This window comes from Xiphophorus maculatus, chromosome 16 (genome assembly GCF_002775205.1).
Source record: "Xiphophorus maculatus strain JP 163 A chromosome 16, X_maculatus-5.0-male, whole genome shotgun sequence".
In the NCBI taxonomy this organism is placed as follows: domain Eukaryota; kingdom Metazoa; phylum Chordata; class Actinopteri; order Cyprinodontiformes; family Poeciliidae; genus Xiphophorus; species Xiphophorus maculatus.
Genome location: NC_036458.1, coordinates 20,942,346 through 21,082,634, shown reverse-complemented (window position 1 = coordinate 21,082,634; position 140,289 = coordinate 20,942,346). Strand labels below are relative to the sequence as shown.

The window sequence follows — 140,289 nt, the reverse complement described above, 5'->3', positions numbered from 1 at the left end:
CCATCGGTCCGCGAGCAGCAGACCAATCACCATTTGACATCGACGGCACAGCAGGTCTTTAGGTTTCTGAAGCAGAGGGAAGGCTTAGGGGACCGAGAATCGAGTTACACACAGGAAGGGCTCGATTTGAATGTTATTTATTTTTTATTTTTGCCGTATTTAATTCATGTGTTCAACCACAATTAGAGGAGGCTGTTGCAAAAGCACGAGAGAGATCAAAAATAAACAATCAAAACCATTTAAAAATAAAAACACAATCTGCACCTTTTTTTTTTTTTTTACATCTATATGTATTTCTTCTTTTCTTTCAGAAATACAGTCACGCGCGATACGTCATTTAAAAAAAATCATGATGACAGACGTCAACAGTTACACATATTCATAACTCGGCCAAAAACGCATTTTGCCAAATAAATCTGTTTCGATTCGGCCTGGTTCATCCTGGTGCAAAAACTGCCTATCAAATAACGTGAGTTTTCTTTTTTCTTTTTTTTCTTCAAAATTGCAAATTTGTTCAATAAGGCAAATTTATTTCCCTAATTTCCATTTGAGCAGATTTATGGTTAATGTAAGAAAAGCAGCTGGTGTTATTGTGCTTTACAACAATAATAATAATAATAATAATAATAATAATAATAATAATAATAATAATAATAATAATAATAATAATAATAAAAGAAGATGAAGAAACAAATTCCATCTAATGATATAGACAGCATCAAAGTTACATAACACATCCCTACTGGCTTTAAGAGATTTACAGGAGCGGCAAATGCAAATGAGGCGGAGTAGCAGAGCTTGCCAACAACCGATGACGTCATCCAGGAAACGCTGCATTCGTCTTTAAATGTTCACGTGAATTAACTTTGGGGGATTTTTTCCCGCACCTGATCTCTTTTTTTTTTACTCTCCTCCTTCTCTTTGTTGCTGCCAGCAGGACCTGCCGCTGCCGCGCAAGAACAGCAGGTGAGTGTTTTCCCTTTGTTCACTTCCTGTCCCGCTCGCCGCCTCGACTCTTCCAGCCTCTCCTTTCGTGAAACGAGCAGTAAAAGCAGCGCGCGGACCTGGTGTGCCAGTGTGAGCCTGGCACGTGGTCGGGGGGCTTGTGTGAGAGAGCCGAGGAAGAGGAGGGTGTGGAGGAAGAGCAGCTGGAGTGTGTGAGACTCCGATTAAGACCGGAGACAATCTGTGGATTCTGTCCATGGTGCTGAAAATAATTCATACCCACTGCTTATTGGTTATTAATCCATCACTTTCATTTTTCCCTCCCCACACCTACTTTTCTGCACATTTTACTGTTCTGCTTCTCCTTTCTGGGTGTTTTCACTCTAAACATGAACAATAATAGCAGGGGTTATGTTTAAGAATAAACACGAAGGATTCAAAGGGAAGTTTTTGGACTTAAAAACGCAGCATCGTGCATCTGAACCGGTTTTGCCTGGTTAAAACAGGCATCCCGCCGTTTAGACGCTTTCTTTGTTACAATGACTTTGTGGAAAACTTTGAAAAAGGCTTCAGAAAGAAACTGAGAACTGCGGATCAAAACGTGGATTCTTGAGACGCGGTGTCAACTGTTTAGACGTTTCGGTTTGTTTTTGATGACACGTTTTGGAGTAGAACACATGGAAAAATGAGTTTTGATAGTGAAATGTGTAGCTGTGTCTGTCAGCGAGACCAAGAATGAGGCGTAAAGACAATCGATTAGCTTAACTTATAGTGATTCTCTTGTTGTTCTACTCTAAACAGAGGTTTTCAGTAGATAATATTCTACAAGTAAGCTTTTTATTGTTCTGTTTTTGTATAATGCAGAGCATGAAGGCCTGGAAAGGGTGTTATCTTTCTCTAGACCCTTGGAGACTGTTCTGCCACCTTCCCACATTTAAAGCTGCAGCATGTAATTTTTTATAAAATATAATTTTTTTTTACATATTTGTTAAAACTGTCACTATCTCGTGACACTATAAAATAAGTCAGATAATCTGCAAAAAGATCAATCTCCTCCACCTCCTCCATGAGGTGCCGTCGCCGTCTGAAACAAATGCGCCGCTCCAAAAACAACCAATCAGAGCCAGGAGGAGGAGGGCCTTAGCTCTGTCAATCAACCTTATGAACATGCTGCTAAATGTGCTAATGGCGGAGAAACAACTTGCTGTTCCACAAAAACGGTTTGTCCGCGACCATGCTAACTAGCCTTAGTATTCATGGCAGGCTCAAGCTGCATTGTAGCACAGAGTAAGGCAGGAGGGATGAGCGGGCATGATTGACAGTGCTAAGACCCGCCTCCTGGCTCTGATTGGTTGTTTGCAGTTAGCACTGCAGAGCAACTGGATTTTTTTTTGGACAGATTATCTGTGTCATACTGTAGTCTCATGACATCGTGGCAGATTAAATATATGTGAAAAATATTTTTTTAATATAAAAGTTACATACTGCAGCTTTAAGGCTTTTAGGCTTTCTCATATTTTATCCGAAGTGTCAAATTCGGCTCTCGTTGACCTAGCCACATGACAAAATTGTATCGTCTTGCTCACAGGGAGGATTTCTCCCATTGACTTGGATTGTCTCCAGTAGTTTCTCCCCAGGACCAATCAGCAAACAGAAGGAAAAGTTGTGAACGACGATTTCAATTCTCTGCGTTGTTTTGGAACTGTAGTCTGCCTGTAGTTTTAGCAATGACAACCGTAGGAAGTGAGCGAAGACGTTCAGTCCGAATTGGCAACGTTTCCAAATATTGAATCAACATTAACAGCCACCTCATTCGGCTCTGCACTTCTCTCTTAGCATTGGAGGATGGTTGTTTAGAGCTCAGACAATTTCCAGCTTCTTAGCATCGAGCTAGTAATGCATTTCATGCGTCGCGGGCAGATGTTAGCAACTGGGGACAATTTAAAACCTCAACAGAGTCCACGCCTCCAGGAAGCAATCGTTTCTCAGACCCTCCGGACGAAGCAAACGGTGTAGGACAAGGCCTCGTTTTTACAAGCCTACAAAATACCTCCAAAGATCGTCAAACAGCTGAGAACTCATGGATGGAAATTGCAAAGTCACTGTCCATGAAGGAATCTGCCTCCCAAACATAAACCTGCCAGAACAAATGTGGTTGGTTTTTTCTTTCTTCTCTTTTTAAAGTGCTTTGAAATAAAATGCAAGAAAATGGACAAAAACAACGTAAGCAAAATTTGAACCAAGTCATCTTTAAATGTGGGATTGGGCATGCTACTTTCTCCCGCTCATCACATGCCGTCTCCCTCAGTCGGAGGCCATTAGTCCGCCCTCCATTATGGATGAGCTGAGTGGAGTTGGCTCCTCGCTCGGTCTGCCTGCTGCATCCATTCGAGGGTAAACCCAGCCGTTCACAGCTTGTCTGCGTATGTCGCCTACCTCCCAATTAGCTATGCTCTCTTAATCTTCCACCACTTCAAACCCTTTCTCGTTGTTGCGTAACAACCCTCACTACGGTCGGCCTTTAGTCGTTGTGAAAAGCTAACATCTCTTTCCTCTGCTTCCTTCATTCATGGTGCCTTGCAGTGAGAGCTTTTAACAGAGTTGAAAGCAAAAATTGCAAAAGTACATCATAGCCTGGATAAAACGACCCATAATCCCCTGCTGTCTTTTGTTATTCCTTTCTATACGAGCGACCCACCCTTCCTCCCCTCAGCACTCCCTCTTTCTCTCTCGTTCTCTCTTCCCTCCCTCACCTTTTGCTTCTTGGACTCACTTGCTCAGACACGCAGTCGCCAAAGGATGTGGGACCCACCGTATGTGTCAGTACGGGCTGAAATTTCGCCTGTGTTTTGTGCCTTGATACATTCGCAGCAGAAGTCCAACCGGCAGCATGTTCCGACGCACTAAAAGGTACCGCAAAGGGCTGGGATATCGAACCGGGAGGATTTTTGTCTTGTATTTGTGGTTTGGGTAGATGGAAGGTCAGGCAGCAGTATGTTTTATGTAAAGTCTAAAGTGTTTTTTTTTTTTGTAAAGTCTGTGAGGTCTGAGGTAATAACCATGTGAGTTTGAGTTGCTACTATCTTACTGAAGGTCTGAAAGTGTTGATGTTGGATAAATGGTTTATTTTATATTTTCTAAAGTTGAGTGGATGTCTTTTTTTTGTTTCTGGACTGCTGTTTTTGTGGTATCCATCCACGCCAGTTTAATAATGAACCAGAGGAAGTGGTTTGCAAAGACTCCCACTCACAACATCGCTTTTTTAGCATTATTGTTTTCACTGACTGCCAAGGAATTAGCAACGGCTATACATTGTTACCAGAGTTTTCATTGGTCAACATTAAGCTAAAGTGTTGATTGTTCAAGAAGGAAATTCAATGACATTGGGTAAGCTCCAGGGCCGTGGTGGCAATTGATGTCCTTCATGGCTCCCCAATTAAAGACACCTAATTTAAGTAAATGCCAGAAAAACATGCCTGCTGAGGAGAAAAGCAAACTGTGTGAATAAATAAAAACTGATTTTTATGCTTGCCTGATTGTAAAGTTGTTAATGGAAGAGGAAAATAGCATAAAAAATGTTTCTGTTTCCATTTTATAATAGGCAAATCTCAGCTAGCCTATATTAAAAACAATATCCTGGTTCATGGTGGAATTATCTAATTGTAGTTTGACCAGTCACAGTCTTAGATTTTGAACTAGAGGTGAGCAAATATAGGCTCACTGAAATAGGCCTTAGTTTACAGCACATAGGAAGCTCCAAAGCAGTCGCTAATTTTAGCATCTCTAGCTAACGGTTAGCTGTTAGCTAGAGATATTATATATATATATATATATTTTTACCCCTCCAGGGGGTCTTTTGTGGGCTCTAGTGTCCCTTATATGACAGTAGGCTGACAGGAAACGGGGAAGGAGAGGGGGGAAGACATGCGGCAAATATCGTCGGGTCCGGGAGTCGAACCCTCGACGGCCGCGTCGAGGACTCAAGGCCTCCAAATATGGGTCGCGCTAACCGCTACGCCACCACGGCACGCCCGAGATGTTATATTTTATTTCTCTGGTATTATATCTCTGCTGCCTTTTCTTTTTTCTGTTGTTTACAGAAATAGCTTCTAAACTAGTTAACAATGTAGAAGCTTCTTAAGGTTTTCCAAATGGTTTTAGCCTGCCTGTGAGAGCTGTTTGTTGAGCGACTTTTTTATGCAACAGCAGGCTGAATACTTTACTAATAATATTTTCAAAACTGAGAAATTACATTTTAAAAAGGATGAAAATACTTAATATTTTTTTTTTGTTTCTAGGTCTCTGTTTTCCAGTACTCCCTCCCCGCCACCGCCACCATTTTCCTCTTAGCAGGCTTAGCAAGGAATCCATTTCGACAAACGTTAACTCATGGAGGATAACTTAACTTAAATGGTAACACTTTATAAATGTGTTACTATGGTAACACATTTATAAAGTGCAGTCTGTGTCAACAACATTTTCTAATAAACCTGGAGGTTTTGTTCGGACTAGTGCTGGAGTGAATTTGAAGACACTTGTGAACGTGTTAGCATGTGGACTTTGTTTACATGTAAGCTAGCTTAGCTGGAACTAGTAAAAGTAGAGTTTCTGTAGGTCAGTGACAGGCTGCCAGTACTGAAGGGATCTGCAAATGCACAGGGATTTGGGTGAGACATAGAAACACATAACAGAGGAGTAGCAAGGTTCTTAAGTCTTTTTTATATATGCTAAAATGATACGTCATCGTGAACGTTTGTCCCCGGTTCTGACGTTTTGTCTGGCTTGACTGATTAATGTAGCAAAGCATTTTATTGAAACGTGGCTTTTGGTGACTCATAGAGAGATATTTCTGGCCCGGCTTCAGGTTGACCGATTAACAGTCAGCTAATGATTACCTGAGTCAACCGGATCAAGTAAAAGGTGGATTTTTCTGAAGGCTGACTTTTACGCAGAGACGCTTATTCGATGGTACAAGGTAAAAAAAGTAGTGACCATAATTTAAATTACAATATGAAACACATTCATTCTGTTAACCAAGCGTTTAACTTATATTTTTAATCGCTTTAATTTCAACTATGTGAAACTAAAGCTGACATTCAAGCTCCAGGGGTTTCCTCTTTGGCTCCGTCCCCAGTGGATGTCCTGCTGAGCTTCTGAGTGACTTCATTGTTCCCGGTTTGTGAGAGGTTGCCGATGCCCACCTGTGGCCTGACACATGATCAGAAACATGGACGTCTGAGCTGCTTTGCTGCCCGAAATGATGTTCAAATCCAGCGTGATTTGTAGCAAAAGTCACTATGACCTGTGGGAGTCCCTCTCCATTTTAATTTATGAGTTTAATTTTATATGGCCCAATTACTTTGGTTCCATTTGCAATGTTTGTCCTTAATTGAGCTTTATCTATATGCAGCAATAACATGTAACAGAAATGTACACAGTTTAATGTATAAATATAAAAGTTAGTAGTATAAAGTCCATTAAGACCCAACAATACATAAAAACACAATACAATTCCAACAAGGTATTTAAGAAATAAGAAATATCATCATTCATTATCACACAATTGTTACTTTATGCTTCTGTTTAGTTTGAATTAGTCTATACGTATGCAAGTTAGCTTCTGCACCTCTGCAGTACATCTTGACAAAATTCTCAACTTTTTAATGTTGTTATTAAAATGATTAAACTTCTTCAGTAATTTGCAGATTACAAAATATAAGAGTGGACACTAGAGGAATAATAAAGTTGTTGTTTTTGTTTTGTTTTGTTTCACACATCTGGAAACCTGCACCAAGCAAATATTTTACAAAGTAAAAAGAAGTGGACCAAGAATCGAGCCCTGTGGTACACCTGCAGAAATTATTTGTAACCATAATCCAAAACCTGCTTATGACAACCTATTGTTGTAATTTATAACAAATGATTTAAATTACTCTAAGGTTATTAAAGAAGAAGCCTTGTCTTATCATTTCAGAATGAGGATATCATAATTGAATGTGTCAGAAAATGTTTGTAGCTCCTAAACCTGACGATGTAGAGGCGTAAGGAGTTTAAAGAAAAGACGAGTGACTGAAGGAAACTGGAAGGGAAATGGGTGGAGGTTGTTGTGCCTTCTTCTGCTCTTCCATTAGGGAGCTGTTTACTGAGAAACGAGAGCGTGGAAGACACACTTCTAGCTTTGACTCCATTGTTGTTCCTCATAAGGACAAGAGGTTCCTCGGTTTTTGTATTATTAAAAACTGTTTTAAGGCTCTCCTACAGTAGTAGATGGTATGTATATATTTATATATTCGCTCCCGACCAACTATTGTCACTGATATTTTGATTATTTTGATTGGTGACATTACTTTTTACCTAAATCTATCTTGGTTGAGAGCCAATCCAGACGATTGTAACAGTGAAATGGTAACAAAGAATTCAAATTTTGTATATAAAAAAAACAGATGTTATAATAGAAAATAAAAACATGCATGTGTTTGTGTTTGTCCCTCGGGTGCTGAGGCTCAGGTGTGCTGTGCATCTGTGGAAACGGCACAAACACAAAGACATCACCTTCATGCAGTTTTTTTTCTTCTTTTGTGCGTGTGTGTGTGTGTCTGCTACAAATCTTTCACACACCTGAAAGCTAAATGTTCACATTCTCTACTCATAAACACTCCTGGACCTTAACTAAACAAGCCGAGCAGTTAGCTGTAAACCAAGCGAGGTCGAAGTGAGGCCGGTGCAGCTTTCCCCCTACAGAAGCCCGGCGCTTCATGGCGGATCGCGCAGGATCTTCCATTACTTAATGTTTCCAGTAAAGGTCTCTGCCTTCTTCTCTCCAGCAAGATTCTGTTTGTTTCTGTTTATTTTTATTTTTCTACACCAAAAAAAAAAGTTTCTTTGAACAGACTTAAAATACATATATATGTATATATATATATATATATATATATATATATATATATATATATATATATATATATATAATTTGTTACAGCTAATTTTATTGGTTTTGTTCAAGCTATATCTGATTTTAGAATTATTCAAATTAAATAACTTTTTTTAGTGTGACAGCATTGGTTTTTTAACAGTGAAACCAATGCTTGCACTCTCTTTAGATCTCATTTCTATTCAGCAGCAGCTTGAAGAATCCATGAATTTATTGCAGCTTAAATATACTTTATTTTTTTTATTATTATTAGAAGAACTGTATTGTGGATATTATTTCACCGAACATTTCCAAACGACACTTCACAAGCTGTGGCTACACGGTTAGATAACCTTAGAAATATATTCTGGAATATTCCGAACCAGAACCGCACAGCATTCTGGGAGATGTAGGCAGAAGAAAGGCTTTACCTAGTCAACCTCTCACGGCCAGCTGAGCAAGATCGGTCGGTCCCATCACCTTACTCACCCGCTTTTTGGTTACTTGGCAACGACCTGCTGAGTATCTTGCGCAGCAACAGTTTCATGTTTTCCCACCGTTTCTCTTAGCTGCTTAAAAATACAAAATAACAGCACACCAGTTTGGTAGTATTTCAGATATTAAAAAAAAAAACCCTAATCAATAATTATCAATAACGACCGATATAAAACTTTTATGTCGTATATGGCGATACGAGTCATTTTCTCCCGTAACTCTTTGTTGTTTGTTTGCGTATTCATGTTCCATTTTTACATTCAGTAAAAATGTGGGGGCATTGTTCTCCACCGACCCAATCAGCTTCTCTAAGTTCTCATCCTTGTTTCTTTCTTTTCTTGTTGTCTTGCTTTGCTTATTTCTGCTGCTGCCAATCTTTTCGCAATCAGAACAAACGAGTTTATTCTTTCAAACTCTTTCATTTCCTGGGGCGGGGGAGAATCAAAACCCTTTTTCCAAACTCGCCTCCTAACGCAACAATTTGCTGCCAGCTTCCTCTTCCTGACGCGGACGACCTCATTGCCGTTTCACATTGTGTCACCATTAGATCATTTCTTGTGTTCGCCCTCTTCCTCCTTGTCCTCTTCCTCCCCTCCTCCCGCGCTCCCTGGTTGGCATTCTCGGCGGTCTCCCCCGATGCTCTCTGCGTAGCAACAAGCCGTCACGTGAAAGCTCCTCCTTTTCTCCACCACATCCCCTTTGGGCTTTTAGAGGGTGGCAAAGGTTTTCTCCCCCCAGCCCCCCTCTCTTTCTCTCCTGAACTAAATGAGCTAAATTTCTGATTTTCAACCCAAACCAAATTTTCTTTTTATTTTAACGCTTCTCCTTCTTTAAGGGTCGTTTGTTCCTACAGCTGGCGCTTTATGGGTCCGTTTGGGTCTGGAGAAGGAAATCTGGGCCATGTTTACTTATTTTTGGTCGAACGAGCAACACTTTTAACCTTTTCCGACACGACTTTTTCTTTTCTACTGACTCCCCACTACCATTTTGGTTTATTTAGCTTTAATCTCCTGCTTGTTCCAGACAAGACTTTCTCTCTTTCTCCATTTTTAATTTATTTTTTTTGCTTCATCATTCTAACATCAGTCCAGATCTCTGGGCTACAAATCATTCCTAAGTACGTCGGAGTGCTTTTCTTTTTATTTATTTATTTTATCTTAACCGACCGTCCGGTGGAAAGCAGGCCTCGGGCGTCACGCTTAAAATTTTGAACTTGCGTCGGCAGCGCTCTGTCTGAATGTTTGCTGCTGTTCTGAGAGCATTTTATTATCTGGCTCAAGGACGGCACTGTGGGTTTTCAGCAGGTTTCTCTTGGCGATCCATTAAACACGAGTGGCTCTGCTGCTAACATTGTGCATTACTCTGTTTTTGTTTTATTTGTTCTGTGGAGAAGTTCATAAAGTTTAAAGAAGCCATAGGTTGAATATACTTAGAATCCCTACTGTTTTTTTCTCCACCTAGAACAGAGGTGAGCAAACTTTTTGTCACAAAAGTCAAAATTGTCAAGTCTAAAGTATTAAGAAATAAAAATCTAACGAAAAGTAAGCCTCTTTTTTTTTTGTAAGAAATTTTCATTTTAGATCCAAAGAATTTTGTGTGTTTGCTATTTTTCTTAATGTTTTTTTTTTTTTTTAGCTCCTTTAAACAAATATGTTCTCTGTTCATGTACAAGGTTTGGGTCAACTATTCTTTTATTAATGGTTTAATTTTTCCTATTGTATCGAAAAAAATATTCGATAAAATTTTTTTTTACTTACCGTCACATTTTTCAGAATTTTTCTCAATATTGAGATATTTTTCTAATATTTCTCTATTCACTATGATTTTTTTAGTCATAGATTGATTTATTTGCTCCTCTATTTCCTCTTCCCCTCCTGCTTAAGAAAGTGAAATAAATGCAGAATAGATAAAAAAAAATAAATATAAAAGAAAATGTGACATTAAGGTTTTTTTTAAATGTCAAAATAAATTAATAGGAGAAAAATATCAAATCTAATAAAAAGATTGGAACTAAAATTAAATAATAACTATGATGCTATATCAATACTTTATAAAATAATAAACAAATATTAATTTATTTGTTAATATTTTTCATTTACAATGAAATAAGTTGGGAAAGTTCTTAGTTTTTCATTTGTTGGATGTAATATTTGGTAGAGGAATTAGATTAGAGTTGGATTATTGTCGATGTGACGTGATGATTGGTTGAATATGTTTAACTGAAGTCGTAGCAGAGCGGCTCCGTCCTGCACGTTTCTCCTGTGTGTAATGTCAGCTCCAAGGAGACGGGCCGGAATGAGCGAGGAAATTAAATTCTCTTCATCACTGCCGTCTCGGTAGCAAAATATCCCAACTAAACTCTGCTGGTGGAACTTCACACGTGTTTTCCTTCCCCTGCTGTTTTTATGTTGTTGTTTTCTTTGCAGTTGCCGCACGAGCAACAGGAAGAGTCTGATCCTGACAACCACGTCTCCCACGCTGCCTCGCCCGCACTCCCCTCTCCCGGGTCACCTCGGTACGCTCACGACCTTAAAGCTGCAGGATGTAACTTTTATTTTAAAAAATATATATATATTTCTTTTGCATATTTGTTAACCGACAGTATAAAACATATGCCATCTTATATGTTGTGACAACATAAGACGGATAATGTGTGAAAATGTTCAGCTCCTCCACCTGCTACTATTGCCATCTGAAGAAATGCATAGCTCTCTGTCAAGACCCGACCAATCAGAGTCAGGAGGCGGGTCTTAGCGCTATCATTCAAGCTTGGGTATTTCCTGCTAAATGGGCACATGCTCATTTAGCAGGGGGCTAAATGTGTATTTGCAGGAAAACCTGTTTATCCGCCGTCATCAGTGGCTATGCTAACTAGCATTAGCATTCCTTGTAGACTGTTATCGTGAAGAATCTGTAGAGTAGCGGAGAGCGAGGGGGAAAGAAGGTTGTGACCAGCGTGTACACAAGTGTCATTGACAGCGATAAGCCCCTCCTGCTGGCTCTGATTGGTTGTTTCTAGTTTGCACTTGGAGAAGGCAGAGGGCCTGAGTTTTGTTTCACAGATTATCTGTGTCATGTTATATTTTCGTGACACAGAGACAGACAAACTGTAGGTTCATCAATATGTTCTACCACAACAGGCCCTCTGAGGACATTCATGAACTTGATTTGGTCCGAAATGAAAATGAGCTTGACCCCTCTGGCTCAGTGAAATTGATCTGTGACGCCATCCTGCAGCGGATCAATAATACATGTTTCAGCCAATCCAGTTAGTTTGCAGAAAGGATACTTTCTTTGGATCATGTTGTTAATATTCCTGTCACACCACAGTCTCTTATGGCTTTTCAACATAACCACACAACTACTGCCTGTTGCCCTATCTGATACTGTGGGATTTGTAATATAACCCAACTCTGATTTACACCCTTTGTAGTGAAGCACTGGTCATACTTTAAGGAACACGCAGCTGATTTTTCAAAACAGCCTCATTTCTTTAAGCGAAAATGTCACCAAGTATGGAAAGATAAGAAACACTGTGACAACATCTTAAAAGTGAAAGGAGAAAATTGATTATTTGTTTTTATTAGTAAAGTCAGGAGTTTGAGTTTGGTTGAACAAAACAACAAACTCAATTGGACGAGGGGGAACAGGGGGGGAGGTATGGCTGTCTTGTCCTCCAGGAATCTGAGCTGTAAAAATCAACAATATGCGTCTTAACCTCCATCAGCTTCCCAATCCTTTGTCCCATACAGCTTTCCGTACCAACTAGGACACATCGCCATTTAGATCCACAGGTTTAGCGTGCGTTACAGGATGAAACGTCCCCCGTTGCTCTGTCCACTGTGACCTTCTCTGACTCTTGTTTGCTTTTTGTCTCGCTGTCCCCTCAGGAAGCAGCCCCCTGGACAGCCCCAGAAACTTCTCCCCCAGCAACCCCGCACACTTCTCATTCGCCTCCTCCAGAAGGTCTGACATTTCTGTGCCCTTCATCAGACTGGAATGTCGTCAAAAATTTGATTTCGCTGCAGCAAAAATATCTTGGTTTTTTGGTTGTTGTTTTTTTAGTATTATTTTTCCTTAATTCAGTGATATACAATGAAATGAAACAATGAAAACAATCAAACATGATGTTTTTGCGATTAAAATATCACAAGAACATGATTATTTTTGAAACAGTGCTTATTGCGTTAAACAGTTCCAAAAATGATCTTGAATGAATTTATTCTTTATCTTTTGTCAGTGTTTAGAATAAATAGCTTGACAATGCTTTGTATTTTTAAAAAAAATCATTATTTTTAAAAAGTGTTTATTGCGTTAAAACGTTCCACAGATTATCTGATACTTTTTATTTTTGCCTTTTTCAGTGATTGAAATAAATGGTAGCTTTTATTCAGAAAAAAATCAGTATTGTTGCATTCAAAAAGCAGTCTTATGATTGCCGATGATTATGTAGGCCATAACATCCCTACAGAACATTCCTACCTTTAAAAATCATCTTTTATTTGTCTTCTCTAATTTTCAGAGGAACTGAATTTTGGATTCCCATTAGGTATAAACTATAATTACAAAAAAAAAAAGGATTTATGATTCACATGAACAGAAATAAACGCTTGCAATGCATCATCCCCAGGAAAATGAATCTATATGGTACCTAGAGGTCACAAAATACTGCATTTTAAATGATATTCTTATTCATTGGGAAGCAGATGTACATCATATATGGTAAAAAAAAAAAAAAAAACGGCAGACAGAAGTCAGTTTAGCTTAGAGAGAAAATAGCCGGGAATCAGATGAGTCTCAGAGGACCAGAGGTGTTGGTCTGTTGTTGTTAGCGTTTTCACGCTTCCTGTGGAATATCGCAGGTGATCACAACACAACAAGCTGAGTCATGTGTGACCGGACCGCCCGATTACAATCACAGCACCTCCGTGTTTACTCAGCCTGCTGCAGTGTTGAGACAAGGAGGCTTCAGTCTGTCAACATACTGACTCAGTATGTTCATATTACGCTTTATTTAATCCACAGCTCATGTTAAATCAGTAAAAATCATATTAATACGATGTTCATTATGCTTGTACTATAGTGATGTGTTCAGTTCCATACACGTGGTTAAAGGTTGTTTTTATGCTTTTGGGGGTGATAAAAATGTACCTGCTAACGAGAACTGTTACCGCTATGCTAACGAGAACTATAATGAGCTACAACGACATTTAATTTCCCTTTGGGATTAATAAAGTATATTTGAATTTGAATAGAAGCTATGCTAACGAGAACAATACCTGCTATGCTAATAAGAACGGCATCTGCTAAGGAGAACTGTACCTGCGAGCAAGAACTGCTTTCTGGTAGCTCTAACCGATCTACACAACCACTGAGCTCATACAGAAATTGATAAAAAAACATTATTACGGAAATTTAGAGCTAATAGGTTACGATTCTTGATGCTAACCCTAAAGCTTTAGCCTTCAGGGTGTGGATTTCATTGTTTCTGAAACTGAAACTTTTATGTGATAAACCAACACAAAGCAGTTCATAATTAAGGAAGCAGTTTCTTAAAGTTCAGATAGCATATCAGCTGTAATGAGGCCAGAGTATCAGTGGTGTTAGACTCTCAGCATTACTCTATAAAGAGCAGAATGGCGAAAAGTGATCGTATCCTGAAGAGTAAGCACGTTTACTGAAAAAGTCTACCAAATTCAGTGGGTTTTTATCCCACATTTTCTTACAGTCTTCCACCACCAAGTAGATCAGACTAAAAATATTACTAAATATTTTAAAACAATCTGTTCAAACAGATACTTGTATACCACCTACATACCAGATTTGGGTCATTTGAGCATCATGTGTGTCTATATATCAAAATGAATATATTATAACTGAAAACATAGCTGTAATTATTAATAGGTTACATTACTGTCACTGGAGAAACATAACATCTGCTCTTATGTTTTTGATAACACCAGTTAATTAGTTTTCAGCCTGGAAGATTATAATTTATGCTCCAGCTTTGTCGCTCCAACGTTCAAATTCCCGACACTGAAGGCAGGAAATTGGCGTTTTGGTGTGTCTGGTGGCTGGAGGGCCCTTACTGTAGACAAATATTAACCAGAGCAGCAGCAGCTGAACTGCACACTGACTGTGAACCACCGGCTGGAGAACTTCTGTGTTTCTAAACAGAGGCAAAAGTGAACTAATCCACGTCTGGGCTCCTGCAAATGCTTCCATTTTAAAACAGATAATCAAAAACGTGCATATTTGTTTATTGATATTGGGAATACAATTCAATTTTATTTGGTGGTTGCAGCATAGATTCATTAAAATATATCTTTTTAATTCAACACTTACATGAATTTAGCAAGTTTACTTTGTAAAATGATCATTATTTGATTGTTGTGTTGCCATAGTTACAATCTGATGCTACGGGTTTAATATTTTCTTTGTGTTTGAGCTCGGTTTGTTCACAACCAATCATCTGGAATTGATTTTTTTTGCTCAGCCAATGAACTCGAGCCCTTTTACCCCACATCCCACCGGATGTGTAGTGAAATTTCACATTTTTCAGTTTGAAAATAGGTTTTCTTTGATGTCTGGCATGGAAATAAATACATGGCAGCTGTCGCTCACGCAGTTTTCTAATGGAAGTTGAGTGACTTATAATGAATGAGCAAAAAAAAAAAAAAAAAAAAAACTTTTTAATGAGAGCATGCAGAGATGCTTTCTGAAGTCAGAGATGTGTATAAGGAAGTCTACTTACACTGACCGTCGGTCGTTTGCTCTCGGTCAGACGTGGAGCTGCCAGCGGAGACGCTCGCGGCTCGGCTACCACTACTGCGATTCCTCATCCTCATTTATCAAATCTTCCCGCCTGCATGTCACTGTTCGACTGTACGCTCACTAAGTGAGAGGCCTGTCCTCGTTTTACTACAGAGAGGTTACGCGGAAAAACTCCATTTGGAATAACTCGTTTGTTTGCTGTGTCATTTTGTATCGCACTTTTGCAGTATAAAATCTGAGGTTGTTAAAGATTTTTGTTTTGTTTGTTTTTTTTTACACTTGAGGTGTTAATTTAGGTTAAAATCAAATAATTTCAAATAGAGTTTAGATCAAAATATAAATGTGTTGCTAGAATAATGTATTTATTTTTTTCTGTGATAAAGCAACGCAAAAAAAGAGCATGACTATGTAGCTAGATAAAAATGTACGGCGTCCCTAAAGGGACAATGCAAGAAAAAAAAAAAAAAACTTTCTTTAGCTCACTAGATACTTTCTGGTTGACAACATATACTATCATTGCGTACAAGAAAGTTTTTTTTTCCTTCAATTTCTTCTTTAGGGACTCTGTAATAATTATACAATGTTTGTTTTAAAAAAGCCCATGATACTTTTAGCCTGTTAATTCAATGCAGCAAATTGCCTTTTGATTTAATCTGATCATCAAATAGACACACAATGACCTGAAAATGAATCATCTACATCCAATCTGATCGAGTTATTTTCAAAAGACGAACTAGTCAAAATTTCCATCTCTGTCTAACGCTTGCACCTACAAGGGCAACAAAGTGGGTGAATCGAAAATATGAAAACGAACCTTTTAGTCTTTTATTTCCAAAACATTTCAGGACAGTTATCCTGTACTTGGTGTGGATCCTAACATTTAATTAAGGTTGTAATTGGCTGTGGTTTTGACAGCGCTGATATTTGTGTTCCCTGCAGAGCGGACGGGAGGAGATGGTCTTTGGCGTCTCTGCCCTCCTCTGGATATGGCACCAACACTCCCAGCTCAACGGTAGTAACTTTTTCTCCTACCTAATCCGTCACATCCCAGTTGTTCAAGTTGAAATTCCAGCTTAGAATCCAATATGAAAATCCATGAAGCTGTCGGGACTATAAAACCTGGCACATTTTTGGGATGAAGAACAATCCATTTTTATTTGATCACTTGTTTCAAATCTTTTTCCACAAAGAATGTGGCATTTATCCTCTTCGATTCCTTCATGTGCTCATTTGCATTGATGCGGTAAAATGTTTTTTTGTTTTCCTTATCTAAAACGTGTCACGTGTGGTTTTTAAAGTCGTGTTGGCAGAATTTAACATTTCTAGCAACTATTGGAAGAAGTGCAACAGATTGGGCAAAGTTTTATTTTATTTTTTGTCTATTATTATTTTTGAGACAACCAAGCATCTTTGAACAACTCATTTCTCCAGTATTGATTGAATTGAAGTATGGATTATTTTCACGACTCAAGGCTGAATGCTAAACTTATGGAGTTCCGACTTGGGTTGGGCGTTCGTGTGGTATTTCCAACAGGGCTGAAACGATTAATCGTGATTAATTGATTGCTGTCAACTAATTTAGTAATTGGTACAGACTCAAAAATGGCAAATAAAAAAAAAAACACAACACACCCAGACCAGTAAATAAGGAAACATTGTACTAGGGACAGACATTTTACATTTAAGATTTTTCTGTAATTCTATTTGTCCAAAAACTCCTAAATGAGTTGCTTGTTCTCCTCTTACTATGAGATGGTAGATGGCATAACTGGATTTAGAATAACTCCTTTGTTTGCTCTGTCATTTTGTGTCGCAGTTTGTTTGTGGGTTTTTTTTGCGTTTGATATATTAATTTGAGTGGTTGTTTTAGCTTCACTTCTCTCAAATTCTGTAAAAAAAAAAATCTACTACGCACATTTTACTATTCAGATGATTAATTAAAAAATGAATCAACTGCTTTTTATGTGTCTTTAGCTGCGAATGTATCAGAAGCGTTCACTAAAAAAAAACTATGATCTTATTGCATTTTACCCAATAAAATGCTTATTTTTTTATTTGAAAAAGGATTGGAATAATTTTTCTACTCACATTTTTCATGTCAACAATGAAGATTTAAGTGGTGGAATGAAAAATGTGCAGAATACGGCAAATATGTTTATCCGATTAATCGTCAGAATAATCAATAATCGAAACAAAGTGGGAAAATCCCACTTCAGCGTTCAAAGAGAACACACCATGAATCTATACTGACTCATAAAACTGCCTGGTCTCTCCGGAAGAATCGCCTTCATAATCAAAGCACGCAGATTTTACAGTCAAATCAAAGCTGCGGTCATTTTAGCGCCCAGGATTTGTGCGCCCTTTTCGTGACAAAAGAGTTGCAGTTCATCCGGCCTCCCGTTTTGAATCGGCCTGTCACTTTTGATGAATTGGCGATCGATCTCTTGGCGAAACGAATAATTGGACGAGGTCCAGCGTCTCTGCTCTGATGAGGCCGAACTGATTTGTTCGGCTATATAAATATTAAAAAAGGCTGGTGATGGACAGATTGGTGAGGCTCACAGGGAGACTTCATTAACGTTTCAGCTGCGCTCTGTCATCCTGCTGTGGGGCTACAGACGCTGTAATTATATACCTTTCAAAGCCTCGTTTATTTTGCCTCCTTCCAAGAACATTAGCTGCCGCTCATTTTCTGGCACGTCATTTCTCCAGTCTCTCCAATTCGGGCTACGTCGTGTTCTGCCCTTTCTTACCCTCTTTTTCCCCTCCATTTTCTTCTTCTTCTCTGTCCATCCAGTCGTCCAGCTCCTCTCAGGAGCGGCTGCACCAGCTGCCCTCCCAGCCCTCCATGGACGAGCTCCACTTCTTATCCAAGCACTTTGGCAGCACCGAGAGCATCACGGACGACGACGGGGGCCGCTGCTCCCCGCGCATGCGCCCTCGCTCCCGCAGCCTCAGGTCAGCAGCGCCGCCAGCCGCGCGCGCGCCGGCAGTTAGAGACAGCGGTCCGCCGCCAAAAACACTCCCCCGCCCGCTTTTTGTTTCTCTTTCTCAATAACGTTCCGGAGTGAACAGAATGCTAAGTTGCCTCGCTGTTAAGAAACGGAGAGCAGTGCTTGTTTACGTAGACATGAATACGCTTGTTTAATTCTGTCGAGGCTAGCAGCCAGTAGCAACTGACGTCAGAATGGGAATGAGGCGAAACTTTGCTGCGACTGCTAATCATCACGAACCCGTCCTTCCTTCTCTGGACTCTGATCCTGACAGTGACTCACGGGCTTCTGTGGGTTTTATTGGGATTTTATCTGCCAGACCTACAGACTATTTCATCCTTGTATAGTGAAAGGAAAATTAGGAATGTTATTTTGTATTTTCTTTGCAAATAAAAATCTGTAAGTGTGGCATTCATTTATATTCAGTCCCCCAAAGACAGTACTTTGTAAAAACATTTTGGGATACCACTTTTTCAGCTTTCCACATGTGGACACTAACATTTTTGCGTATTCTTCTCCAGAAATTTAGACATATTTACATATATCAGGGCTGCCAGTGGCAAAGCGTTAAAGCATGTGATTAATCTAAAACATTTAACCTACTAATATTACATAATGCAGATTACTTATTCTGACCTAAAAGCATCTCACCTAGAGTCTTGCTTAGTTCAAAGCAGCGCGCTGAAGGGTCTTGTACTGCGGTCAACAATGCAGAGTTGTAAACGCGACTGAAAAGATGAGCAAGGAGAGTCAGGCTGGTGAGCTCAGCGGCAAATTTCACTTTAAAAACACAGCGATGGACGTTTGGATAAAAGCAAGCTAGCATGTAGCCTGCTCATTAGAACTGTGAATTATCCTTCCACCGAAGCTCAGCCAGTTTATAGTTAACATTCCTAGATTATGTTTGATACAAAATAACATTTTTTTAACCTTCCTGAACATGAAGACCTGGAAAACTGAGATGTTTGGTTTGAGACAAGAGAACATATCCTTAAACCTTTTTTGGGGGGGTTAAAACATGCAGTACAACCAAAGTTAAGCATAGCGATTAATCGTGATTAATCACAGCGCTAGTGTGGTTAATGCGATTACGTTTTTAATGAATGAATACAGATTCCTGCCACGCTACAATGTTTTCCCTCCATTTTAAATGCTCCACTTGTTTTGTAGTTTGGTCAATCACCACAAATCACGGTAAAATTAATTGATTTTATGGTTGTATCAGCAAGAATTTGGCTTGGCAATAAAGACTAGTGTTGCTTTAATCATGACCTTGATCTGTTTCTAACCTTAATCAAACATATTTTCAGGATTAAAGATTATAAATGACAAGATGAACCAATCAGAACGCTGTATGAGATTTCAGATCTAGGTTTTTTGTAAGCCTTTGTGCTAATGGTAGCTGATTATGGTTTCTCTACAATATAAGATAGGAGGACTTGAATCCATAATTGTGCTTTTTTAAGTCTTCCTGCCATGAGTATTTCTATCTAAGCAGACTTGATGTCAGACAGCGTGTGTTTGTGTAATAGATAATGACTGTATTTCTCCCTGTTATGTTAGCGCTTAGCCCTGCTAGCATGATGCAAACAGCATTTACTCTCTGTGTTCTTTCCAAAATGGATATTCTAACCGTAACAACTTAGAGTTGCTAATTCTTTTCTAGTTCCGAAAAAACAAAACAAAAAAAAAACAGCCATTTTCTGTAGAAAGTTCAGCTAACTCCCAGCCTGAATTACTGTAGACGTCTTCGTCTCTCCTGGAGAATCCATTTCTTTCGACGTATCTTGTGACTCATTTACCGCACTGCTAGTAAAAAAAGCTAACTTCACCTAACTTCTTTCCTTGGTAAAAGTTTTCACACTGAAGAGGGTAGCGTCGGGTCCGTTGAAGCTAAAAAAGACATTCTGGACACCGGCTGATTTCTCAGTGCATTTCTGTTTAAAATGTTGTAATATTTTGAGGTGTATTTCCCTCTTCCAGCCCGGGACGCTCCTCCTCCTGCTATGACAATGAGATCGTCATGATGAACCATGTGTACAAAGAACGGTTTCCAAAGGTAACTCTCGCATATTCCACAATACATTTCTTCTTCACCGAGAATGAAACCAATTGTAATTGGTTCTGTTCCAAAGTAATTGCTTTATATTAAAGCAATACAGCAGAATTTCAGTATGACAAATCCTATAAAACACATATCCTTCCTGCTTGAACAACAGATCCAGTGAGGGGAGCTCAGCCTCTGATAAAACCCTATGAAATCATATTAAGCGATGATACAAATGCTACTTATTCAGGGACAATATTAAGTTTGCTCTCTCCCACGGGTTGGCAGTGGCGCGCCCTAAACAGGGTCTGTGGGGCCCATTGCCCCCTTCTAAAAAATGTTGGCCCCCTCTGAGAATAATGTTAAAGTCATACAAAGGCATACAGAGTCATCTTGTTTAATCAAGACATACTGTAAACCCATATAAATATTTATTGGGTTTATTGTAAAACCCAATAAATATTTACACAATTAAAAATAAAATTTAGAAAATTCAATAAAATTAAGAAAGAAATATTATTCCTTTTAGTGCTTTTTTTCCCCCAAAACGTTTTAGCTGTGTCCTCATAAAAGAAATGTTTACTGTGAACATTGTGCAGCTCCGAACTGTTTGGTTTTCCTACCTCATGCTTTCTGCCTGAGGTTAACGTCAGGAGGACGTGAGCTGAAAGCTTTCACCCTGATAAAAATCACACTGAGGATTTCATCGGTAATAGAAACGTTTTGTTTTTCTGGCTTCTTTTTCATAAAAGTTGATTAGCAAAAACAGACATCGCGACAAAATCAGAATATACGGCAGAGTACAACCGTCGCAATGACGCTTTGTTGGCTTTATAGGAAGGAATCTTTTTTTTTTTTTAACCACATCCTGGGTCATTAATCTTTCCACTTGTTATTGTTTCTCTCTCTCTGTTCGTTGTCGCCAGGCCACGGCGCAGATGGAGGAGAGGCTAGCCGAGTTCACCCACGCCTTCTCACCCGAGAGCGTTCTTCCTCTGGCCGACGGGGTCCTCAGCTTCATCCATCACCAGATCGCCGAGCTGGCCAGAGACTGCCTGGCCAAATCACGCGAGGGCCTCATCACTTCTGTCTACTTCTTTGAACTGCAAGAGAACCTGGAGAAGCTGCTTCATGATGTGAGTTCAAAATAATGCACTGGCATGCAGCTAGTAAAAACAGATCTTATTGGGTATTTTGTAGAAGCGCTCTTTTCTCCGTTTCATTTTGTAATGTTACAAACATAAACTTTTATATACATACAGGGATCTTATGTTGCAGAGCAACACAAAGTAGTCCGTGTCTATGAAGTGGAAAAGTACAATGGCGTATTAGGGTCATTGTAAATTGGCAACGAAAAAATTCAGATATTTTGAGATTAATTTCAGAAGTTTTCTAAAAAAAAAAACTTATACATTTCTGAGTTTGAGAAGTTGAAAATTTGCTAGAGAAAACTCAGAAATATTTAGATTAATTTCAGGAATTTTCCAGAAACAACAAAGAAATGTTGAACATTTTCCAGAGAAAACTCAGAAAGTTTGAGAAAGTTTTTGACTTTTGGAAATGTCCAAGTTTTTTCTCAAAGACTTCTGAGATTTCTTTGGCGGAAATGTACCTCTCTTTTATACATCTACCATGGCCCTAATATGGCGTCGTAGAAAATAAATGATTCATGTATTCCTTTTCACTTGCAAGTAAAAATAAGGAAAATATGGGATGGACATGCATATAGTGGCGCAAAAAAGTGTTTGCCCCCTTCCTGATTTCCTTTTTTTTTTTTGCATGTTTTCCACACGTTTTATTTGGGGCATGCTAACTTCTGCTCTCAGCTGCACATATTTTAAACTGTGATGCAGAATTTGAAGATCTCACTGTTCCACAAAATCCACATACCATAACACTTTCTCTTTTGCTGTTATTTTGCGTTTCTTTTCTTCCCTCATGTGTGATCATGCCTTTCTTTTCTTCCCTTTGCACAGACTGCTGTTTTTAACTACATTAGCGTGTTTGTGCCTCTTTCTCTGTCTCTCTCTCAGGCCTTCAAGCGCTCTGAAAGTTCTGAAGTAGCCTTTGTGACGGAGCTGGTGAAGAAGCTTCTAATCATCATTTCCCGACCTGCGAGGCTCCTGGAGTGTCTGGTGAGTTTCATTTAACTGCGATGATCCAAGACCTTCTTTACAAGGCGTCGGCCAAGCTCCCGAGACTTGAGGCGGAAATTGATTTTTTCTCTAAATAAACACGAGCCCGTGTGTTGATTTCTAAGCCCATTACAATTTTTTAAGTACCGTAATCTATTACGCATGAGGAGAGGAGAGGCTTTGGAAAATCAAAAATGGGGGGAACCCCATAGGTTGAAGGCTGTTTGTGCAGCCAGAGAAGACATTTGCATTTAGATTAAAATTCGTCTTGCTGCCGTGTAGCTAATTCCAGCAGACCTGCTGATTGGCTGCTTTCCAGTCTGAGTCGGTCGGGCCGTGACCGTGGCGTCGTTTGAGGCGTGTGTTTATCCGTGGAGCGCAGTTTGACTGTGTCTCAACGCTGCAGCCCTGCAGGACGCGCTCCATGCCGGATTGGTTTCGGATTGGCAGTCGAAAAAGAGCGACAACGCGGAGACGAATTGATCACGCAAATCACACGCTCGCGACTTATTAGCGTTGGAGCATTTGTGCGGAACCGTTTGTGTTGGCGAGGCATTTCAAATCTTAATAATGAACGTAAATAAAAATATATATATATATATATATTTATCTCTTACATTTCATGTAGTTATCCCTCATAATTTGAGCTCTGGCCTAAATTCACAAGGGATTTACGTACATTTAAGTTTAACTATATCACTTCACAGGAAGCTCAATCCCTAAGTTGATTTCAGAAAGCTTAGAATTTGTTGCTCCTTAGTGTTATTATGGAGTGAATAAAAAAATGTCTGCTAGTTTACAGCAGCTTATTGAACGGCTCTGGTCCCCAGGAGTTTAACCCAGAAGAGTTTTACCATCTCCTGGAGGCAGCGGAGGACCATGCCAAGGAGGGTCATCTGATGAAAACTGACATTCCTCGTTACATCATCAGCCAGCTGGGACTGACCAGGGACCCAGTAGAAGGTTGGGGACCAAAAGATTGTACAAAAATAAAATAAAAAAAATCCCCAGTTTGGAAAGAGAATGACTGACCATTGACTTGTCTGTCATCAGACATGGTGAAGCTGGAAAGTTACGACAGCGAGGGACCAGTGACGCCTGAAACAGACGACTCCACAGAGGTGAGACCAAAATGTTTCGTCAGTTCTACAGAACAGCGCCTCCTTGTGTTGGAGGACCTGCTGAAGAACAGGAGGAGGGAGGACGAGTTAGTGATGGATGGTTGGATGATAGTTGGATGATGGATAAATGGACAAATGATGTTTGGATAGATGATAATTTTTGGATGTGGATGGATAATGGATGGATGGATCATGGATGGATGATAATTTTTGGATAATGAATGGATGGATGGTAAATGGATTGATGAATGGATGGATGGATGGATGGATGGATGGATGGATGGATGATAACTGTTCAGTTATCAGTATTAAACTCTGTAAATTGAAACATGTTTCCTTATCTTAACCAGTCCTTCCATACTTTTCCATCCTTGCAGCATGGAGAGATTTTCCGTCCCATATCCTAACAACATTCCCTTTCAAACACTTCTCACATTTCCATACAGTGAAGGGTTGCTGGGAAAACTGCTTTTGCATTCATGAAACATTTTGCACAAAGAAGCTAATAGATTAAAAAAAGAGGCATCTGTTTTAGAATTTCCTCTTTTTATTTCCCTCAGACCTGTTTGATTTACTTTACTACCCTGTTGCCCCATTTCCTAATGACTCTGCATGGAAGCAACCAATTAAGCTAATTCCTGCTGGCATTCAGAAACCTGGATCACTCTGGGCTTTCCTTTCAGCATTAGGCAAGCTTCCAACTTAAAAAAAAATGTTTTTTTTTTTTTTTTTCACATTTTGAATCAACAGTTTTAGCATTTATACAAATAATTTCTGCTCAACCTGAATCCCATCCATCACAGCAGCTGCTCCTCTGTGATCCACAGGGAAAAATCAGAGCAATAAAACCTCCAGGAGAAGCAGACTTCCAGACCATCAAGCTGATCAGTAACGGAGCGTACGGGTAAGCAGCTCAACGTAGCATCCTCTGTAGTCTGTCTGCCTTAAACAGAAGTGAACCAGGCGTCTGTGTGTGCATGTGTGTTTACATGTGAACCAGCGCCGTGTACTTGGTGCGTCATTTGGAGACACGCCAGCGGTTTGCCATGAAGAAGATCAACAAGCAGAACCTGATCCTGAGGAACCAAATCCAGCAGGCGTTTGTGGAAAGGGACATCCTGACGTTTGCAGAGAACCCCTTCGTCGTCTCCATGTTCTGTTCCTTCGAAACGCGCCGCCATCTCTGCATGGTCATGGAGTACGTGGAAGGTGAGCGCTTGGAGACGGGAGACTGGGATGTACAAGCGTTTGGAAGCGTCTCAGAAAGAAATCTAGTTTGTAATTAGTTTATAAACTATTTGTAAGCTTTTCAGAATTTGTCTCTAAAATTTCAACCCGCAGGAGCATCATTTTTAGGGAGGAACCAATTTGTTTCAGACATGTAGATGTGTCTTTACTATTCATTCTTCTTATACTGTAAAACTTATTAAAAAGAACACATAAAACCAAGTTAGTTAATATCACTTAAATTTCGGCCATATTATTCATACATTTATAAATCTCATGGGTTCAAAGTAAATACTCAGTTAGCAAGATAAGTATTTTATTAACAAATTAAATATTTAGTTACAAACTAAATATTTAACCACCAAACTAAGTATTTAGTTTACAAACTAAATATTTAGTTAGCAAGCTAAGTAATAGGTTTACAAACTAAATATTTAGTTAGCAAGCTAAGTAATAGGTTTACAAACTAAATATTTAGTTAGCAAGCTAAGTAATAGGTTTACAAACTAAATATTTAGCTTTAGGTTTAATACAGGTTTGGAACTAAATATTTCGCTCCACATATTTAGCTCCAAACTAAATATTTAGCCAGCAAGCTAACTAAACACACTGAAAATATGACTGAAAAATAAACCCTAGTTTTTTCTCTCTTTTTTGAGGCTAAATAACCCAAATTATTGCTGTTAAGTTTTGATTTTGTAACTTTGCAAATGACAAGCCCATATGTTTCTTCTTAGGAATCACGGTTATGCACTATTTTTGTTAGCGAAGGAGGGAAAAACAACAAATACCTTTAGGCTTAAGGCTTTTGTTTGTAGTGTGGAAAAGTTGAAACGGCGTACTCACTTTTTGGAGGCGTTTTATTTTAGCATGAAGAGTTGCCGGGCAGATTAAGACCTCCAGGCAAATCCTCAACAGGCTTTTACAGTTCTGCCATTTTATTACTGCCTGCAAAATGAGCCACCAGTGAGTCCAACCTCTACACACAAAAGTGAGCAGTTTTTCTATTGCATTCACAGGTGATTGTCTGGGTTATTAATGTCTGAACACCAGATGTACCAATTGTCCTTGAGTCACTCCATGCAGGCTGACTCAGAGCTGCCATCTTCACTTATAGACTAATAATTACTCACTTTTCTGTCCTGCATTTGGACTGTTGCACTTTCTCTTAGGTGGGAGGTTTAAAGGTTTGGGTAAGGAGATGTTTACCCCAGCCCCGTTTAGCTCGCTTTTATCCGCCAACTCTTGTCTGTTTGCCTAGAAAGTCCGGTTCGTTTTAAGAGGTGTGAATGCGTATTCTAACTTTGAACCAAACCAACTCTGGTCCGCCCGCAGCCTCGGTCTTGATTCTATTAAAGTAAACTATGAAGTGGTACAAGTTAATATGTCGACGCAACCAGACTGCACATGTCTTCAAAAGCAGGAAGGGGACAACAGCACATGGCATTCTGGGTAAATACAACAAAAACAAACGTGTGAGTCTAGTGCCAGCAGGAGAAATGGAAATGGACCGCGGTCTTTGACCAAAGACAAAAGAAAAATCCTACAATCGATGAAATCTGAAGCTATATCTTTTTTTTTCCATTTCATAAAGAAGGAAGCTTCACTCGCATCTTCTTCAGAGGTTTTTGTGTTGTTTACTTCAGTGGTTCCTGGTGCAGCGCCACCACAGGCGAGGAAGGGGAACAGATTTTTCAAAGGGTTCGTGTCGTTTGACACGGTGCAGAATGAAAGTGAACAGCAGCAACTGAAAGTGTAGCAAGTGAGAATGAATTGTATTTATTAAAGAAAAAAAGGAAAATTTCTGTATACATGTAAAAAGCCATGTTCTTTAAAATGTGTTAAGTAACAATAAAATTTTTCGAAAGAAAAAAAAGTGTTGTAACTTTAGTCTCCAATCGAAGCGAGTCTACGGGAGTACCAGGTGTGAAAACGCCCTGAGAGAGAGACTGAAGACACTCCGGGTTCTCTGTTTGCAGGGGGGGATTGTGCCACGTTGCTGAAGAACATCGGGGCTCTGCCTGTGGAAATGGCGCGCATGTACTTCGCAGAGACTGTCCTCGCGCTGGAGTACCTGCACAACTACGGCATCGTCCACCGAGACCTCAAGCCTGACAAGTAAGGCGGAGTTGCTTCACCTCGAAACGTTGCTGAAGTGTTTAAGGTGCTTGATTGCGTGTTTTCTATTCACAGCCTCTTAATAACGTCAATGGGACACATCAAGCTGACTGACTTCGGTCTGTCCAAGATCGGCCTGATGAGTCTGACCACCAACTTGTATGAAGGGCACATAGAGAAGGACACACGGGAGTTTTTGGATAAGCAGGTATGTGTAGAAAAATGGAGAGGGATGGAACCCGTCTTACATGATGCAGCACCAGTATGTAAAACAAATCATATCATCTCACTGACAAATGTTTTAATGTGTCCATCTGTAAAATCCATGTTTTTGAAAGGGAAATTCCCTTTTTCCGAAATAAAGTGAAGTGCAACCAGCTGCCTTGGAAGTCACATAACTGGTCCACTTGTTCGTAATTTTATTAAAGCTAAAGAAGTTAATTTGTAAAGAAAAAAAAGAGAATTTAAAAGAAAGAAAAAAGAAGAAAATCCTTCCAATGTTTCACTGGCGCACAATAAAATCTAATAAAACCTGTCAATTTTTAAGGTTTGACATAAAAAAAAAGAAAAATGCAGAAGAAATATGAGTAATTCTGCAACACTTAAAGGGGTAATGTTATGTGTTTTCCTGGCACATAGTGACATTTCATAGCATAATTAAGTAACTCTGTTACCTTTATTTGTTATGAAAATGCTGTATATATCATATATGACTTAAGAGAAATTTTACTTTCTGATTCAGTGCCTTGAAATTGGGCCTCTGTCTCTTTAAAAACTGCTTTCTGAAACTCCGCCTTAAGAAAGCTATCACATCGCTCCTCTATTAACCCTTTAACAACCAGCATTTCACTGAGAAGTAAACCAGATGTTTGCTAATTGCTGTTGGCTAGTCTGAAGGAGCTTAGTGGGGGAGTCAAACGGGAGGGCTGCCCTGTGAGGTGGAAGCTTGGAAACCGTTAGCTATGCCTCAAAAAGAGGAGGAGCTGCACCGTGAAGGTGGAGCTAAGTCCAAGTAGGCGCTTTGCACAGCTGAATGGTTGCCATGGGAGATTAAAGGATTTCTCAAACATGCATGAAATAGTCCAGGCAACAATCCAGGTATGGTTCTGATGAGAGAATAACATTATAACATGATATAAAACTCAAAGAATTGCCTGCTCCTGTAAAAAATATAACTCAAATTCACAATGTAACTGCCATTTCTGTTATTTTGCCAACAACACAGGGGTAGATGGATTCAATACTGTCCAGTCAAACTTTACACATAAGGGGATGCTTTGATGTCTTCCTTTTTCTGTGAAAAGCTATTCCCCTCTCGTTGTGCGGCAGGCATATTTGAAGCCTGATAAAATGAGACCTTTAGCGGCTGGCGGAACAATAGAGCAGTATTTCCGCCAGCCGTCACAATCACACGCCGTCTCTTTTAAGCGCGGCTTTATGTTCTTTTATTCTCTGCTCCTGCTTTGAACACCTCATTATTTCCCATGCTGTAGACAAAAAAAAAGCTGTTAGCGTTCAACGCGCGCCCATCTGCACATGAAAACGCACACCAGTGGGGCTTTCATCTAGTCTTGGCATCTGCGAGGGGATTTTACCTGACCAGACGTTGCGCTTCTGTAGGTGCTGTGCCTCTACCGCAACATATTAGTCCGAGACAGGTTGAAGGAAATGCACACACCTCTATCAGTAAAGCAAGACTGAGAGGAACTGTCACAAAATAAGGTAATAACTGATTCAGTCGAGTCTTGTTCCTCTTTTAGGTGTGTGGAACCCCAGAGTACATCGCTCCGGAGGTGATTCTGCGTCAGGGTTATGGGAAGCCAGTGGACTGGTGGGCAATGGGCATCATCCTGTATGAGTTCCTGGTGGGTTGCGTGCCTTTCTTTGGAGACACGCCAGAGGAATTGTTTGGACAAGTCATCACAGGTGAGGGATCCCACGTCTCCGTAGCTGCGCTTCCATTGAAAATGTTGTCGATCTTCTGCTGATGTCGGAAAAACACCGTCCATCCATTTTCTAACACCCTTGTCCCTAGTGGGGTCGGGAGGGGTGCTGGTGCCTATGTCCAGCTAATGTTCTGGGCGAGAGGCGGGGTTCACCCTGGACAGGTCGCCAGTCTGTCGCAGGGCAACATAGAGACAGACAGAACAAACTTGGAAAAACACAATCTCGCAATTGTGGTTTTTCCATTCACTGAGAAACTGGATCAAAATCCCATGTGACTAAGAGTATTCACGCGATAAGTTATTAAAAAAACATAATCCTCCAATTACTTCCTGTTGTCCTCTTCTTTGTGGTTTGAGCTAGTGGCAACATTCAGTTGTGAGAAGTGTTTCCATTCCAGTTTTGCAAAATAAACCAGTTTTGATATGACCTAAAACAAAAACCTCGTCGTACCACCAAAACTATTTATCCAAAAACACGAGTTCAAAATGTCAAATTGTGCAATTATACAGTGAATGGAAACGCAGCTGTTGACGTTAACATATGTCCTCCATGTGGATCTAACACAGGCTCTGAATGTAAATTGTACTCATCCTCGTATTGCTTCTTCGCTGCAGATGACATCGTGTGGCCAGATGGAGACGAGGCTCTTCCTGTGGACGCCCAGCACCTGATCTCCTCTCTGCTGCAGACAAATCCTCTGGTGCGACTGGGCACAGGTCAGGCGCCTTCCACTCCACACACAGCTTTAACTGCATGGTCTCGATGAGGTATTCTAATCTAACTCAGATTGAGCCCTGCAACTTTTCAATGATTTTTCACGCCTGGCACATTTGGTTTGCTTTAAACGGTTTCCCTCCATTGGTCCGGACCTTTTGTGCCGGTGCGAATACGCTGAAGTGAATTCCGGTGTAGACCAGACGACCGGACCGAGGCGCACTTTTTCAGGTGGTCTCGGTCCGCTTCCAAAAGAAGTCTGGCGTGGCTCGCTTCTGGTGAACAAATCTACCTAGATCCGAACCAGCTGCAGGAAACATGCGTCTTATTCACTTCATGAGCCACCGTTGCTGGGATCTGTGGTAAAAATGATCCCTTTAGTGTAGCTAACGCTACTACAGCATGTAGTGATTGTAATGAAATCATACCTGATTCATAAGCCTGTCCCAATAAGCAAGAAATCAATTAATTGCATGATCAAATAAAACAAACTTAATAATTTTATTGCATGATTTATCATTTTTCTCTCTCGTTTTACCAAAAATTGGCAAAAGTCTTCAGTCTGGTGCGTTGGTGTCAAGCAGTCCTTTTTTTTTGAAGGGCAGTTTCATTTACAGACATTTACAACATTTTAGTTGTCGTTTCTGTTGCTTTGTTTTCAAAGTCACAGTTTTCCGCTTGTAAAATAGCACAATGTGAAAGCAAACCGCACAAAATGAAAATAATAAAGTCCGCTTTTGCTCCAAACTAAACTAAACAGGTGGGCCAAAGGGCTTTCCTTATGTGAACACGTTAAACACGCTTGAATCAAAGGAATGGAACTGTGACGTCTGTTTCGCTCATATTCGGACTCAAAGTACAATGTACGATTTGGGGTTTGAATGTTGTTACTGCAGCATTTTGTAGCACAGCACTTTCAGACTGTGTTATATGTACACTAGCTTCAGCCAATGGTACACCATTGGCTGAAGTACCACAGGGAGTTCTTCCTGGGTATCTTAAACCCAGACGGGCTGTCGTCGTGCATTTCTGATTATCGGCTGAGTTTAGTCAGACAAGTCAGGTTCTGTTGGGGTCAGAGTCCGCCTGCAGGCTTTTGGGCCGCATTTATCGCCTACCTGACTGTCCGTCTTCTCCTGCGTTTCCCTCCCCATCCCCTGCAGGTGGTGCTTTCGAAGTCAAGCAGCACTCATTCTTTGCAGAGGTGGACTGGAACAGCCTGCTGAGACAGAAAGCTGAGTTCATCCCTCACCTGGAGTCAGAAGAAGACACCAGTTATTTTGACAGTAAGTTCGCCCCGTAGCATTCCTGGAAAAGTGGGAGTCAAGTCGAAAGTTTGAAAGTCTGCTGAAACGGATCATCAGACTGGTAGATGAGTCCAGTGAAATGAATTCCTTCTCGTCCCCAGCTCGGTCGGAACGCTACCATCACGTCCAGTCCTACGACGAGGACGACACCAACGACGATGAGCCGGTGGAGATCCATCGCTTCTCGTCCTGCTCCCCTCGCTTCAGCAAGGTCTGAACCCGTCAGAATCAGTGCCGGTTAGACGGTTGCGTCCACTCGTTATGAGCATCTCAGAATTCTGACTTTTTTCTGGGAATTCTGACTTCTGAAGTCAGAAAAAAAAAAAGTTTGAATTTAACTTTATAGTTGGAATTCTTTTTCGGTGTTCCTAATCCTCTTCTATAGGCAAGTATAGTTGGGGGTGATGGTGTCGTGTCAAGCAAAATTAGAAATATGTGGGGCTCTTGTTATAGAGACTACCAAATTCACCAGAAAATAAAACAAAAGAATGATTTCAGAAGGGCACCTTTTGTATCCAGAGGAAAAAGGGCAGGTGCTCTAGCACCTCCTAATGTCTAACTGAGCACATCCCTAAAATGTAAATCAAAACAGCTTTTGAAGCAGTTAAAGCAGGTTGAGAAGCCTCTCGAATGACTCAGTTTGCAATTCTATTAAAAAGTTCTGGACTGTACTTAAATTCCAAGTTTGTGCCAGAAAAAATGCTAAGTTAAATGAATCCTTTTGATAAGAAAAGTTGTCAAATATCCCACCATACAGATGGTTGTGAATTTCTCAGGTATATAAATACTCTATTTTTAGGAGTATATGTATTTGAGTCTGTGTGTAGTAGTTTGAGGAAAACATTAAAAAGGCCAAAAATAATATGAGTGGATGTAAAATTCTGACCAGATTTTCTGTTAATTTCTAATCCCCTAACTGGATTGCTGCACCGACCTGCAGGTGTACAGCAGTATGGAGCATCTGTCCCAGCTGGAGCACAAACCCCACACTGTGACTCTACGGGAGCACAAGGTTCCCAGGGAGGACCGGGTAGCCAAGCGAGAAAGCTTGGGAAGCGTCACCCTACGAGACAAGAGCTGGAGGACAAGTTCACCGGAAATGTACACAAAAAAAACCCCCGGCCAAATTACGTTTAATTTTTTTTATTCATATTTTGCCATCTGCCGTTGATGCTCTAAGTGTGTTTGCCTCGCTTTTCTAGGAAGCGCCTGTCCTGTTCAGAGTCCTTCTTTACTGAAAGTGACTCCAGCCCGCCGTCCGGGGCCCGCAGGCGCTTCTCCGCCCTGATGGATATGAGCCGCTTCGCCTCACCTCAGGAGCTGAATGCCGAGCCGCCGGGTCCAGGGAAGCAGCCTCCCGTCAAGACCAGGGGGACTTCCCTGGAAGGGGCCACCCCCTCCCACGGAGACCTGAGGACGCTCCTTAAAGATGGTAGGGGCCACATGGCATCGGGTAAGGCCCTGGAGCGTCTATGCGCCATTTGGTTTCATGGTTCTGCTTTGTCCTAGACAAACTTTTGAGACCTGCCGAAGCGTCGCTGCTGAGCAGTCTGGGTCTTCCTGATCTTCAGGGGCCCCGTGGGGCCGCCACGGACCTGGTGTTGCGTAGGGTCAGACACCAGCAGCTCTCGTCCGAAGGAGACAAGCGAAACTCGCAACCAGGAACTAAAGTCATCAAGTCTGCGTCGGCCACTGCTCTGTCTGTCATCATTCCAGCAGGTGAAGCCTCACTTTAGCTGCTAAATGTAACTTTTTACAAAAAAATTATTAATTCACGTTTGTTGCACTATCTCTATGTTGTGAAAATATGGCATGAGACAGATAATCTGTGAAAAAAATTGAGCTTCTTTGCCTTCTTCCAGAGCTTCCAGTGCTAACTAGCAACAACCAATCAGAGCTATGAGGAAGGTCTTATTGCTGTTAATCATGCTTATATACTCGCTGGCCACAGCGTCCCTCCCTATTGCTCTTTGCTACGCTACAGCTTCTTCCTGATAGCAGTGTTTACCCTGAATAGTCATGTTAGTTAGCATGCCCACCGACGACTAGGCCTGTTACGATTGAAAATTTTGCTATAAATTGTCACAGAAATTATTGCGATAAACAATAATTTTGTTGTTTTGAGATCATTTTCAAGTATATTACTGGCATAGTAACGCAAGTACATCCTTCTCAAAGATCAATAAACTTTAATTTGTAAAGCACATTTAATACTGGAAATGGAAGACCTTTTGAACATCCAAAACAACCAAAACAACAAATGAGATAGATATTGACGTCTCTATAAACAAAATTGCCCTCCAGAATGGGGGATGGCGGGGCCCAAAGCATCAGACTGAAGCCTTTCTTCATACAGTCTTTGGTAGAAACAAAGACACAAGAAAAACAATAATCCAGGTTGCTTTAATTTATCATGTGATTAATTGATTTATTGCGCACTGCGACTGGTTTGCCAATAAACAGTTTTTCTGGACCAGTTGTTTCTCCACGCGTGTACACGAGGGTGATTGACGGTGCTAAGACCTTCCTCCTTGCTCTGATTGGTTGTTTCTGACCTGGAGGTGGAGGAGCTCGATCTAATCACAGATCATCTGCTTCATACCATACTGTCACAACGTGGTGACAGTTTTAACAAATATGTAAAAAACATATTTTTTACAAAAGTTACATATCGTAACTTTTATTCTGTCGTCTTTCTGCCCAGTGGAGCAGCACGTTGCGTCCCCACTGCCCAGCCCCATGTCGCCTCGCTCCCTGTCGTCCAACCCGTCCTCCCGCGACTCGTCTCCAAGCAGAGACTTCTGTCCCATGGTGAACGTCCTGCACTCTCCCATCACCATCCACCGCTCCGGGAAGAAGTACGGCTTCACCCTCCGGGCGATCCGGGTCTACATAGGAGACAGTGACATTTACAGCGTTCATCACATGGTTTGGGTAAGAGTAGCATAAAACCCACATAAAATCCTTTGAGTTTGTATCTGTACTGTAACAAATTGCAAAAAAGTCGAAGCGTCAAAGTGGTATTTACATTTTTTGGAGATCATTTATGTTATACTATCCACTTCTTTGCAGCATGTTGAAGATGGAGGTCCTGCCCAGGAGGCTGGTCTTAAAGCTGGAGACCTCATAACTCACGTAAACGGGGAGTCGGTCCACGGCCTAGTCCATACAGAAGTAGTGGAGCTCATCCTGAAGGTAAAATAAAACCACATTTGGGAGGAAAACACTTCCCTGATATTACACTGCTTGTCATAAACTGATTAAAAATGTGTGAATATGTGCGATCCACAGAGCGGAAACAAAGTTACAGTCGCGACTACTCCCTTTGAAAACACCTCCATAAAGGTGGGGCCTGCCCGCAAGTCCAGCTACAAATCTAAAATGGCACGTCGCAGCAAAAGGACCAGAGTCAAGGAGGGCCAAGAGTGCGTCCCCAAAAAACAGATTCGTTTTCTCTAACTCTACTAGGAGGCTTTATTCACCTTATCGCACTTTCTTTTGTTTATTTTTCAGTAAAAAACGAAGTTCACTCTTCAGGAAAATCACAAAGCAGTCCAACCTGCTCCACACCAGCCGGAGCCTCTCTTCCTTAAATCGCTCTCTTTCATCTGGAGACAGCCTGCCGGGGTCCCCTACCCACAGCTTTTCTGCCCGCTCCCCCACACAGAGCTACCGCTCCACTCTGGAATCCCCTTATCTGGGTTAGTAAGACAACTGTCTGTAAAATAAAGCCACCGGCAAAGTCCAGTTGTTTATCATATAACTTGTATGATGTGAAAAAAGCATTTTCATGACAGTTCCGCGAAATAAATAAATTATGATACGCCCAAGAAAGCCCGCCTCATCCTATTGCCAAAACTTTTTCTAAAAAAAAAAGAGTTTTTTTCAAAATTAAGCAAATTTATTTTCAAAATGTCCAATTGCACAAATATGTGGTCAATGGAAACACAGCTAGAGGCTGCAAACTCCCACCTACAGATGGCAGTATTTCTTACTTCTAGTACACTGCTGCCTCAGCCTTCCTTAAAGTCAAGTCTGAGATCAAAATGTTTGTATTGCAAAATTTCTTGCAAATATTCCTAATGTAGCACCACAAAGTCAGTGAAATTGATTCCAAAAACTCAAAAAGGCAGTCGCAAAATCATAGAGGTAGCCTATTATACAATGTTTAACGATATTGTTTATTAAGACGCTCCTACTGTCTTAGTATCAAAGACAGTGATAACATGACTGTGTCCTCAGGTACGTCATCCCAGAGCAGCTCTCCGGCATCAAGCACTCCCAACTCCCCAGCGACTTCCCACCACATGAGGCCCAGCTCCCTGCACGGCCTGTCCCCCAAGCTTCACCGCCAGTACCGCTCGGCCCGCTGCAAATCCGCCGGTAACATCCCGCTATCCCCTCTGGCTCACACCCCGTCCCCTACCACCTCCTCCCCTCCACCTGTTACGGGCCACACGGTGGGGAGCTCCAACACTACCCAAATGTTCCCCGCCAAGCTGCACTCCTCGCCTCCAGTCGCCCGCCCTCGTCCCAAGAGTGCCGAGCCACCCAGGTCTCCCCTGCTGCAGCGGGTACAGTCTGCGGAAAAGCTCGGGGCACCCGTCCTACCTTCCTCCTCTTCGTCGTCGTCGTCACCCTCCCCTCTGACCGGAGGAGTGTCGTTGCGCAAGCATAGCTTAGAGGTGTCTCACGGGGACTACAGGAGAGAGTCCTTCCACTGCGAACACAGTCTGCAAAGTTTGCTGGAGATAGAAGGAGAGAATGGACCTGCTCCACCCTCTCCGTCCTCGTCTTCCTCCCCTTCTTCTCCTATGGGAGCAGATATTTTATCGCTGAACCATGTGAGGAAGCTGGGGAGGCAGGAATCGCTGCTCAGCAGAGACACGCTTGTGACAGTAAAGGAGAAAGATGTTGTTCCGTCAGCGTCTGAGCTCTCTGAGTTGCCAAATGTAAGGTCGGTTTCTCCAACAGAGTCTAAGACCAGTGTTGATACAAGCAAGGCACCACTCAATGAGGTTGAAAAGAGTAGCGGTGGTACGAAGGCAGCTGAAACAAAGACTAGTACCTCATCTACAGACATCAGAACAGGCGCTGGGATCAAGCATTTAGGTACAAAAGTGTCAACTTTGGAGGCAACAGACTTTCAGGCCAACGCTGGCGAGAAAACTCCAGACATATCCAAGAGCCCACAACAAGACACAAAGCAGCAGAGTGTGCAGACAGATGCGTTACATGTTACCAAAACTCAGGAGAAGACAGAAGAGAAAGAAAAAAGCACTGTAGGTGTAGAGAAAGCAAACCTCCAGAAAACATTGACCACTGAGCAGTTCAAGCAGCATATAGGCTCAGAGACTGGAGATAAAAGAGGAATCAGTGGAGGCGACAGGGCAACTGATGCGACGAAGACCAAGGTACCTGGACCGTCAGTTCCATCCCTGGCTAAAACTCACTCAGCACCCAGGCTCAGAGCAGAGAAGTCGGCAAGCAGCAGCCGTGGCGTCAAAGAGGAGAAGGCTCAACTGGAAGTCCTGGAGGAAAACCCAGCGTCCCCTTCCTCAAACGCTGCCTCGCCATGCTCAAGCAAACTACGGGCCATGTCTCCGGGGGACAAGACCAGCTTCGTCACCCAACTCACGAGTGTGGCTAAGACGGTCCTGGGTCCCATGAAAGGAGGGTCTCAAGAGGGCAGCAAAGTGAAAGACTCCTCAAAGTCAAGTGAGGAGAAGAAGGGAAGCACAGCGGGGAAAGCAGAGGCCTCGTCCACAGGGGTCCACCGAGGGGCTCGGGGCTTCACCACTGCCACTGCTCACTCTGAGAAAGGTAACAGTCGGAGCGCTAAACATCACTCGTGATGTGAAAGCTTCAGAAACACAGACTGCCCCATGTAATGCCTTTAACTGTAGCATCAGACTGACATAACATATGAATTTGTATGAGGCAGAGATAGCAATGCCTGAACAAAATTATATTTAAAAAAAAATACACCAAATCAAAAAGAAGTAGAAAAGATGTCAACAATGATCAACTACTGTTGTGAAAATGTGCACATGGTGTTTTGATGTAGACCTGTGTATGTACTGTATGCTCATCTCAACATGTTGTGTATATTGTAAAAAAGAAATGCATATGTCTTCATGCATGTCTGATTAAGGAGAATGACAGACTATTTAAACAAGATGAATAATATACTGCAGACCTTGAGATAGAAAACACTGTGAACAACCTTTCAACTTGACAAGCAGACTTTTGACTGTGTAGAAGTGGGATTCTGGTAGAAAAGGGCATTACTCACATTTCAGCTATTGGTTCCAGGGATGTCGTTTAGTTCTATGCTGTTTTTATTTGAAGTTCAGGTACTAAAATGTGTCACCGATAGAGTGAGTTTTCATGCTTTCAACGCCTTGCAAAAAAAAAAAAGCCCCTTGAACTTTTTCAAAGCTTTCGCCACAAATTCTAAATTGGATTTAGGTCTGTACTTTGACTGGGCCATGCCCTTTGAGCTAAATCATTGAACAGGTTGTCTTCTAGTATTTTTCTGTACTTCAAATTAGGTCTGTCCTCAAAAGACTACAAGCACCAATTTAATTTTGACACTATAATTTGCATATTCTATAATCTACCGAGAGATTGCATTTATGTTGCTCTCTACATAAAGACATAAATACAATAGATTTTTTTTATTTTGTTCGGTGTGAACATGGTAAATGTCAATAGCAAATAATGTAGTAAATATAAATGTCTAATTACCTGAAGGATTCTTAAGTCAATAACCAAAACTTCAACACAGATGTCAAACTTTATTCAACTGAACGTTTACAAAACAGCCAAGTAAATTATTGCTTTAGAATTTATCTGCAAAATTTGATTTAAGGGAAGCTAAGTGTGCTTAACGTTTTCAAAGTTAGCAAAAACAAAAAAAATTAGCTCCGCTATTAGCATGTTAGCCAATTAGTGTACCCACCTCTGACTGGAATATTATGATTTTGGCCAAAGTTTTATTCAGAGAGTTTACTAAACAGCCAAGTAAATTAGCTTTAGAGTTTATCTGGAAATTTTAATTTAAGGGAAGCTAAATGTGCTTAACGTTTTAAAGTTGGCAAACGCACGAAACAAAAACCTAGCTCCGCTATTGGGCTTGAACTTCGTCACCACAGCGAAACCGTCAAAACACATCAAATTTCAATAAAATACATTGCGGCTGTAACATCGCAGAAGGTTTAAGGGGTATAAATACGTTTGTATGGCACTGTCATTTTGTACTTTGTTTAGGTAATTGAAGGTGTCACAAACAGAATGTGACACCTTCTGTATGGCGGGCTGAGGAGTCGCTGTACACACAGCAGAAACTGGACCAAGAAACCAAAATGCTTGCAGTGACAGAGTTGAAGGATGGATCAGATAGTTTCCCTCGGCTCTGTTTAAGGGCCGACTGTCAATGGGATTGAGAGGAATACATTAGATGAACTTGCACAGGGACACTATGCAATGTGCTGCCAATGCCACTATTGTCCCGTCTTTTTGTGTCTCCTGGATGTCCAAGTTTACATTGTGCTCCAGACAAATACAGAAAACAGCATAAAGCTTACAATAACTCAAGCAGACATATATTGTTTCATTTTTAAAGGTGGTGTCTGCCGGTTATAGTGATATGTGCAATTCTATATTTTAGATTAAAGTATGTACAATATGTTCGCTCAGAGCGTGGTAGCAAGTAAAGACGCACATGGAAAGTAGCACTTAGAGCAGAGAGCAGGTTTCCTGTCACTCTTTTTCACTCACGCTAAGCTACAGTTCGTGGTATCTATCATATTAGGTGAAACGGGAAGGGCCAGTGTTTTTACTTAAAGGTTATGTGGTCATCTTTGTTGTTGTTGGGTTTTTTTCTTACTTAAATGTTAAACAATATGCAATCCATCAGTGCTCAGTCCTGTAACACTGAGCATCACTGTCTGTGAGAAAAGCCTGGAGCATAGATTTGTTCAGAGTACCTTAGTGGTGAGGTCTTCGTTTGTTGTTGTGTGTTAAAATGTAGTGTCAAGGTATCGGACTTGTCTTAGACTGCCACCTTGTGGACAACATGACATAGAGCCAGATGTTTTAGAGAACAGGAACGTTAAGTGTCCCATATCCTCAGTCTGCGGAACTTTTGTTTGTGCATAGTTTATAGTTTTTATGCATAGGCAGACATGTTTACATTGATTTCAATTACAATCTCCATCTTATCTCTCATGATGTTGTAGTTTTAGCAATAAACACCAGTGTTTCGTGTGTGACCAAATTGCACTTTATGTTGCGTTTCATCAATACATTTATAGTCAGTACTTTACATTCACTGTATGAAAAGACAGTTGTTTGTTTTTTTGTGTGTGTTGTTGTCTGGTTTACGCCAAGTTTCCTTTTGTCAAGATTGCTAAAATTATCTCTATTAATTATATGTTGCAATTATGAGAGAAATGTATATTTAGATTCGTCTCTTTCTCTCCAACAACAGTTTTCTGGAATTTTGGCCCATTACTCCTGATAGAACAGAGTCAGGATTTTCAGGTTTTTATTTAACCAGGGAAAAAACTAATTGAGATTAAAAATATTTTTTTCCCAAGAGTGCCCTGCCCTGCATTTGTAGGTCACCTTACATACATCTTTTTAGCGCTGCCTAAAATTACTATGATGTTTTATGATGTCCACTACAAAACGTTGATCTTGTGTTCTTCAAGCCGGTTTTTGTAACTAGGCTCCATGAGTAGGTCGATTGTCCATTTAGAAGACCGCTTTGTGCCCAAACTTTAAGTCCCAGATGATGTTTTGCAATCTGACAGGTGCACCTGTCCCTCCCGCAGCAAAAAAAATTCCCCCAACATGATGATGCCATCCCTGTATTTCACAGTTGAGATGTTGAGAAGTGGAAAAAAATTTATTTTGCAACTGTGGTGTTTCCATTAAACAAGAAACTCAATTAAAATCACACGTGAATGGGGCGTGCCGTGGTGGCGTAGTGGTTAGCGCGGCCCGTATTTGGAGGCCTTGAGTCCTCGACGCGGCCGTCGCGGGTTCGACTCCCGGACCCGACGACATTTGCCGCATGTCTTCCCCCTCTCCTTCCCCGTTTCCTGTCAGCCTACTATCATATAAGGGACACTAGAGCCCACAAAAGACCCCCTGGAGGGGTAAAAAAAATAAATAAAAAATCACGCGTGAATAAGTTTGTTCAGGCAAAAAGTCATAAAAAAAAAAAAAACATGCCGCCATGATTCTCCAACCACTTCCTGTCGTTTTCTTCGTGGTTTGCGCCAGTGGCAACATCCAGTTGTTGATGATGTAAAAGGGCTTTCCATTGCAATTTTGCGAGATAAACTACTTTCAATATTGACACAAACCACCCCATCGTAGTGGTAAAACTTTTTCTAAATCAAAAGAACGAGTTTTTTCAAAGTGTCCCATTAAATGTGTGCAAATCTTTGTATAATTCTTTTCCTAATTTCTTGTGATTTTACATAATGAAGCAGTATCTTGCCCTCTTAACTTAAATTCAGCATAAATTAACCTATCAGAAACTTTAAAAGACCATGTCAATACTTTATATGGCCTTCATATCTTATAAAGCAAATTTTTAAAAATCCTCTCTCTGACATTTAGCAAACACAAATAATTTTGGTAATCATAACTGACCAAAAGGAGGAAATGTAGTTTGAGATAATGTTGGGACAGTTTCAAAAACGGATTCATTTTTTTCTTCATACAGCGAACATAAACACCTGGCTTCGAGCGTAGATGTGGGAAGAGTTCCAGCTTTTTTTTACATTTCTTTCTTTTAAATTCTATTTATTGAATTTTGTATTTATTTATTTAAGATGCCGATGTACTGTTGAAAATATTCCGCGTAATATTGAAATAGATCATTAAATACCCCAACATATATGTGTGGTCGAAGTTGCTAACATCCCTGTCGCGTCCATGTGTGTCCAAGTGTTTGACCTTTTTTCTTTCTTTTTTTTACAGCAGCTCTTGTGAATAACTAATGTCAAATGAAATTCCAACTAGAAAGGAAATAAAATGTGTCAGAAACCCTTGGTATTATCTGAGATTTTCTTCAATGGTGCATTTTGTGTTAAGTTTTCTCGACTGAATAGTGGCGCACATCTAGGTCAAAAAGTTCTGTTTAGATCTTATCTTGAGTCGAGAACCTGCATGCTTGCTGTAATCTCTATGCATACTGTTTTCCATTTTGGTCATGTGATCATTTGTGTTGGTCCAAATAAAATACGCTCACGTTTATGGTTGTACTGTTACAACCAGTGGAAAATGTTTGGATGAAAATGACAGCCAACACCAGTGCAGCCTGGGGAAAATGTTGCGTGGCCCTGGAACGTAGTTTAAATATACCGCAAATTTGGCCCTCCAGCCATTTGAGCTCATCTTTAAGAAGATTTTCCAATCTTCTTAAATTTAAAGATACAAAGTACTTTCTTTCGTGAGTCATGTGTTTTTTTCCCCTCTTACTCAGGGCCACAATCATCCAGCGACTTTTTATTTAAAAACAGACTTGGGCACGTATAAGGTTTGGCTAAAAACAGCCAGTGCTTTCACAGAAGGATCTCATTGACTTTTAATGTAGCCTTAAAAACTATTTCTATGCCAACTAGACATGTTTTTGTACAGTTTTCTTTGGTCGGCACAAATATACGAGACTCTTATATGGACCTACTATAATATGCTCTTTTTCTTCCTTTTCTTTTCATTAAAATATTGTATATGTTTAATTACTTGCAGGGTAGATAAAAAGAAAACAATCCCAATAAAATGATTAAACTTATTTGAAATGGGAAAGGTGTTTTCCAGTGTGAAAAAAGTCTGGGCAGCCTTGCTGCCATACTTGACCCTGCCGCAGTCTCAGAAGTAGTCGAGTTGACCCCGCGTGAGCTTTTTGACCTTTCAGCCTGAGGTGACCTACTATTTTTGTGTGTGTGGCTTCGGGAACTGACGGGCTGAACAAGGGACACCGCCTTCGCGTTCCCCGTCGTCCGACAGTGACGTGTACCTGGTTCTTACCGAGCGTCGACCTGGAACTGCGAGAGAGTTGAAGAAGAAAAAAACCACCACAGCACATCTTCTGAGCCAACGGTTCCTCTATGGCAAGTATGGCAAGCCGTTTTAACATAAATTCGGTTTTGCCGCCCTTACATTCCAGATATCTCAAATTGTCTTATGACTAGACGTTTTAGCGATTTAAGATATCGCTAATTATATTTTGACTAGACAAAATGCTTATTTGAGATATCTCTAATTACAGTCTGACTAGTCGAAATGACGTCAGATTTACCATAGAGTTGTATGGAGACTTCAGTTCAAGATATCTACAATGAATTGCTGACTATCTGAAATGCACATTTCAGATATCTACAATTAAATTATGACTAGTCATAAAGTAAATTCAAGATACCTCTATTTTAGTTTTGACTAGTTAGTCATAATTCTAACTAAAAATATCTCGAATGACATCATTCAAGATATCTTAAATTTATTTTTGGATAGGAGGTATGTAGTTTTGACTAGTGAAAACTAAATTATAGATATCTTAAAAGCAAATAATGACTAGATAAAACTAAATTAAAGATATCTTGAATTGTAATTTTGACCAGTCAAAAGTCCTTTTAAGATATCTCTAAATGAACTCGAGATATCTTGAATTACACAGCTGTTCTATAAGATATCTTAAATTAACATTCTGACTAGTCAGAATGACATTACTGATATCTTGGATATGTATCCTGTATAGTCAAAACGTCCCTGACTTATGTGGCAATTTGAAAGTTTGATAAAACAATGACAAATAGAAAAACTGACAAAAGATAAGTGCATTCGGTTTGTCGGAAATGAATAAACAGGAAATTCTTTGCAGATGTGAGAAGCAGTCTTCTAGTTAATGAAGTTTTGCGTTCTCCGCATATCCAACATCGCCGAGCTCTTTCTACGTTGTGGCATTTACTGACAATTTTGTGCAGGAAACATAAAATTCTGCAGGCAACTGTTTGGACAGCACAAAGGGCCTTCCACGCAATTCTTCATTCAGATATCTAAAAATTGTGATTTTGACTAGTCATAATTAAGTTCAAGATATCTTAAATTGCAATTACGGACGTGTCCCGTCAAATGACGGACCCAGTGTCGTAATTTGAGATATCTTGAAAGGAATTGTGACTCGTCAAAATGTAATTGAAGATATCTCGAATTATTATTCTTACTAGTCAGAATGTAAACGCAGCTATCTTAAATGACCATTCCGGATAGTCAAAATGTAGTTTTGTCTAGTTAAAATGCACAGTCAGACGAAACCGAATTTATGCTAAAACGGCTTGCCATATTGCCACAGCTTGTGCAGCAGAAGAGAGAGAGGAAAAGAGAGAGAGGCTCCCTACGTTTGACCAATCACAGAAGGTCGAGTACGTGACCGCCGTAAACAGGAAATGACTTCGCTCTGTCCTCTGTTGCTGTTTCAACGCTCGACAGTTCGTAGGTTGGAGTCGAAGGAACCGCAACGCAACAAAAACCAGCGCGGCGGTGCTTCATAAATGTAGTCAGAAAGTATCACAGTTTGGACGGAGGAGAAATGACGACACCACAGAGAAGGTGAGCTTTATTTTACTGACGAGGACCCGCTTAAAAGTGTCCTATAACGGCTGGAAGTCATTAAAATGGCCCCATGGTGATATTTATATTGTCGTTGCAAATCACGTGCAAATGGCCCTGATGTGATGCTACCTGCATTTAAGACTCCTGCACGAGGAGCACAAAGCACGTTGACTTTGTTACTGTTCAGAATAGAAAGTAGGATCGGATCTAACAAAGTAATGTTTCATCTGGATTTTTATGTTTTTAACCATTCTCCCTAAAATGATGAAATATTAATATTTTTAAGCCATCAAATGTCTGAAATTTTACTTCACTTACACTTTTTATTTGCTTTTAGTCTACTTATTTAGATTATTAAACTAATTATGATAATAAGAGATAGTTTGTGTTTCCTCTCACCCATTTTTTCACGTTTCCGCCCAGAAAATTAAAATGTTAATAATGCTTAAGAAAAAAAATTAATGTTCCTAAATAACAAAGTAAATAAATAAATTAAAAATAAGAACATTTTCCTGGTAGACCTTGATTGTGGTCTTACCTGCTAAATCTAACTTTATTCAGTTTTTTTTCTGTAATGACTATAGCTTGGCATGTTCCAATAATTGACCAAAGAATGATATTGTTTTGATCATAACTAAGCTGCTTTTCCGTTACGAATGAGCGTAAAACTTTCAGTATGTTGAAAAAGTTTAATTTTGCAATTGCGCTTTTTTCTTTAAATAAGAAACAATTAAGATCATGTGAATAAGTTAGTTAGATAAGTCAGAAAATAACACGATCCTCCAACTACTTCCTGTCGTCGTCTTCTGCGTGGTTTGCACCAGTGGCAACGTCCAGTTGTCGATCATGTGACTTGTGTAATGCGGAAAAAAAAGTGCTTCCATCACAGTTTCACCAATTTAAATGTGGCCAAAAAAACTCGCCTCTTGTAAAAAAAAAAACAAGAGTTTTGTTGAAATTGATGTTTCCATTGAGTGAATTTATTTTCAACATTTTCTCCACCACTTAAGAGTCGGTCACATGCCTGTTATGGACTTGCTGGAAGTGGAGCTTCGTGAACTCATCCGTCCAGCAGCCGATTCTCCACAGTGACATAGTGTAGTGAGGCTTGAACAGGAACAAACCTTGTTTGCATCAATTACATTTTCTCTGTTTAGGTCAGGGGTGTCCAAAGTGCGGCCTGGGGGTCATTGATAGCCCTTGGAATCATTTTATGTGACTCCTGACCGCAACATGTAGCCCTCTGACACTCTTTGTAATTTTCTTTTCTTCAGGATGAAATTTTCCATGCCAAGTTTATAACTTTTTAAGCTGAAAATTATACCAATAACTTTTCTTTACTTAGAATATTTTATTTTTTTGCTTTTATTTCTATCTCATGATGAGCTGTGTTGCAAACATCCGTCATGTTTGTATTCAAGCAGACTCAGGCACACTCATGCATTACATCTGATAATGGATATCAGATATAACATCTGATATCCAGATCCAGCAAAGTTGCAGAAGTAGATCTGGACTTTTGTTGCGGGAAATAAACTAAAAAACATTTTACACATCAGACTTTAGAAGAAAGAAAAAAAAAAGAAACTAATAAGCTCAAACAGTGAAATGACTGTAAATGTTAAGGCAAATAGTTTTTTTTTATTCATTTATTGCATTCATTTGCAGTTTAAAATAAACATGTCACGTGTTGACACGAACAAAAGTTCTGAATTAAAAAAAAGGTCAAATATGACATGTTTTATTTATTGTTGTGGAGGTAAAAGAGAAAGAATTCACAATAATAATTAAAAGTTTTCAATTGTGGGGGTGGGGGAATAAAATGGTGGCCCCTGAATACTTAGAACTTGGGCAAAGCATTTGGACACTACCTGCCTAGGGGCTTTTCTTGTGAGGGTCCTGACCCTTAGCTTGGAAATCAGCAGACTGAAAGCGTCTGTAACCAAGCAGTTCAATAATTCCAATCTTTGTTATAACCAACCATTACAAACAAGTTAATTTATTTTTGGTGTGTTTTTGTTTTTCATTTATTTTCGTCCGTTTCCTCCATTTTGCACTGCAGCTGACTGACCCAGTGCCCGGCCGCAGCGTTCTCTGACAGTGTGTGAAGTCTTTCACATCAACCACAATGTGGTGACAACTATGACTGTGCCAGTGTCGCTGGGAACCAGCAGCAGCTGCAGCAGTTAAAGTGACATACCTGAAATTCCATTAGTCGCAGGGTGCTGTCACATGTCTGCTGTCTCCGTTTATTATCCTTTTGCTTTGGTTTTTATTGGCTGATCCGACGCGGTGGGAAAGGAGCTCGTTTGTGCCAGTAGCAGCAGTGGGATTCATTGTGGACGGCTACTTGTGTCACGTGTGGACAGTGGGAAACGGTTAACGCTTTATGTTCTGTGTTTTACGGCGCATAGAGCTCTGTGGTGATCAGGAGAGATGGGAGCAGCACTACTCACTCGGACATGGTGATCGGCTGGCTGTAGTCATGGACCCCACCACGTCCTCCACCTATGTTTACGGCAGGTCCGCCGCGGTCGACCAGTTGGATGACTGGGACCTCCTCCCCTCTGTGTCTGCTGGGTCTTTGAGTCAGGAGATGTGCTACGAGGACCGGGTTGCAGAGGACAAAAGCAAATTGAAATCCAAGCTGGTCTCAGCATGGAACAGCGTCAAATATGGTCAGTTTGTTTTTTTTATTGTTCCCTACATGTTAGAGATTCAAACAATTAATCTACTTACGATTAAGTATTGATTAATGGTTTATTAGGTTAAAATTCATTTTTTAGTCAATTAAGTACTGACATCCACTTAGACCTTCTTTTAGTTTTGTAGTTTGGCCGCCATCCAGCAGAGGGCGTTATCCTTGGGGTTCCAGGATTAAAGATGGTGACGGTACAGAAGAACGGGAAAAACAAATGACTGTTCAGAGTCCAGTGCGGGACACAAAATGCATTTTATGCATTTCTGTTTTGAAATAAACACTTGACAAGCTCGTTAAGTTTGACCTTAATTGCGTTCATTCAGCCGAGCTGCATGGCAAAGCGTATCAATATCACTGATATGCTACAAAAGGGAGGATGTCTACGACGGCGTATTATGGTCGCTGTAGATGGAGAATAGGAGTAAATTTCCGCCAGTTAACTCAAAAAAATTTTAGATTAATTCTCCGGAAAAAAACGTGTTTTTCCCTAGAAAATTTCTTGAGTTTTGTCGGAAATTTACTCATCTTTTTCTACATCTACAGCGGCCCTGCATAAAATTAAAAACTTGCAACATGACAGTAATAAACATTGTGCCGATAAGTACGGTTGAGTTTCGAAGGCTGTCCCACGTTAATGCACTTTATGGAGCCAAATTTTAATATTTCTTCAAAAGCAACCACAGACGGGACTTCTATGTGAATTTTTTTCTGTTCGTGGGAATTTAATTTTTTGCCACATATTTTATTTATTAATTTTTTTTCATCCTTTGTTTTTCTGCTCAGGAACTTAAAAGGTTCTTGTTTGGTTATATTTTGTAAATATGACTAAGTTTAATTACTTGAGAACCACAGTTTTCAGTTTACTCAGTCAGCATGTTATACAACTGACACAAAATAATGTTAAAATTTAATGATTTTTTAAAAAATTCAGCATATTATAAAAAATTTACTTCGTCATGTTATGGACAGACATAAAAGGCTCTGTTTTTGAGAAAATGGACGCTTATCATTTACTTGCATAAGACTAATCAAATTTAGATTAATTTATTAATCAATACTTTGCCTCCGTACAACAAATACGTATTTTTTTTTTTTTTTTAAGAAGAAGAAGAATTAATGGACCCCTCTCTTTACTTTACCAGGCTGGTCCTTGAAGCAGAAATCCAAATTTAACAAGAGCTCGCCACTCATCATGCTGGGGAAAACCTACAATCTCAAAGATAGCGGTGCGGCCAACCAAACCAAACATTCGACCGCGCGGCTTTTCGTAACATTTCGAAAAAGTTTTCAACTCCGTCTCTGAACCCTTTCAGGGGACGGGGAGCGTTTCCGCCGCTCCTTCGCGTCCTTCCTGTGGCTGACGTACAGACGGGGCTTCCCTCAGCTGCCGGGCTCCTCTCTGACCACAGACAGCGGTTGGGGGTGTGTTCTGCGTACGGGCCAGATGCTGCTGGCTCACGGCCTGCTCATACACCTGATGCCCGCAGGTGAAAACAAAGCAAAGTTTGCAGGAGACAAAAACGACACACACAACCAGATTGATTTCGTTGAAGCTTGAGTCTACTGTTGGGTCTTCGATGTCACTTGTGTGATTGATTTTTAAAGATAACTTTGTTTTATTGTTACTGTTAAACTAAAATCTCCAGCATGGGGAAGTGGGATGATCTCGGGTTTTCTTGACACAACACACACAATTAAACAAGCAAATATAATGTAATGGGAGAAGGAAAATGAAAACATGCTCTTTTAATTAGCTGTTTTGATCAAACTGTTGATGTGACACTTTTTGTGTGTGTATTTTGGGCCAGGCATGGTATTTTGTTAATTATTTGCTTTACATGACAATCTAAATGCTTTTCACAGTTTGAATGACTTTCATTTAAACTGCTCGTTGGGCTCAAGTATCCACAAATCTCACAGTTGTTGTTGGGCCTGAAACGATCGATTCCGATTAATCGTGGTGAATCGATGATTGAAGTAATTGTCAACTAATTTAATATTCAATTAATCGCTGACTCGAGTGTACAGACTCAATAAGTCATTTGCTAAAAACACATTTAGAGCAGTAATTAAGCCAAAAATGTACAAAAATATACACATTTTTGCTTTTAAGATTAAGAAGCCTTCTTTGTTGTTTGAAAATAGAATAAAATTATTTGTTTATTTGCATATTTTTATGTATTTCTAATATTTTATAAAAAAAAAAGCTTAAATGAGAAATCTGCAGAATGTGCCAGTTTTAAAAAAATCTATTTAATCAGAACAATCAAAAGATGAATCGATAACTAAAATAGTTATTAGCTTCACGCTGCTAACTTAAATGTTACGGCATTCAAATGAAACCCTTTTAATTTACAAAGAGAACCTCACTGAAACTGTCACAGAGTCACACATGGCGGTGAGTAAGCATGAGAACTGTCACACCTATAACTGCTGACAACATTGAGAGCAGGAACAAGATGCAATTTTATAGAAGATTGTATCGCTGCAGTTAGCCCTGTCACAGTAACACAGTTTGCTGGATGATAAATTATCACAGAAATTACTGCGATAAATGATAATATTGTTGTTTTGAGACCATATTCAAGTAATATAATAGTAATGACATAACAATGCAAGTTCACTCTTAAACTGAACAAATGAACTTCGTACAGAACTCTTCACTCTGGAACGGTAAGATATTTTAAATATCCAGAGTGAAACGCAGCAAATGAAAACAACGAACAAAACGAAAATAAAAACCACACACAACTGAAATCATAAATAAAATGGAATCATGAAGTCTCCATGAACAACATTTCCCTTAAAAAAAATATGAATCATCAGAATGGAAATGATCAAGCTCATTCTAACTTATCCTGCGATTTGATGAATTGGTTAACTGCTTATGGCGACAGGCGTAGCTGCAGTGAACTCACAGACGTCAACTCTTTCAAAATCGAATAAAATGGGAAAATGGTCGCAGCAAAAACTGCAGCTACAAAGCTTGCAAAACTGCTAAAAACTTTTTACTTCCATGACTGTGCATGATGTAATTAAATAACATTTTGGGGGGAAAAAATAGTCTCGGAACTTCTTCTAGACTGGACTTGGCCTGTGCGGTACTCCTCCGTCAAGGACGACCTGGACCTGCTCCACCCGGCCGACTGGACGGCAGGGGAAGTCGGGAGTAAAAGGGGGCGGAAGCTGAGCGTCGGCTCCCTTCTGGACAGACCCATGGAAGCCACACACAGGAGGGTGGTGGGCTGGTTCGCTGACCACCCCACGGCCCCGTTCGGCATACACAAGCTGGTGGAGCTGGGGCAAAGCTCAGGGAAGAAGGCCGGCGACTGGTACGGCCCATCCATCGTGGCTCACATCCTGAAGTGAGAAGTGAATGAATCCCTCGCAGCTCTTGGAGCGTCAGAGCGGGAGATTCTTCGTACTCTGACGGTGAATGTGGTCCTGTTTTCAGGAAAGCTGTGGCGGCTTCGGTGGATCTCCCCAATCTGGTCATTTATGTTGCACAAGACTGCACCAGTAAGTGGTTTCCACATTACATGTGTAAACTAGAGATGTGCCGGTCAGGTTTTCTTTGTCTTAACCGATTTCCAATTTTTTTTTTATTACGGTCTAACAACTATAATGATGCCATGTCATGTAAAGTCGGCTATTTATAGCTTTACATTGTGTTTAAAGTTATTCCCACATCCAAAACATACCTGGAGTGTTACCTTGATTTGTTCATGCTTGTTTGACAAATCCTTTAATCTCCCGTGGCAACCTTTCAAACCATGCAAACGCCTTTGAGCTCCTTCAGACTAGCCAACAGCAATTAGCAAACACCAGTTAGCATCATGAGTTCTTTATAGGAGCTAGTTCTCCGTGAAAGGCTGATTTAAAAACGTTGTTAAAGGTTTAACAACATGATGACTTCCTGAAGGCGGAGTTTCACAAAGAGCAGGAGCTTCTTAAAGAGACAGAGACCCAATTTTAAGGCGTTGAATTACGATGTGAAATATTTGATATATGAAGCATTTGTATCACAACTGAAGGTTACATAATAACTTTTTTGTGCTATAAAATGGCACTACATGCCTGGAAAATATGTAATGCTACCCCTTTAATAGGTTGGAGAAGTTTTGAATCCAGCAGGATTACAAAATGATTCCATCAATCTGTATACAGCTAAAAAATATTTGATTTCTATTAAACTCAAAAAAGTGAATCAGAGCTGAAAATGATGAGATTTCTTTGGTTTGATGCTTTTAATGGATGAGAAAAAAAAAGTGATTAACAGAAAACGGTCAGTTTTCAATCTAATTCCAATTGGTGCATTTCTAATAGTAAATATGAAGCTGAATTACCCTTTTAGCTCAGCATGCTGTAGTTTAATAGTTTTTATTACTTTTCTTTATTTTTTTATTTTAGTCTACCTCCAGGATGTCAGAGGGCTGTGTGAACGGCCCCTCCCTCAAAGCTGGAAGTCCGTCCTTGTCCTGGTTCCTGTCCGGCTCGGAGGACAGGAGCTCAATCCTTCCTACATCCCCTGCGTCAAAGTACTTGAACCACACGTGGCTCTGTTGTTAATGAGGAGAGAATTGGCATCCTATGACCAGAGATGTGCTAATCAGTCAGCGAGAGTCTGGAATGAGCCAATTTTTGCTCAATAAAATAGGCTAAAATGTCCAGAAATTGCATTTTTATTCTGTTCTACCTGCTAAAACAACAACCAACAGGTATGTTCTATTCATGCATTTTCTTTCTAGAAACTTCTGATGCTGCAGTGCTGCATCGGGATCATTGGTGGCAAACCAAAGCACTCTTTGTTCTTCGTTGGCTTCCAGGGTACACTTGGTGACGTCACGACAATATCTGATCCATCTAATCTCTGTTTTTAAATAAAAATTCATTTTGCCTTCCGTCCACCCCTGTTTTGATAAAGACAACCATCTGCTGTACTTGGACCCTCACTACTGCCAGCCTGCAGTGAACATAAAAAAGGACAACTTTCCCTTAGAGGTATGAGTTAGCATTTCACTTCCTTCCCTTTTTATCACTTTCTGTCTCGTTTCATCTGGTGACACCTGCTCAGTTTATCAACCGTTAAAACATAGTAAAAAAAATCATTCATGCAAATATAACTTGTCATTTTTCTGTCGGTTCAGATTTCTGTCTGAACTGACAGAAATTAGTTCTACACTATTAAAAAAAAAAATCTCTCGTTGCTGATCATTTGCTAGATTTCACTGTGATCGTCTCATATTAAAAGGCCAAACTTTATAGGGGGGCTTTTATGTGACAAACCAAAAAAAGGTGCTGCGTAATTGTGACGTCTGTTGTCCCTGAACAATGATTAACGTGTCTAGCTAAAAACAAACAGGACAAGGTTAAAATTACTTGCGTACACAAATTCTGTCAGTACAAACAGTAAACAGAATTTTGAAAACCATGTTTTCAAACTTATTTTTCTTTTACTTTAAAATTAGTCTACGACAAAAGAAAATCCCAATAATCCCAATATGGTTGTTCTTGGTTGTAATATGGCAAAAAGTGGAAAAGTTGTGTGAGTATTTGCATATCAATGTGAATGTTTTTCTGATCTTTTCTCTCGTCTCTGTTTGCAGTCGTTTCACTGTAAGCAACCCAGGAAAATGGCCTTTTCCCGCATGGATCCCAGCTGTACCATAGGATTTTATGCAAAAGATCAAAGTGAGTTTGAGCTCATGTGTGCAGCTGTGAACGAGGTACGATTTTCTTCTTGCTATTCATCAAAGGTAGCATTTTTTATTAAAGGGGCAGTGTTGTGTAAAATTGGCTTTGACATAATGTTATAATGTTACGCCCTCATCAAAAACACACTTGGGGTGTTGTTTAATTCTTTCATGCATGTTTGAGAAATCCTTTAATCTCCCGTGGCAACTACTCAGCTGTGCTAAACGCTTGGGTGGACTTAGCTCCGCCTTTGAGACAAACTCCTCCGCTGACAGAGCAGCAATCCCCACGACTCCCCTACTCGGCTCCTTCAGACTAGCCATCAAGATGGCTAAAACCAACAAAATGACAAAAATTAAATTCAGAAAACATCTTTGTGACATAAAATGAATAAAAACGTTAATTAATGGGGAGAAAAAAACCTCTATATTAATGTATAGAATGCTTTGACCTTTTTGCATTCTGCACCCAAAAACGAACCAAGTATGAAACTACTGTAAAATTGTATAACTTATAAAAGCTAAACTAAAGCTAAACAATGTTGACTAACTAATGAAAACTAGAAAACTCACTCTAAAACCCAGCTCAAACTTATTAGAGTCACAACAAAATTAAATTAAGCTACAATAAAGAAACCCCAAAACTATTCTAACCCTGCTAGCCAGCAGCAATTGGCAAACATCTGGTGGAACTGCAAATCTGCTGAGCTCATTATTTGAGCTACTTCTCAGTAAAAATGTTGCTAAAGTGTTCGTAGAGGAGCCATGTGATAATTTCCTGAAGGCGGCGTTTCAGAAAGAATCGGAGCTTCTTAAAGAGACAGAGGCCCAATTTCGAGGCGTTAAATTACAAAGTCAAATTTCTTCTAAGTCATATTTGATATACAAAGCATTTTTATAACTGACGGTAACATAATTACTTGATTTTGCTATAAAATTATACAATGTGGCTGGAAAACACACAATACCTCCCCTTTAAATTCAGAGAGGCTTAAACAGATATTTCGATGTGCTTTAATCTTAAAACTCAGCGCTTTGATCGACGCGTTCTGCTCCGCAGGCCGTCTCCACGTCGGCAGAGACGTACCCCATGTTTATATTCTCCGAGGAGAAGCGTCGGGACGTGGAGGAGGAAAGCATCAGCAGCAGCAGCATCACTTGCATCCAGAGAAACGACAAACTGAATAACGAGGACGGCACCAGCATGGACGAGTTTGTTCTGATATGAACAAGAAACGGAGGAGATGGGCCTTTTGTCTGTGCGGAAACCGTTGAGGATTCGCAATCTTCCCTCTTCAACAAGCTTGCAGGACTCGGCCGGGAACACACAGGTCCAGTGACTATGAACTGACCAGGTTTTAGTCGCCTCTCTGCTGTATTTTTATCGGTGTTTTGTGCGTCTGTGAAATTGTATTTATTCTAAATAAAAACACATTTGCATTAATTCCTTTTAGCAGAAGAACTCAGAGGAACAAAAGTGTCACTTGTTTGGCATTAGCGTTGTAACACGAACCGGCTAAAGGGAAGCATTGCCGTGCAATGTGTGTGTTTTATGCTCCAGTGGCTACATAAGCTGCTCTTTACATGGACTGGAAAAGCGGATTTCTAAGTTTTGATTTATGACCCTGTTTGAATTTAAACAAAATAATAAAACATGCTCTCTAAATGTATGTTTTCCTATGAAGCATTTGTTCATGGCGGCTTGTTGTTGGTGTCTTTTAATGGCAATTCACCCATTTATCTGTTTGTGAACACCTTTGAAGACATCACACATCAGTTTACTTTTCTATAAGGATTCTTAGCAAATATTGAGGTAAATGACCATACAATGTTCCAAAACTCCTCTTTAATTCAATGTAATTATAGATTATTGTCCCTACTGGCATTCGCGCAAGTTCTTCAAACATATTGTCAACTAAACGAACTCCACATGCTATGATTGAAAGAATCATTTTTAGCCTTTAGGCATTTCACTTCTTCCTTTGTGGTCTTCGACTAAGCGGTTACATGAGACTCGCTGATCTCTCACTTCCATCTTTGTGCAGTCTCAAGCACCACTAAAGCAGCTTTGATGTCTTTTGTACCTTGTTGAGATAATTTTGTTTGACTCATGCTCGGTTTGCACAACCAAGACATAATAACCAAGGCTGCGGTACAAACTCTTAGTTCAGCAAGGTGAGAAGCTCCAAATATAAGCAGAGAGGCAACTCCTGTGATTACCACGACGCCTGCAGCTCTTGCTGGTCCAAGTCCAACACGTCGGACATAAGCCGGTCTTTTTCCTGTTACGGAATCCTTTACATAGTCAGCATGGCGGTGTAAGTCCTACACTGGCTTGACCTCAACATCTTTAGTCTGCCGGGTCACGTGTGCATGATAATTGTGTTTACCAAGCTGCAGCAAAGGACTTTCGGTTCTACAACAACAATTCTGATTCTTCAACAGAACATCCAGCGCCTTGGAAAAATAGTACTGACACATTTCTGTTTTGTTACAACGAAATTTAATGTATTTTATTAGGAAAAAATGTCATTTTCAGCCTTTTTTTTACTCCGATATACATAAAATTAAATCCAGTGTAACCATTTGTTTGGAACCTAGTAACTCTAGAGGAGCTACAGGTATCTAGCCTTTATGTAATTCAGTCAAGAAAAAGGTAATAGTTGGGGGTTCTGTTCCTTGGAATAGTAGTCACAGTGAAAGTTGGTTCTATAAATATGCAGATGTATAAATTCTACTTTTGGTGTTTATAGGTTACAAATGACCTCTTATCTTTAATGCTGTGTTTATACACTGATCTGTTTTGGTGTAAATATAACGTTCTCCAAACACTAAAAAGGAAAATTATTATTTGAAGACTGATTTAGCCAATAGAGGAAAAAAAGCTATTATAATTTTTATTATCAACAGAGTTATGGTAAGAGATTTCATTTTTGCTATAGTAAACTAAAAAGCCCTTTGTTTTAATTTCCAGTGCTGCTCGAATTAGTTTATTACACAATAAACTACTGTTTTAAAGAAATGTGTGAGGTTAAATCCTATTAATGTAATCGGGTTCGGGCTTCTCGTTCTTTCGGGCACGTAAACGCGGGGCCTGGCATGCGCGGCAGGGGGCGCTGTTGAGTCGTACAGCAAACGCTCAGAGAGACGGAGACGGGAGGGGGGGTTGTAGGAAAAAACCAACCGGGTAGGTCGCTCTTTGTTTCTGGTTAGGGGGAACACCAAAAGACGCTGCCTCCGGTCAGAACCCAAATATCAACATTCAAACTCTCGTGTAAGTACTTTAAGTCTTTCTGTCTGCATGAGGACACTTTTAGCCACGTTTTAGTGCTTTTGTTTGGGTTTACTTTAGCTTTAGTGGGGGGGTTTTCTGGAGAGAAAAAGCCCGACCGACATTACAGTGGCGCGGCAGAGTGCAATGAATGAAAATTGGTTTAGGAGAAGAACGGAGCCGCGAGCCAAGAGTACGGGAGGCGCGTTGGATCAATCAGCTCCCACAATGAGTGATGCTCCAACTTTTCACGTGTCGCCGCATCGCATCAAATATATCAACAAAATAAACGTCGTTTTTCTTACTTTTTTGGCCCGGCACAGCATGGCCGGGGAAGGCTAGCCGAACTAGCTCGCTAGCATGTTAGCAGTCGCCAGCTTCTGGATGTGTTGCTTCAGAGTTTTTTTTTTTTTGGTAAATTGCTCCGAGTCGGGCGGTGTTTTTGTAGCTTCTGTGATATTTAAACACTTATTTTTGACTGAACTAGGTGTACCGTTGGTATAAATAAGCTGGTTGAACATTTAGTCAATGCTGAGGTTCAGACAAAGGGTTTAAATAGTGTCAGTGTAACCTTATCTGTTAAAGCCGGCTAGGCCTAGCTAACATTAGCAATGTCTGAAACAGTTTAAATGGGTGAAAACAGGCACCGACTCGTCCATGTAGACACAGCAACAACAGAAGAGGGGATTTTTCTCCACTTTATTTCTTAAACTCGTCAGTTTGTAGCTTATTTGGATAAAAAAATGGCCCCTTAGTTTGTTCGCCTATTGTTGTGTTGCACAAAGGGACATTTAAATAACTTCTGTCACATTTCCTTTAATCCTGAACTTGTAGATTCAGCTGCGTTGCCCCAGCAACTGTCCACCTGTCAAGTTTACAGTTATGGAGACGTTTAGAAACTGACGCGGCCCTATTAAAAACATAAACCATCTCCGTTTATGTTTGCAATAAATCTAAAGCTAAGTGTTGTCTAAATCTAAAGCTAAGTGCTAAGATGTGTGGATTATTCTTTAGGAGTGTGCCGGAAAAAAAATACTTAACACAAAGTATGCTAAAATGTATATCTGGAGAAACTTTGAGTAGGAAAGAATCAGCCTGTTGGTAACAGGGTTTCTGTGAAGATGGATGGGTTTTTTTTACAGCGTTTTCCAGGAGTGGAGAAGTATGGGGAAAAATAGAGCCATTTAGAGATTTTATTCCCCATTTGTATGATTTAAAAAAATCCCTCTCTAGACCTGCCAGTTTATACACCTGCCGTCCCTCCAATCTTTGTATTCAGAACCTGCAGAAATACCTACCATAAATTCAGAAAGAAAATTTCTGTTTATTCTTCAAAAATGACTAAAAAGCAACAGAGAATGTTAGAATTTTGAAGAAACTTCTTGTGTCTTAAAGGGATAGTGTCATGTAAAATTGACCTTTTTTAGCTTTACAACATGCTATATTGTTATTCCCTCATCAAAAACGTACCTGTAGTGTTTCCTTAAGTGTTTCATGCATGTTTGAGAAATCCTTGAATCTCCCCGTGACAAACATTCACCTGTGCAAAACAGCAGGGTGGACTGAGCTCCTTCAGACTAGCCAGCTGCAGTTAGCAAACACCTGGAGGAACTGCACATCTGCTGAGCTCATTAGAGGAGCTACTTCTCAGTGCAATGCTGATTCAAAACGTTGTTAAAGGGTTAATAGAGGTTTGATGCTGAGATGACTTTCTGAAGATGGAGTTTCATAAAGAATAGGAGCTTCTTAAAGAGACAGAGGCCCAATTTAAAGTGTCAAATTACAAAGTCAAATTTATTTCAAGTAATATTTGATATATATAGCATTTTTACACTAACTGCTACTTGATTATCCTTGTAAAATGGCAGCATGTGCCCAGAAAATACATAATAAGAGACAAAATGGATGCCTTAGTGTTGTTATTTTTATGCTCCACTACATTAATAATCTCGATGAACCTTTTTTGTTTTTAGTCACTCTAATCTTATCTTCTTCTCTAGGGGTACAAATTTCCGCTGCGCGTTTTCAGCTCCTCGTGAGAGATGTCGACCCCCGACCCACCGATGGGAGGGACGCCGCGGCCCGGTCCCTCCCCGGGCCCGGGACCATCTCCAGGAGGCATGATGGGCCCCAGCCCCGGGCCCTCACCGGGCTCGGCCCACAGCATGATGGGGCCCAGCCCAGGGCCGCCCGGCTCTGGCCACCCCCACCCCCCACAGGGACCCTCAGGATATCCTCAGGACAACATGCACCAGATGCACAAAGTATAAATGATTTCTTTTTTTTTTTTTAAAACAATAGTTTTTTTTTCTTTTCCTAGTATTTTTTAAAACCCACTTCTATGTCATCAATATTGTTAAACATATGCATGTGATGAATATTCAAATTCTCAGTTGATAATTTCCGTCTTTATGTCTGAATATCTGGAACAGCCAATGGACCCCATGCACGATAAGGGGATGCCTGATGACCCTCGCTATGGTCAGATGAAGGGTATGGGCATGAGGCCTGGTGGACACAGCGGCATGGGACCGCCCCCCAGCCCAATGGACCAACATTCCCAGGGTAACTCATCTCCCTCTATTAGTTTCTTATTAGGTATATATTTATATATCAGTGACGTGCAGTCAGGGGAGGCAAGTGAGGCAGAGCTTCACCTGTCATAATGGATAAATATGATAAAATAATTTATATTGCTATTTTCACCTTATAGTTTGTACTATAAAGTACCTAATTTTCATTTAGCATAACCAATCTTGCTTATTTTTTCTTCAAAATCGCTGAATTTTCGCATTTTCCCATTCAAACGCTCGGAAGCGCAGCAGGTGAGGCAGCAGCGAGCTGAGCCTCACCTGGGATTGATCAACCTCTCTAACTGCACTGGCTGCCATTCTATGAGAGCATCCTCCTCCTGTCTGTACGTTACCAATAAAATGGCTAAAAAACATTTAATATATCAACTTATTTTCCCTAATTTAGCTTATGTATATAATGTAGAGTGTTTTTTGTCACCAACTGTGTGTGTAACGTGATTCGTGTGCTGAGTAGCGATCAGAAACAGGAGAGAACAGTTTCGAGGTGAGGCAGGCAGTTCTCCTGCCTCATGGCAGGGGGCGCTCATGATCCCAGACATTGTGACTCCACAACTGCAGAGTAAGAGACAGTAACAGCGAGCTAGAAATACAGTAAAGTCAAGTGCAGCGATATATTTAGAGTTTTCTCCTCTTACCGCATCAATCGCTTATTAATAATCACAAAATAAACACTAAGCCTAAAACCATACTACTGCAACAGGCTGAATGTTTTGCTCTTTGTGTGGGAAATATTTCAGTGTTATTTTAGGGGTGGTGTTGTCAGTTGCTATGGCAACAAATCTGTGTGTAGCCTGGCCAATGCAGAGAGCGAGAAAGAAATGGTTTTGAGTTGCACTTTAACGGTCTTTCTCTTTGCCGTGGATCACAGCACGAAATTAATATCTACATGTCCAAGTTTCATTGAGTTAACGGAATTATTCTACGGCGGCAGCGCGGCTATGGATGACATGTATGAATTGTCTTTTTCCCTCCAGCTTTGTCCACATGCCCAAAATTTCCTTATATAAATAATAACATGCAGGTCAGAAGGTATTGATTTTTTATCCGTGAGTATCGATACGATAAACCATAGGGGTCTATAGGCTTATACACACTTTTTAACATGTCTGGTTTGTTTGGCTCATGAGTGGGGAGATCACTGTTGAAACTTTTGAGTTTTATGTCAAATCCAAATGTATTAAATTACAGAAACTAATTTTCTCACTGCGTCTTTGATTCATTTTGTCCAGCTGTAGACTGTTGGACTCTGTCCAATCAGAGTTAGGTATTGTGTAGTTGGTGCGGTTAATCAGTTTTCAGTTAATTAAATCCAAGTCTATGAAACACAAAATGTCACTAAAATCACTCTGTCCTTCTAAAGTCTTCCAGAAAATTGCAAAAGTGCATTGAATCGTATCGAATTGTACTGTTTGCCAAATATCGTGATACATATTGTATCGTGATCAGAATATCGTGTATTGCATCGTGAGATTACTGTATCGTTACACCCCTAATGTATATTTATGTGTGTGTAAGTAAACACAATCACGGTTTCCCCCCGCAAGTTTCTAGTTTAGATCATTGTGTGGTTTTATTTTTACGTCGGAGGGAGTATGAAACAATATCTGCTCTTCATCCTGCCAACCTGTATCAAGGAGAAACAGGCGCTTTAGAGTGTGTGGGTGTGTTCGTGCGTGTGTGTGGACCCATCCGACCTGTTTCTCCTCCTCTGCTGGTGTGGATTTGGCAGAGAGGAGGAGTGTTTTATGGGCTTTAGCTTTCAGGAAACAACAAGCACAGATGCATCTACAGTGCCTTGCTAAAGTATTCACAGCCCCTGAGTTTATCTTAGCACAATCACAAACCCTTCATGTGTTTTATTGAGATTTTCTGTGATAATTGTGGAAACATCTAGTAACCTTCTCGGAAAAATCTGAAAAGCTAGGCGTTATAAAACAAGTTTTGTTCCTGTTACCATAAGCTACCAAAATTCCATTTAGCATCGTTTCTATTTCATTTTTTTTTTTTTTTTTATTATGTGTCGTCTTTTATGGTTTTTAATATTTTAAACTATTGAGCTTTTAGAATTGTGTTATGTTTATTGTTGTGTCGATGCAAAGCTTCCTGTCAGGCCTTTGCATTTCCATGTTTCTGGTTCTTGCATATATCTGACGCACAAGCAACATCCGCTAACGTCCATGGACGACACAGCTGCTTTTCTTCACTTACTGGAGGTTCATTTCTGCTTCAAAAACTGATTTGATTGGACGCTGAAAAAGACCATCGTTGTGTTCAAGTCGTGTCAAAAGGAGATAGTCTAACCTGAACTAGCAACTTAATGCGAAACATGTAGCTGCAGCACAAACATCACAGTCCACATCACATTTTGTCCACAGTCCACAGCACAAAATGTGGACTGTGAACATCCACAGTCCACATTTCTAAAGAAGTTCCATGAATGATCAGGGGTTTGAACACCTGAAAGCACCAATCTGATGGCTGAATAACCTAAATAATACATGAAAAACATTAAATATCTTTGTTATTGAGCTTGTTTGTCTATTTATCCAATAATTTAGCAGCAAAAATAGTTTTTCAATTGAGAATGTTGCTTATTTTGTCTATATGGTTTTCAATTGAAATGTGATTAATTAGAGACCCTGAAATTAACTCGATTAAAAGGTTTAACAGAGTCCGACCACTAATTTTTAATGGTTTCATAATGATAATTTACAATGTGATGATCCGAAACATAAAATCCCAAATAAGTGGCATTGAAATTTGTGACTGTGATATGATGAAATGTGAACAAGCTCAATATATTTTCAGTGTTTCGTCTTTTGGACTTCCACACTGAAGAGGAAAGAAACGGGATTTAACAGTTTAGAGTTTTAAATGTTTTAAAGTTTGGACCTGAATAGAGTTATCTTGTTCTTTTTAAAATGTAAAATTCAACTCAACAATATTTTATTTGTCCCAAAGAGGAAACTAAATGTTTTTATAACTCAAATAAATTCAAAAGCGAAAGTTCCTCTTTTTTTTTTTTCTGTGACATCTCATTCAAGTCTCTCCCCCGCCTTGTCACTGTTGCTAGGATACCCCTCTCCATTGGGCGGCTCGGAGCACGCGCCCAGCCCCGTCCCGGCCAACGGCCCCCCCTCTGGCCCCGGAGCCGGTCCCATGGAGGGCAGCGGGGACCCCGCCCAGAGCATGGGCCAACCCAACCGGGCCGGGCCCCCGGGTCCCAGTGGGCCGCCAGGGGTCGTACCGGGCGCCGCCGGCGGACCCACCCCTTTCAACCAGAACCAGCTGCACCAACTCAGGGCCCAGATCATGGCTTACAAGATGCTGGCGCGCAATCACCCAATCCCAGAGCACCTGCAGCTGGCCGTGCAGGGCAAGAGGCCCATGCCTGGGATGCAACAGCAGCAGCCGCCCCCCATGCCCAACATGCCACCCTCCGCCGGGCCTGGGGGCGGCCCACCTGCGGGGCCGGGACCAGTACCAGTACCAGTACCGGGACCAGCTCAGACCAACTACAACAGACCTCATGGTGAGTGAAGGAAGACCAACACAAGATATGGTATTTATTTAGTAACAGGGAAACTTTGAACCCAAATGGTTATTTTTAGATGTATTATTGGAGGCGCACCCATCTGATATCAATATCTGTATCGGTCCTGATATTGAAAATAATTCTATGATCAGGTATTGGTGACAAAGTGTCAAATCCAAAAGGGCGGAACTATTCAGTCTAATTCTATGCTTTGTGGTCTGATCGACGTCATGCTTTATTCCCGCATGAATAAATTCCCCCATTGCATTTGAACCATTTGAACGAAGGTTTATTGCAGTTGTTTTTGTTAAAGTAAGTACAAAAGTATTTACTTTACACTGGTTGTTCTACTCCTAACTGCACTGACCGAACAAATGAAAGTTGTTTTTATATGTTTGACCAAGCTTTTGTAGGTTTTGGTGTATTTAAATGTGACGTACTGGTGCAGAGTTGGCAAATACATTTGTAACTCAGTGCTTTTATGTCTGTGTTTATAACAAAAAAAAAAGAAAGGAAACGTTTTAAGTAAATTCAGCTGATTTTCTGTAATAGGTTGATATCGGCCAATGCTAACACGCAGTTATTGGTATCGAAAGTGAAAAAAGTGGATCGGTGCATCTTTACTGATTATCTATAAAAATGGAGGTAAATATTGTATTTTTTTTTCTTATTTTAGGGATGGTAGGTCCCAACATGGCGCCACCCGGACCCGCAGGAGTTCCTCCTGCTATGCAAGGCCAGCCTGCCAACGGACCACCCAAATCATGGCCTGAAGGTAAACCCGCTCATAGCTCCAAATATTTGAATGTCTTTATTATTTACTTATTCCTCTGCATTTCTGTAACAAAACAGGTCGATGCTTCTCAGGGATTTACATTCAGTTAGAAAACAATTGTTAAAAGCGAAGATTTAAGAAAAAAAACTGGACACAAAAACGTGAAAAACAACTACGATAATGCCCCGTTTACAATCTAAAATAGATCACGATTCAGTTCATGAGCTAAAATGAAAATTAATTCCTCCTTTCCAGGACCAATGGTGAACGCCGCTGCCCCATCCAATCCTCCCCAGAAGTTGATTCCCCCCCAGCCCACCGGCAGACCCTCACCCGCCCCGCCGTCCGTGCCTCCAGCTGCCTCCCCGGTGATGCCCCCGCAGACGCAGTCGCCGGGGCAACCGGCGCAGCTCCCTCCTATGATGCTGCACCAGAAGCAGAACCGCATCACGCCTATCCAGAAGCCCCACGGGCTGGACCCGGTGGAGATCCTCCAGGAGAGAGAGTACAGGTGAGGAGGGCGGAGGGGCCGATATGGAGCAGCACAACTCCCATGTCGTCCTCATGGCTGTGGCACAAAGAAGACCCTGTTGAGCTTGACTCTTGTCTGGCATTGTGAAGAGACATGAGAGGTGTAGGACATGTGGGAGGCTCCGGCCGCAGGTGAAATACCGCTACTCTTATCGGGTTTTTTTCACTTTTTTTCCAAGCATTCCGCTATCATTGGATATTTCTATTAGGAGTGAACTGGATTGTCTCTAAGCAAACAGACTACACAGTAACACCTTCTGAGTCGGCATGCTAGTTATGTTGTATGACTGCTTGTTATGAAGGTTATTTTGAGCCGTTCTAAGAACGACGCGCAGCAACAGAATTCACCACAGAACAAAGCAGAGAAACACTTGAAAAGCTCTTCACTGATGTTCCAGAGCCAACACGTCACATTTAAAGGTTCTTTAAGCTTTGCTTGTATTTAAAATGTGATTTTGTTCGAACAGATTTAGGCAGAAGTTTTGTGAATAAAGTTGTGCTCGAGTCAAAAAGTAAGGTGCTATAAAGACCTGCGACTCGTACTGAACACATGGTGTCGCTGTAGAGAAGGTGATAACACCTGCACAGCAGGAATATGCAGAACAGGAAGTACACTTTTAAGAGACAAAATAAAGTTTAGTAAATGTAGGATTGTCCAGGATTACTGTCCAAATCATGGAGGGTTCTAAAAGTCTTAAGTTTAGAGACTTTTATAATGTAACAGAAAGTTTGGGCCTTCATTGTTGTACCGAAAATGGAAAAGATTAGCTGGTGCTTCTTTGTTTCAGGCTACAAGCTCGTATTGTTCACCGCATTCAGGAGCTGGAGCATCTGCCTGGCTCACTTGCCGGTGATCTGAGGACAAAGGCCACCATCGAGCTCAAGGCTCTGAGGCTGCTTACGTTCCAGAGACAGGTACACCATTACAGTACTGGCTTTATTATCATGATTAGTTTCTAGCAAGTTATTTAATTTAATTTTTTTTTGCCTACAGCTGCGTCAAGAGGTGGTGGCTTGCATGCGTCGGGACACAGCTTTGGAAACCGCCCTGAACGCCAAAGCCTACAAGCGCAGCAAGCGTCAGTCTCTACGAGAGGCCCGGATCACAGAGAAGCTGGAGAAACAGCAGAAGATCGAACAAGAGCGAAAACGTCGCCAGAAACACCAGGTAGAGAAGCTTTCATCAATTAATCCTGGAGCTGCTGCATGTTTATATGCACAGCTACAAGAAGAAGCTACAAAGAAGTTGGAGGCTGATTAAATAATGAAAAATGGAAAAACAATTTAAAGAGGTTTAGGCTTTATATGGAGTCTGGACAAATGGCAGAGTTTAAAGTCAAGTTCTAGACAACTGTGGAAAAAGAACAGAATGGAATTTCTGGCATCTATCTGTCGAGCTATCTATTCATCTGATCTGTCTCATCTATCTAATCTATGTACCAGCTAGCTAGTTATATATATCGATCTAGCTGGCTAGCTATCTTCTTGCCTAGCTAGCAGTCTATCTGGTTAGCCATTTGTCTGGATAGCATAGTCGCTGTTTATCTGGACAACTTCTGACTGCTTATTTATCTACCTGGTCAGTTGGCTAGCTGTCTATCTGGTTAAGTAGCTAGCCAGCTATATGTTTGTTTCTCTGGAAATCTAGCTATATATCTTTCAACATAGCTATCTATCTAGCTCTCTGGCTGGCTAGTTAACTGTCTTTCCGGCTAGCAGTCTATTTGGTTAGCTATATATCTGAGTATATATCTATCTAGCTACTAGACAGCTATTATGCTGTCTATCTGACTAGCATACTAGTTATGTATTTATCTGGCTAACTATCTGGTTAGCATACTAGCTAAGTAAATGGCTAGAATACTAGCTATGTATCTGGTTAGCATACTAGCTAAGTATATGGATAGAATACTAGCTATGTATCTGGTTAGCATACTAGCTAAGTATATGGCTAGAATAATAGCTATGTATCTGGTTAGCATACTAGCTAAGTATATGGCTAGAATAATAGCTATGTATCTGGTTAGCATACTAGCTAAGTATATGGCTAGAATAATAGCTATGTATCTGGCTAGCTAGTGATCAAAAACATATGAAAACTCTGGGATTTTAAGTCTGATGGCGGTCATGATGAATCTTTATGAACCATAGGATTGGTTTGTGCCTTTCTCCTGACAGGAATACCTCAACAGCATCCTGCAGCATGCCAAGGACTTTAAAGAATACCACCGCTCCATCACAGCCAAGATCCAGAAGGCCACCAAGGCTGTGACTACCTATCACGCCAACACCGAGCGTGAGCAGAAGAAGGAGAATGAGCGCATCGAAAAGGAGAGAATGCGGAGGCTGATGGTGAGACTTTTTTTTTTACCAAACACCTGACGGTCAGATAAATCCGAGTTGAGCTCACTCTGAACATTTCCCCAGGCTGAGGATGAGGAGGGCTACCGGAAGCTCATCGACCAGAAGAAAGACAAACGCCTGGCCTACCTACTGCAGCAGACCGACGAATACGTGGCCAACCTCACCGAGTTGGTGCGCGCCCACAAGGCAGCACAAGCTCTCAAAGAGAAGAAAAAGAAGAAAAAAAAGAAGGTTAATGTCGCCTCTGGCAATGTCTGAACTTTGAGGTTGTGATATTGTTTCTCACAATGTTTCTGTGTTTGTTTTAAGAAGCCAGACGCCATTGAAGGCGGTGCGCCTGCTATGGGACCTGATGGAGAGGTGAGCTTAGAGGAAAATCTTTGTTTGTTCCCAATGGGCCACCGTCTCCACGCTCAGCGTTTTGATTCTTCTTCTCTCTGCTACTAGCCTCTAGACGAAACCAGTCAGATGAGCGACCTGCCGGTGAAGGTCATCCACGTGGACAGCGGAAAGATCCTGACTGGCGTCGACGCACCTAAGGCTGGCCAGTTGGAAGCCTGGTTGGAAATGAACCCTGGGTAATTATCATGGCGCGCTTGCTTTCTAAAAAAAAAAAAAAAGGCAAACATTTTATGATTATGTCTCATTTCAGTTTTCTTTCCAAGGTGTATGACACAATATTTCCTCATATGTAAACACACTAGAAGATAAAGTAAGTACAGGATTATGACCACCAATGTGGGCTTTCTGATTGTAAAGAAAATGGGATATTTTAGGTTTCCAAGGAAACCACAGATTTTTTTCTTGATTTTTTCCCCCATGACCAGCAAGTCACGGACTGAAAATTTCATCAAGATTTTTCACATTCATTAATTTATCGCAAACCAGCCAAATAATGCTAATCTAAAAATATTTGTTTTAACTTTTTGAAAAATGAGATTGCAGTTTTAGCAAAAGCTCAAAATATAATTTCATAAATGCAGATGCCTGTTAAAGAAAAGAAATAAACAGACATGCAGTAATCAGGTTTGTCCTTCCAAGACAAATTCCCAGGATTATTTGAGGTGTGACATACTTATTAATTCATATCTATGGTATTATACATACATAATACATAAATCAATAGTAGAATATTGATGAAAAGTCCACTTTATTACTCAGTGAAACATTACATAGATTAATTACACGCAGTCAGATGTTTGACGGCTTTTTTCCCCTGCTAATTATGATGATTTTCCACTTTCAGGCAATGAAAACACATTTAAAATGTGTATATTGAGAAACCCCAATTCTTTAATGTTCAAATTAACATTAAAATTTTTGTTGTAATAAAACATGAATGAGTACCTGCTTTAAGGTCATTTTCAAAAGGTCCCTTTAATCTGAAAAACTGGCCTCACCTTGAACGCATACTCTGATTTATGTCATTTTCATGACAGCAGACATTAGAATAAAAGTTATAAAGGAAAATTGGGAATTGGAATTGGTTTGTTGCATTTCTGATAAATACTTTTGAATCTGATGTTGTTTACAAAAAAGCATCAGTTTATTGTAATCTGTCTACATAACAAATGTTTGGTGGGTTGAGCTCCGAAACTGGCCAAAGGGTTTTCAGTTTGGACGTATTCATTGACCAGCTGCGGAAATTTTGGCTGATTGATCGGCTCATCAGTTCTTATCAGATCAGTTTCCTTTTGCGTTCGCTTTAATAACGGAACGTTGCGCGTTCCCTGCAGCTATGAAGTGGCGCCGCGTTCAGACAGCGAGGACAGCGGTTCAGAAGACGAAGAGGAGGAAGATGAGGTGCGTACTCTTTGCCTCCAAATAAAACAGAGTAAAAGGCGTTCGCTCCTGGTGCTAACGTTTTAAAAAAAAAAAAACATGTTGCCAGGACGACGCAGAGGACCAGCCTCAGCCCACGACAGCTTCAACCGAGGAGAAGAAGAAGATTCCAGACCCCGACAGCGAAGACGTTTCGGAAGTTGACGTCCAGCACATCATAGAGTAACTGCTAACGTTTAGCTCCGCCTCCTCCGGCTCATTTTCACGCGTCGACGACTCGCTTTTCACTCGAGCTGCTGTTTCCTCCCCCAGGCACGCCAAGCAGGACGTCGACGACGAATACGGCAGCGCCAGCTTCAACCGAGGCCTGCAGTCGTACTACGCCGTGGCGCACGCCGTCACCGAGAAAGTGGACAAGCAGTCCTCTCTGATGGTCAACGGGATGCTCAAGCAGTACCAGGTAAAGCGTCTACCGCCGACCGCAACGCGGCGGATTTAAAAAACAGTTGGGCGGGGCTAACTGTACCGACCATCAGATTAAAGGTCTGGAGTGGCTGGTGTCGCTTTACAACAACAACCTGAACGGCATCCTGGCCGACGAGATGGGCCTGGGGAAGACCATCCAGACCATCGGCCTCATCACGTACCTCATGGAGCTCAAGCGCATCAACGGGCCCTTCCTCATCATCGTACCGCTCTCGTAAGTCACGGCGTGACCAGATTAACGTTTGACCGGTGACGACTGTCCAGATGACTCTTCCCAACAGAAAGCAATCTCTTGTTCCAGGACTTTATCGAACTGGGTGTACGAGTTTGACAAATGGGCTCCGTCAGTGGTGAAAGTCTCCTACAAGGTAAGGCGTTGCTCGGTTACCGTTTCCTCCGCCTCGTGAACGGTTGTAGTTCCGTTTCCTGAACGCGTTCCGGTCCCTTCCAGGGCTCCCCGCAGGCTCGCCGCTCGTTTGTTCCCATCCTGCGGAGCGGGAAGTTCAACGTTCTGCTCACCACGTACGAGTACATCATCAAAGACAAGCAGATCTTAGCCAAGGTAACGGAAATCTGTTAATTTACGCCATCCTGCAAAGTTATTCAGTAGAATAGCGCAAGGCAGTGTTCAATTTTCTAGATAGTTTTTTATTTTTATTTTGTTTTAACGAAGTAGCATTTAAAAAGTGTGGACTGTATTTGTATCCAGTCTCTAATAGCATGTAGAAGCAGCTCTGGCTGAAAGTCTTTTAGTTTGTGTCTCTACTAGTTTGTTCCGTCTGCGAACTGATAGTTCTGTTCATTTTACTACGTAAAGTAGCCGGAGCTCAAATTGATTGGTTGGAGACCGCCTGTAAACATAAATTAGTAATTTATGTTTACTAGGTCTGTACTTTGATTAGGCTGTTCTAGCACATGACCTATATCACTATTGTAGCTCTGGTGCTCTGGTTGTATGTTTGTTAGGTTCTCTGAAGTATTTGGAGAAAACAAACCAGACTGCGATTAGCTAACCTGTTCCTCCTAAAGCACTCGGAGCGTGTCCGCATCCTCAAAGGGTCTTTAAAAGTCTTAAATTCAGGTATCGAAAATGAAATCCTTTAAATGCTGGTTTCCCCAAGAAAACTTGCTAAGCTCATCGGTAGGAACGTGAGGGCGCTCTACCCCTCTAAGAGGTGGAGGCCCAGCTGCCAGAGAAGGTAATCATAGAAACATGAAAACACATAGAAAACCTGTTATTTATTTATTTTTTTATGTCCCCCTTTGGCTCGCTCTGTTTTTGAGTTAAAAAATGTTTAAAGTTGACAGGAAATCTGAAAATATCACCTGATAATTATGTGTTATTGGAAGACTGGAGTATTAATACCTTAACACCAACTATAAAGTCTTAAAAAAAGACAAGCAAAAGTAAATTGAAACCTTTAAACAGAATTTTTGCAATAATAATAATAACAGTGATTTTGAGTCCAGAGCCAATATATGTGGATCTTCACACTTGCAGCACTTTGTACAGATTCATGACGTTGAAATCTGAAGGTTACGAACCGCTCTGCTCTGACTTCATCGTTCCCCCGCAGATCCGCTGGAAGTACATGATCGTGGACGAGGGCCACCGCATGAAGAACCACCACTGCAAGCTGACGCAGGTCCTGAACACGCACTACCTGGCGCCGCGGCGCCTCCTGCTGACAGGGACGCCGCTGCAGAACAAGCTGCCCGAGCTCTGGGCCCTGCTCAACTTCCTGCTGCCCACCATCTTCAAGAGCTGCAGCACCTTCGAGCAGTGGTTCAACGCTCCGTTCGCCATGACCGGGGAAAAGGTCGGTCAGGTTTATCAACCTTTAACACGCCATGGCCCCCCGACGGCATTAGCCTCAGGCTGGGGACCCCCTTTGAAAACCTGCCGACTATTCTACAAAATATATGAAGAAACATCAACTTTGAATGTTTTTTAGTGTCTATTCAATAGTTATTACGTTCATTTAGCATAAATGCTAACCCATCCAGGATGGGGACCAATTAATCAAACACTCACGAACCACCCAGCTTGAAACTGACCTCACATTAACACAACAGCTTAATATACACAACCTGAAATGATCTCAACACATTTTTTGAATAAACCACTTTTAAGGTAAGAGCAGATCTGCTTTCTGGTGAAATCTTATCGTTACAAAAATAAAAAGTTCTTCAATTCATCCTGCGAAACTAAAAAATATTCCCGCAGACGTGAGTTTCTCCTGACGTGGTTTTCTTTCCACCTTCAGCTTTTCTTTTGAGCGACACACTCACTTATGACTATTATTTTTGTAAACGCAATTGTTTGGTAAGCTAGCTGAACGCTTTGAGCTCATATTGCAGCAAATAATAATACAAATAAAATAATAAAACCAAAAATAGTAAAATAATTATTATTATAATTATTATAAAATAATAATTGCTTGTTTCACCAGTTATGAAACAAGCAATAAATGTTACATTTTGCCAAATTCCATCATCGCGCAAACGCACGTATCAAATTTGTTGATCAATGTTCCATTTACTACTAAACAAAGGAAACTCTAAACATTTGGTTTCTAGCTTTTATTTAAAGGAATTCTGCGTTTTGGAAGTTTGTTCCAGATTAGTAGAGCGTATGAAAAGCTAATCCAGCACCAATAAATGTCCACAAAGGTGGACCTGAACGAAGAGGAGACCATCCTGATCATCCGACGTCTGCACAAGGTGCTCCGCCCGTTCCTGCTGCGCCGGCTTAAGAAAGAGGTGGAGGCCCAGCTGCCAGAGAAGGTAACCATAGGAACATGAAAACACATAGAAAACCTGTTATTGAGTTGTTGTTTTTATGTTCTAATATGTGTTTTGTGTTTTTTAATCTCCCCTCATCGGTCGCCGCAGGTGGAGTACGTGATCAAGTGCGACATGTCGGCTCTGCAGAGAGTTCTGTACCGCCACATGCAGGCCAAAGGCGTTCTGCTGACCGACGGCTCGGAAAAAGACAAGAAGGTAACGCCATCGTTTTGTAAAACAATTGAAAATACAGGGTTTGTACTTGAAATCCTTAAAAATGCTTCAATTTTAGCTTGTTTAGTTTGTTCTGCGTAAAGTTCTCGGAAGTGCTTTGTATTCAAACGGCACAGTTTTGTAATAAAGTCCAATTTAAAGCCTAAATTTGTAAAAGCGTTACAGTTGAAAACAGATGTTTTCATACCCCTAATAAAGAGTTTTTTTTCCTCACTGATTGAAGTTAAGTCAGTCTAAAATGTTCTTGTTTAAGATTACTTCTATTTTCTAAATGTCAGAAAACATGGTGAGCATTTTTATCTTATATTTGAATATTTATTATTCTTAATGGCTCATTCAGATATTGATCTGTTCACTTGAAATAAAGGTTATTTTGAGTTAAACCACATTTTATTATTGTTTTGTTCTCACATCGGTCAGGTGTTTGAGAGCATTTTCAAACCATGAAGTTTTGTTATATTATAGTGTATTTTGCTGAAGTCTACCACAAGACGTTATTGATAACAGTAATAACTAATATCAAACAATAGCGAATTGAAACGTTTCTTTTTTCTTTAGATCATTTATTGTTTTAGGTGCTGGAAAAGTTTGAAAACTTAACTGGAAAATGCTTGAAAAGTGTTTGGATTTTACCGCGGGGAAAAATGTTCACACCCTGAAATAGAACTAAAATGATTTTTTTTTTTTAATTTAGGAGATATTTAGCAAACTACAGATTTCATTTGTGTTTTTTTTTAATGTTTTTAGGGTAAAGGCGGGACAAAGACCCTGATGAACACCATCATGCAGCTGAGGAAGATTTGCAACCACCCCTACATGTTCCAGCACATCGAGGCATGAAGCTGCAGAAACGGCGACGATCCGTAAACACACCGACGTTTCTGGAATACTAAAGTTTTATTTTTTTATTTTATTCGTAGGAGTCCTTTTCCGAGCACCTCGGCTTTTCCGGAGGAATCGTGACTGGGTATTTACAACTACACTCTCATTCCTTCTTCATGAATGTGTACGTGTGTATGACGACTGACTGTTTTTATTGTTTGTCTTTTTGTTAGCCCTGATCTGTACCGTGCCTCGGGCAAGTTCGAGCTGCTGGATCGCATCCTGCCCAAGCTGAGAGCCACCAAACACAAAGTGCTGCTTTTCTGCCAGATGACGTCGCTCATGACCATCATGGAGGACTACTTCGGTTACCGCAATTTCAAATACCTGCGTTTGGATGGTAAAAATAAAAAAAAAAGTAACTTTATGTGCAAAAATAAACCTGTGACATCAAAAGGTTTGTTTTTGTTTTTATGAATTCAATCCAAAAAAAAATCGTAATACAAAGATTAATTAAATATGGATCAATACAGTTTGAACATTGATTTGACTGAACAGGCCTTACAGGTGTTGAAAATCAATATTCAGTTCCTCAGATACTTATTAACCCACTATTAATTTGAATTAAGATCATTTTTATTTTAAAACTAAATATAGGTTATGTTATGAAATGCATGATCATTGGGAAACTGAAAGGTCCTTGCTGGTCAAAGTGTTCTGCAGCCAGTGAAATTGATAGAAAGTTGAGAGGAAGGAAAAAATGTGGCAGAAAGCTAAGGTGAGAGTCCGTAACACCCAAGAAATGCTACAGCACATTAATACAGTCATTTTTTTGTTTTTATTGTTCTGTGCTGTGCTTTGACAAAATAGTGTTATTATAAATTTTTTTTTTTATTATTATTACTTAATTCATTCAAACGGAGCCCTGACCTAGTATTGGTTGGTTATGCTGTACGCAAATACTTTTCAGTAGGCCAAAATTTCTGGATTAAAATTCTTTAAAGTAAAATTTCAATCTGAACTAAATATGTCACTCTTTAATGAGTGCATATGAGATTGTTTTTAGCTTTACTCACTCTAGTAAATGAACCATGCTATCTTTAGATTTATTCAGATAAAATGTAATAAATAAAATAAATGTAATGTGGCGTGAAATCACTTTTCTCTGCAATCCTTACCCGGATTAGTGTGAAAATCATTAGATAAAACATAATTGGGGAAAAAAAAGAGAAAAGAATAAAGCTGAAGTGATAAAAGGTATGAGAAATAGCTGAAAATGTTCGGAACAATGTTCCTTCATCAGCCCTATGTTGGAATTTGGATGGGTTTTTTTTCTCCAACATGTTTTTATTTCTGGCCCCTAAGGAACCACCAAAGCAGAAGACCGCGGCATGTTGCTGAAAACCTTCAACGACCCGGCCTCAGAGTACTTTGTGTTCTTGCTGAGCACCAGGGCAGGAGGCCTGGGGCTGAACCTGCAGTCTGCCGACACCGTCATCATCTTCGACAGCGACTGGAACCCTCACCAGGTGAAGCACAGGACCGCAGAATCACAGGAAGCGGTCCAAACCACTCATTCTGCTCTGCAACAGTAATAACCGCTGGAGAAGATGGTGTAATACAGGGCTGTGGCGATACAATAATCTCACAATAGTAATCTGCTCACGATACGATATGTATCACGGTATTCAGCAAACAATACGATTCGATATGATTCAATTCATTTTTAAGATTTTCTGAAAGATTTTAGAGGGACAGAGTGATTTTGGTGACAGTTTGTGACTGATCCAAAGACTTTGATTGAATTAATTGGACTGATGGTGTAATACTGGTGTAATAAATGTTGTTTTTGTTATACATTTGCTTTGTTTAAATGTTATGTGACTTTGTGTATATGGTTATGCAGAAAAGGAAACTTTTTTGTCTTATTCACTTATATTAGATAATGTAATTTATCTATTTCATTATTTAATTGTAACTGGCTGTTTCATGTGATTTTTAATGTACATGTGCAACTGGGTAACAAATGTCATGTTTGATAGCTGTCATTTACTTCATGTGGATTTGACATAAAACTCAAAGTAGGATTTAATGTATCAATTCTCGCAGATGGAAAAATTGCTAATTTCTGAGGGAAAAAAATCCAGAAATATTGTGGAATCAATAAAATTACACAGCTCTAGTGTAATAATAATAATAATAACCAAGATGTTTTTGGTATGAGAGGCCTCTGACTGTTGCTGCATGACAATCTCATGACATGCTAACAGCTCAATATTCAGGCTGCAGAGGCAGTATTTGATAGCAACAAGTCCAGGATGACACAATCAGTTGTTAGCTAACAATGCTAATCCAAGGCTCCATTTTAAACCTCTCTTGTTCCGACTTCAAGTTTTTTCTCGTGTCTGAACCGATGTTCTTCTTTGCTCTTTCGTCACAGGACCTTCAGGCTCAAGACAGAGCGCACCGCATCGGGCAGCAAAACGAGGTGCGCGTGCTCCGCCTTTGCACCGTCAACAGTGTGGAGGAGAAGATCCTGGCGGCGGCCAAGTACAAGCTGAACGTGGACCAGAAGGTCATCCAAGCCGGCATGTTCGACCAGAAGTCCTCCGGCTGCGAGCGGCGGGCCTTCCTGCAGGCCATCCTGGAGCACGAGGAGCAGGACGAGGTCAGGAGCTGGTCTTACCGCGAGGAGTCTGTTCATCCCTAAAACGTCTTAATGAGTCTGAAGTTCATGTATCTATCTAAAGGAGGCCTGACGTGATAACAAATTTTGCCAGATGACAAGTTGTCCCAGCAATTATTGCGATAAAAGATAATATTATTGCAATAATTGCGAAAATGGTGTCATTTTGACACCATTTTCAAGTGTTATAACAATGGCATAATAACAAATGTTTGCCCTCTCAAAGACTATTATGGTTTAACTTTGTGAAGAACACTTCATTCTGAAATTTTAAGATATTTTAAATATCTAAAATCAATAAATAAAATGGAAATAAAAACCAAATGCAACTGAAATCATAAATAAAATGGATTATAACGTCTTAAATTTATGTAGTTAAAATCAAGGCCTTAAAATCTCTTTAAATCCATTTAAAAATATAGAAGTTGGCCTTAAATTTGTTAATCACAGGTCTTAAATTTAGCCCCGGAAGGACTATTTACGCACATATATTGCATGCATTTTATTTTTCTCACTGGACTTTTCTGTCAGGAAAGCATTTGAGTTGTGTGCAGACATCTTCTGTCCATTCTGTAGCTCGAGCTACTTGGGGTTAGCATTAATTAGCTTCTAGTTAGCTGGTCAGTTGCTAGCTAGCTTTTCTATGTCAATCATGTGTGTTGGATTCGACACGCAGGGAGTAACAAATGAGTCGTCATCACTCGGGGTGAAACTAAACACAGCTAACTAGCTGCTAATATACCTTTGCTAACTAGATAGATAGCTTTTTTTGTGTGTGAAGAGTGCATTTATTATCAGTTTGCTGCTCCCTTCTCTTGCCGTACCATGAGGTTCTATGTGCATATTTGTCAAAAAATCTTGGTCTTACTACTGTATAAAATACATGATTTTCTGTTGTGACAAAGATCTTACGTTTCATTCATAAACGGTTATGAAAGCGTCTTAAAGAGCCTTAAGTTTGAGTTGGTGAAACGTGCAGAAGCCCTGTGCAAGAAATGAAAGAAAAATCCTTTTCCTTGCAGGAGGAGGACGAGGTGCCAGACGATGAGACCGTCAATCAGATGATTGCAAGAAGTGAAGAAGAGTTTGAGCTTTTCATGGTAAGTTTAGTTTCTTTTTCTTTTCCTTTTCCTGAGTTAGTCACTGATATTTGCGGAGTTGGATTCTAATCTGTCCCGTTTGGTTTGCAGCGAATGGACCTGGACAGGCGCCGCGAGGACGCCCGCAACCCCAAGAGGAAGCCGCGGCTGATGGAGGAGGACGACATGCCAGGCTGGATCTTGAAGGACGACGCCGAGGTGGAGAGGCTGACCTGCGAGGAGGAGGAGGAGAAGATGTTCGGCCGCGGCTCCCGTCAGCGCAAGGAGGTGGACTACAGCGACTCGCTGACCGAGAAGCAGTGGCTCAAGGTGGGACAGAGCGGGGGAAAACCTCCGAGGGTTTAGACCGGGTTTGGAGGCGACCTTCTGACTCGCCGCTCTCCTCCTTCTTTAGGCCATAGAAGAAGGAAACCTGGAGGACATAGAGGAGGAGGTGCGGCACAAAAAGACGACCAGGAAGCGCAAGAGAGAGCGCGACCACGACGGCAGCCCGGCCACGCCCAGCTCCAGCCACCGCGGGCGGGACAAGGACGACAGCGGGAAGAAGGCCAAGAAACGCGGCCGGCCGCCGGCGGAGAAGCTCTCCCCCAACCCGCCGTCCCTCACCAAGAAGATGAAGAAGACCGTCGACGCCGTCGTCAAATACAAGGACGGGTAAGACCGGCGGAACGCCACCGAGTCAGAGGAGACCTCATGGTTGTTACCGCGGTCAAGTATTTGGAGCTCAGGACTAGAACAGCTGCAAAAAAATTACATGATGAATTAAAACAAGCTCAATAATTTCCATTTGCTTGATTTATGTTTTTTTTCTTTTCCCTTTTTCCACTAAAAACTGGATGATAAAAGTCTTCAGTCTGGTGCTTTGGTCTCAGCTGGACCTTTTTTTTGAAGGAGAGTTTTGTTTACAGAGACTTTATGATCCATTTTATTTGTTGTTTCTGTTGTTTTGTTTATTTCTTTTTAAAATGGCTTCCAGTCTCAGTGTTAAATATTCACTACAATTTAAAGTTCGTTGATCTCTGAGAGTCTGTTCTTGTGTTAGTATGCAATATGTTACCTGAAAATGGTCTCAAATCAACAATATTATCGTTTATGGCGATAACTTCTGGGACAGGATTTATTGCGACAGGTCTAGTCAAAACCAGGATTTTTGTGACCGTTTTCAATCTCCAGTTGTTCAGGTTTCAGGTCTACAGATTTCTCTAAAAGAACAATAATTAAGAAAGTAAATTACAACATGATCCACAAGTTATTTGGCCGACACCCTTCGCCAAATTCTGTCTGTTTTGGTCCCGACCGACGCAGACCGGTCGTTTTCCACCCTTTAGGCTGAAGCTCTGCTCTTCCTCCCTGCAGTAATGGCCGCCAGCTGAGCGAAGTCTTCATCCAGCTGCCGTCTCGGAAGGAGCTGCCGGAGTACTACGAGCTGATCCGCAAGCCGGTGGACTTCAAGAAGATCAAGGTGAGGAAGAAACTCGGAACGGCTTCGCGTTTCCCTCCTCTTCGCTCCTCTTTCCCATTCACTCTCTCCGCTCCTCCCTGCTGCCCTCAGGAGCGGATCCGCAGTCACAAGTACCGCAACCTCAACGACCTGGAGAAGGACGTGATGCTGCTGTGTCAGAACGCCCAGACCTTTAACCTGGAGGGCTCTCTGGTGAGATCCGTCGCAAACCCGCCCGACTCGTTTTCCCGTCCCGATTTAAAAGCGTCAACGGCGACTCTTCCAGATCTACGAGGACTCCATCGTGCTCCAGTCTGTCTTCACCAGCGTGAGGCAGAAGATCGAGAAAGACGACGAGAGCGAGGGAGAGGAGAGCGAGGAGGAGGAGGAGGAGATGGACGAAGGCTCCGAGTCTGAATGTGAGGATGAGAGAGAGAGAGAGGCAGCAGACGTAAAGCACCGATTTGTTTTGTTTTTTTCTTCACGACTTCGTGTTTTCTCCCCGTCAGCTCGATCGGTGAAGGTGAAGATCAAGCTGAGCCGGAAGGACAAGGGCGACCGAGGGGGCAAAGGTCAGAGGCGGAGGGGCCGCGGCTCCCGGGCCAAACCCGTCGTCAGCGACGACGACAGCGAGGACGAGCAGGAGGAGGTGAGGGAGACGCTGGAGACCAGGTTAACCTGATCTGGATAAGAGAGGGAAAAGAAAATGGAGGACAGGAAACTATTCTCCGAGTCAATGTCCTTCTTGTCCTTCCTCCATGTTTTTTCTTTCCTCCTCCTCTCTTTGCTTCTTTTCTCCCATTTTTCATTCCTTTCTGCTCTTTTTTCTCGTATCCTTCAATCCTTCTTATCATCTGTCCTTCATTGTCCTTTCATCTTTCCTTCATTCGTTCTAATCGTCTTTCTTGTTTCTTTTCTCTTTCTGACCTTTTCTTTTCTTTGTTCTTACTTTCTTTCTGTTTCTTTTTTCTTCTTTCTTCTCTCTCTTTGTTCCTTTCTTTTGCCTCTCTTTGTTCTCTCTCTTTCCTTATGTCTTTTTTTTCTCTTTTTGCATTGTTCTCTTCCTTTCTGTCCTTCATTCTTTAGGCCCTTCTTCCTTTCTTCCTTGTTCAAATATCTGCTGTAAATGTGCAGGAAGTCGTCATGTTTCCATCTCAAAACTGTAGGAATGTGAGTGAGGAAAAGTCTGGGCTCATGTTGAACATGCAGGAACCTTGTTTTGCGGTTTAACAAAAACCTCTGTGTTTCGATAGTTTTGTATGGAAAGCAGTAAATGCCTGGTTTCTCTCTGCAGGAGCGTTCAGCCAGCGGCAGTGAGGATGATTGAAGCGAACCCCGTCGCTTCACTTGACTTTATATTTCACTAGACGCAGCAGGGAGGCGGCCAGAGGAGAGAACTAGTTTTACCTAGACGGGCTGATTTTTAGTGTCACAGTCAGCATTTAAGTACACCATTAATTAAAAAAGAAAAAAATGAACGCTATGAACCATCTATTTCATATTTAAACCATGTCCCATAATGAAATGGTAGTCTTTTTTTTTTTTTTTTTTTTTTCTTTTTCCTGTAAGTGGAACCTTGACAGAGCCCGAGTCATCATGGACAGATCGCGGGCAAACAAAGCAGCTGTGGTTTTGTTGTTTCTTTTTTTTATTATTATTGTTTTTTTAATTATAATTCAAAGTGACATACATTTTTTGTCTTTGTCGAGACAAAGTGTGCTGCATTCCTCGAAGTCCCTTTTGGATGCATGTTTTGTGGCAACGCGCCTGGATGTGTTTTCGCTGTGCTTTAATTTAACAACGAGGACGGGAACGCGGTACGTCCCGCCGCCGCCGCCTCCTCCCGCTCAGGTCACATTCAGTTAAAGGGGAGAGGTGGACGGGGGGGACAGGACCTTTTTCTCGTGTCACTGTCACTGGATTCCATAAAGTACAATAAAGACATCTCAATTCATTCGTTGTCGTTGTTACGCCTGATCCGTTGCGTCGCTCTGTCGTCTTCAGAAGTCACCGGATGGAATATAAAGGTGGTTAAGAGAACATCAGTGAATGAACCACAACTCTTTTTTTTTTTTTTTTCCTTTCTTGTGAAGCATATGTTGGGGGGGCAGGCGGAGAACAAACCAAGACCAATATAAAAATAAAATTGTTATTGAAAATAAAACAAAGACTACAACCCAACAGCATCTTTAAAAGGCGGTATTTTGTGTTTTCCGGACATAGTCCCATCTTGGAGCACAATAAAGTGACTGTTACCTTCAACTGTTGTAAAAATGTTATATATCAAATGTGTAAAAAAGCCTATTAGGGCCATTATAGGTAGAAAAAAAACCCACAAAAGACTTTAATTTTCTGGGGGAAAAAAACGTGCAAATTTACGAGTTTGAAAAGTTTAACATTTTTGCTCTATAGTTTTGGAGCAACGATTAAAAAGATCTCTGAGCTTCGATACATACAGACTTGTCCCTGCATTGACTCCATCTGTCCGCTAGGAGGCCCCATGAGAGCGTGCGGTAGCGTCCTTGTTGCTTCTACGGTCTTCCGCCTTTTTCTCAGCCATTCTTCACTTTTAACTGCAGGCTCAGTTACTTTGTGTTGAAAGAGGACTCCTGTCTCTCGACCCCAGTTCTCAGCTGAGTCCTGTGGACTTCATTTCTGTCACGCAAAGAACAAACCTGCTGGAGCTGATGTGAAAATGCTGCTGCCCACTCTTCCGACCAGTTCAAGTCCCATTTTCCTAACACTTTTGTGAAAATATTTAGTCTCTGCGTTTCCATTGACTATTAATTGCGCAATTTGACAATTTTGAAAATAAGTTCACTTAATGGAAACACCACAATTTTTAAAAAATAATGTGTTTTTGTTAGTTTTGGCTCTAAGGTGAGGTTTTTCTTTTTCTTATTTTGTTTTGTGGAGGGGCTCGCCAATATCGAAGTTGGCTTATTGCAAGCGCTTTTCGCGACATAACAGTCACATGATCAACGACCGGATGTTGTCACTGGCACAAACTAAGAAGACGACGACAGGAAGTTGTAGGAGAATGATGGCTCTACATGATTTTTAATGACATCGTGTGAACAAACTTATTCACGTTTGATTTTAATTCCTCTTCAGTGGAAACGCAGCATATTTATTTATTTATTTTAAGATTAGCAGAATATTGGCAAAGTTTTGTGCACATTTGTAATGGAAACGAAGCTTCTGCTGTGTGGAATATACATATTTTACACAAATACCTTCATGCAATGAGATATATCATCTGAACTTCACGTCAACCAGATTCACTGCGGTTGGCGGGAGCCGAAGTCTGATATTTTCCGGTGAACAATAACTGTGATTTATGATGGTCTCATTTTCAAAACCTAAAAACCAGACAGTTTGTGGGTGTGTCCTCTTTTTGAGAGCCACTGTATTTATTTTTAGAACTTATAATTTTGACCATGTGTGGGCGGAGGGGGAAAAAAGGAGGAAAAATTCATAATGATGTCCCAACTTGTTTGATTCTCGCTTCTAAAAGCCATTCCTCTACAAATGGTCGGATTGCATCATTAAAAACCATAAATTAATTTAAATGCCGTAATTATAACTGCATGGAGCGACGCCACAGTTCAACTGACAGGCTGAACTTTCCAGAAACAACAACAACAAAAAAAAGAATCTTGCTGGGAGTTTTTCCTCCCCTCACACACCCACACGCTCCTCTCCTTGCCGCATGCCTCGGCACTTGAACAAACACAGAGCCGGGTCTGCAGAGTGTCTGAGGCGTTTTCAAGGAACCTCAACTCAACAAGAAAGAAGCTCAGTTCATCGCCACAACTCAGACACTTTCAACACACACCCTGCCGTCGCTTCTGTGTCATTTGGATTTGTGCTTTTCTCCTGTCGCTTCCTGTAATTCTATTTGGATTATGTATTTATTTTTTTTATGTATTGTTTTCACTTCTCACTTTTGCTTATTTTCTATACGTGAATTAGCCCAATTCATTACAACAAAAAAATGTAAATCTTACCAAGTAATGAAATAAGACAAAACATACTTAAAAGTCACTTTTCTGCAAGACGTACGAGCTTGATTTAAGTCGATTCCTTAATGTTGATTAAAAATTACTAGCTCCATCGGAAGACTATTTCACTTCTAACAATTTTTCAGGATTGTAAGTGAAATAATCTACCAATGGAAAGAGTATGTTTTCCCCAAATTTAAGAAATTATTAATTTAAAACATGAAAATGTACTTATAAGTTAGTTTTGTCTTATTTCAAGTTTGCTAAGATATTTGTTCCAAAAACTAGACCTAAAACGCTCAGTAATACTTTGTCTTTTTGCAGTGAAACAATTTTTTTTATTATTATTATTATTATATGTATATTTTCTCATTAGTTTTACATCCTAATGAAGCGGTCAAGCTGCTGATCTCCAATGAATCTCTGCAGAAACCGCTACTGAATCAAAGAGTTTTTGCTTTCGCTGTTTTGGCCGCCATGCACCATCTTGTAAATGAATGAATAACTTCACATTTTCTTTGATTACGGGGTTAACGACACAGTTTTGCTTTTTCCAACTGACTGTGATGTAAAAGCGAAATTCCCACCGTGGGAGCGCCGGAGGACCTGGCAGAACCTGATTTGACGCTCACAGTTGGCAGTCACTAAAAAAAAAACCCGTTAGGCCACAACAATGGATCCTCAAACGGCGGTGACCCCGCTGACCCCGCCTGTTAACGGTTTGCTCACCTTGAGGAGGAGCGAGGACGTCTGCTGCAGCTGCAGCAGCAGCAGGGCGTGTCGCTCCGAAGCCCTGCGTCCCGAAAACGTCTTTATCGTTTTGTTCACGTTTAAAACCGGAAACAAAAAGTCAGGGATGTGCATCTGTACGATGCGGCGATGTGAAAATTGTAGACCGTTTTTGGGATTTTAGAAGGTCAAACAAACTTTTGCAAAGCTGACAAAGTCATTCACCTCATAAGCCTATAGATTAGACGACAGAAATAGGGGGAGTTGATCGGCTAATTTGATGCATGGAGCGTTCCTCTGAGGTTCATCATGAATATGTTTGGTTACCTCAGAGTAAATTGTGTCTACTGGTTTGTCTGTGAGGTGAATCTCTCTTACTCTCGTGATTCATTTACCTCTGAAGTCATAACTTTGATCCTGTAATGACATCGAACCTGATTTGACCGAGTTCCAGTTATTTGAAAATCTGTTGCATTAGCTAACCAGGCTAATGGCTACTAGCAATGCAAGCTAGCGATTGTTTTTACATTTTGTCTGTATTTTTGTACTTTCAATGAGTATAGCAGCAAATTTACTGAAGAAGATTATATAGAGCTGTCTCTGAAAGACGTAATTTGATACAAAGTGCCTGTGCTTCATACGTAAAGCAGCCATATTGGATTTTGAGGTCAGTGTTGGTGAGAAACCAACTTTTCTCCAATTGAATTACAAACTCTGGGGAAACTTTCTCTTTGTTTTTCTGACTTTAAGCTCGGAAAACTCAACTTTTAAATCGGTTAGAATACAGGTATACTATATCCTGTCAAAATGTTGCAAAAAATTGAATACAGCTTGGACATTTTTGCATTTTGTCCCAAACTTCAATGTAGTTCACTGAATCGACCAGCACAATTAGCATAATTATATTGAAATGAAGTTCAAAAATTGCTTACAAAGACAAATACTAACGACCCAGGTCTTTTTTTCTTTTTTATTCCCCCCTTAAAGATTGTTTGGAAAGACAATTCTTGCCAAAATCACATTTTGGAAAAATGATGTGTAGACCATTATTTTAAGAAGGTGACACTGTACATTCATGGGCCTCTTGAATAAAATCCAGTCAAGAAATTTCATTCTATTCATTGGTTGGATTGGTCCAGTCAAAGCCCAGGCTTATAGCCAATCGAGAATCTGAGAATATGAATTGCCATGTGGAATTTTCAACTATAGTTTCAGCAAAAACATTGTCCTGCTTTCCCTTCTTAACCATTTTCCTCCTTGACCCCAATAACATTTCCACTCAGTCCAGATTCAGCTGCCTCTGGGATCACAGGCCCAAAGCTTCGCCTCCAGTGAATGAAACCCAATGTCTCCAGGTTAAATTACGTAGTAAAACGCTATTGGCTCAGAAGTCCCGCCTCCTATATGTGGAGGGCGTGCACCTCCGAAATCACACCATGCCCAGACCCCGCCCACCCCTTCGCCGGGGCCCCCCGCGGACCCCACCCACCCGTGGACCACATTGAAATGACTCTGATGTTGTCAAACACCGCACTGTGTGTCAGACTGTGACGCCGGGAGCATCTACGGTGCTGGAGCCCCAGTTACTATTAATAAAACACTGCTGCCACTATTTTTCTTATTTTTTTTATTCTTAATTTTTCTTGGAGGGAGGGTTGGGGGTCCGATTCCCTCTCTGTAAGAACCGGTGGGCTTCAGGGTTCATCCATCTGCCAGAAAGATGAGACTCCCTCTGATTCTTGTCATCTGCCTCTTTGGTCACACCGGTAAGTTCACATTTCCGCTCTTTGTAAAAAAAATTTGCGAGTTTAAATGTTTCAAATTCACGCACTTCTCCTACTTTTGCTGCATTGTGTGGTTCAGTCGCGTGCGCTTTCATAGAAAATAATTCAAACTTTTTCTTTAAAGTGCAGCACTCCTCTAAGTGTCCCAGATGAGGAGGGGAGGGCTCGCCTCTTTATGCATGTATGTAGGTCAGACAGATCATCTCTGGCTCGCAAAAGAATTCTGCATGTGGAAGGAGGAAACGTTTCCTTTAATATGTAATATTATACATCTTAGCAAAATGGATTTAATTTACAAAAAAAAGTATTTTATAGTAGTTTGTGTGAGTCTTTTTCATTGATTTTATTTTATTAATCAATTTTACCGGTTCTTATTGTCTTGGGGGCTTTTTACATCCAATAAGGTTTGAGCTGCTTGTTGGCTGTTGGAAAAAGCTCAAAAGAACTTAAAAAATAAAATAAGTGAGAGAACAGCACTAGAGCGGTGAAGCAAAATTGTAAAAGTGGAAGAAAAATTATATATAAATATAGAAATGTAATTTTGTTTTGCAAATGAAAATTTACAGAGTGGTTGACCTGCAGTTATAGTTGACCCTCCCCTGTACTCTAACCCCCCTAAATGAAATAAAGTGCACTTTCAGAATCAACTCAGTATTAATTCAGGGTTTATGTGTCCACCTATATTCTATTACGATACAAAAAAAACAACAACAAAAAAACAAGATAAAAATAGAAATTACAAACCCGTCAAGACGAACTGAAGCACGGTGGCGGCAGCGTCATGCTGTGGTGACTGTTGGGTTTTTCGTTTATTACACATGAAATACGATACAGAAACAATTTGGCTCCTTCAGCACTTTTCAGCTAACAGTTGCTCGTCTTCTCTTTTTTTTCTAATATTTGTTTATGTGTTTTACTCCTCAGCTGTTGACTTCGACCCTCGTTTCTGTTTATGCTCAATTGTCACGTTTCAGCAAGTTTTACTCTGTTGACTCCAGCTTATTCAATACAGCCTGGCACTTTGGCTTTCAAGTTCAGCCGGAAATGCCAATTTTTCATTTTTCTTTTTTGTACCACTTCATAATTGTGCAACTATCCCATAAAAAACTGACTCAAATAAATTGTAACGTCACACAGAGAGGGGAGGAGGTGATAAGGGGAAAACCTTCGTGCCACTTCCAAATAAATCGGCTTGTTTATGTTTGGATACATTTATGTTTGACTTGTAAGCGATCCAGCGCTTCCCAGAAGAGCTGAGGTATCCTTCGCAGTGGCGACAGATGTTTTTAAAAGAAAAGGGGAAAAAAAAAAAAAAAGGAAGAAAAACACTGTGATGAAACTACATTCATGTAGTTTTGGTTTTGAACTCAGGCGCTCCTGAAGTTGCCGTCGGACCAGTTCTCGGCATGCTGGTTTTTTGGGTGTATGGTTGAAACATGTCGGAGCTGGTTGCCACCCAAAAAGGTCACCACCGCAGCCAGTCGCAAGGACATTCATTTCAAACACTTTGAAAAAGGGTTATGGAAAGAAAAACAAGTTTTATCCATGTAGATTCGGCGAGAGACTCCAGATTTGTCTCACCTCCTGCAGAAATCAATACACTTTTGGTGATTCTATACGTTTCCAATGTTTGTTTCTTTTCTCTTTGTTCCTCTTTTACTTAATCTGTTGAGGGTAGATTATATTAGATTTTTTTTTTTGGACATTTCAAAGATGTGTAGCAGCCAAGAGCACATTTGTTATTTTCCCAGAAGTGTTTTGCAGTCGGTCAATAACGCTGCCATTTGGTCCAGTTTGCCTCTGGAGCTCTGAACTTTAAGCCCATTAAGTAAACATCCAGCATGGAAATAGCTTTGGTAACGTGGCACCAGTTTCAGGAAAAGAAGAAGAAGAAAAAAAAAAAAAGGAACAATTTTGAAATCGACGTCAAATGACGTCATCGCCGTGTCTTCGATTTTAGACGCATGGCGATCGACGTTTCCGAAGCGGTGGCGTCTTTCTCAGACTGATCATTGTGTTCGTGGTGGGGCTTAATATTGTACATAAAGACATGAAAAAAACGTTTCCCATTTTCAGCAACATAAACTGATGAAACAAAATGAAACCAAAGAAATTAGTGAGTATTTCACATACGATTTGTTTTTGTGGATTTTAAGGATTTTCTTTTACGATAAATTTCAACCATTCTTACCTAACATTTAAACTGCTTACTTAACAAAATCAAGTTACATTTTAGCTGCTTGTTAAAGCTATACAAGTGATGCTAATGTGTTACTCGTACATTTGCAAACCTGATTAATGTGAAATGTCAAGCACTCTGTGGGGACCCCTGCTGGTGTGGAGGACTAAGGGCAGTTCTGGTCTTAAATGTACACTCCAGCCTTCGTTATTAAAAAAAAAAAAAAGTGCATGAGCAACTTGTGGGTAGTTTTTACATTGGTGAGTGTTACGGCTTCTCATCTTTGGGAAACTGTATTTTCAGATTGCTGACATTAAATGTGGAGGTGCTGACTCGGCTGCTAAATGATTCCCTTGTTCTCAGTCCAGTGAAATGCGCTGGTTCTATGGAAGCCCCATCCTGGAAATTTTAAGAGCAGCTTACGCAAAAATAACGAAGAAGCTCGCGTCACAGTCTTCTTTGGTCCTCCGTTAAATTGTTGACACAAAACTATTTTGATTTAGGTTTTGGATTCTTTCTAAAGCCACACGATCATATTTCTGTCACAGAGGCTTTAACCCAGAAACCCAGCCAGTTCCTCTGTGGGAATGGGAAGAGCATCACATCCATCTGGGTGTGTGACGGCACAGACGACTGCGGAGACGGCACAGATGAGCTTCCTGGAACCTGCGGTGAGCATCCTCCGCTGTTGGACTGTATTCTTATACAGCTGCAACTGACGATTATTTACGTAATCGATCTATTGATCGTTGTATTGATTATTCGGATGATTAGTTGGATAAAAAAAATTCTGCGGATTTTTTTATTTAAGTTTTTTTTAATGCAGTTTTAGAAATATATTAAAAAATGCCAACAAACAAATAAGTAAATTAATTTTTTAAAAATAAGAAATATATATATTTTTTCTACTAAAATGCAAGAATATAAGAGCATTCCTTTAGTGAACTCTTGATCATTTGCAGTAAATGATGCACGGCTGATCTGTTGACTGCTAATCAATTAATAATTGGATAGCAACATTTACTTATTAGGAAATCTATTTTTTATTTATTTACTTTTTTTATTTTTTACAGAATTTGAACCAGGTAAAGCTAAATAGATACAACTTGAGTTTTGTGTAGAACATATTTATATATCGTAAATCCAAAATGAATATATTTCTTGTACAGGTTTGTCTTAATTGCCACTCTCAGTGTGCTGTTCTCAGCAAATTTGCCTCTTTTAGTCCGTATGCTCCAGTTAATCTAATTTGTTGACCATTATTTCAATAATCGATTAATCGCGATTAATCGATTCAGCCCCGTAGTGTCTTACCTTCAGTCCACACAAATTCAACCATCTCAATAGAGTAGCAAATATAAAGTTGGTAAAATATCCAATATTTTCTATATTATCAATTCCAGTGGACAAAACTTGCAAACCAACGGAGTTCAGGTGCACGGGTCACGTGACCCTGTGCATACCGAGCACCTGGCGCTGTGACGGAGAAACGGACTGCGTCAGTGGAGCCGATGAACAGGACTGTGGTAAGTTTGTGTTTTATCCTGCTTGGCTTCTTTCAGAACCGGTCTTTTATTTTCTTTTTATTTATTTATTTATTTTGCTGCTCTGTTTTCTGTTTTTGCTCCGTGGTTAGCTTAAATTTGTCCGCATGTTGCGCGCGGCAGTAGCGCAGGAGGTATCGCGCGCGACCCATGTGTAGAGGCTTCAGTCCTCGACAATCCTCTTTCCTGTCAGTCTGTTGTAAAATAAAGGCAAAAATCCTAAAAAAATAAATAAATAAAAACATATTCCCCTCTATCCCAGCTGCCAAGCAGTGCTCAGACTCCGAGTTTCGCTGCACGAGCGGCCAGTGCGTCTCCTCCTCCTTTGTGTGCGACAAAGATGCCGACTGCGATGACGGCAGCGACGAGGCCTCCTGCCCGCCAATCACGTGCAGCGGCGCGTCCTTCCAGTGCAACAACAGCGTTTGTGTTCCCCGGCTGTGGGCCTGCGACGGCGACGCAGACTGCTCGGACGGCTCGGACGAGTGGGCCCAGAACTGCGCCACGAGGACCCCCACGCGCGCTCCCATTCACCAGTGCTCCCTCCAGGAATACCAGTGCGGCAACGGGGAGTGCGTCCATGTCAGCTGGAGGTGCGATGGCGATACTGACTGTCTTGATCGATCCGATGAAGCTGGATGTGGTAAATAATTTCATTTCATGTTTGTATTCAAAGATTAACTGATAAGTTTCCGAACTGGTAATGCAGATATTGTAGCTTCTTGTTGTCCTCCAAACAGATACATGATCAACAAAGCGTTTTATTTTACTTTTTTAATTTAACCAAATTGTTAAGTTATGCTTTAACTACAAAAGCAGAGCCTGATTATCCCAGACATAGCTCATACTTTAAGTAGGACCTGTCTGACAGCATGAAGTAGGGTAAAAGTATCAAAAAGGAACTCTTCACTCTCAACTTTAACAAAGTCAATGGAAGATGAGAAACAAAGTAATTAGTTCTGCCATTTCTAAGACTTAAGCGCACCAGCAAATCACAATGAGAGACATTGTCTGGAAAAAACGTAGAAAACATGGAACAGATGTAAAAAAAAAAAAAAAAAATCTCTCCACTGTTGTCTCTCTCTTTCTGTAGCTCATTCCACGTGTCGCCCCGATGAGTTTGAATGTGGCGATGGTACGTGCATCCACGGCAGCAACCAATGCAACCACCGGTACGACTGCACAGACATGAGCGACGAAGTCGGCTGCATCAACGGTACACATCGACCCCGTCTCCCGCTCTGTCTTCCCGGAGACCAGCGGCGTATTTTGGGTGTTACCTGATGCGTTTTTCATGCCCTCCCGTCCCCCAGCGAGCCACTGCGACGGTCCGAACCGGTTCAGGTGTCACAGCGGGGAGTGCGTAAGCATGGAGCGGGTATGCGACAACAAGCGTGACTGCAGGGACTGGTCAGACGAGCCGCTTAGGGAGTGCGGTGAGCGGCGACACTCCTCATTCAAAGCTTTCCCCGCTTAATTACAGCTAATTGTGTCCTCCGAAAGCTGCAATTATATCCTCGGGAAAATAAATCACCTTCTCGCCTCTGCAGGCTCCAACGAGTGCCTCTACAACAACGGCGGCTGTTCTCATATCTGCAACGACCTGAAGATTGGCTACGAGTGCCTGTGTCCAGCTGGATACAGCCTCGTCGCTAAGAGACGGTGTGAAGGTAAGCAACGGAGCGGCAGGACAAAATGACTGAACATCCGTTCCCTCTCAGTCAGGTTAGGTCAGACCGTGAACTTAGCTCAGGCTAAGAAGTGATGCCAGAAATCTGTTTGCTGTCTTTCTCTGTGACAGGCTGTGCTTTCAGATAAGAAGGAACGTTCTGGTTGGTTTCTCAACTTTGTTTTTTCTTCTTCTCCGGGTTAGACATTGATGAGTGCGCAAACCCAGAAACCTGCAGCCAAATCTGCATCAACCATATGGGCGGTTACAAATGCGACTGTGAGGAAGGTTATCATATTGACCCGGCGACGCAAGCTTGCAAAGCTGTTGGTAAGCATGACCTCCAAGCAGATTTTTAAAACACATCCCTAAACCGTGCGTCACTTACTTGACGTACACTGACATGGCGTACTTCTGTACTCACCCCCAACTACCTTTTGTTACCGCTGTAGGTGTTTGTGTTGTCTTTCTAACAACAAAAGTCATTTTAAAATAGATTTAAATTCTTGACCTTTATTTTGCAGGTACAACACCTTACCTTTTCTTCACCAACCGCCACGAGGTCAGAAAGATGACCCTGGACAGAAGTGAGTACACAAGAGTGATCCCCCGATTAAAGAACGTGGTGGCCCTGGACATGAACGTGGCCACCCAAGAGATGTACTGGTCCGATCTTTCACTGAAGAAAATCTACAGGTTATTAGGATTAAATTCACATTTAAGTTACTGTATTATTGTTTTATGTTCCCGTTTGATTTTGTTTGACTGCTGCTTTGACCTTTCACCCAGAACCCCAATGGACTCAGCAGAGGACTTCTCCCATCACAATGTGGTGATAGGCAGCGACATCGATGGTCCTGAAGGAATAGCCTTCGATTGGGTCCACGGCAACCTGTATTGGACTGACAGCATTCGGAAGACTGTCTCCGTGGTAACCGCTGACGGTAGCCGCCGCAAAACCCTCTTTCGCCAAGACTTATCGAAGCCCCGTGCCATTGTGGTGGACCCACATTCCAAGTGTGTTTCTTTGGGGAGGGTTTGTCTCATTTTTATGTTTGCGTGATCTGCAGCCGCCAGCATCTTTAAACTTTTTCACCCTACAGCTTCATCTACTGGACCGACTGGGGGAGTCCTGCAAAGATCGAAAAGGGAGGCCTTAATGGAGTAGACCGCACCGCTCTGGTCACGGACAACATCGTGTGGCCTAATGGCATCACAATAGGTGACCTCATGCCCCATCTGGCTTCAGCTTGTTTATTTATTCATGTGTACATTAATGCTAATGGTCTTCTTCTCATGCAACCACCACTGGTGACTCAGACCTGCTGAACCAGCGCCTCTACTGGGTGGACTCTAAGCTGCACACGCTCTCCAGCATCGACGTGCAAGGCGGCGGTCGGCGCACCCTGATCATCGACGAGGACAAGCTGGCTCACCCGCTGGGACTCACCGTATTCGAGGTGGAAATTTTTTCCAATTAAAATCCCCCACAAATTATGATCACCAATTTTTCTTTCCGCAATTTCCCAAGTGTTTTAAGTAGCGCTCTGGTCGTTTTTAGGAAAGAGTGTTCTGGACAGACGTCAGCAATAACGCCATCCTCAGCGCCAACAGGCTGACTGGTGGTGACATCGCACCGGTGGCGGAACATCTTTCGTCCCCCGAGGACATCGTTCTTTACCACAACCTCAAGCAACCTGCTGGTAAGACAGTTGCATCCCCGATAAGACGTAGCTATGCACTCAAGCATACTGAGAACCGATACTAACTCAGCGGCTCACAAAAGTATTCTCTGTTAGTAAAAAGTCTACAAAGAACCCAACAAAGAGAATGTTAATAACACCTTCCATCTGTACAACAACTTAAGCAAAACTGTATTCCATTTCCTGCTCCAGGAAGGAACTGGTGCCAGGTCTCCAACAGCACCTGTGAATTCATGTGCCTAGCTGCCCCCCAAATAGGCACCCACCCCCCAAAATACACCTGTGTCTGTCCAGATAATACGATGCTAGCAGGGGATATGAGGACATGTGTGCCTGGTGGGTAAATCCGTCACAGAAAGTTGTTGTTTTAATATTTTCCAGATAAAATATTAACAGCTACATTCTTCGCTTGGTTTCTACTCTACCAGCTGTTCCAACTCCTTCAGCTTCTTCAGAGTCTCAGGCCTCGACTACCCACCCTCCTGTTGTCCCTACAACGCCGCCAAAGACCACGCCTCCAAAGACAACACAGAAGCCCCGGGTTCCAATTACTACCACAGTGCCTCCCATAATCACCACTACAGCCACCAAGTCAGTGCGGCATCCCACCAGGCCTGCGGTTCGGACCACCACACCTTTACCAAAGAAGCCCTCCCCTCAGCCAGAAAAGCCTAAAATCTTCCAAACTACCACAGTTGCTCCTGTCACGACTCCAGGCAAGTTTTGAAAGTAGCAGTTGTAAATATTTCCGTTTTTATAGATTCCTTCTCTGTGATCATTATGACAACATTATGTGATAATCTTATCCTCAGGTGTTCCACCTAAAGGTGTCGCAGTTATACCCGAAACTACCTCCAGCACCTCAAAAACGCTTTACTTTGTCCTTCCTCTAGGTATGTTTTGGCCTCATTTTGCCTTTTCTCAACGATCAGGAACATCTTTCTCTCATCTCTCACTTTTGATTTCTCCCTCCCAAAACAGCGATACTTTGTCTGGTGGCCGTCGGGGGCGTGTTGCTGTGGAGATACTACAGGCTCCAGAACACCAACACAATGCACTTTCATAACCCCGTCTATCAGAAAACCACTGAGGACCAGGTTCACATCTGGAGGAGCCAGAGCCTGGAAGGTTACGCCTACCCTAAAGTAAGTCTTTAAGGTTGCTTGTAAGAAAGTATTCAAACCATTTGAACTTTTTCACATCACAACCACAAAGTTCAGTGTATTGTACAAGAATATGTGTGATAATATACCAACACAAACAAGAAAATTATCCACCAAGAGTTTTTCAGCATGCATCTACTGACTTTACACATAAAGCTGGGGATTTCTAACCATTCTTCTTTGCAAAATAGCCTAAACTCAGTCAGATTGGATGGAAAGCATCTGTTAATATGAGTTTTCAAGTGTTGCCATAAATTCTAAGTTGAATTTAATGCCGGTCTTTGAATGGGCCACTCTAACACATGGGATTCTCTTAAAGACAATTGGTTGCACTGGATTTTATTTAGTTATCAGAGCAAAGAGAGCTGAATATAATTCCACTCCACTTTTTTAAAAAAATCTTTATTTGTAAAATAGGTTGAAAGTGTTTATCTCTTCACCACAATTACTTACTTTGTTGGTTTATTATATAAAATTGTAGGGATGCACTGATGCAAAGAAATTGGGCCGATATCGATATCCGATTTTAAGGTTGCTGTTGTGGGCGATAACTGATATTTACCAATATGATATCCATTTTACTACCATTTTGACATATTTGGGAAAGGACAAAATTAAAATAAATATCAGTTGTTAATATCGGCCCAGTTTTAATTATCAGACTGATACCGATATGTTACAGATGGCTAATAAACGATGTAGATAACCGATGTTGATGCCAGTATATTGTGTGTTGCTATAAAATTGTTGAACTTACCCTGGAGTTTATGATTGTGACATGTTTACATGATTGCTATTGCAATGCCACGTCAGCAGAAAGCTACCTGGTACAATCTGTTGCACGTCTAACATCCTTTTCTCTCCTTTCATCAGAGACAAATTGTGAGCTTGGACGAAGAGGCGGACAATCCTTCCTTCATTGAAAACTGAAAGAAGAATTACAAAGTGGGGGGAAAACATTGTGCCTCAGTGAACACACTATTTGAGGCCTTTAGTATATATATATTTTTTTTTTACCTCACGCAGAGAACATACAAAGCCAGCGTCCGACAGCCTTAGACCACTACATCCTCACTAACAAACGAGTGCTTTACTGTGAAAATAACAGGGTGAAAAAGTTGACGTCGGAGTGCACATCACATGTTATATAACATCTCAGGTTTATATCTTAAAACAAACCAGCTGACCGTCATGTGTTCTCCAGTATATTTAAACTGTGATCCTGATGGTTGAATTGGAGCAAAGCAGTTTTTAAGATGAGATTATTATTTTTGTTGTTTTTAGCTTTCTCTTGATTCTCTTAATGTTCATTGCAACTTCCTAATCAAGTTTAGGAGAAGTCGAGAAGCTTTTAATGGAGATTTATTTTTGTGTGTGTTATTTATCATTTCAGATACATAAGACAGATTGAACAGTACTCTACTGGCAGGGTTTGATTTAAAAAAAAAATTGTTTACCTCTAACTGCAGCTAACAATCAATTGTCTGGCTCTGCACGCAGTAACACAATAGTTCCACTAAGTCATAAATGCAACAGGTCAACCACTGAATAGACGGCTGCGTGTTGTGTGCACAAATCTTCTGCCAGAAGGCACTAATGTAAGTTCTTCAAGTTCTGGTTACACTTCACCTGCTTAGGAAAAAAAAACAAAAAAAAAACGTCAGAACCAAACGCTGCTCGAAGTTTCGTGTAGCTCTCTAGATCTTCTCCAGATGTCTCCGGTATGAAACGTTCAGAAGGTTCATACATTCCTCGGAGTTGGGGAAACTTTAATGCAGCCACGTGGGACCAACCGAGCCGAGTTTAATGCTCCGCATCCAGTCAAGTATGCATTTATGTTCTCCCCTTTTACACCAGCAGTCCTGGTGAAGGAATGGCATGTGGTTAAAACAAACAAGAAAAAAAAAGCATCTAGATATCAGTTATAGTTTTGTTTTACAGCGAATGTATGTGCCTTTTATTGAGATGTCTCTGTGTTCATGTTGGTGCTATTGAACTCAAGAGTTTCTGTTATAAATCTGCTCTTCATCATACGTTGATGAAATGGTTCTGCTGCGTTCACGTGACGTCGTTTCCGTTACGAATGTGCGCAAATCCTTTGACTATATTCAGCTAAAGTCGAAAAAAAAAAAAAAAATTTCGCAATTGATGTTTAAATGAAATAAAAAAAATTTAAATAAATCACACGTGACACGTAAACTAAGACATTAAAAATTACGGCAGCGACGGATGTAACGGTTTCATGGCGCGTGTTTATAATTCAGCCGTGGCGCTCGCGCTCATCATCTGTCGTTGATGAGCCTTGGAAATGGGGAAATGGTAGTCGCTGACTTTACAGAAGAGCTGCGGATTCAACACGTTTTTATAGACCGATAAGCCAGCCGCACATTGTCCGAAAAACAAACCATCACCTTTCTACTACCTCCTGTTGTTGTTAGGTTTTTTTTTTTTTGTCGTTCCCGCCAGTATCGGAACATCCGGCCGTTTATCATGTGACGCGAACAAACATGTTTCCGTTGCGGATTTGTGAAATACATTTATTTTGATACGGCTGAAAAAACACTTAATTCTAGCACAAAAACGCGATTTTTTTTTAATACATTTTTTTTGGAAGATTGGCATGTTTGTTAAGCAAATTCATTTTTGTAATTTCAATTTGTGCAATTTTATGGCGAATGGAAACACAGCTATTACGGTGTCAGACAGGGAAGGAGAGACATACCGGAAGTCTTTTTTCTGTTCAGTGATTAACCGCAGTTTGTAAATATGTTCATAGATGTACATAATTTGTCTTCTACATACTTGTTCACTTGTGCTGCTGATGTTTTAGCTTTTCAAGATGTTCTGTAAATAAAGACACAGTTCTATTTATTACAGAATCAGCTTTGTTCAGACTCTGTTTTTCGAAAACGTTCTATTGTTACTTCAGCATGAAGTAAACCAGTTCAGCTCTCATAGCTCCTCTAACACGACTTCTGGGCTTTTTAAGTTTTTTTTTTTTTGTACAAGTAGAGGGACAGTATTATGTATTATTAATATTATTGTTATTATTAAGTACTTTCCAGCCATATGGTATCATTTTATAGCACAATCAAGTAAGTAACTGTGTTACCTTCAGTTTTTATAAAAATGCTGTATGTATCAAATGTGACTTAACAGAAATTTGATTTGGTAATTTGCCGCCTTGAAATTGGGCCTCTGTCTCTTTAAGAAGCTCCTGCTCTCTCTGAAGCTCCACCTTCAGGAAGTCATTACAACATGGCTCCTCTATTAACCCCTTATCTACGTTTTACCAGCGATGCACTGAGAAGCAGCTCATATAATGAGCTCAGCAGAAGTGCAGCTCCACCAGGTGTTTGCTAATTGCAGCTGGCTAGTCTGAAGGAGCTGAATGAGGGAGTCACATAACATGAATTAAAGCTAAAAAAAAAAGTAGATTTTTACATAATACTGCCTCTTTATCTGGTAGATCAAGGTTTAACTCGTATCTATGGAAACTTTCTGCTCACGCATTAACGGTGCATATTTCAACCATACGAAATCGATCCAGCTCAGTCAGACTGGATGAATTTTCAAACCTTGCCACAGCTTTATGTTTGGACTTTGACTAGGCCTTTCTAACACATTAATCTAACTGGGTCTACACCCATTTCATTGCAGCTCTGAGTTCACGTTTAGCTTGTTATCCAGCTCAAATTTGATCCTCTGCCACAGTTTCAAGACATCTGAAACCTCTAACAAGTTTTCGTTACGTATATTCTGCGTTGAAATTCATTCGTCTTTCCGTCCACTCTGACCAACTTTGGTTGAGGTCACTAAAACAAATGCAGGCCACACTTTTGAGATTCACTTGTGAATAATTTTATGCGGGAAGCCACGCTGTAAGAAATTCTGGCGTCTGTTTCAGGGAAAATACTTTTCCTACTTGCCTCTTACGCACGGAGCACATCCATTCATCCCTGCGCGGTTATCCGGCCCACATGGTTTCTGTATGCAGTCAGAGCTTAAAATGTGAGGCTGGATTTGTTTTTTTGTTGTTTTTTTTTTTTTCCTTCTTGGAGCTGCTGTAGCTATTCCACAGAAAGCAAACACTTTCCTAGAAGAGCCCCAGATCGTGGGGGAAAAAAACAAATATATTATCATGTTTTTTTTCCCAGTGTGGTTGACAAGTGGGGAAAGAAACAACAACAAAACGAGTTTGTGGTTATTTTCCTCATAATTTATAATTTGAGAAAACAAAAACATTCTGGTGGAGCCATCAAATAAAGCCACTGAAAGTCCCCACCTAAATTCTGGCTACAATGCGTGCTAGTAGAGTACTTGGTAATTCAAAAGTTATTCCAATTAAGGCAACAGCAGAGTACATTCCTGTTTTGCTGATGGTCAGTTTTGCTTATTAAAATTTAAGCATCTGTAGTCAGAGCAACAAAAGCAGCTGTTGGGAAAAGCCAAAAGTGACTTTAACTTTGAATCATCGAAAAAGATTCAAACACACACAAGAAGTATTTTTGGGGGGGTTGGTTCGTTGGTAAATGACCAACGAACCATGGGGGCAGTTATTTGACAACTGCCTACATGTTATCAAGTAAAGTGCACAAAATGTCAACAATAAAGTTCAAGGCTGAGGGACAGAGGAAGTGTTGAACTAATAAAATGAGTTAAAAGAAGCAGTCAACACAGAAGAAAAAGGCAGACGTTAAGGTCTATGTCAAAGAAAAAATATACGCAGTGATGATTTAATTCGGATAGAAGATTGTTCTGAGATTACAGAATATTTTTTCAGAATGCCGTGTGATTCCAGTGAATTGTTTTTATTATTTTAAAAACAATTTCCGTGTAATTATCTACTTCCAATGAAATCCCGCAGAACAGTGAAGCTTTTGGTTTTAATGTGACAAAAATATGACAAGAAAAAAAAAAAAGTTCAAAGACTGAAAACGGTCACGTTTTGCGTTCTGGGCAACACGTGTGATCTCTCCACCGCAGAGGATGAGACATCACAGCTCACCTGATGCGCGTGGTAAAAAAAAAAAAACAGCCCTCAGCTGTGTTGACCCTTTCCTGGAGATTCACTGACCTTTGCGCACACACTGTTTTGCTAGAGAAAGACCACCCACAGTCCAACTCTGCTGACCAAATGGTCCACTAGCATTGGTAGTGGGAATCCACTACGCCCACCCTTTTTTCTGTTTTTGTTGACATCGTACAAGTGTTTAAAATGACTTTTTTAGTGTGGAAATTTGTAACATTTCAGTGGAAAGACTATTACTACTACTACTACTACTACTACTACTACTACTACTACTACTACTACTACTACTAATAATAATAATAATAATAATAATAATAATAATAATAATAGGAATATTTGAAAAAATAGCTAAGCTAAATTTTGTTTAACTAGTTAATATCAAATTCAGTGGTTTGGAATATATATTTAACATTTAAGATTTTAATTTGTGTTATGATAGCTTGTTTATTCATTTTTGTTATTTGCTTTAGTGCTATCCTGTATTAGAAATCAATAAGACTATCGTTTACTTTAAACACAACTCAGAGAGTCAGTTCTATGAGACCTTCTCGTGTGAATTTGCCACTCACAACATGGCCGACACTCTCCCCAGAAGCGCTCATACGCTGACGTTACTGCGCCCTCTGCTGGCTACATCAGCTGCAGCTCACCGGAAACGGCGTGGTTTTGCTCGTAACGTGCTTGTCGCAGCGGCAGTGGCTCGTTTTCATTAATGCCTGTAACCCACCGTCACTGAAGACATGCCGGGCAGGTCGGAGCTGAAAATTAACTCGCAGTTCGCGCAGAAATACGAGAAGTACCGACAGAAAGAGGAGTTGCAGAAGCGTGAGTGTGCTACTAATGGCTAACTGTGATGCTAACTCCCCGACATGGATCAGAAAGTACCATCAGCGATAAAGTTGTCATGTCCTCTGGGCAGGAGTTCGTGGAAGATGTGACGTGTGTGTGTGTTTTCTGTACATCTATGCAGTGAAGGACCGATTCGGAGACCAAGCCGATGACAGCGACTCCTCTGAGTCCAGCTCTGACGACAGTGAAGTGGTTAGCATCTGTGGCTAACATGCCCCCCCCCCCGTTTAATGTTTCCCAAACGTCCTCCTGCATTGTTTTTGTTTTAGTCGTTTTCTTGCTTGCTCTACTCACCCATTAATAGAAATCAGGTGTGCTGAAGCAGAGAAACGTCTAAAACTCAGATACCTGGTGCCTGACTTGTACTTGTCCCTGTTCCTCCCAGGAGCTGGACCCTGCTTTAGACAGGGACTTTTACAGAACCCTGTCCCTGCTGAAGAAGAAAGACCCGAAGATCTACGAGAAAGATGCCAGGTTCTACTCAGAAGGTGGTTTGAAAGCGTAAAGCTTCACTCAGGCTCGGTCATCTTGCACAGTCTGCTGGGTTGACCGGTACTTTTGCTTTCAGACGCGTCCCAGAATGAGGACGGTCCGTCAACATCCAAACAAGCCAAAGTGAAACCCATGTACCTGAAGGACTACGAGCGGAAAGTCATCCTGGAAAAAGAAGGGTGAGTGCAGATGTTTGGCGCCCCTGCGAAGATTTCTAAAAAAAAAAAAAGGCAACAAATACTGCTCTTGGAAAAACAATTTCCCATTTGTAAATCGCTTCTTTATGACACCAGATGAATAAAGGAGTTATTTATGTCACTGAGCTGCAGACAGTGACTGTGTTTAATCATATTTTCAAATGTATTGATGCTTTCATTGAACAAACAGTGGAGATAAAGGTAAAACTAACAATATTGACAGTTTTTTGTTTTTAATCAATTGAAATTTATTACGACGATAAATAAAAATTCTTAGAAGTTTATCAGGATAAACTAGAAAATTTCTGAAGAAATTTAGCCGGGGCCTGCCATGCCCGTCGGTTTGGGCCCGGCGTTGTCACGCTACAAATTAGCATCGATGCTAAAGAACGCTGCAACGTAATCAATAGCATGTGGAGAATCACAAGAACATTAAGTAAGGTGGACGTGCACCATTCAGTATGATTTAAAATTTTGTCAAGGCTTTTATTTTGGAAGTTTGGTTAAACTTCATTTCAAAGGGCCAAACTAATCCCATGCGTAATAGTCATTGGGTTAAAATAGTTATATAATGCTCAAAACACAAGTAGTTGATGTAAAAATATTAAAGGCTTTTATTTTGAAATGTTTGTTAAGCTTCATTTTAAAGCGCCAAACTAATCCTATGTTTATCAGTGCTTTGGATAAAAAAATCACATAATGCCCAAAAGAGCAAATACCTGATGTAAAATTGTCAAGGCTTTTAATTTGAAATTTTCAGTATGCTTCATTTCAAAGGGCCAAACTAATTCCATGTGTAACAGTGCTTTGGATGAAAAAGTCAAATAAAGCCAAAAAGAGCAATTACGTCATGTAAAAATATTCAAGTCTTTTATTTTGAAATTTTCAGTATGCTTCATTTTAAAGTTCCGAACTAATACCATGTGTAACAGTCATTGGGTTAAATCAGTTATATAATGCTTAACAGAGCAAATATCTGATTTAAAAATATTCAAGGCTTTTATTTTGAAATTATTATTATGCTTAATTTTAAAGTTCCAAACTAATCCCATGTGTAACAGTTACTGAGTTAAATCAGTTATATACAGCCCATAGCAGCAAGTAGTTCTAAAGGCCAGTTCAGTCCTGATCTGTTTCAACTGAGGGTTTCACTATAGATAGAACTACAGTGATGCGTATTTGTAGTCCTAATCAGCAGCCAATAGCCTCTTGAGTTCCGTTGCTATGGTAAATAAGTTTCTCACCAAGGTGTGAACTGTTAGTGGAAGAGCCTGAGAGCCTCAGAAAATCCTGTTGCATGACTTTGCTCTGAAGCACCGTGACAGAAAACCGTACTGTCTAGATAAATTTCGAAAACATTTTACCGGAGCAGACATGCGTATCAATGTCAGGACCGATTTTGATACCAATTGTGCGATATTTGTGGGCGTGATGGCGATTTGAAAATTATTTTGTGGTCAAAAAATCTCTTCATTTCTCACTCTAGCAGAGGGGCACTCAGACAGAGAGACACTCTAATTTTAGGAAAAATGAGAAACTTTGGGTCGCTTAGAGACAAATTGTGGACAAACCGTAATTGGTATCGACGAGCCGTCTTCACTTTCGAAGAGATCACAGACGTATCTACAAAATGAAATTTGAATGGCATTTCTACGTGAATTCGTGACGACACAGAAAATCCTCAAAAATAGGGTATTTGAAGGATTTTTCCCATTGACTTATAATGGGGTTTTTTTCGTAGTTTTTTGCGAATTACGTCGCCATGTTAACCCCGAATCCCAAAAAAGTAATAGCTCCAATGGCGTGAATTTTCTGCACGTTTTGATACCTCATTTGTAGGTGTGCACGCAGCGGTATGAGCCGCATTAACGGTTATGGATGAAAAATAAAGAATTGGGAGAATAGCAATAGGTTCCTGCCATTGCTTTGCATGGCAGGCCCCAACAAGGTAACTTGTAACTGTAACGGATTACATTTTTAAAGTAACTTACCCAACACTGTATATATATATAGATCTATCTATCTATATATATACTGTGTATATCTATCTATCTATCTATCTATCTATCTATCTATCTATCTATCTATCTATCTATCTATCTATCTATCTATCTATCTATCTATCTATCTATCTATCTATCTATCTATCTATCTATCTATCTATCTATCTATCTATCTATCTATCTATCTATCTATCTATCTATCTATCTATCTATCTATATCTATATATATGGGTATTAAACATGCTATGAAATAAAAATATGTTAAAACATCTAATTAATCATATAATGTCTTACTTGGTGATGGAACTACTAACAAAGAAACTTTTCAGTCATATTCTAATTTATGGAATGTGTATTTGCTGGGTATATTTGCTTTAATATAGCAAATATTAAAGACGCAAAAACCTTGTTTTGGCTCTGGTTTGACGCTGTCAGTGAGTAAAGTGACCATCGATGTTACTGGACTCTATAAAATGTGGCTTAAAGCTGAGATGATGATGTTTGGACATGTAAAATGTATATATTCTCTCTGCATATGAATCTATAAATAGTTTGGTTTCTGTCAGCTCTGTAAAGATACAAGAGAGAACCAAAGCGAATTTCTCTTTTACATGACCAGTACTTTAATTTTACTTTGCTGTAAAAATAACCATTAAATGGTTTCAAATTTAACAAACTTTGGCTCCTCTATGCTTTAGGAAATATTTCGCCCTATTTGATGTTTGATCTGAATTGATTAGCTACTTAAGCACCTGAACTTCTGATTATGTCAGAAAATGTGTGCAGTTCACCTTATTTTGTGTTAATTGAACCGTCACTGCGTGTGACGTTAAGCTGACAGCCTGACATAAAAAACACCCTGTTTTCACCTGGACAAATTGCATCATTTGTTCATAGAACGTGGCAATATTCAGATCAATCATCAAATAGGATGAAATATTTCATAAAGCATAAAGAGCCAAAGTTTGTTAAATTTTAAACCACGACTCCTGCTAAGTAAAATTAAATTATGGGCCATTATAAAGAGAAATTGGCTTTTTTCTGTCTTGTTTCTAGAGCTTACAGAAACCAAACTATAGATTTATTAGCAGAGATAAAATATATTTTACATATCCAAACATCAGCATCTCAGTTTTAAGCCACATTTTATAGAATCCAATAATAACTAAATAAAGAGTTAACTGCCCCAACCAGACCCAAAAAAGGTTTTGCGTCTTTATTATTTGCTATATTAAAGACACATCATATCTTAATTTATTGCATTCTCGTGTAAGTTTTGGCTTTATTCTTAGCACTAGAAAAGAAAAGGTCGTCCAGTGACTGTGGGTGCATCAGCACTCTAACCCCCCTTCTTCCCCACCAACTTGCAACACAAAGTTACACCCTTAGCCTAAAAACTTCTTTTCCTGAATAGTCAAAATAATCGGGGCACCAAGAGAAAAACTTTGCATCCAATCCAGTCATCAATCCATTCATCCAATTATCCAATTGATAGTTGTTACCGTCCCTCATCCTGAGCAGCCAAGTAGAGAGGAACAACTCCCTTTTAACAGGAAGACACTCCAGCTTAGAGAGACTGATCATATTCTATGACCTGTTCAAAATTAAGACGACTAAGAAAACAGAAAATATAGAAACATTAGGACTGGAAGCCATTTTATGAGGCCATGTAAGGAGTGTGTGCTAAAAAGAAACGCATTAAGAATCTGAACTAGATAAGTTCATATTTGTATCTCTAACAGTCAGTGAGTGAGACACAGAGCTAAATTTAAAAGACATCAATTAGTCTAATCACTTTTTCCCCGAAGGTAGGAAAAACCGGAGCACCCGGAGAAAACCTATGCATTGAGTTTAAAGTGTGTCCATTTAAAGAATGTCTCCTAATGTTAGTGAGTGAGAGACTAAGGTAAATTTAAAAGAAACCAATTAGTCCAATCACTTTTTCCCCGAAGGTAGGAAAAACCGGAGCACCCGGAGAAAACCTTTGCATTTAAAGAGACGGGATGCATATCAGGCATCCCAGCCCCAAGGTGTATACGCCTCTTGTATGTGATGCTCACAAATGCACCTCATAATGGCTTGTTGCCTTTAACCTCTAATGAGGGAACTTTAACGTTCCCATCAACTGTGGCACGCCTGCCTGATGGACCACTGTTTTTTCTCTGCTCAGGTTCTCTGAGGACAATCTTCCTGCCTGAAAGTGCAAATGATGGCATTTCAAGCTTCTTTTTGCTGGGCGGTATTGGGCTAAGGTTTAACTTTTCTATTGTTATCAGTTTCTCTTCTTTCAATTCTGGATTTAACCTGCCTCCACCCAGAGGCAAGGTTCCACAAACTGACTTTCCGTCAATAGATGGTAGACGTTTGGCTTGCTGATCGTTGGTCTGTGTTTCATTGTTAGGTATTTCCGCAGCAATATTACCTTGTACCTTTGTCTCTTTCCTCTTTATGGATTTATTTAAATCCTCATATTCCTTCTTCTCCCTGTAATACTTCGTTTTCATCGTATTCACTTGTTTAGTGAGATTTTTAATGCACTCTTGGTCCCTATGCCTGCTTTGAGTCAGTGCCTGTATCTGACCATTTAAGGACTGAATTTCCTCCTTCAGCCTTTTACAATCAAATTCTGTGCGGTGAAAACTTCTTTCTTTACCCATGGCTTCTTGCTGTTGTCGTAAGTCTTCTTCCTGTAGTTTTACGCTTTCTTGCTGTTTTAAGGCTGAGAGCGTTGAGTGGCTCTCGGCCTGCTTCTTCAAAGGTTCTTCCTCCTGGATAGCTCTTGCCTTCTCATATGTTGCTAATACCCTGTTTTGCACTTTTTTCTGAAATAATACGGTGTCAGAAAACGTGGCACTTGGTTCATACTTATATGCATCTCCCACCAGAGTTTTTGAAAGCCTATTCCCAGGAATTTTCATTTGATTCTTTGCCTCATTCAACTGCTTTTCCAGATCTTTTATCTTGACCTCAAGACTTCTGGACTTTTCTTTTTCTCTCTTAATTTCAATATTCTTCTGGTCAACATAGTTGTTCTTTTTGTACAATTCAAACTGAAGTTTCTCCACTTCATTTTCCTGCTTTTCAACATCCATTCTGTAGGCTGTGAGTTGAGACATCGCTTCTCTTTTTTCTGCCAACGTCCTCTCAAGCTGCAGTTTTGAGTCCGCGAGGTTATTTAAACAGGTGTGAAGGCTTTTGAATTTAGTTTGGTAGTTTTTATTCTCAATCAACAACTGATTCCTGTGGGACCTCTGGTTCTTTATCTCTCTTTGTAACTTTGGGATTGTCTTACAGATCAGGTTTTTGTTTTGTCTGTGAGACTCGTCTAGCTTTTTCTTGAGTGAACCAATGTTCTGATTTAGATGCACAATTTCTTCCTGAGCTGCTTGCAACTCTTCCTCCACTGCGGTTCCACTCCGATGCTTCTTAGCTATTTTTTTAAACCTTTGTATGAAATCCAGAATCACGACGATCAATTCATCTCTACTCATTTCTTTAATTTCGCATTCTGTTAAAAAATAAGTGTTAATTGGCGGCATTTTGGCTGTATCACAAAAGCTACGAAAAAATGCACTGTTCAATCCAATATGGAAAACCCAACGTCCGAGCTGCTGCTGCTTGACTTCTGCAAGTTTGATTCAGACGCTGGATATTCAAGGCATCTGTTCCTTGTGATGTCATAAGGGACAGATGCCTTGTCCCTTATGACATCATAACACTTTGGCATCATCAGATTACATCAGTGGAATAATGTCATGTATGCTATGTTGCCAGGCAACAGCAAAGCCAGCTCACGTTCCACCATATTCCTGGGAGGCTTACTGTGTGAAACGATTCTAAAATTCATTAACTCTTATTTGAGGAATTGTTTAATACATAATTGAATTTTCATGCCAGCACGGTTAAATAATAGTTTTAATCTATTCTCCCTGTCAGTGAAGATTTTAACAGATAGAAGTTAAAATCGGCCTTTAGTCTTTTACTATTTGAAGCTGTTGTTATTACACATGTTCCATAGATACACTTGTACTTTTGTACTTGCAATTGTATCTCCGATAAATTTAGAATAAAATTAATAATTATCAATTAAAAAACCTAGACAGGAGTCATGCTTATGTTAAACAAAATGGATTTTACCTCTGATGTCTAACTTTTACTCATGAAGGCTTTTGTAATAAATACCTTGGTACTGTTGTTTCAACTTTTCCACCTCAGTCTTTTGCAACTCCAGTTCGCTCACCTTCGCTATTAGGACAACATGACAAAATTGTGAACAATGTAATTATTTCTATTCAAACATTTTAGTTATATAAAGTAGGAATTCCCTGTGATATTCTTCTGTTTCAAAACATACCATCATGATCTTTCTGTAAGCACCTGAGCTCCACCTTCAGTCCAGCCAGTGAGGCGCTCATCTCTCTCAGCACAGCGTTGATGTCCTGCGTAAAGGTTTGTTGATTATTTGAAAGATTTTCTGCGTCTCCTTCCTGTGATCCAGTTTGTCTGATTTCATTTTCGGCGGCAGCATGCAGCTGAGCGCTGGAAAGAGAGCAGATTAGCAGCAATGCTCGGAAAAACATTTTGATCTCTGTGCTCAGTCTCTACAGATCAGCTTTGTGGGTTCACTTCACCCAAACCTTAAATACTGCATTTACTATAGCTGATTAATTATTACCTTTTTTTTTTTTTTACAGACACTTGCAGGTGATAAGGCTTGATATGTTGGACTTGTCGTGTAAAATCAAAAAGCACAATACACTGCCTGGCCAAAAAAACGTCGCCACCTGGATTTAACTAAGCAAATAGGTACAAGCCTCCTATTGGATAAGTACTGCATAGGCGATTATCTTTCAGCTGGCAACAAGTTATTTAACCCCAGCTGATGCAATGAGTAACTTCTCATTTCTTAAACAACCATGGCAAAAGACACATCCTGTGATCGTGGAAAAGGCGTTAGTGTGTTTAAGAAGGGTCAAATCATTGGCATGCATCAAGCAGAGAAAACATCTAAGGAGATTGCAGAAACTACTAGAATTGGGTTAAGAACTGTCCAACGCATCATTAAAAACTGGAAGGATGGTGGGGAACCATCGTCTTCCAGGAAGAAATGTGGTCGGAAAAAAATCCTGAATGATCGTGATCGGCGATTACTTAAACGTTTGGTCAAATCAAATCGAAGAAAAACAACAGCAGAACTCAGGAGTATGTTTAATTGTGAACGCAAAAGTATTTCCACACGCACAATGAGAAGGGAACTCAAGGGGTTGGGATTGAACAGCTGTGTAGCCGTAAGAAAACCTCTAATCAGTGAGGCTAACCAGAAAAAAAGGCTTCAGTTTGCTAGGGAGCATAAAGATTGGACTCTGGAGGAATGGAAGAGGGTCATGTGGTCTGATGAGTCCAGATTTACCCTGTTCCAGAGTGATGGGCGCATCAGGGTAAGAAGAGAGGCAGGTGAAGTGATGCACCCATCATGCCTAGTGCCTACTGTACAAGCCTGTGGGGGCAGTGCTATGATCTGGGGTTGCTGCAGTTGGTCAGGTCAAGGTTCAGCAACATTGTGGCCCAAAGAATGAGGTCAGCTGACTACCTGAATATACTGAATGACCAGGTTATTCCATCAATGGATTTTGTCTTCCCAAATGGAACGGGCATATTCCAAGATGACAATGCCAGGATTCATGGGGCTCACATTGTGAAAGAGTGGTTCAGGGAGCATGAGACATCTTCTTCACACATGGATTGGCCACCACAGAGTCCAGACCTTAACCCCATTGAGAATCTTTGGGATGTGCTGGAGAAGGCTTTGCGCAGTGGTCAGACTCTCCCATCATCAATACAAGATCTTGGTGAAAGATTAATGCAACACTGGATGGAAATAAATCTTGCGACACTGCAGAAGCTTATTGAAACAATGCCACAGCGAATGCGGGCTGTAATCAAAGCTAAAGGCGGTCCAACAAAATATTAGAGAGTGTGACCATTTTTTGGTGGCGACTTATTTTTTGGCTAGGCAGTGTACATCATGGCCAAACGCTAGCAATTTGGTATTGTAATCTAATTCTTTGAAACTTGAAGTTCAAACCTCTATTAGACAATCATTTCTCAGTAGCCCAGGGTCTAGACCCGGTGTATGAAGCAAAGCGTAAATCAAGGAGCTGGGTTTTTCCAGGCTAGTGGGACACAACAGATAGAAATTGATCTTAAGTATGTGTACATAGATGCGTCTTTGTCAGTGACCCTCGGGACAACCTGTGAACAACAAAAACATTCAGCAACCATGGTAACTGCGGCCGTCAGACAGTAGAAACCGATGCCAGAGAACGTTGGTGTGGTTTGTTTTGAGTTTTAGCTGAAATTATGATTTGTGGAATTTCTAACCGTATCAGAAAAACATTTGTTCTGCTTCTGGTGTGACGTATAAAAGAAAAAAAGACAAGCAGCACAAAGCTTACTTCAAGATATTTATTGTTGTATCACTGTCATCACTGATTTACATAAAATGTAAATTAAGAGAGAGATCATCTCAAAGCAGAAAGGGGAACAGTATACAACATGTCAAACAGGTCCAGTGCAAAAACAAGGCAACAGAAGTTTTCCTGACTACATGACTAATAAAATGTAAATTTTTCACACATATACACTCCTGATCAAAATCTTAAGACCAGTCCAAAAAGTGCAAGAATTAGCATTTTGCACCATTGAATCTTAAGAAGGTTCTAAGTAGAGCTTCACAATGTTAAAAGGACAAATCAGTGCAAGAGACAAGAACATTTGAGCAGGGAATTGTCTGAAAACTGCATTTATACTCAAACATGATTTTTTCAGCTGATCAAAAGTTTAAGACCATAGTCTTTAAAAGCCACAAACTGTGCAAACATCTGGATACCATGTCATTTTCTGTGAAGTCTTTACACTGTCAAGACCTCCTGATGGCAAAAGCAAAAAAGCTCACTGACTTTGAACGTGGTAGGATTGTTGAGCTGCATAAGCAAGGCCTCTCACAACGTGTCATCGCTGCTGAGGTTGGACGCAGTAAGACAGTCATTTTGCATTTTTTAAACGATCCTGAGGGTTATGGAACAAAAAAGTCAAGTGGTAGACCCAAAAAAATTTCACCAGCTCTGAGCCGCAGGATCCGATTGGCTGTCTGTCAAAACACGGGACGATCCTCTACCCAAATTAAGACCATTACTGGTGCTGACTGCAGCCCAATAACCATCAGACGGCATCTGCGAGAGAAGGGCTTCAAAAACAAAAACGTCTTCAAAGGCCACGTCTTCTTCAACGCCACAGAATTGCCCGTTTGGACTTTGCAAGGGTGCACCAAACATGGGACATTGAAAGGTGGAAGAAAGTTGTCTTCTCTGATGAGAAAAAATTTAACCCTGATGGTCCTAATGGCTTCCAACGTTACTGGCATGACAGGGAGATCCCACCTGAGATGTTTTCTACACGGCACAGTGGTGGGGGCGCCATCATGATTTGGGGTGCATTTTCCTTCAATGGAACAATGATTTGGGCTGAAAAAGTTGTCTTCATCTCTCACTCTAAGCAGCCAGAGACGCACTCTAACTTTAGGAAAAATGAGAAACTTTGGGTCGCTTAGAGGCAAATTGTGGACAAACCGTAATTGGTATCGACGAGCCGTCTTCACTTTCGAAGAGATCACAGACGTATCTACAAAATGAAATTTGAATGGCATTTCTAGGTGAATTTGTGACGACACAGAAAATCCTCAAAAATAGGGTATTTCCAGGATTTTTCCCATTGACTTATAATGGGGTTTTTTTCGTAGTTTTTTGCGAATTATGTCGCCACGTTAACCCCAAATCCCACCAAAAGTAGTAGCAACAATGGCGTGAATTTTCTGCACGTTTTGATACCTCATTTGTAGGTGTGCACCCAGCGGTATGAGCCGCATTAACGGTTACGGAAGAAAAATAAAGAATAAAGAGACGCTTCTCTCCGACAATAGTAATAGGTTCCTGCCATTGCTTTGCATGGCAGGCCCCAATGATAAACGATGCGATACATGTATAGTTTTTTTAGCTGCAGATGCACCCTTTGTGTTCACTAAAGGAATGCTATGGCATTGTATTTGGACAACAAGGCTTTGTTTTCCTATTTAAAATGAAAATGGAATTATTTGCATCTTTTTAATGCATTTCTAATGTTGTATAAAACAACGGCCAAATGAAAAATCTGCAGAATGTGCCAGTTAGTTTTGTCCGAACAATCAACATAGTTGCAGCATTAGTTCTCTGATTTGGTGGACTTTTCAAAAAACTTAAAATTGGTCGTTTTTGTGTCTCTTTACCAGATTAGTGATAGAATTATGGGGGGGAAACGTGGATTAAAAGAGGAAATACTACTGCATGTCAGGCAGTAACGATTTTTAAAAAATGTCTTCTCTCAGCAAATATGAAGACGACGACGACAGCGACGAGGAGGAAGCAGCCAAAAGAAGAGAGGTGTGCAAACCTTTTCAGATGAGTAATTGTGATTTTAATTTTTTTTTTATTGGGAAAATGACTGTTTGCTGAGTCGGCGTCGTCTTCCCGTAACAGAGAGCAGCCTCGCCGAGCTACATCCAGGAGCAGAAGGAGCTCAAAGAGAGGTGAGGTCAGACGTTCGTTAAAGCGATTGCGCCCGGACGCCCGCTGACGGAAACCCAAACGTCCCTGCAGCTTCCGGAAGTTTGTCGAGGACAGCGATGAGGAGGAGGAGGAGGAAGGCGAAGCCTCCATGCTGCTCACCAGAAGGATGAAAACGCAGGAGGAGAAGGTCAGGAAACGGCCACAGGTCGTCTTTTTCCAGCAGCGACTCGACAAAACCAACACTTCCCACCTGTGTGTTTTCAGGATAAAGAGGAGGCGGATTATGTGGACTGGCTCAAAGGTCAGGCTGAGCTGGACGGTCCGGAGGAGGTGAAGGACATGGTGAGTTCCCATAGTTACGTTACAATACGGGAATTCTAGAAGTTATCGCGATAAACGATAACTTTGTTGTTTTCAGACCATCTTTAAGTAATGTATTGATAGTGGCATAATAACACAAGAGCACATTCTCAAAGACCAACAAACTTCAAAATTCAATGAACATTTAACTCTGGAACTGGAAGACATTTTAAATATCCAAAATGAATAAGCAAAAGAACAGGAACGACAAATAAAATGAGTTCTGAAGGCTCTGCAAACAACGTTTTCCTTCAGGGCTGCTGGAGACCGAAACACCTGACTGAAGCAAGCAGTGTTTTGTAGAAATAGAAAAAAAAGAGAAACAATAAATCATGCAAATAGAAAATACTGAGTTTATGACGCATCAGGCCATCACCGGATTTATTGCGGCGTTCCTGGATGCACCTTTTGTAGCGATATCTGACGTTTTACAGAAAAATCAGCTGAAATGACTAAAAATGTTTCTTTTTTCAAACACAGAAATAAATGTACTGAATTAGAAATGCATTTGATAACTCCGCATCAGCACAGCTCACTTAAATACACCCAATACCTTCACAGGCGTGGTCAAACATGCAAAAACGGCAACTTTAATTTGTCGAGTCAGCGCAATTGGGAGTAAAATAAATAAACTGAAACTGCCGAAAATAATAGGTTTACTATCTTGATCAAAAATGTAAAAAAAACAACAACCCTGCAACAAACATTCTTTAAAATTATTCCTAAAGTGCAATTTGGAATTTTAAATGTAATGTGAGATGAATAATAAAGCATGTTGTCGCTCATAGAATTAGAGTAAATAGATCTGCCCTTATGGATCAGGCACATTGTCACTGATCTAGATTCTTTTTCACTACTGAGACTGCTACAAGTATTAATATTGGATTATTACATCTCTATCGGAAATAAGATTTTTTTTTTTCCCCCGTTGTGACAGAAATACCTGCGAGAATACTGGAACGACCCGCAGCTGGACGACAAGGAGCGATTCCTCCGGGATTACGTTCTCAACAAGGGCTACCTGGACGAGGAGGAGGACCACGACGAACGGTGTGCAGCCAAATAAGCTCGGCATCCTTCTTTAAATGTTCGCAATAATCACTTTTAAATCCTCCGAACCTGTTCAGGATCCCGACGTACGACGAGCTGGTCCAGGAGGACGTGGACGACTCCGAGGAGGAGGGCGAGAGTTTCCTGGAGCGCCAGGAGGACTTCGAGCGGAGCTACAACTTCCGCTACGAAGAGCCCGGCGCCCTGCAGATCAAGACCTACCCCCGAAACATCGCCACGTCCGTCCGCACCAAGGACGACCGGAGGAAGCAGAAGAGGGAGGAGGTGAAGGAGAGGAAACTGAAGGTACGTATGGCAGTAAAACCTCCCCACCTCCCAAAAAACCCCCCCGCTAATGCTAACACAGGCTCACGAAGCGGCCGTGTGATTCCAGGAGAAGGAGCAGAAGCAGGAGCAGCTGAAGCAGCTGAAGAACCTGAAGAGGAAGGAGATCATGGACAAGCTGCAGCAGCTGCAGGAGCTGACCGGCAACGAGCAGCTGGCCTTCAGTCAGGCCGACCTGGACGGAGACTTTGACCCCAACCAGCACGACCGGCTCATGCAGGTCAGAGCAGGAACCCGGTTTGACTTTAGTGAATCAAAAGAATAAACAAAGTTACATACAAGGAAAGGAAAGACAGAAAAGTACACTTGCACATTCAGAGGAGTGAGTAGAATATAAACTTATTTTATTTACACCCTGCCTATCTTACATTAGCAGCAGCATCCAATAGCGAAGTCGGTTTTTAACATTCGTTCATAGTTAACATTTTCTATAATCATATCTGATTAAATGCATTCATATTCATAGATGCAACACAAGCAAAGCTGCATTCCTTCCTTTTTTCAGCTATCAAACATTCATGCGGCAGGATTAGGGCTCCAGATAAAATCTGCCTAAAGATTAGTTTTTTTCTAAAAGAAATTACAAATGACATATTTTTAAAAAGTTGCTTTTATTTCAATCATCCCTTCTGCAATTTGTAAGATGGTTTACTGACGGACAATTAAACAGGAGCTTTAGTTTAATTGCGAGAATGTCGTCATAATTTTACATGAAGAATGTCTCAAAATTAGGAGAAGTTGTTTTCAATAAGAAAAAAATCTTGGATAACTTTATTTTATGTGTGCGAGTTTTCATATTACTACTTCATTCTCCTAACTTTGCAAATTTATTCTAGTATTATTTCAACATTATTTTTGTATCATTTTGACTATTTTTGGAATCTTATTTTTATGAAAAAAGGAAAACAAATGTTAAAGGCTAACAGTTATGCCTCGTCATAGTCGACCTGAACTCAAGAATTTAGTGTCCAAATAAACAGAAGCTGTAAAACAAAATGGCCGCCTTAGGCAGATTGAAGATCTGCAAAGGTGGGGGACAAAAAACAAATCCTGATTTTTCTAAAAATGAAGTTTTCAAAACAGTTGTATCAATTGATAAAATTATTTTATCAGCCAGTCCTCGTCAAGCTGCATCAATTTCTGCAGTCATCATGTTTTTCCTTTCTTACCATCCTTTCAAATATATTCTGCCATAACTAACGTCCATAATTCTCACTTTTTCTGTTTCAAATTCTTCGGTCAAGGTTAGGTTTTAATCATGTGCGTGGTTACCAGTTGCCAACTTGGCAACTAAGTCGCCGTATCGGTTATAAAAAGTCAATATCGGCAAGAATTGGACTCAGATCGGCCAGAAAACCGCAATCGGTGCTCTGCTAACGTTCAGTTAAAATAATGTTTAACTTGACAGTCAAGACTTTCAATCTCTTAACTGCTGTTTTCATTTAATTTTCTGTTCAAAATAAGCTTTTGTATTCATCTGCAACATTGCGTGTTTGCAGAAATTCTTTGGAGACGAGTATTACGGACAAGAGGAAGAGGAGAAGCCTCAGTTTGACGATGAAGGAAACGAGATGGATGGTGAGCTGCTGGCTTTTATTTTTTTTATTTATGCGTTTATGTCGGATGCTGAGATTCGTCCGCTTCATTTGAAGTTTCTTCTGCGTTTTCAGAACACTGGAACTGGGACACCTGGACAGGAGAGGAACGTGAAGAGGGACATGACGAAGAGGAGTACAGTGCCTCTGGACCGCACTGCGACGACGAAGACTTCATCGTGAGCCAACCTTATTTTGCCCAAAAACTGCTTGAATTGTATTTTGTTTTAGCTTTGCTTAGTGAAGCAGTCATTCTGTTCATGCAGATGGATGCAGACTACGACCCAAGCCAACACACCTCCTCCAAGAAGAAGAAGAAAAAGGAGAAGAAGAAGCTGAAGAGGGACGATCTGCCACAGATGGGCAAGAAGAAGAAGAAGTCTCACTTTGCTGAGGTCGTCACCAGAACCAAGCCGGTGTTTGACCCCCGTAAGTGTCGGGGAGCGTCCCGAACCCGGCCGTTGCCCGGGCGACTGCCTCGCCTGACGCCGTCCGTCTCGTTTCAGAGGAGAAAACCTTTGAGCAGTACCTGGACGAATACTACAAGCTGGACTACGAGGACATCATCGACGACCTTCCGTGCCGCTTTCGCTACAGGCAGGTGGTGCCCAACGACTTCGGCCTGACCACGGATGAGGTGAGGTTCTTCCTCTTGGGGGCGCGTGAAGTCTACACATCTGCATCGCTGGGATCAACAAAAAAAACCGCAAGAGAACCAACTATTTGGCTAAAAAGATTATCTCCTGTAGCAGTCAGTCTTGCATCAGATCTAAAGAGGCCTCTGACTGAAGACAGTGTGAAAGTCAGTATCTGGGCAGCAGAAACAATATTCCAAACTAGCTGTGTTTCTATTGACCGCATAAACAGATAGATGTTTGAAACTTTGCATTTAAAAAATAAATCTTCTCAATGGAGACACGGCAATTTTGAAAAAAGCTTCTGTTTTTCCGCAACGTTTTGGCGCTAGAATGTTTACTTTGCAAGACTGCAAGGGAAACCATTTTTTCGCATCACACGGGTCACATGTTCAACCAGTGGATGTTGCCACTGGCGCAAACCACAAAGAAGAAGACGGGAAGTAGTTGAACGGTCTCGACGCAACATATTTTTTCATGAGCTATCGCACAAACAGACTTATTTTAATTGCGTTTCTCATTTAAAAGAAACGCTGCAATTGCAAAAAAAAAAAAAAAAAAGAAGTTTTTTGCAATGTCAAAAATTTCACAAATTTTTGACATTACTGGAATATTGACAAAGTTTTGTCCACATTTGTAATAAAAAACGGCTAGTGACGTGTCCTGGATGAAACAATCAGTTGTTGGCAATCACTGCTAATCCACCTCCTTTGCTTTTGCTGCTCCTGTTGAAGGTTACAGCAGTTTATCATCTCATCTCATGCTAAAAACATGATGTGGAATGAGGTTACTCTGATCCCAGTGCAAGACTAATATGAAATTAATAAAAGCTATAAAAGTAGAATAAAAAAAACTCATGTATAATTAAAGAAAAGTGTTGAACTTCCTCCTTTGGAAACAATAAACACCTCAATTAGAAAATTAACAAGTGGACAGAACAACACTAGCTGGTTCCGGTTCCTAGCTCTGCAGTGATGAGATCTGTGTAGACTGATCTGGTATTGCCTCCCTCTGGGGATTCGCTCTGACCAGGGAATGATCTCACACCAATCTTCTCTCTGAGCAGATGAAACTCCCACAGATATGACCTCCTCTACCTGCTCTGGTTGTGTCTAAATTCTCCCAACGATTTTCTCTCAGATCTTGAGTGCCAACGACCAAGAGCTGAACCACTGGTGCTCGCTGAGGAGGACGTGCATGTTCAGGTACCGACTTCGAGATGTTCCCCTCCTGGTCATCTGAGGTCGCTGAGTTTCAGTAACAGCTGCCCTTGTCTCTTAAGGTCTGAAAGAGAGGAAATGAGTGACCTGAAGAACTATAAAGCGAAGGCCCAGAACGTGAGAAAGAAGAAAGAAGTCCTGAGCTCTGTGTATTCTGAGTGAGTAGCAATACTGTGGTTCGAACCAATTTACGGTTAATAGTGGATTAACGATTTAATGGATTCAAATTACTTCCAATCTATTAATAACTTGCGCTTAGACTTTCTTTTAGTGTTGTAGTTTGTCCGCCATCCAGTAGAGGGCGCCGCTGGTCATCCTTAAGCGGAGCTACCTCAGACAGAATCAAAGATGGCGGAGATATTCTAGAGAAACGGTCCAGAGTCCGATGTCAGATTCAGAATGCACCTTTTGCGGTTCTGTTCGGAAATATTAACACTCGACAAACTTATTAAAGTTATATCATTTGCCGTTTATTAAAGTTATCACCTTCCTACCGCTCATGACGAGCTGCGCTACGCAGCAGTGTCAACTTCTCAGTCACAAACTACTGATGTGCCACGACGGCGAGGATAATAATATGACAGAAAAGCGAAGGGTATAAGAGAAAAATTATAACTTGATGCGGAATAAACATGACTAAAATAAGCAAGTTTGATGTTTTTTATGGCTGTTTTGAGTTAATGCGCTTTTTAAAATGTTTTAATGTTCCTTGAGGCGAAACCAGAGACGTTGCTTCTGTATGAACATCTCTCCGGTCATGTTAAATTAACATTTTTGATTGTTTTCAGCTTTTACTTTTCAATTCAACAATCTAAAATGTTACTGTTTTATTTTATAAATATGTCTTAAGTTTAATAATGTGATAAAACCACAAATTTATGTTTGTTAAATCAGGATACAGTTGACACAAAATGTTAAAGAAATTTAGCCCTTTTTGTTATGGAAAGATGGTCAGCCCTCTTGATACAAGACTAAACTGAAGTTTTTAAGAAAATGGCCACTTTTCAACAAATTGTTAGTCGATTGATAAGATTAATCAATTGATAGCTTGCACCCCTGCTAATAGGTGATTGGTTTCTATCTGATCCTGATCTGCAGGGAGGATAAAGAAACTCAGGAGGTGAAAAGCAAGCTGGGGAAGAAACGGCGAGATCGTCTGAGGAACGCCGAGAAGCAGAGCGAAGAAGCAGACGAGGCAGTTCAGGCTCTGAGCGAGGCGGTGGACGGCACAGAGGAAGGGGACGAGATCCTGGTACCCAAGAAGAAGAAGCAGAAGAGCAAACTAGAAGAACAGATGCAAGATAAGGCAGAGCAGGTGGCAGATGAACAAAATGGAGGGGAGAACAGGACTGAAAGACCAGCGTGGACCAAGAAGCCCCGGCGGTCAGGAGGACGACTCAAGTCAGGAATCAAGGGGGTGAAGATAGGCGGCCGAGAGTTCAGCAGACACAGGCTGAAGGCGTACGGGCTGAACCCACGGAGACTGTACTTCAGACAGCTGGGCCGACACAAACGGAAAGAGCAGGAGAAGAAGCTGAAGAAGAACCAAGAGGGATAGAAACTTCCCACTGGACTTCACTGTACAATCTGGTTTTATACTCCAGAGTAGAAATGAAAGATGTCGTCAGAAACATTAAATGATCCTAAAGGAACTGAGTTTTTCAAAACATTTTCTATAAAGATTTTGGATGTTAAACTGTGCAGTGTTTAACATGGTTTGAGATTTGTTAAATTAAAAAGTGTAATTGTTCTTTCACCTGACCTCAGGTCAGGAAATATAAAAGACCAAAAACCTTTGTTGTGTCGCTTTGATTAAATTTGATTCAAAGTAGCTTCTGAAGCTTCTGGTATCTTATGACTTGTGTTAAATTTATCATTTAATTTTCCCCTGCTTATTTAATTAGAAAATCTCTTGGCCATGTACAAAAAATTGTACATGAATTTATGGGAAAAAAAATCTAGGTTTTTTTTTTTCCCTAGATTTTTTGTACTTTGTGGTTTCAATTCTGACTGTGGGCATAACAAATATAGAATTGAAATATTTTGGGAGGTTTGTTGTGATGAAGAGCAAAAATGAATATAAAGAATATACATGACTTTCTTCTCGAAAACATGGAAAACTGACATACAGCACAGACAAAATGTACATTTCTATGAGGTTACTGAACAAAATCAGTGTTGAAGTTCGTAATGTTAACCAATTGAGATTTCAATTGTTTTCTAAGAAAGTTGATTAAAAAAATCTTTTAACTTCTACAGAAAAACCTAGTAAATGTTCTTGTTTTATCATAAGTCACAGTTCTTCAAATTTGTATTACTGTAGATTTAGAACTTATAAAAGTTATTTAGAAGTTTTAGCTGTGTCTGCTTAAAATTTGGAACATGATCAAAGTCATTGTCCTAAATATGTAACCACAGCCAGGACCGAAATGGTTTTCCAAAAAAAATCAAGCTCTTCCATGTGCTCAACTCTGCAGTTGGACTCACTGCTGGGCTGCAGGGGGCGGTAGACTGCGTCACGTCTCCCAAACCCCCAAAGAAGAAGAAAATAACAACAGGCGCGCGCGGAAGTCTGAATTTGAACAGTGGAAAACAGAGAAGGTAGGTTGTTCTCTGTTTGTGACCAAATTACAAACCGCTTTATTTACAGCAGAGTTGAAATGGTTTATATTCTAAATGTCCGTCTTTGTGTCGCTAATGTTACGTCCAACGCAACGTGTATAAACGAAGTAAAACCGGAAAGCTGTTTGTTGTCCGTATCTCATGTATTTAGGTAACAGAACCTTTGCTCAAAAGTTATAAAACTAACTGAAAACGTCGTAATTTGACACAACTTTAGCTAGCTGCTGTTGTGCAGGGGATTTTCTTCGCCAGCTACATTATCTTTCAGTGACGTTTTTAATGTCGGTCGTCGAAGCAGTTCATATTTCTGTGGCGTGTTGTCTATTGGTTCCGCTCCTCACACTAAATCTGTATTCAGGCTCAGTTGTTCGTGGTGTTGCGGGACAGACTTAATCCTTTCCTTTTGATTGTAGGAACGAGAGAAATACTGCTGATGCCTTTGCTGCTCCTGTTTGTTTTTATCCGTTTAAAACCTTCCAGGTTCACCTAAAATAAAGGCACAGCAATTTTCGTTGCTCGTTTTATGTGCTTCTTTAACATATTTCTGGAGTTTAGTTTGTTTTATTAACAGTTTCTCATACAGGCAGACGACATGTCCTAAACATTTCTAACACCGCTTCTCCAGAAATATCTAGTTCGGGCGATCCACAAGAATGTGTGTTTAGTACCCCACCTTTTGAAAACCTAAATGTCTAACATGAGCTATTTGTGGTTATTTAAAACAGAAACATTATCTTAACTGTGTCGTGTAGATATTCATTTATTTTTGTGTCATAGATTTGAGTAAAAATAAATAAACTTATGTAAAATAAAGTACTTTTTTCCACTTTGGTCTTTTTACACTTCTTAATACAGTAAATATAAACACAAGGTATTTATTTTTCCATTTGAAATTCACTGCAAAACTGCTGTTATCCTTACGACGTCTCTGGGTGTGTGTGGGGTACTGGAGCATCACGGCTCAATCCTGTGGACTTTCTTCCTACTTGGGTGCATGAAGATGTGTTTGTCATTTACGGCAAACGAGGCGGTACTCATTCTGTTCTTCTCTTTTTTTCCCCGTTTTCCAGCTGCCCACGATGTCTCTTAGCCACAAGTTTCAAGACGTGGAGGAGAATGGGGAGATGCTGGTGGCTTTCATCAACAGCAGTCAGCCCGAGAAACTGAGAGAAGTGAAAGTCGAACGCCAGGCCCTCGTTGACCGGCACCTTGAAACAAAGAAGACTGTGACACAGATTCTTAAAGGCAAGAAATCAGATGCGTGTTTTTGGTTTTTTTTTTTTATCTACTTCTAGATGTAATTTAGCTTCCAGATGTAATTTAGCTGGTGAGTGTTGTCAATTCGAGCGTCTGCCGCTGTCCTTCACAAGCAGACGTGGCACAGATCGAGGAGCGCGCGGGTCAGAGGCTGCTGAACATGGAGGAGCAGAAGCAGCACAGGCAGAAGGAGCTGGAGGACTTGGAGGAGCAGCTGCAGCGGTGCACGGCCAAAAGCCAGATCACGGACTCAGAAATCCAGTACGCTTTCCGCGCCAACCCCGTTCCCTGTGCCGTTGGTTTGGACTGTTCCCCGTTTGCATCCCTGACCGTGACTGTTCCCCGTTTGCATCCCTGACCGTCTCTCTCCAGGTTTCTGCAGACGGAGCTGGAGAGTGTGAGGAACACCGAGAGGGAACTGGAGACTCTGCAGAATGAGGTGGATGAAGACACCACCGAGGTCATCCCGTCTGCAGTGTGAGTTTCTGGGAATCGGCATAAATAAAATGAACTGAATCACTAGTTTTCACCTTTTTCTTGACTTGCACATTTCTGTGTTACAACAATGTGAGTCGACGTGCCGTGTTTTTATGAAGACAACCTCGGCTGTGTTTCAGTCAACTTCAGGTCCTCCTGGTGTTTTATCGCCTGTCTTTTAAAATTCAACGTTTTTATGTCGCCATACACAATTCCTCAATGAATCGCATGACACGTTAAAAAGAGCTATTTAATTTCCGTTGTGATGATTCTGTTTTTTGAAGAGTAATTTTGTTCAGAGAGACGTCGCAATGCATATTATTTGTTGTTTGTCTTCAAGTTACAATGTGGATTGTTCTGTACAAATTTAAAGTTTATTATTCTTTAACAAGGCGAAGTTGCATTACTATAGCTATACTAGTTGAAAATGGTCTCAAAATGACAATATTGTCGATTATCGCAATAATTTCTGGGACGATTCGTCAGTCAGAAAAATGTGTTGCCTTTCACTCTTTTGGGGTTTTTGTTGTTTTTGTTTTGTTTAGTTTTTTTATATTTACCCTAAGTTTTTCATTTCCAGGTACGTGGCTCAGGTGTACTACCTAATAACCAAGATCAAGTGGGAATACGACATGCAGCCCAACATTTTGAAAGGAGGTAAGAAACATGCATTCCTACTTCAGTCAGATATGGTTGCTAATTTTTACTTAATATATTTTAGTCAGAAACCAAAAATAAAGAAAGTAAGCAACCCTAATCATAAAGTGTGAACTCAAAGTGATCCTGTCAGTGGTGTCCAAAGTGTGGCCCATGGGACATTTCAGGTCCTTGGAATAATTTTGTGTGGCCCTCCACTCCCCCACAAATGAGATGAACACTTTTTACAGTGTGTAATTTTCACTGTCGGATAAATAGCGTTTATAGTTGAAAACTTCTATTTGCTAATTGATTCTGTGGTGACAGAATCTGTCAGAGATTCATTTATTAATGTCTTCAAAATTCATTATTTTGATTGCATTTCCTTTAACTTGAGTCAGACATTTTAGGATTCCTTCCTCGAGCTTCTCACTGCAATTGCTGGAGTTATGACTCAAAATATTAAATGATAATCAGAAATGTACGTCTGTGTTGCAACAACCTAAACATGTCGACAGAACAAATAAACTTTAAAAGGAGTTGTGTCAGTTTAATTTAGTCTTGTTTTTCTTGCAGTGCACTACGGTCCAGATCTGGCCACGCCCATCAACGTTGACACGTCTGTCCGCTCTCGAAGCGATATAAGCGATCAGCTGTGGGACTTTGTCAGCACCGAGTGGTAGACGAAAAACACATGTTGTGTATATTAGTATTATTTTTTTTATTATATCTGTCTGTTGGTCTTCTTGTTGTTTTTCTTTATGCTAAACTGTTGCGTTAAATAAATAACTTGCAACTTTGATTTTGTGCTTTCTGGTTTGTTACAGCGTCAGGGACTAAAGCAGTGCCTGCTGTGTGGGAGTTGGTCACTAGATGTCGCTATAGAGCTGCTTAAAGTTGAAGTGTGTTTAAACAAAGCCAGTAAGTGTTCTTTAGAGCAGATTTAAAGGAAACATTATTCAATTACTTAATCCTTCTTTTTTTTTTTGGATCAACAAAAATGTAAGAAACTTGAGCAGTGGTCTGATCAAACTACATGACAGCAATTACAATCAAACAATATTTCTGATATATACTTTTTAAATTTCCTTGCTGAAATCTGCTTTCAAACGTCTTCTTACAACTGATCAAAAAACATTTGTATTCAGTTTAATCGAGCATTTTGGAGCAACTATAAAACCATCTCTCTACTTTTAAATCTAATTTATTAACATGTTTAGTTATCTTGCCTCCTTAATATGTTTTGTGTATTTAAAAAAGAGAGACATCATTTGATACATTCTTGTCATTACATAGGGACAATCACCATCACTACTAGAGTCTGACTGCTGAAGGAAGGCAAAATCTTAAACAGATCAAATATTACTGACGTGTCCAAAAACAAAGATGGAGGAAATATGGCACAAACAAACAGAAAAATGCATCCAATCTTCCTTCTACTGTGAGATATAAATGTAAATAGCAAATCTGGTGATGATAATCAAGTACAGTGCATTAACTGATCATCAGCAAGTTAAAACACTTCAGTAGAAGCTGTTATGGAGGATGCAGGTGTGGGTTAGCGACACCATACCAAAGTAGAAAGTGGCGTTAGAAAAGCAAAAGTTTCTGTCAATAAATCTGGGAATTGTTAAAATACACCTCAGCTAGCACAGCTACAACTGAGTATTTAACTTCTATTAAAAAAAAGAAAAGGTTTTTGACAAATTTGTTAAAACGGTCACCATGTTATAACAGTGCAATATTAGACAGATAATCTGTGGAAAAAATTTATCTCCACTTCTTCCTGTTGCCATCTGCAGAAAATGCATCGCTCCTGGTGAGAAACAACCAATCAGAGCCAGGAGGAGGGTCTTAGTGCTGTCAATCATCCTTGTGTAAGTGGTGCTAAATATGCAAATGGCGGAGAAACAACTTAGTGTTACAAGAAAACCGTTTATCCACCGTCATCATTGGCTATGCTAACTAGCCTTAGCCTTGGTGGCAGTCTCCGTTGTGGTGAACCAGCTGTAGCGTAGATTTAGCGCCTTCATGAGGGTGATTGACAGCACTAAGGCCCTCCTCCTGGCTCTGATAGATTGTTTCTGTTCGCATTGGGAGAAGGCAGAGGAACTTGTTTTTTCCCCACAGATTAGCCGTCTCACATTATACTGTCGCCACATGGCGACATTTTTAACAAACATGTACGACAATAACATGTTCTTTATAAAAGTAACATGCCGCACCATTTGAAGAAGACTGGTGCATTCGAAAGGGTTTCCAGGATAAAGGCCTCTTCTCGTTAAAACAGGATAGGATATTTGGCTTGTAAAGATCTTAATGAACCACACGCACTCCGACACACCAGAGGAACGCTTGGCAGTCATTTACAGCACAGAGGGTGCAGAAGGACAAAAACATTATGTCAGCACTTTACAGTCGTCAAGCACGGTGGTGGTGGAGTGATGTGGGCTCACTTAGCAGCAAGGAAGTCTGCACAATCAAAAATGTCTCTAAGAGGGAGAAGCGTGGTCACGACTGGGCAACAGCACGTAAACTAACAGCAGAATGGTCGAAAAAGTGCCCAAAGTCCAGACCGCAGTCGGATTAAAATGCTGTAGATCTTTGGAGAGATTCGCAGAAACAAATGTCTAACCTGAAACGGCGTGGTGTAGAAGATTCCTCCACGATGATGTGAGAGTGGTAAAGTCAATCAGAAAATGACTATCAAGTTTCTTGCCCCTGGAAGCGTGTTTTTAAGTCGTTGAACCATGGGGTGCGCTTAGGTTTTCTACACAAATCCATTCCTTTTTTCTTTTCTTTTTTTTTTGATTTACGTTTGCTCACTGTATCCGCCATTTGCTCCTGTGGGCTTAATTGTGCATTTACCTGGAATGTTTGAAATCTATGTCATGAACCCTGAATGTAACCAAAGGAAACCAAATGTTTCCTATTGTAGCCTAACTGTGTAGATATTAAGATATGATAGCAATGATTCAGCAGTTGCAGGTCTGTAAATTGGAGCAGGCCGCTCACACTCAGACTATCCTCCCTGTTGCCTCCCACACATGTTACTGCGGCTTGCGTTGTTCGCACTCAGACCCGCTCGACGAGAACCGAATCTTTCCCCTTACATGAAAACGAGTCGTGGCTTTTTTTTCTTCTTTCTTTCTTCTTTTTCTGTATTCGACACCATGACGATAGTTTCAGAGAGAGCAGGATGTGGAGCCCGAATCGGGTAGGCACACCATCACACCTACCAGTGTGTGGTTTTCTTACCGTAAACTGAGCATTGGGCCCAATTCTGCTACTTCACTGGTAGCGCTGCCTGTTAGTGGCTTTAACACGTGGTTTGTCACTTCAGCTTGGCCCCCCGCTTGATATGGCTTCAGCTTTTCTTTGATCGCTCTGCTCACGTCGGAGTAGGTTTCGATTTTAATGAACCCAGAAGCTTGAAATATTGCAATAAAACCGCTGTTTATGTTTTATTTTAAGTGTGTACTTTAAAAAGCTCAAATTGCCTTCAGTGGTCACTGGGAGAAAAGCAGGGCACCGCTTGGGCATGTCCTCAATAGTTTTAATATTATTCCTATCGAGTAGTCTAAATTGACTATTTGTCCATATATTTTTGAATTGTGTGTTTTGTAAATTGTATGTATACGCTGATTACTTAATACATTTTAGAAAAATTGATAAAATAAGTATTACTAGTACTTCTAGCATCGAGATAAATAATAATTAAATTTAAAATTCCAAAAATACCTTAATCACAAATTGAACTTTGTAACACAATTTTCTTGAAACATTTGTGTAGTCTGACGCCTGTGGGCAGGAAGGATCTCCTGTAGCAGTCAGTATTGCAGCGTACAGGGAAAAGCCTCTGTCCAAAGATGCCGTTGTTGCATAACAGTCTCATGTAGAGGATGTTCAGGGTTGGCCATAATTTTCAACAATACTCAACATAATATTAAATAATAATGTTCTGTTAGTATAAATAGAAATGTAATGAAATAGTAATTACACTGAATTAGAATTTTTGCATTATGTTTGATATTGTTAAACATACGATTAGTAATAAATAGAATTGCCATGTATCGTCCCTCCTTTTGAAAATATTCAATGATGTTGCATCGTATGTTGGTCCTGAAGAGAAAAACTGGTGTAAGACGGAAAACCAAAAAAACAACCAGCGGAAACCTGCATGTAAAAATCATTCACATATGTTTATTCAGTGCACATATAAAACTGGCATAATTTAAGTAGGGCTTGTATAAAAGAACACACAACTCACAGAGGCTACACACATTTACAAAATATACTAACTATAGGTAATTAGAATTACATCTTTGCATTTTTTCACAAATAATCCCATCATGTCGGGGTACGGACATCTGAGATAAAGTTTCACTAAGAGAAAGAAAACAGTCCTCCTTACACATCATTTCACAGAATAAAGACGAGCCTCCTCCGAAAAGAAATGACTTATCTGTAAAGCCGAAACGTTCTGCTGCCACGTTCCAGTCTGCAAAAGCCAAAAAGGCGTCGCCAAGCCTCGGCTGTCAGCTTTTATTGCTTTAAGGCACTGGTCGTGTGTTGCTACATGTGTTGGTGGGACCTCCAAAGCTGAAAAGCCACCCAGCCCGGCCCCTCAGTCTGACGTCTTCGGAGCGTCTCTGGGGCCTCTGATGTCCCCGGCCTCGGCGCTGACCAAAACTCACAAGGCAGAGATTAAACGGTTTTGGCAGCCGTCACTTTTTGGGTGTGGATGCTCCGTGATCACGACAACGTGTCATTATATGCTACAAAGGCAGCGGGAGATAACTCTAACCCTAAATCTTGAGCTTGGGGTTTTTCCCCATCGTCAGATGCACATTACAGATGCTGTGAAACGTCAACACACAGGCTTGGCTTTCTTGTTTGTTTTTTCGGTTTTGTTTTTTTCAAGAACTTATCAGACCATTTGGGTTATCTCTCAGAACTCTCTCTCTGATCACCACTGGCTTTGTTTAAAAGTCTTGACAATGGTAATGCTAGGCTCTAAAAAACAAGCTTTGAGCTACGACGAAGGCATGGGTATCTATAGAGAAGTGGTATAAATATAAATCCAACAAAACGGTTCTTTCTCCCAGCTTTACAAACATAGATCATTTAAAAGTAGAACCATTTCAAAGTGCAACACAGTTTTTCTCCTTCCAATGTTTGCTTAAATACGAGTCTTTAGCACAGATAGAAGCACATTTCAGTTCACATGCCTGCTCTCAGTTCTGAGTCAGAGTGTTATATCTTGGATATCCTTGGATAAATAGCTTTAATAGTTGAAGGAAGGTTCCCAGAAGACACCGTCGTCTCCAGACCCTCCAGTCTGTGAGACGCCGCGTCCGTCTTAGTGGTGCTGAAGTCCAGGAAGGCCAGGCCGAATTTCTTCATCCTCCCGTCTGCGTTCAGGAGGCAACGGTAGCAGAGCAGTTTCAGGATGGCCTTCCGCATGTCCTTGCTGGTCAGTGTGTAGATGATGGGGTTGAGGAGGGAGTTGAACACAGCGATGCCCAGGAAGTAATCTGCCTTGAAGAGCACCTTGCAGCTTTTGACCTCACAGCTGAAGTCCAGCAGGAACAGGATGAACAGGGGCGACCAACACGCAATGAACACCCCCAGGACTATGGTGACGGTTTTCAGGAGGGCTATGTACTTCTGCGACTTGCGGTAGAGACCCTTGCGCTGGGGAACCGTGGCGAGGCGCTGAGTGTTGGACTTCACTATGCGGAAGATTCGCACGTACAGCACCACGATGGACATGAGGATGGCACTGAAGACGGTGATGCAGAAGAGGATGTAGCTTTTGGCGTACAGCGGCAGGACGGTGGAGCATTTCTCCAGCTGGTTGATGCAGTTCCAGCCCAAGACCGGAAGGACGCCGAGAAACACCGACAGCACCCAGCTGGCTCCAATCAGAGCAAACATCCGACCCTGCTTGTGACCCTGGTACGGCTTCATCCTCACCATGGTGACGTGGCGCTCTATGGCGATGGCCAGCAGGCTGATGATGGAAGCAGCTAGCATGACAAACACACAGCCCTCCCTCAGGAAATACAGCAAGGGAGTCATGCTCAAGGTGTTGGAACCGGACGTCATGATGTTTATCATGTAGGTCAAACCGGCAAGCAGGTCTGAGAGAGTCAAGTTGCCCAGTAAATAGTACATGGGGATGTGGAACTTCTTGTTCTTCCAGATGGCAATGAGCACCACAGCGTTCTCTGCAACAATAAGCAGGCAGACCAGCAGGAAAGCAATGGATTCCGGTTTGAGTCCGTCCGTGTATTTCTTCCCGTTGGTCCCATTCAGCTTGCCTGTGTATTTGTAGTGCTCGATGAGGACTTGGTTGTTTTGGTACACGCTAAACATTCCTGCAGTGGAAAGTGGGGCAGCTTTGGGTAGAAACGGGGCTCAATGTTGGGGTTCCCCAGGAGTGGAAGACTTGTTTGTTTTTCTGCCTTTTTCCGGGTTATGAAGTTAGATCCACAAAGCGTCAAAGAGTCCTGCGGTCAGGCATTCTTCCGTCTCTTGGTACGTACGCTGGTGGAAACAAAAAAAGTGTTGCTTTGATGACAAGCTTTCTTGTGGTTTCACAAGTTTCCTTCCAGAATCTTTTTGGTTGATATCTGGGACGCTGGGAGGCAATAACAGGAAGCCTGCATGACGAAAATAGAAAAAGAGCATTTAGACGATATTGACAATGACGAAAATAACCAGAAATATGACTTCTTAAATTTTACACACCACTGCTTGAGCTGGTGCAATGAATAAGCAAACTGGTGCCGCCCCGGGCCAGCAGGGGGCACTCAAGAGTACTGGATATATCTAGCAGATTAATACATTTAAAAATGGAACTTTTAAAATAAAGTATAAAAGAAAATTGTCCCAAAATTCTCATTTCTTAAAAACCTAAACATTATGTCTTTTTGGATTTGACATAAAGGAACATTTGGCATTCCTGCAGACTTTCATAAGTGTAAAACATTTATGAATTGATCCTTAGCTATAAAACTTTTGACTATTTTAGAAAGTTAAAATTTCAATGTACTCCAGAAATCAACTCTGCTAGAGTCAAATTTCTTGAACAAGACTACTGCAGGCTAAAGAGGTAGATTATATTTTCTCTGCAGAGAAATCTGCATTGAAACTCTGGACTCACTAAAAGCAAAGGTAAGAAAAATTACATTGTCTCTAGAATAAAAAAAAAAAGTATTATGTAAATAGTGTGATTTAATTCCTAATTCCATCCAGGGTACCATCTAATCTTGGACCGGCTCTGATTACTGACATTACTAACGAAGTGGAAAAGATGGCAAGTTTCTTGTTAGAACTATTTTAAACAACTTACGAAATTAAGCAAAAGGGGAAAGTTAATTCATTAAACATTCTCCTGAACATATGTTTGGGATTTGGTGGAATGATTTTCCAGCTTTGCATTGCTATAGTCTACATAAACAGATTATTACAAGACTAAATAAAGCAGTACAATTCTAAATAAATAAAGATGTATCCGTGCGCCTGTGCGTAATAGCGCACCTATCCAAACAAGTTGTTTTTTTTTCTTTAGAATTGAAAAAAAAAATTTGTATTATGAAAACATTTTCAGCTCTAATTGACTACGCTTTGTTAGTTGCATTCCCTTAGAGTCAAGTACAACTTCAAAAAAAGAAATTTCTTTATGCTACGGAAAGACTTTTGAACGAAAGTGGTTCTTATACACCATCCTAAGCGCGTAAGAAGTTTAAAGGAGTTAAAAACACTTTAAAAGAAATTTTACACTCACCGTGGGAAACGTTTCACGCCAAAACGTTTCACGCTCTGACAGAAGTGTGCGAAGGCGGAGGACGCTGCGCTCCTCTGGTCTGCCGATCAGAGCGCACCGCGCGATGTGGGAACGGAGGAGGGCAGGACTGAACATGCGGAGGTTGGCTCAGTGTTTGCGCCTTTCAACGAGCTTTTCCTCCCTCCTTCTTCTTGACCCCCGCACTTTTCCTTTCGAACTTTTTTTCCCCTCCCCTGAGGACAAATTGAAGCTCGACGATGGATGAGAAAGAAAGTCGGAGCAGTGCGTTTTTATCAGTTTAACGTCACCGGGCTTGCAGGTTATTGTAGAAAAAAAAAGCCAAGTGTATTTTGTCTATTGCGTTGATCTCGCTACTAATGAGCAGTTATGAATCCATGTTGCTCTTCAGGTTTGCTGGATGACAGAGATATGGCTCCTTTCTTTGGAAAGGGAAATTGGCAACAGGATTATCTCAGAGCTAAAGCTGCACTGCTTAAAGGAATTTCCAAGGGCATTAACTTTAAGCCATTACAATAAAACAATTCACAGAAGCATTTATTTTGATAACATTCTTATTTAAACATTTCGATTCAAATAACAGCAAAACTCTCTTTAAATGTTTTGCCATGTTTAGAGCAACGTGACAATCAATTTTTCTATTTCTCCCCTCCCCTTAACTTTGTTGCAACTTTATGTAATCAAGGTTATATACCTTTTCAAAAAGAGCTTTGTATGCCTCTGGTGACATCACAGAAATAAGCAAAAGGCAACATGTCAACGTCATTTCGAGTGCATTCATTTGTATTATATTGGAGTCTTTTTCAAATGACTACATCAAAGGCGTTTACGTGTGTTTTGTGTGTCTACAGCAAAAGCTGTACAGGAAAACTTTGCAACAACAAAAATAATGTAGTGAAGTCTCACTGTAGGAGGAAAGGGCAGACATAATGTTTTTGAAACTAACTCGCATTCACACCGTTTGTTACTCTTATCACGTTATCAACCCGTACAGGTGAGAAGCAGTATTAGCTTTCTTTTTCCTCGGTGCGCTTAATAAAAAAGCTTGTATATTGTAAAGTCCTGGAATGGAAGTCATTACATCATTACACGGCTATATATGGTTATTGTAAGTGTATATTTAAAAATAATAAACAACTCAATACGTAGTATCTTTAAATTAAAATGTCGCCTCAGTTAGCCGTTAGCTTTTATCCCACATAGTAGCTAGCAAGTCCCAGCAGAAATTGTTTACATAAATTATACCAGAAATGTAATAATTTACGTACATGTTAGATTTTGCGCTAAGATTTGTGGTTGAAAACGGTATTGTGTTCAAACAAGAATTTCAGTTTGTGTCCAGCTTTAACTACAGTTTAGCGTCTAAGGCTAAAGTGAAATTTGCTAGCGAGGTTAGCTTGTATAGCGAGGTTAGCTTGTATAGCGAGGTTAGCTAGTATAGCGAGGTTAGCTTGTATAGCGAGGTTAGCTAGTATAGCGAAGTTAGCTTGTATAGCGAGGTTAGCTTGTATAGCGAGGTTAGCTTGTATAGCGAGGTTAGCTAGTTAGCCCTGACAAGCTAACCTCGCTGAAGACAGTCGTTGTACATTAACGGCTGAAATATATTTAAAAACTTGTGAACTTTTTTTGTGAAATTTTAGTTTTTGTTTCCTGTTAACATTAGAGGACAAACTAAAAGAGAGAATTAATCTCAATAATCAGAGTATTAATTATTGAAAGTACAACATGCTATTCAGAAACACTGTTTATCTACCAAAACATGAAAATTGCTGTGGCACTTTTATTGGTTGACTTCTTACAGCTTGTTTTATTTGCAGATCATTTGACAGTGGGGGGAAAAAAACATATTTGTGAGAGTGGTGCAGCTGGGTCTGTTTAGCTGCTCAGAAAGCCCACATTTCAAAAAATAACTCCTCAGATTTACTTCATCTGTAATTATCCTTCGCTCACACATCAAAACTTTGTTTTTTTGGGGGGAAACATAGTATTTATAGGGTTTGTTTTTGAAGATCCCCCCCTCAGGCATAATTCAAAGCATATTCTATGCCCTAATGTGTGCTTGGTACATTATGTACAAATTATAAATTTCCATGGAACCAAGAATCCCAAATATTTCAGCAGGATCATGAAGACCAAGAAAATTAACAGGAAAGTCTGAAATGAAGTAGGACAGAAGATTAAGTTAAACACATCAACCTACGACACATGATTTACGATTTTTATGTGTAAAAACTTTGAAAATCCAATATATTTCCACTTCCTAATCATGACATCTAGAATACGTAGGATTTTGTGTTGGTACAATGTGAAAAACTTTCAGTGATCTTAATACTTGCAAACATATTCACATCTTCCCTCTGATTTTAATTGAACTTATGAGGCCACACAGTGGAGCTTTAGACATTAATGTTCACATTCATGGGTGCATTGTTTTCCTTCAGTTTTTTATTTTCATAAATTTGACCCAAATTTCAAAGTAACTTCATTTTTATTTGAAGGTAGGTTACTAAAATGTATTCTCATTTACAAAAAAGTGCAGAGTGTTGCTTTTGATTAAGAACAAATACTTTTATGGCATTGCATGATTGTTAGTTTTCTGTCTCACATCTGAAAGTGAAAGCCCTTCACTTTCTGTCACTCGCCCCCTCACTACTAACTTTCAGTGGAACATTTACAATATTCAGTAAAGATACAAGCCTGTTGTGCTTATTCATGTGTTTTTTTTTATAGTGTGTTTTCCACAGTAGAACGGTTTCCAGACTCTCTCTGTAAACACTGAGCGTTTCTTCTCCACAGATCACCGAGTGTCTGTGCAGCTCAAGGTGCCGGGGAAACTGCGGCGGTCGGGAGCGGGTGAGTGATGGAGTGGAGCGAGCTTTCATTTAAACAGGAAGCAGGCTCATTGTGCCTGGAAAGGAGAGGGATATCCTTGACAGAAAATACAGATGAAGTCACCGTTGGGGTCTGACACACACACACGGCACAGCCGGATTCTGACTACAGAGTGACGCGCGACAAACAATCAGTGCGAATATTTGGTAACTTAGTCACCTCGCCACCCTGTTGTTTATCAGCCACTGTATGAAAAGTTTATGTGGCTTTATGGTTGACACATTTGTGGTTAACATTCCAGATTTTAATTTCTGCGAAGAAAAATTTTCTCTTCAATATAAATTTCTTATTCCTCTAGGAGATTTTTGTATCTCCAGCTCTTCCAGGGTCCGTCTTTATTACCTCTATACATGACTTCTAGAGAGGGCCCCTCAATATTTGTCATGTAACAATTTCAGATCTTTCCAGACTCAACTTTCCCTTGCATTCACCTTAATAAAATAAACACCAAAAATTTCTTCCAATATTTTGGTGAAGGAAGGATGTATTGAAGAAGGACCGAAATGACAGAAATAAAAAAAAAGGCACAGAGGAATGCCCAACACAGCTAAAAGAAAAAGTAAAGTTCAAATGGACCAATAAAGGATTTAGATACTTGGGTATAATTATCACACCTCAAAAACACAAGTAAGTATTCAAAAAAGAAAGAGAAAGAAAGAAGGATACAATGAAGGAGGGAAGATGCAAGGAAGTATACAAGGAAAGAAGAAGAGACACAAGGAAAGAGTGAAGGACACAATGAGCTGCACTAGGAAGGAAAGAAACATACCAGAAAGAATACAAACAAGAAAGCAAGGAAGAGCAAATGGAAAGTGGGACACGACGTCTAGGCAGAAAACAAAGTACGCAGTCTGTAGCAAAGTTCCAGAATGGAGGAGAATGGAGTCCCACTCCACCTCTTGTTCCCCCAGGCCCAACCATCCTATCATCGGGTTGGATCACCTTTCTCCTCCCAGGGTCTCTCTGCAAAGAGGCAGCTAAGCTAATCCCCCACAGAGGCCCAGTGTGCTGCCTGTCTAGTTAGTTAACACACAAGGACATGACAGCAGGACTCTCAGCTCCGTCCCTCCTCCTCCTCTCAGGCCGCGTACTTTCAGAACAGAGTGACCAGTCTGGACCCACCCAGCCATCACACTCTGCTTTCAGTATGTTTTGTTCGATGTGCCGGGCTCTGGCTGGATGATTTTTTTCTTTTTTCCCCTCTTCCTGTGACGTTAGCTGGACTCACAGAGAGGAAGTCGGTCAGCACTGCTTTTGTCTTGATAGCAGACTTGGGATTTGCTGTTGTTTTGACTTTTGCCTGTTTTTCTTGTGAGGCTTCTGCGTCTTAATAAATCTTAACAGCTTTTTCCTTGCAAGGCCTGCGGGCCTTTTCTGTTTCGCTTCAGAAATAACCCTTGCATCACATTGTAGAGGTGTTATTTATCGCGCAATAAAGCCTTTCTCGTCATGGTGCAGAAATCACACCTATTGTGAGATGTGTTTACGGCCGTATTCTAGACCACGTGGAGAGAATACGCACCACTTACGACGAAATGATTGCTGATTAATTCTTGAAGCGATTGTGGCTGAGAGATGAGATGATGGGAAAATTTGTTCTTAGGTCTGTCTTGTAAATGTGAAACTTAAGTCACTGCAGGGCAAATTCTGCAGTTCCAAAACCCACTTCCTCTAAAAACACTTAACTAGAAAAACAAAATCAGTTCCAGAGATATATAATCAAATGAACCCAGTTCTTATCCATTCCTATCCAGGCATTCTGCAAAAAAAAAAAAGTCAGGTACAGCAAAAGAACAAAATGGCAAAGGGTGAAATGACCTGCAGTCGTGTGGGAGCAGTGGGAGGGAATCCACAGTAATTTGCAAAAAAAAAAGTACAAAAGTTCAGGATTAGTGTCCCGCTTTCATATCGCTGCAACAGATTTATGGGAATCCTAGAAATAGCCAGCTTTTGTCAAAGTCCGTCTGTTGCTGTCACGCTGTTTTAACGTGCAGCTGTGCCGGGCAGCGACCTCGCTTTGAGCTCCTAATAAGGGGAAATGGGAAAAGCACATGGAAATGTTGGCATGTTGTTTTTCCACTGGTTCCATGTTTCATGCACAAAATACCTCCCAGTCTGAAGTCTCCATCTGCCCCGTCTGCACGTTGGCATTCTGCTCTAAACACCAGCAGGATGGAGACTAAAGACTTCAACTCTTGCACTTCTCATAAAACAATTATCTTGACTATTTACCCCATTTTCTTCGCAAAATCCACGTGCATTCAATTTAAAAAAAAAACAGAGAGAGTAATTTACATACGGAGCGTTCAGCGAAATGTGTAAATTCTTTCACCAGAGCAAACCATCTAATTATGTTGTCCTGTGGGGAACTCTTAAAAGTTTTTCTTTTGTGTTACCGCCAAGCACACCACTCAAAAGACTTTCTGCACAGTAATTTATTCCCAAGAAGGGAATGTTTTGTGTTAGAAGTCAAGAGGTGAAACAAGATTAGTTGGTCAAAATGACTGCAGACTGCTCAGCTGGGAATTTACGGCACAAATAAACACAGGAAGAGACGGCCAACGGGGAGCATTTTGATTAGACGCAACTGAACCGTATTTAAATGCAAGTTGTGTCTGTATGGAAACACAAACATCATTATTTCCTTTACCGTGTCCTCAGTCTGGAGCTGGTACTTTTACTCCATTATAGATTATTGAAATTCCAGCATCATCCATATGAACGTAATTTGATCTCTAAGTAAGCTATGCATTTATTTGAAAAATTGAAAAACTTTGTGGCACGAGAGTGAAAATTATGCAAAAAAGAGAAAAAGAATTATTGGATGTTCACAAAATATAAAAATTGTGCATTAAGACCTGCAGTGTTTCGGTGTTAGAGGTGCTACTACTATATACTTTACATATTGTTTCATGAATGTTGCAGCAGTGACTTGATGGTAACATTGTCTACTTTCACAAAGATTCACTCACATCGGTATGCCGAATGCTTGAATAAGTTCCAAATGCAAGTATGTCGATCTGCTTTTTCATAAATGTCTACAATCACGTCTTGAATCTTTTTTTTTTTTTTTAACTTTTTCTTAGGTTAAATATGGAGTCTTTTTATGGATTTTTGTAACATTTGCGATATGGATATGCTATAGCAATATGGAAAAGCTATCCTATATCTCCTGCTAAGCTAATGCTGTGCTGCCATAATATTCTTAACGGCTATATCATCTGTTTTTATAGCATATTGCCATTAAATGCCAGAATTAGTGATACACACATTCTTTCTGACAGGTGTAATCTTAATGTTCTTAAATGTGGCTCAGCCAGAGTCCGAAATGCAATCTGATAGATAATCTGTGGGAGGAGCTAAAGATTAGGGTGATGTCAGGGAGACCCTCCAACCTCAACGACCTGTAACTCCTCCCCACAGCCAAATCGAAATAACTTTTGGTAAATTTCAAATTCTTTTTACCATATTGATACTTTTTAAGGAACGCTTTAATTTCCTGTCAGACAGAAACATTTAATTAAATGAAGTGACATTAAAATTCAAATAGGCAAAGGAGTAAGAATATTTTTTTGGGCATCACTCCTGTAACTTGAGTTTCTTGCAGAAAACTGTATGAAGAAATGTTTAATGTTTCTGGTCTTCCACAAACCAAAGCAGCCTTGTTTTCGCTTTGTGTTCCATATTTTTCAAGACATATCTTTCTTTCTCTCTCTCTCAGCATTCCTTCCTTTTAACATTTAACCTCTCACCTTTTTACCCATTTAGATTCCTGCATTCCCAGATAAACTCCAAAAAGTCAAACCGGGTCACCTTCTGATAAAGAAGCATTCTTTTCTAATGCCGTTTTTTTCCTGCCACAGCAATAGTTCCTAATGCTGGACCTTTGGGGTTAGAAGCTTGAATCAAAGAAAGGTCAAACTTTTCCTCATTTCCAAAAAGTTTAATTTGTAAAGACTGACAAAATCCTCCTTTAAATGTCTCGTTTTTTTAACATTCTGTAACTTTCTCACAGTAGTTCTTGAAGAACTGACATCATGCTTTGACGCGTGTAATTTTCCACATTAAGCAGTCAGGGGCACGATGATGTGACAGGGGCCGTTTCATGAAAGCTGGTTCTGTTCTTACAGCAGCGGTTTGGGATGAGTTCATCCTGAAGGATACTTTGGATGAAAGAGCGTTCCCACATCGGGGAGGGCAGAAAGGAGTGGGCGGGGGTGGGATCTATGACCGGCTGTGTAAAGGACCGAGGAGGGGTGAGTCATGCAACTTAGTTGTTTCAAAATTGGTCATTTGCCGACATGGCAGCAAACGACCTTTGCTCGCAGCCAGGGGTCAGATTCTGGGAAAAGAAAATACCGTTCTGTGGAAGTGGGCGAGGCGCGGGCAAAGTCATGAAGAGCCCATTTTATGTCCCGATGATTTTGAGGGAAATTTTAACATTCCTCTTGGGGTTTTATACTTAGTCTTTGTCTGGTTTGCGTGGTTTTCTCATGAGCAATATAAGACCGAGAGGAGAGATTGATTCCACATGAAAGCTCTCCTTGCTCCCTGTTATTGCTCATTAGAACATCAAAAACAAGTTTCTCTTTATTCTAACAGAACACATTGGTTACAGTTACCAGTGGGTAGCTTTTATGGATGAAAGCCCACCCTGTAGGACATAATCAGGCAAGCTCAGATGGATATGATGGAGAGCATTAGTGAGGAGAAGTTTTCAAGTCAAGCCATTTTTTATTGGATGTAGGTCTGGACTTTTACTTATTCATTCTAACCAGTTGCAGCTGATCCAGAACTGACTAAAACCAGTTAGGAAAGGTGAGTCATCTTAGCTGTTTCTAAGCTATGTAAGCTTAGGAAAGGCTGGTGACTAGCGTACCTTAGCCTATCTCACCCAAATGAGTATCCTCCTTTTCATTTGCTAGCAGCGGCCACTCACTTTCTGCCTCCTGCAACGAGGAAGTAGCAGCCATTGGGTGCACAATAGTCTTTATTTTGTAGCTGAAACCACACCATGCTTACCAGGGCAGAGGACATCTGTCTTACGAACCTCAGGGTCTTATCTTAGCTTGTTGAAGAGGACGTGGTTCTTTTGATGGCTTCCATATCTAACCTTCGGCTCGCACTGGAGCGCTTCACACCTGATGGGTGAGGCTGCTAAGATGAGAGTTTGTGTCCTCTAAGTTTAAAATGCCACGAGTCTCAACCAGAAAGAGGTGGATTGCTCCACCTCAAGTTATTCAGATATTCAGGGGGAGTTCATCTGCATCTGAAGGACTCAGTTGGATTTTTTTTTTTTCAGGAATCTGCTGATGTCTCCTGAGCGCCTCCATCTTGAGGTTTTCTATTATCTGGTTGACCCACAACTCTGTGGGGTCTCTAATTATTAATATCTGCCAACAACAGGTCACACATAATTATTTGGATTTGATGAGACATCATAACCGGCCTGTTTGTAAGAGCTGACCCGGCCAAAGAGGAATCAGAACCACAATCAGTAAAAACAAATCTCTACAAAAACGTATCATTTAAATGAACTTGTTTGAGATTGGAACCTTTCTTTATATATAGGTTGGTAGTACATAAGTACAAATTGAGAATCTGAACTACAGCAGGACCAATTCACTCACAGTCACAGTAATGCTACAGTCACCCTGATGATCTAAAGGTGCTTAAAAATACTCCTTTACTTCAATCTATTGTTTGTATTCAATGGCCTCTGACTTTCAGCTTACAGTTGCCTTCTGCCAGTCATTCCAGTTCACCCAGTGTTTCACCTCCAGTGAAAATAAAGCTTCTGACTTCCTCTGAGGAAGCATTTTCTGTGACAACTCAAACAAAGAAACAATAGGCCTGATAATGTGAGACGGACAGATCAGCTGTACTGCCTGACTCACGGCTCTCCAACTTTTCACGCTTAGAAAACTGACGTGGAAAAATGTGATTTTTTTAACATTTAAGGTGAATGTATGTTGACAGCTGAATTTTCACGTTTGAACACACCAGTTTGAATTGAACCCTTTGTTCCCATAGAAACAGGAGCATCTTAATACAGCAACATGTCACTTTTATTGTCAAATCATTCAAATTAAAAAGCGTTTAGGATTTTCTCTCTGTTCATTGTCGTCTTTGAAATGAACGAAAAGCTTAGTCTTAGTCTCTCTTGAAAATTTTAATATTTCTCATGTTCAATGCAAAAAAGTTTATTATTTGAGAAATGTGTGTGTATACTGAACAGTGTTTCCATGCACTGTACAGTACTTGGTCTGGGCTCCTTTTGCTTAAATTACTGCATTATGGAGTCTTATAAGAAAAGATAAAGCTATGAGGCAGGCAAACTTTTTCTATCACAGGTTTTCCTTCCATTCAACTTTCTTTCTTTCTTTATTTTTTTGCTTTTATTTTTTTGTTTTTTTTTAGCAATGAGATCTTGTAGGACAGGGCCTTGAGAGCACAACAAGATGTCTGGATTTAAAATCCCCTTTGATCATTAATCTTGTGAAATATTGAAGTTTGTGAGAACAGAATTTTTTTATTTTATTTTTTTTGCTGAACGCCATGATGAGCAAGAGGAACAGAAATGAACGCTTAAAATACCGAACTTTATAAGTAGAGAACTCACTTATTGAATCAAATTACTATTATTATTATTAAACGTTTTGATGATATTCAGATGTTTTCCGCACTGCATACTGGTCAGTTTGGGACTCATCCGAACTTCCAGAACTTGACAAGTATGCATTGTATTTCTCCTATATGACACCTGTTAACATGTTAGCTACTAATGAGTTGGAAGCTAACTGAGCACCTTTTTATTACAGCATGACTGATATAAGTATTGGAGCAGCATGTCAAGTTGTCGGTACCTGGCAGTAAGCTATTTTCGCCGCTGTACGGTTAATATTTGACCTGCTAAACTTATCGGAATCACACACAGACCGTAAGGCTGAACTTCCTCTAACTGTCCGTTTCTCCCTTGCTCGTGCTTTTCTTTCACGTTTTCTTTGTAAGTATAATCGCTACACGGCGGCTCCAAAAAAAGCCGAGCAGAAACCCTTCATTACGAGGGAGCTCTGTGAATGCGGTCGGGGCCCATGTAAGGGGGGAACCATCGCAGAGGCCAAACCGGGGACGTTTCAGTGATCCCACACTAAACCAAAAACCAAAAGTATTGTTATTCCCTCTTCGCTTTAAAGATCTTTAAAGAAAAAAAATGTAAAAAAATAAAGAGATGAAGAAACCACCAGGAGGCCCTCTGAGTGGATTTAGAATAAATTTTAAGGTTTGTATGTATCAAAAGATGTTGAGATAAAAAAAAAAAGATTGATTAATATGATTATCATTCATAATCATTCTTTATGTTTCCTAGGAAATTTGAGAACACAGACAACCAGCCTAACAGGTCTGCCATCCGGATCGTTGATATCCTCCTCATTAATGCAGCAACAGAATTGCTCAACATTTTGCTGGCTGTCTTGTTTTTATTGGCTGACACATGCCCAACCTCTGGAAGCTATTAAACCAGCTCAGCCGGGCTCCCACACACCCGCCCACACAGTGTGTGCGCGTGTGTGTGTGTGTGTGGGCGTGTACACACGGTTACACACGTAACAAAACACCCCACGTTTCACAGGGTGAGAGGCTGAGTTGCAGAAATGCTTCTTCGCAGAATTCACATTTCAGAAACTTCAACTTCACTTTAATCCTTCGACTTAAATCACACGTCTTAAAAACCTTCAGCCCCGCGCTCCAAAATAGACGACCTGGCTTCTCCTCACACAAGACTTCTGAACTTTGCCAAAAAGCACACGGGTTCACGCGGCTTGTGCAGATGATTTATTGTAAACAAGCGATAGAAATGTATCGGTTTTGTCCTTAGACATCGCTGTACTTCTATTGGCGATTAAACCATCCTAACATGGTAATCCAGAGTCTCCTTTTTGCATTCGCGTCGTTTAAGGTCAGGCATCCGTACAGATCTTATCAGATGATTCACATCATTTTCACACCCAACAAAGCAAAAATATAAAGACAATTGTTGCGTAAATCAAAGTTTCTACGAGGTGTATTTTCTCCATTTTAGAGGGTTCTGGTGTGAGATCAGCATGATATGATAATCTTCAGTTTTGCGGTTCTCTGGAAGTTTGTTCCAGATTTGTGGTGCATAGAAGCTGAATGCTGCTTCTCCATGTTTGTTTCTGGTTCAGGATATGGTCTGGAAGGTTGATACAACATGTTTTCAATGTATTTTGGTGCTAAGCTGTTCAGTGATTTATAAACTAAGAGAAGTACTTTACAGTTTATCCTATAGGCCCCAGGGAGCCAGTGTAAGGACTTTAGAACTGGGTGATGTTCTCTATCTTCCTGGTTTTAGTGAGAACACCAGCAGCAGCGTTCTGGATCAGCTGCAGCTGTCTGATTTTTTTAGGCAGACGTGAAGACGCTGTTGCAATAATCAGTGTGACTAAAGATAAATGAATGGATGAGTTTCTCTAGATCTTGCTGAGACGCAAGTCCTCAAATCCTGGAAATGTTCTTCAGGTGATAGAAGGCCGACTTTGTGACTGTCTTCATGCGGCTTTGAAGGTTCAGGTCAGAGTTCATCACTACACCTAAATTTTGAGCTTGATTTCAAGTTGCTAGCTGTAATAACTGAAGATGTGTGTTGACTCTATTTCGTTCCTCTTTAGGTCCAAAGACAATAACCTAAGTTTTGCTTTTGTTTATCTTTCGGCACCTCCACGCACTGATTTGTTCAGTGCTTGTATGGGTTCGAAGTCACTTGATATCCTAATGTAGAGCGATGTATCATCTGCATAGCTATGGTAACTAATCTTTTCACTTGGTTTTTTTTTTTTAACAATTATTTCTATTAACCGCTTCAAAAATAACCTTAATGATGAGAAATACAAATATTTTTTACTCCCATTGGGTTTTATTAAAGACTAAATAGACCCATGTAATTCTGAGGTAATTTTCTTGTAAACATCCTTTCGGTACTTTTCATGAATCACAGGCTTGAGTCAAGTTAGCTGGAAAAAATGTTTATTTTAAATGCTCTGTGGGACTCAACTCCCACTTTCTGAGGGAGAAACTTTATTTTAGCTCTTTAGGAAACCTGAAGAACCAAAAGCCAAACTCATCAGCAGTGCACAGTGTAGCGTGGGCATGCACATATAATGCCCTCCAAAAACAAAGTGACATAATTCCATCACTGCAGGGCTTAAGCGTCCAGATTTTCCCTTTGATTCACCATGCAGCTGTATAAATAACCGTACAAGTGGTTTTTGTGTGATTTTAAGTGGCTCCACTGTAGGAGATGGATGTTAGTAGCTGAACACATAATAAAGGAGAAATGCTTTCCTGGACTTTTGCTAGGAATAAGATGTCACATCCATTTTCACTTAAAGTAAGATATCCTATCAAACGGTGCTGCTTGTCAGACTTCTGGCCTGTCACTCTGGGTTAAGCCAATGATTGAAACACTTGTTAGTATCCTGTTGCTCTCGGTGATGTTTGCTCTGTGAGTCTGGGCAGCGTAACGCTGACAGGGCACATGGCAACCAGGAGACCCACAGGACCCATCAGGTTATTGTGACAAGAAAGATACGAACTGCATTACAGACCAGGACGCAAGGAGGTCCTCAAGTGGGACACTTAGGGCAAAGGAATGTCACTGACTTAAAAAAATACAAATAGTCCTTTAACTTGTTCATGTTTTATAATATACAGCAATAAACTACAAAGTATTTTAGGGCGCATTCATTCACACCAGCCCTGTTTAGTCTGCTTTAATTGAACTCTTATTTCGTTTGCCGAGAAAGTCCGGTTCATTTGGGTAGGTATGAATGCGCAATCGCATAAAAAAAAGAAATCTATCTGGTCTGCCTAAAAACCCTAGGTCTCAGTTGAGCTGAAGCGCAGTTCGAATCCTCAAAAAGCAGGAAGTGGACAAAAGCGCGGGGCATTTTAGGTAAATACAACCAAAAACAAACACAGGAGTCTAGCGGGAGAAGCGGCTCGTGGTCTTTCACCGACAACAAAAGAGAAATCCTATAACAACTAAAATCTGACACTACTCCTTTTTTGTTTACATTTTGCATAGAAGAAAGTTGTGCTTATGTCTTGTGAGGTTCTCATGTCATTTCCTTCAGTGGTTCTTGGTGTAGCGCCACCACATGCGAGGAGGGGAACAGTTTTCTCAATTAGTTTGGATCGTTTGACGCAGTGCAGTATGAAAGCGAACCACAGCAGCTGAAAATGTAATAAATGCTGCAATTTTGATTCCCGATCGAATCAAGTCTACCGGACTATAAGGGGCTAAAACACCCTTAAAGATTAGAACGCTCATTTTTCCAGTAGTCTTTGTTTCCCAGAGATGTGAATATATCCAAAAATTACGTCATGTAAACCTTCTGTCCTTGAGGAGCCATAGCCCTAACTATCTGGTGATGCATATTTCTCTTCATATCCTGTGGAGAACTGATTAGTCTCTATGTGCTCTTTATTATGATGAGTTGTCATACATGAACGGAGAATTGTGTCAGTGTTGGCAAAGGTTTTTATTTGAGCATGTGGTTTCTGTTACAGTTATCATGCTAGGCCTTTGACATTCAGCAGGCTTGAAACAGATCCCTGGGATCGGCTCCAGCGTCTTCGTTTTGTCTCAATTCGGGACGATCACCTCTCACTCTCGTTCCCATCCACGCACAGATGTCTTTCAGGCAGATCCCCATAAACAGATCCTCACTGAGTCCATGCTGAATGACTCTCATATGGGATGATTTGCAAGATCCTACTGGAGAAACCAAGTGGGAGATGAGCGAGCGCAGCAGGAAGAACTGGAAACTGTTTGGATATCAGCGGTTTTAAGCCTCCAGGCTGCTCAGTCAGTGTGTGTTGAAAGTTTGTATTTTTTTTTCCTCCTCCGGACGAGAGAGAGAGAAAAAATTAGCGACGTCTGGACTGCAGATGTCTTTTTTTTTTTTTACTGCAGAGAACCAGCCGGCCTGTATTGAGGCCTGACAGGAAATCGGAATATGCAGGTCATTTGTCAGGATTCTCCCAGGACTCCATCCCACACACACTTTGTGCCCCGGCCAGCTATTAAACTTTTTATCCACTCACTTTACTCGCTTCACAGACTCTATATCCTTCGCTCATTCTTGGTATGTGTGGTAGGAAATGAGCGGTTTTATAATTAATGTAGCACTCTGTGGTCTGCCAAAGAAGTCATTTAATCCATAAATCAGTGTGACAGGAAGACAGAGGACA

The 140,289-nt window shown here is 40.6% G+C and overlaps 8 protein-coding genes, 1 long non-coding RNA gene and 1 other non-coding gene across 15 annotated transcripts in view; 7 read left to right on the top strand and 3 right to left on the bottom strand.

The window, feature by feature from the left end:
• LOC111611625 overlaps positions 1–98 on the bottom strand; it is a 30,569-nt gene extending 30,471 nt beyond the window's left edge. The window contains exon 1 of the long non-coding RNA XR_002754129.1: positions 1–98. This exon is cut by the window's left edge and continues 219 nt beyond it. This is a non-coding gene — a long non-coding RNA (uncharacterized LOC111611625).
• Positions 1–37,153, top strand: part of LOC102231248 (microtubule-associated serine/threonine-protein kinase 1-like) — a 51,225-nt gene extending 14,072 nt beyond the window's left edge. For 2 of the 3 annotated variants that reach the window (XM_023348840.1, XM_023348839.1), the window contains 26 exons: positions 938–966; positions 10,777–10,865; positions 12,241–12,316; positions 16,064–16,136; positions 17,922–18,082; positions 20,101–20,176; positions 21,091–21,300; positions 22,198–22,299; positions 23,130–23,262; positions 23,353–23,420; positions 24,248–24,324; positions 24,421–24,629; positions 26,627–26,765; positions 26,841–26,973; positions 28,526–28,691; positions 29,327–29,428; positions 30,590–30,712; positions 30,835–30,944; positions 31,674–31,834; positions 31,936–32,165; positions 32,243–32,452; positions 33,438–33,667; positions 33,806–33,928; positions 34,025–34,158; positions 34,247–34,434; positions 34,976–37,153. In XM_023348840.1, the coding sequence (XP_023204608.1) occupies positions 938–966; positions 10,777–10,865; positions 12,241–12,316; positions 16,064–16,136; positions 17,922–18,082; positions 20,101–20,176; positions 21,091–21,300; positions 22,198–22,299; positions 23,130–23,262; positions 23,353–23,420; positions 24,248–24,324; positions 24,421–24,629; positions 26,627–26,765; positions 26,841–26,973; positions 28,526–28,691; positions 29,327–29,428; positions 30,590–30,712; positions 30,835–30,944; positions 31,674–31,834; positions 31,936–32,165; positions 32,243–32,452; positions 33,438–33,667; positions 33,806–33,928; positions 34,025–34,158; positions 34,247–34,434; positions 34,976–36,588 (4,965 nt within the window). In that variant the 3' untranslated portion in view covers positions 36,589–37,153. Of the gene's footprint in view, positions 1–937; positions 967–1,964; positions 3,856–10,776; positions 10,866–12,240; positions 12,317–16,063; positions 16,137–17,921; positions 18,083–20,100; positions 20,177–21,090; positions 21,301–22,197; positions 22,300–23,129; positions 23,263–23,352; positions 23,421–24,247; positions 24,325–24,420; positions 24,630–26,626; positions 26,766–26,840; positions 26,974–28,525; positions 28,692–29,326; positions 29,429–30,589; positions 30,713–30,834; positions 30,945–31,673; positions 31,835–31,935; positions 32,166–32,242; positions 32,453–33,437; positions 33,668–33,805; positions 33,929–34,024; positions 34,159–34,246; positions 34,435–34,975 lie in introns of those variants that run through there. The other variant, XM_023348841.1, reaches the window with a different exon arrangement.
• Positions 37,154–43,183: 6,030 nt separating this feature from the next.
• Positions 43,184–53,427, top strand: LOC102231511 (cysteine protease ATG4D-like). Of its 2 annotated transcripts, XM_023349348.1 has the most exons (11): positions 43,184–43,360; positions 45,778–46,041; positions 47,207–47,290; positions 47,378–47,551; positions 49,147–49,429; positions 49,519–49,583; positions 50,475–50,602; positions 50,813–50,891; positions 50,989–51,065; positions 51,671–51,790; positions 52,818–53,427. In XM_023349348.1, the coding sequence occupies exons 2-11, from the start codon at positions 45,849–45,851 to the stop codon at positions 52,983–52,985; spliced, it is 1,371 nt and encodes a 456-aa protein (XP_023205116.1). In that variant the 5' UTR covers positions 43,184–43,360; positions 45,778–45,848; the 3' UTR covers positions 52,986–53,427. The 2 variants fall into 2 exon arrangements, with proteins under 2 accessions (XP_023205116.1, XP_023205117.1); XM_023349349.1 differs by lacking the exons at positions 47,207–47,290; positions 47,378–47,551.
• Positions 53,428–54,925: 1,498 nt separating this feature from the next.
• Positions 54,926–78,119, top strand: smarca4 (SWI/SNF related, matrix associated, actin dependent regulator of chromatin, subfamily a, member 4). 3 transcript variants are annotated; one of them, XM_023349120.1, is made up of 34 exons: positions 54,926–55,031; positions 57,029–57,292; positions 57,461–57,593; positions 60,696–61,154; positions 61,834–61,932; positions 62,188–62,443; positions 63,252–63,378; positions 63,458–63,631; positions 64,642–64,815; positions 64,891–65,058; positions 65,140–65,187; positions 65,275–65,405; positions 66,564–66,630; positions 66,719–66,831; positions 66,922–67,069; positions 67,146–67,309; positions 67,397–67,463; positions 67,547–67,657; positions 68,673–68,915; positions 69,769–69,882; positions 69,991–70,098; positions 70,864–70,950; positions 71,037–71,083; positions 71,172–71,338; positions 72,304–72,467; positions 73,379–73,606; positions 74,647–74,724; positions 74,815–75,033; positions 75,119–75,378; positions 76,081–76,186; positions 76,277–76,378; positions 76,452–76,584; positions 76,675–76,814; positions 77,460–78,119. In XM_023349120.1, the coding sequence occupies exons 2-34, from the start codon at positions 57,071–57,073 to the stop codon at positions 77,490–77,492; spliced, it is 4,890 nt and encodes a 1,629-aa protein (XP_023204888.1). In that variant the 5' UTR covers positions 54,926–55,031; positions 57,029–57,070; the 3' UTR covers positions 77,493–78,119. The 3 variants fall into 3 exon arrangements, with proteins under 3 accessions (XP_023204888.1, XP_023204887.1, XP_023204889.1); XM_023349119.1 differs by having other exon boundaries at positions 65,137–65,187; XM_023349121.1 differs by lacking the exons at positions 54,926–55,031; positions 57,029–57,292; positions 57,461–57,593; ... (1 more) ...; positions 61,834–61,932; positions 62,188–62,443 and adding an exon at positions 62,452–62,595 and having other exon boundaries at positions 65,137–65,187.
• Positions 78,120–82,434: 4,315 nt separating this feature from the next.
• ldlr (low density lipoprotein receptor) lies at positions 82,435–93,819 on the top strand. The gene is made up of 18 exons (XM_023349268.1): positions 82,435–82,664; positions 85,410–85,532; positions 86,265–86,387; positions 86,668–87,048; positions 87,499–87,621; positions 87,719–87,841; positions 87,956–88,075; positions 88,279–88,404; positions 88,599–88,770; positions 88,864–89,091; positions 89,178–89,296; positions 89,395–89,534; positions 89,636–89,777; positions 89,970–90,113; positions 90,206–90,493; positions 90,590–90,670; positions 90,759–90,922; positions 91,814–93,819. Exons 1-18 carry the CDS (start codon positions 82,619–82,621, stop codon positions 91,868–91,870), a joined length of 2,700 nt encoding a protein of 899 aa, XP_023205036.1. The 5' UTR covers positions 82,435–82,618; the 3' UTR covers positions 91,871–93,819.
• A 2,799-nt stretch (positions 93,820–96,618) lies between these two features.
• Positions 96,619–115,173, top strand: kri1 (KRI1 homolog). Its single transcript, XM_023349330.1, has 18 exons — positions 96,619–96,797; positions 96,943–97,013; positions 97,207–97,309; positions 97,390–97,492; positions 107,933–107,987; positions 108,084–108,133; positions 108,204–108,300; positions 108,378–108,455; positions 109,411–109,523; positions 109,601–109,829; positions 109,918–110,088; positions 111,368–111,446; positions 111,539–111,642; positions 111,730–111,892; positions 111,970–112,100; positions 113,239–113,303; positions 113,381–113,476; positions 114,417–115,173. Exons 1-18 carry the CDS (start codon positions 96,713–96,715, stop codon positions 114,874–114,876), a joined length of 2,253 nt encoding a protein of 750 aa, XP_023205098.1. The 5' UTR covers positions 96,619–96,712; the 3' UTR covers positions 114,877–115,173.
• Positions 100,972–104,342, bottom strand: LOC111611682 (myosin heavy chain, clone 203-like). Its single transcript, XM_023349332.1, has 2 exons — positions 103,868–104,342; positions 100,972–103,758 (listed from the first exon to the last, which is right to left on the bottom strand). Exon 2 carries the CDS (start codon positions 103,050–103,052, stop codon positions 101,583–101,585), a length of 1,470 nt encoding a protein of 489 aa, XP_023205100.1. The 5' UTR covers positions 103,053–103,758; positions 103,868–104,342; the 3' UTR covers positions 100,972–101,582.
• LOC111611744 lies at positions 113,065–113,164 on the top strand. The gene has a single exon (XR_002754199.1). It is a non-coding gene; the product is annotated as a Z30 small nucleolar RNA (small nucleolar RNA).
• A 695-nt stretch (positions 115,174–115,868) lies between the features above and the next one.
• Positions 115,869–119,110, top strand: spc24 (SPC24, NDC80 kinetochore complex component). Its single transcript, XM_005813509.2, has 6 exons — positions 115,869–115,919; positions 117,011–117,185; positions 117,314–117,458; positions 117,570–117,674; positions 118,255–118,331; positions 118,887–119,110. Exons 2-6 carry the CDS (start codon positions 117,020–117,022, stop codon positions 118,991–118,993), a joined length of 600 nt encoding a protein of 199 aa, XP_005813566.1. The 5' UTR covers positions 115,869–115,919; positions 117,011–117,019; the 3' UTR covers positions 118,994–119,110.
• Positions 119,111–122,493: 3,383 nt separating this feature from the next.
• On the bottom strand, positions 122,494–126,245 carry LOC102234396 (sphingosine 1-phosphate receptor 1-like). The gene is made up of 2 exons (XM_023348351.1): positions 126,106–126,245; positions 122,494–124,978 (listed from the first exon to the last, which is right to left on the bottom strand). Exon 2 carries the CDS (start codon positions 124,689–124,691, stop codon positions 123,567–123,569), a length of 1,125 nt encoding a protein of 374 aa, XP_023204119.1. The 5' UTR covers positions 124,692–124,978; positions 126,106–126,245; the 3' UTR covers positions 122,494–123,566.
• Positions 126,246–140,289: the final 14,044 nt, after the last annotated feature.

Coding starts and splice junctions, on each gene's coding strand:
- LOC111611682 (XM_023349332.1), bottom strand. CDS start 103,052: ATGCCGCCAATTAACACTTATTTTTTAACAGAATGCGAAATTAAAGAA.
- spc24 (XM_005813509.2), top strand. CDS start 117,020: ATGTCTCTTAGCCACAAGTTTCAAGACGTGGAGGAGAATGGGGAGATG. Junction 117,186..117,313: donor TGTGACACAGATTCTTAAAG/GCAAGAAATCAG, acceptor CTTCACAAGCAG/ACGTGGCACAGATCGAGGAG. Junction 117,675..118,254: donor GAGGTCATCCCGTCTGCAGT/GTGAGTTTCTGG, acceptor TTTCATTTCCAG/GTACGTGGCTCAGGTGTACT.
- smarca4 (XM_023349119.1), top strand. CDS start 57,071: ATGTCGACCCCCGACCCACCGATGGGAGGGACGCCGCGGCCCGGTCCC. Junction 57,293..57,460: donor ACATGCACCAGATGCACAAA/GTATAAATGATT, acceptor TATCTGGAACAG/CCAATGGACCCCATGCACGA. Junction 67,464..67,546: donor TGGTGAAAGTCTCCTACAAG/GTAAGGCGTTGC, acceptor GGTCCCTTCCAG/GGCTCCCCGCAGGCTCGCCG.
- ldlr (XM_023349268.1), top strand. CDS start 82,619: ATGAGACTCCCTCTGATTCTTGTCATCTGCCTCTTTGGTCACACCG. Junction 87,049..87,498: donor ATCCGATGAAGCTGGATGTG/GTAAATAATTTC, acceptor CTCTTTCTGTAG/CTCATTCCACGTGTCGCCCC. Junction 89,297..89,394: donor GCCTAATGGCATCACAATAG/GTGACCTCATGC, acceptor CTGGTGACTCAG/ACCTGCTGAACCAGCGCCTC.
- kri1 (XM_023349330.1), top strand. CDS start 96,713: ATGCCGGGCAGGTCGGAGCTGAAAATTAACTCGCAGTTCGCGCAGAAA. Junction 108,456..109,410: donor CGGAGGAGGTGAAGGACATG/GTGAGTTCCCAT, acceptor CCGTTGTGACAG/AAATACCTGCGAGAATACTG. Junction 112,101..113,238: donor TCGGCCTGACCACGGATGAG/GTGAGGTTCTTC, acceptor ATTTTCTCTCAG/ATCTTGAGTGCCAACGACCA.
- LOC102234396 (XM_023348351.1), bottom strand. CDS start 124,691: ATGTTTAGCGTGTACCAAAACAACCAAGTCCTCATCGAGCACTACAAA.
- LOC102231511 (XM_023349348.1), top strand. CDS start 45,849: ATGGACCCCACCACGTCCTCCACCTATGTTTACGGCAGGTCCGCCGCG. Junction 47,291..47,377: donor CTACAATCTCAAAGATAGCG/GTGCGGCCAACC, acceptor GAACCCTTTCAG/GGGACGGGGAGCGTTTCCGC. Junction 47,552..49,146: donor CATACACCTGATGCCCGCAG/GTGAAAACAAAG, acceptor AACTTCTTCTAG/ACTGGACTTGGCCTGTGCGG.